This window comes from Rhododendron vialii, chromosome 2a (assembly GCF_030253575.1).
Source record: "Rhododendron vialii isolate Sample 1 chromosome 2a, ASM3025357v1".
Taxonomy (NCBI): Eukaryota; Viridiplantae; Streptophyta; class Magnoliopsida; order Ericales; family Ericaceae; genus Rhododendron; species Rhododendron vialii.
In genome coordinates, this window is record NC_080558.1 from 2,673,621 (window position 1) to 2,812,776 (window position 139,156).

Consider the following 139,156-nt stretch of genomic DNA (forward strand, 5'->3'; position numbering starts at 1 on the left):
CCTTAAAATCACATTCTGCACACATCGAACGGTTCGAATCATAAAAATTTGATCGGAAACTATGAGAATGAGATTATGGGTGTTTTTTTGGGTGTTTTTTTTTAGGGTGTCCCCCGAAACATGGGAGTCCTGAAAGTATGGCAGCACATTATTATAGATGTCCCTCCCAAAAGTCAAAATTATGAAAGTATGTCATCACATTCTCATTCCTCCTCAAGATTTCTACCATTCAAACTGAGCCTAAAGTTGATCGGGTACCGATTGATATGATTTCAAAATGCAGTAGGTCTCGAATAATCGTGTCGAAAGGGTTGCAATCCAGTGTTGAACTTTTTTTTAAACTAGATTAATGCATTTCTGAATCATATCAAATAAAATTTGATCAACCTAATTTTCAACGTGGCCGATGTTCTCGCCGAGCTATAAAACCTTACCGGTTCTGATCCATGTTTTTGGGCCCAATAAAAACCCACACAAGTGGCCCAAACTAGACCAGGAGGGAGAGCAAACTGGATGGGAGCTCAGTCCAACTAATGGGCCTGACACTCTTCTTCCGACCGGATCACTTGCACTCCTGTGATGGACTAAAAAGCCCAACAATTTGAAGCCCGATCTAGGGCATGTTAGGCTGGTCCAAATTTAAATAGCAATTTGCACATTCGCAGCAACCACCTCGGCCCTATCTTCAACGTCGCCAAAATTTCTCAGAAAAACCCAGAGCTTTCCAATACACAAATGGAGCTTTCGGTTTCTCCTCATCTTCTCACATCTCCTTGCACTCCTTCTTCTTCTTTGCTACTCAAAACTAGGGTTAGGGTTTCACAAACCACCCTCATCCCACCCCGCCTCCAGCTACCGCTCTGCTCAGCTCATCTCCGCCACATCCTTAATCCAATGGAAGCTCGTCCGTCAACAGTCACTCGCGCTTCTTTGGTCGAAGACAATGGCTCTCCGATAACGTCCTCAACACCCGACGCGGGTAAAGTTTCGCTTCCAATTTGATCCTAATTTTAGTCTCTGGTTGTATAGCTCGCTTCCAATTTGATCCTAATTTTAGTCTCTGGTTGTATAGCTTGGATTTCGAATGGAGCGATTTAATATTGGTATTTAACATAAATAGGGCTTGCTTTCTTAGTGCTATCAACTCGTTTGGGGCCGGTCCATGCGGGGTGCTATCTCGGCTTTAATTGGCCCCCACTTTTGGACGGTCGGATTGGACGGTCGGATTGGTCGCGTGATTAGTTAAGGTGCACGTAAGCTGAGTTATAAAAAAAAAGTGTCAAATTTAGATTTGGTAGCATACGAGTTTCGTTAGTGACTTTGAGAGCTTTTTCATGATGGATTTTAAATAGCAATTTAGTAGGAGTGACTTCATGTCTGCAATTGGTATTATATGGTGATACTATTACATTTTAGGCTCCGTTTGAGTAGCTATGGTTTCAAAAGGAGGAATTTGATAGTAGCATTCAACAAAAACAGCCCCAATTTAAATTTGGTAGTGTGCTTAAGAACTTTCTTTGAGAGCTTAGTCATGATGAAATTTGAATTAACAATTTTGTAGGAGTGACTTCATGTCAATGATTGTGGTTAGAGCATTTCCGGTCCTTATACTTTTACTCAAATTTGAATACAAACTTCATTTGTTATGAATCACTCCAATGGACAAACTCAAATCTCGGCACAAACTTGAGTAAAAGCCAAAAGCTACATTAATGACATGGTTGTAAATTTGAGAGGAGAAATAGCCTTGCAAAATTAGAATAAAAATACAAGTCTCCTTTGATTTGAGTTAAAGTTTTTGAGTAATACTTAGTTTGGTGTAGGTTTGAGTTAAGGAGTGGAGTGGGTTTTAAGGGGTTTTTACTCAAATTTTGAGTTTTGAGTTAAGAAGTTGGTAAGGGCTGGAGATGCTCTTATATAGTGATACTATTACATTTTGGTCTCCGTTCTATAGCCATGGGTTCCAAATGAAGGGTCTTGATTTTAGTATTCGACAAAAATATTTCGTCAAGATTTGGTTGTATACATAAGAATATACTTTGAGAGCTTAGTCACAATGAACTTGAAATACCAATTCAGTTGGAGTGACTTCATGAACTGATGAAAGGATTGTAGTTATATGCAGTTTATAACTAGACTACTATGTTTTTGTTGGAGTTGAACATCGGGTCCATGTGTTTGAAATCTACATCTATCCACACAGAGCCTTTGGGTTTTGTTTCTCTGTTCCTAGTTAATTTATTTATTTTTTGTGTAGGTGCTCGGATTGGAGAGGTGAAGAGGGTTACAAAAGAGACCAATGTGGCAGTGAGAATAAACTTGGATGGTTCGGGCATAGCTGATAGCAGCACTGGGATCCCTTTTCTTGACCACATGTTGGACGTTAGTATCTCTCATGAATGACTATTTTCAATTTCTATGGATATATCGGTTTTGATGGTATGTTTTTTTCCTGAGAGAGTTTTGAACTTTTGACTCTATTTTAGCAGCAGGATGCATTCTTTAGGCAATTTAAGTATAAGTTGCAGAAATTAATTTCCACAGGATAATTGAAGGATAATGCTCTGTTTGGTTGCTTAGAAAGTTTAGGAGGGAGCTAAGAGAAGATACATTTCCATTCAATGACGCCTTATTCAAAGATTTGGCCTAACATGTCTCTGACCCAGTCGTGTCCCAGTTGTCAAGGATTTAGGATGTGAAAATTTTATAACTGCTGAGGATGTACTTGGTGTTACAGTTGTCTACTGTGAGTTATATGTGATGATTTCTGTGTTTTCTTTTGGTTTATATCAGCAACTTGCTTCGCATGGGTTATTCGACGTTCATGCAAGGGCTACTGGTGACATTCATATCGATGACCATCACACAAATGAAGATGTCGCCCTTGCCATTGGAACGGTAATCTACTTCTGGGTATCTGTTCAATTGACTTCTCTATTCTCCATGAAAGTGACAGGATGTAACATAAAAGATGTACTGGGGAACATTGCATTTTCCATTTCTACTGATTTTTTTTCTAATTGGTAGCATGAAGACCAGTATTAGTGTTAAGTGACAGGACCACTACCAGCTCAACTAACTCAACTCCACCAACTAGTTCACCAACGAATTCAGAAGTTCCACCACTTGTTCCAGCTGGCAGTTAGTTAGTTAAATGGAAATTAAATTCACTTGTAATTCAGTTGTGATTCTTGGTTTTCATTTCATGTTCATTTCAACTGTCTCACTGTATAAATAGAAATAGCTTTCTTTGTAAAAGTATGTTTTTCAATGAAGATTGAGATCTTTTCTTCTCTGTTTATGAAAGTTGTCATGGTATCAGAGCCCTAAAGGCGCAAGCCCTAGCTTACGATCCAAACTCTTTCTCAACGATTCTCTGGTGCAGCTTCAATCTCTTCAATGGCGTCCTCTTCTGCATCATCGACTTCCGCATCTACATCTTCGATGTCTGCCATGTATTTGCCTAATTCTCTCACATTTCTGATTTCAAATTTTCAGTCCTTTGTTACGGTGAAGCTTGAGAATTCTAATTACTTTGCTTGGAAAACTCAAGTTGAGAATGCTTTGAAAGCAACAGATCTATTTGGTTATGTAGATGGTTCTATTACCGCTCCCTCTTCTCACATCGTTGATAGTTCTAGAATCAAAACCCTAAATCCTGACTTTGCTCAGTGGACTACTATCGATCGTATGCTTTTGTCTTGTCTCATCGCTACTCTCACTCCTCCAATTTTACCACATATTGTTGGTTCTGATCATACTTTTCAATTGTTAAACAAGCTAGAGGAGAAATTTAGTGTTTTATCTAGATCGCATGTACATGATCTGAGACGCAAGCTTTTTAATCTTCACAAAACTGGATCAGTGGATAGTTATCTTGATTCGGTTAAGGAAATTGTGCAAAAGCTAGCTGCTTCTGGTTCTAATGTTGATGATGAGGAGCTCATTTTTCATACCGTCAATGGTTTAAAGGAAGGTTGTTATTCATCCTTCAAACAAATGATCCGTACTCGCATTGAAGACCTGTCCTTTGGTACATTTAGTTCTATGCTCTTAGCTGAAGAATTGCATATCTCTCAAGATGACACAACCACATCTACCATTCTTGTTGCCCCACACCAGGCTTCCTCTATTTCTAACCCTAATACAAACTCTAGCTCATCCTCTGGGCTTTTACCTACTCCCCCATCTATTTCTATGCCCACACCACCTCCACCATTTCAGTTTCCCTTCCAAACTTCTTCTCCTCAAAACTATCTCCCTTCGTTTCAACCAAATTATTCCGGTCCACGGTTTCACTGGAACAATAACCACAGATTTCGTGGAACTCAGTTTGGTACTCAGTTTGGGAATCAGTCTGGTGCTAGTTGGAATGGCACACCTAGTCCTAGTTTCCAAGGCTCCTATGGTTTTCCAAGCAACTTCCACTACCAGTCTATACCAGGGGTTGGAGGAATGCCTGGTATTACTTGTCAAATCTGTGGAAAGCCAAATCATCAAGCATCTACCTGTCGTCATAGAGCTAATCTGGGCTATAGACCTTTTGGTCAGTTTGGGAGACATTCGTTTGGCCAATCTGCTGGTTTTCCTCATGCACCACAGTTTGGGCCTCAATCTGGATCTACCACTTCTCAAGCCTTCTATACCTTCTCAGATCCCATGGGCTATTATAACACTGGTTTTTCTGTTGATCAACCCTCATATGCTCTTCACATGCCTGATTATGATAATAGTGCTACAACATCCTCACAGCTCAATGGAGTACATGCTACTTCTCATGGAGGCACATCTTCTAGCTATGGTTCCACTGTCTCACCATGGTATTTTGACTCAGGTGCCACTTCTCATGTAACTCCTGATGCTTCCCAAATATCAGCACCCTCAGGAGTCACAAACACTACAAGTGTCACAGTTGGCAATGGACAAAACATTCCAGTGGCTCACTCAGGTAAAGGCATACTCTCTACTACTCCTTCTTGCACATTCACTTTATCCCATCTTCTTCATGTTCCTCTTATCTCTCACAATCTTCTCTCTGTTTATCAATTTGTTCATGATAATAATTGTTCCATTACTTTTGATTCTCGTGGTTATGTCATTCATGACAACACCACTCACCAGGTTCTACATCAGGGGACATGTCACAAAGGGCTTTACCCCCTGCTTCCTTCTTCTGACACAATTAAAGTTCTGCTGAGTCTTTCCTCTTCAGCTACTTTGTGGCATAGAAGACTTGGTCATCCTCATGCTGGTTTACTCCAACACCTGTCTAAAGCTTACCAACTCCCTATTGGTCCTGTTACTACTTTAGACTGCTACTCTTGTAATAAAGCAAAAAGTCACAAACTTCCTTTTTCTGTGTCCACCACTCACACCACAACACCTTTTGAACTCTTACACATGGATGTATGGGGACCATCCCCCCCATTCTGTCTTTTTCTGGCTATAAGTACTACCTTCTTATCGTAGATGATTTCACCAAGTACAGCTGGTTGTTTCCTTTACATGCTAAATCTGATGTCAATAAACATGTTCAGGCTTTTAAAGCTTTTGTCTCTACTCAGTTTTCATTATCTGTTAAAACTATTCGAACTGATAATGGTGGTGAATTTCTAAACAAGTTGATGACTACTTTCTTTTCTCTTTATGGTATTCTTCATGAAACCACTTGCCCTTATACTCCAGAACAGAATGGAGTAGCCGAGAGAAAGCATGGTCATCTCATTGAGACAGCCATCACTCTCCTGCAACAGGCCCAACTGCCTATCCAGTTCTGGTTAGAAGCTCTAACCACTGACTTGTATCTTATTAATCGATTACCTAACTCCTCTATTCATTTTCAAGTTCCATTTCATGTTCTTTACAAACACGCACCTGATTACTCTCTTCTCAAACCCTTTGGCTGTTGTTGCTTCCCTTGGCTTAGACCATATGCCTCCAACAAACTTGTCCCTAGGTCTACTCCTTGCATCTTCCTTGGTTATTGTTCCGCAACTAAGGGCTACAGGTGTCTTGACCCCACCTCTTCTAAAGTCTATATATCTAGACATGTTAAGTTCTTGGAACATGACTTTCCTTATCCTCAACTTCACTCTCTCCTTTCTCCTTCATCCTCTTCTGTTCCTTCCTCTTCTCCTCCTATGTTTAAAATTCCAGGTCCCCATTGTCCTCCTTTCTCTTTTTCCTTGCCTCAGTCTATTTCTCCTCCTAGTTTTTCCTCTCCTCCTACACCTGTTCTTCCTTCAGAAATACAGAGCTCAGGTGTGGCTATCTCTGCATCTTCTCCTCCCTCTATTTCTCCACCACCTCCTGCTCCTCACCATTCTATGACCACTAGGTCCAAAAATGGTATTTCTGTTCCTAAAATACCCTTTTCTTTGCTGGTTCAATCTCCCCCTCTTACTGAACCTTCTTACTTTAGAGAGGCCATGGCCTATCCTGAGTGGCAAAAAGCCATGTCCGAAGAGTACACTGCATTACTCCAACAGGGCACTTGGACCTTGGTCCCTCTGCCTCCTAATGCTCCTGTTATCGGATGTAAATGGATTTATAGAATCAAGAGGAATTCAGATGGTAGTGTAGCTCGGTACAAAGCCCGATTAGTTGCCCAGGGCTTTCAGCAGACAGAAGGTCTAGATTATACTGAAACTTTCAGTCCTGTTGTCAAGCAGCCCACAGTTAAGTTGGTTATCTCTCTTGCTCTTCATTTTGGTTGGGAAGTTAAGCAACTAGATGTTTCCAATGCATTCCTTCATGGCACAATTCAGGAAAATGTCTACCTCAAACAACCTCAGGGGTATGTCAGCACTCAATTTCCCTCCCATGTCTGCAAATTACATAAGGCTTTGTATGGACTGAAACAAGCCCCCAGGGCCTGGTATGAGATGCTGTCTCAAAGTCTTGTTCACAAAGGGTTTCACAATAGTCTAGCTGATTCCTCTCTATTCATCTATTCTAATCACCAAGATCTAGTTTATGTCTTGGTATATGTAGATGACATTCTCATCACTGGGAATAACACTACTCTAATTCAGAATATTATTGCTGGGCTCAGTTCTGATTTTGCTATTAAAGATTTGGGTTCCCTACATTATTTCTTGGGGATTGAAGTGGTTCCAGTCTCTGCTGGTCTTGTGCTATCTCAGACCAAATATGCTACTGATCTTCTTCAGAAAGCTGGTCTTCTTGACTGCAGGCCTTGTGCTTCTCCCTCCTCTCTAAAAGCTTCTCCCCATACAGCACCAGATTCTCCCTTTGCGAATCCAGAGTTCTTTCGAACCATTGTTGGCTCTCTCCAATATCTCACCCTTACCAGACCTGACCTCTCCTTTGCTGTCAATGCTGTTTGTCAGCATATGCATAACCCCATGGATAGCCATTTTACTGCAGTCAAACGTATCCTTAGATATGTCAAGGGGTCTCTTAATCACGGTCTTCTTTTTACCAAGAGTTCTCTGCATCTATCAGCCTTCACAGATGCCGATTGGGCAGGTGACTCTGTGGACAGACGCTCTACAGGAGGCTATTGTGTCTTTTTGGGGTCTAATCTTCTCTCTTGGTCTGCAAAAAAACAAGCTACTGTGGCTCGCTCCTCTACTGAAGCTGAATACAAGGCCTTGGCTAATACTACTGCAGAAGTTATATGGTTCAGTCAACTCTTGAAAGATTTGCATGTGTGTTCTCCTTCTCCACCTGTTGTGTGGTGTGATAACATTTCCGCTATTGCCCTTGCTTCTAATCCTGTCTTCCATGCTCGCACCAAGCATGTTGAAGTGGACTTTCATTTCATCAGAGAAAAAGTGTTGCGCAAACAGTTGGTTATCAGATTTGTTCCTTCTCATTTACAAACAGCAGATATCTTTACAAAGCCTCTCACTACTGGTCGTTTTCAATTTCTTAAGGAGAAACTGAGGCTGTCAGATCTTCCCTCCTCAGTTTGCAGGGGTGTGTTAAGTGACAGGACCACTACCAGCTCAACTAACTCAACTCCACCAACTAGTTCACCAACGAATTCAGAAGTTCCACCACTTGTTCCAGCTGGCAGTTAGTTAGTTAAATGGAAATTAAATTCACTTGTAATTCAGTTGTGATTCTTGGTTTTCATTTCATGTTCATTTCAACTGTCTCACTGTATAAATAGAAATAGCTTTCTTTGTAAAAGTATGTTTTTCAATGAAGATTGAGATCTTTTCTTCTCTGTTTATGAAAGTTGTCAATTAGAATATCTGTTAAGATATTTTTTTGGGTGTAGTTTTGAGGATTTCTTTGGGTTTCGGCTAATGACTTTGTTTCTGTTTCATGTCATTCATTCTGGTGATGCCTCATTTTTTTTAGCACCGAACTGTATGTGCATATGCTAAACACACTCATGCATGTATCTGAGTTTGAGTCGTAGAACTTAACTTTCTGGTTCATGCAGGCTTTGCTACACGGACTTGGTGATAGAAAAGGAATTAACCGGTTTGGTGATTTCTCAGCTCCACTTGATGAAGCACTAATTCATGTGTCACTGGTATGTTACCAGCACATATGGTTTTTATTGTGTGTTCCTATAATTGCTACGGGGTTAGTAGTCTAAAGACCAGCTGATACTATGTTCTCTTGGCCGCTACGTGCTTTAGTGCATGGTTGCATGGTAAATCACTTTGAGATAGCTAGGGATGGATGCTGAAACTTCTTTTTGGTCACATGTTTAAGTTTGACAGAAAAGCCTATTGTGGCTCCGTGTGTGGTGTTTGAACCAGGAAGTAACCCAGTATTTTGGGTTTGCAACTTAATCGCCAAAGGATTGGGAACAGTGTTTGTTTTTCTGTAAGAAATTTTGAACACAATATTTTTCCTTGAAAATTGTTGAAAAATGATGCGTATATCTGCTACTTTTTGATATTTTTCTTATTCAAACTTTGCCATTTCTTACGCGTTCTGTACTTCTGATCTAGGATTTATCTGGACGGCCACATTTAAGTTATGATTTATGCATACCTACTGAGAGAGTTGGAACATATGACACACAGGTAGCTTATCTCACTGTTTTTTTTATTTGTATGATGGAGGTTGCTTGAAATCCGGTTGTCATACTTGTTTATCTGCATAGTTCTGGCTATGATGACGTTATTTGACAAGTTTATCAGAGTCTAACACTGCTATTTTGATCTTGGCCTTTTTTATTGCTTTACACTGGTTCACTTTTGAGTATCTCTTCAACAAATTCGTTGATACATTTATGGGATTTGTTTTACACAGCTTGTGGAGCACTTTTTCCAGTCTTTGGTGAATACGTCTGGCATGACCCTTCACATCCGGCAGGTATGATGAATCCTCAAATTTCATAAAGCTCTTAAACAGAGCGTTCGGGAGAAAATTTCAACTTGCCCACAGTCCACACGTCTGTTATTCGTATCATCATAAAGCTCACAGAACTTTTATGGGTTACTTCCAATCTCACGTGATTATTTCAGCCTACTATTTGAGTTTTTTACGTCAGGAGGTGTGGTAAAGTAATATCTTCGCTTTTGTCAAAAACAGCTTGCTGGAAAAAATTCTCACCATATAATTGAGGCGACCTTTAAGGCTTTTGCAAGGGCTCTTCGACAAGCAACAGAATATGACCCACGTCGTCGTGGGACTGTGCCAAGGTTTGAGATTTTTTCTGTCTACAAGGATTGCATGAACAATTGAATTTCATTTTTGGTTTCTTCAAATGGGACTGTGTAGAGAATGTTCCATCGTCTATGTTAGAGTAATAGGCTTGCTATGAAGATGCTTTAAAGAAAAGGTTCAACAGCTTTAGTAAATGGTTTCACAGTTCACCCTATTTTCATAATTCTTGTATGAAAGAGATGCTCTTTGGTGTTTGTGTTCTATCTAAGTTTATTTTTTTTATGTTGAAAGTCACCGTATGCCTTGTTCTGGAAAATGGTTTTTGACATCAACCCTTTGAGTTACCATCGCTCACAGGTACCGTATTATGAAGGCTTAAGTGCTTAGTTATTTGCCTAATCACGAAAGCAGCCCATATTATTGGGGAAATTGAACCTATGGAACTAAATTTAAGACTGTTTTCGCCATTTTGTCACTGCATGCAGCTCAAAAGGGGTTTTGTCCCGCACTTGATGTCATCTTGATGCAAAAGTACGATGATTGTAATCATAAGGTAGCATGTGCAATCTCTCCTTTTTAATCTTCTAGTTATGCAACTTTGGGATTTCTCCTTGTGATTTTCTCATGTCGTGCAGCTATTTTCGTTGATTAAAGCAATACTGTTGCAATGAAGTGGATATTGACGCACTTTTGTGCAGTGAATCAGTGATAACTATTGCAATAAAGATAAACTGATGTAATTTGGAGCTACATCTGCTGGAAGTGGCAATGGATGTTCAAGATGTTGGAACTTAGAGCGCATTCAGAAGCTTGTGTAGTATATTGAAGGGCGCTTAGGAACCAAGAGGACTGAAACTGGATACCCATCTTACGTTGTTAAACATTGGAGCTTTTCATTTGTTCATAGCTTCTAGTTCAAACCTGCCATTTCTTAAGAAGCTCCTAGAGGAAAAACCAATGAGAGCAGGATTGCGAAAATGTTGTAACATCTCTTGAAGCTTATTTTTCTATTATTCTGGTTGTGCGCATTTAACACTCATCTAATACAAGTTTTTGCGGTGAAGATGAATCAAGATCTTACTCTGGTTGAAACACGTTTTGAATGCTTTCATGTGTCCCGTGCAAAAGTCTCATTTTCATAGTTTTCCACTGCATTCATTCAGAAAAGGCAATTTCCAAAATCTGTAACGGCTATAACTCAGCAATGTGATTTGCTAGGTAGTTTTATTAGTGTTGCCAGCTCAAATGCGGAGACTTTTCATACGTATAAAAATCAAAGTTGCGTTTTTGAAATTTTTGGGTTCTTCTAGTACTGTTGATATAGTTGAAGCGCAATCAAAATATGGTTTTTGGGGATGGAATTTGTGGCGTCAACCTATAAATGAATCCAATTTGTGCACAAACACACAAAAGAAATGGCGGTCTGAACTCTTCTGGGTATAGTATCATTATGGCCTTATTCTTGCAGGAATCAAGGCAAAATTCTTGTTTGGGCAAACTCTAAATATGACACATGAGTTGCAGTTTATCTGTTATGTTGCAGAAAAAAAGTCAAGGGAGGAATAGACACAGAAAATGACTGCAAATTAGTAGAAGTCAGGAAAATGGTTTTATACAAAAAAAAGCCATTCAGAAGTCATTCTGGGATGTAGTTATCAGAATCATGATATGCCGACTATACGGGCTTTGTTCTGAGCTCAAAACTCAAAAGTATGATTCGAACCGTTCGCTTTGTAGAGCTCAACGTGTATAAAAGTCCTTGTAAAAAAATAAGTTGGTCAGACATTATTAGCTTAGTAAAAGAAAAACCAAAATATTTGGCTGTGTAATTTTTGCATCCTATTTGCTGTTCATTTACTGCATAAAAACGTGGTTTTCTTACTCAATCAGCTGGAATTTTTGATCCGCTATTAAAAGCATGAGCTATATAAGGTGAACAGTTCAAATCATGTTTTGAGCTCCAGACGAGGCCCATAAGGCTGACACAACAACCTGCTTGGTGACTCACCAATAACATTGATTAGTAGATTGTCGAAAAGTTGATGTATCGAGTTGTATGCTACTGAATAATTCTGGAAAACGCATCAGATTGTCACTCAATGTATGTTTTTTGATCAAAGCAAAAACATAGCATATATAAGGCTCCGTGTATGTGTGTGAGAGAGAGAGACTAATTCTTCGTTTGGCTTGATTTTAACTCGGCTTTTGTTTTGCTTGATTTTTTACAGTCATTTTGATTGATGGGGTTAATTTGGTGTCTAATCCTTCGTTTGATTTTAACGGGAACGAAGGTCAATAATATATTGATATCGTCAAGTATGTATACATATATCTATGGATAGAGAGAGATGAGTTCTGACTTTGGGTTTTGTTTTTGGAAAATGATTTTGGCACTCCAACTTTTTATTATGGCACTCCAAAATTGTCTTCTAGTGTGTCTTGCTATGTATAATTTTTACACTAAAAAATAAATTTTGGAGTCATCATAAAAAAGTGGAATTTCAATAGACAATTGTGATTTTCAAGCATTTCAACTCTACATTTTTACTCAAATGACATGGTTGTAAATTTGAGAGGAGAAATAGCCTTGCAAATTCGAATAAAAGTACAAGTCTCCTTTGATTTGAGTAAAAGTCAGTATTCGGCAAAAATAGTTTCAGTCAAGATTTGGTTGTATACTTAAAGAATATACTTTGAGAGCTTAGTCACGATGAACTTGAAATGAGAACTATCAATTCAGTTGGAGTGACTTCATGAACTGATGAAAGGATTATATAATTATACACAATTTATAACTAGACTTCTATGTTTTTGTTGGAGTTGAACATCGGGTCCATATGTTTGAAATCTACATCTATCCACACGGAGCCTTTGGGTTTTGTTTCTGGATTCCCAGTTTATTGTTTTTTTCTATGTCGGTGCTCGGATTGGAGAGGTGAAGAGGGTTACAAAGAGATCACTGTGGCAGTGAGAACAGATTGAGAAGATTGAGAGAGTTTGATAGAGAACAAGATATGAGGAGAGAGTTGGGTGAACTTCTCATGAAGCAAGAAACATATTGGGGTCAATTTTTACCCAAAAACAATATTGGGATCAACGGTCAAAGCTGAACTGGTTAATGATGGGAGATCTTAACACCAGGTATGTCCATATGGTGGCTAGTGGCTACTCTAAGGTGTCGGATGAAGCGGATTGCCTTTTTTTGGTCAAGGAAAATGGGGAGTCTAGTTTTTGGCCACAGGAGATCTCTACTCACATTCTTGAACACTTCCGGGCCCTTTTCAGTGGTGTAGGGGTGGGGCAGAATGGGATTGTGCCGGATGGGGAGTGTGCTACTCATATTGATGTTCTTTCCATAATGGATTAGCATCTCACCGAAGATCAAAGTGCTTGCTTAGTCAACCTTTCACTGTTTCGGATGTTAAAATGGCTTTGGATCAAGTGGCGGGTTGGAAATCTCCGGGTCCTGATGGCATACCAACTGCATTTTACCAACAAGAGTGGTCGTGGTGGGGGAGGTGCTGACCTCTTCTGTATTATATTTTCCTTCAGACTTGATTTATGCTTAAGGAGGTAAATAGAACTTTGCTTAAGAAGATCAAAGTGCTTGCTTAATCAACCTTTTACTGTTTCGGATGTTAAAATGGCTTTGGATCAAGTGGCGGGTTGGAAATCTCCGGGTCCTGATGGCATACCAGCTGCATTTTACCAACAAGAGTGGTCGTGGTGCTGACCTCTTCTGTATTATATTTTCCTTCAGACTTGATTTATGCTTAAGGAGGTCAATAGAACTTTCATTGCCCTTATTCTCAAGAAGAAATCCCCACAATCTATTCATGATTTTCGACCCATTAGCTTATGAAATGTTTGCCTATAAGTTAGTTTCCAAAACTCTTGCCAATTGCTTGAGGTTGTGTCTGGGTACTTTCGATTGTGGAAAATATCTTATTGGTGCACAAAGTTCTTGATTTTTTCCCAAAAAGAAAAAAGAAGGCAAAAATTCTCCTCTAGCTCTGAAAATAGACATGAATAAAGCTTTGGATCGAGTCAATTGGGCTTTTCTTCGTCGGGTTCTTCAAGTTACGGGTTTTAGTTCAATGTGAGTCACTCTTATCATGGAATGTGTTGGCTTGGCTCTGTTTCGTTTTCAGCTTTACTCAAAATCAACCCACTGAGTTTTTCTCTCTGTCAAGGGGATCCGCTCTTCCCTTTTCTGTTTATTCTAGTTGCCCAAGCTCGCCTCTCATCTTTAGCGTCCACCTGTTTCACACCTTTTTATTTGCCGGTGATAGTTTATTTTTTCTTGAATTCAATGTGGAACATTTGTGGTGCTTCAAGTTGGTTTTGGACGCCTATTGCTTTCAGTCGGGACTAGGTATTACTTCCCAAAAGTCGGAAATTTTTGTTAGCCCAAATATGTCCTGTGTTGACAGAGCTTTGTTAAACTCAACTATTCAATATTCCTATTGTTCAATCCTCTGGTATCTTGGACAGATTTTTGAGTCGTCTACAAGGGTGGAAAACCCCGATGTTGGCATTTGGTTCACTTTGGGCATTACCAGCAGAGTCATCATTAATTAATTTAGGTGAATGGGCATTCCATTGGGAGGCCACATAATGATTATTCCGTTCTTTGCCAAAAACATTCCATCGATGAGAATCATCATTTTTCATTGTGGTATTTTTCCCAGGCAATTATTGGATTCTATTAGCTTGTTTCAAGGACTAAAACTATTTGGTTGCTTTAGTTATGTCTTTTGTTTCCTTACTCATAATTCTGAGCTCATTTTTATCAAGACTCAGGGAGCATATTCGGCAATCTTCAATTAGCATCATTTTTATGTTGAATTTATGTTAACAGGAGAGGAGGGTCCAGGAAGGTCAACAACATGGAAAACTGCTTTAGTGGGCACATCTTCGGAACAGTGAACATGCATGCACGATGGTGAAGCATTTGTTTAACTTGGTGGATCCTGATCATGAAGGTGATTAGAACTTTTAAAGACCAATGGATGCCTAAGATGCCTAATCCCTTTGTTGCTTCTTCGGGTGTTCCGTCTATATTTCAAGGTGATGTTTCAGTGTCTAGTCTTATTGATGCTGGAGCAAAATTGTGGAGAGTTCCTTTGGTAAGGGCTTCATTTTTTCCGGCTAATATTGTTCGCCACATGTTGGCCATCAACTTCCCTCGTAACAGGGATCAAAATCAGCTGGATGAAATAGTTTAGTGGCACTAGAAAGATTGTAAGGAGGACCAGTTTTTATTTCCCAAACCAAATAATGGATTTCGGTCAGATAATCATGGAAGGTGTCACAAAGGTGTTGTGATAACTGATGGAGCTTGGAATATAAAGGATATGCATTCTAGTATTGGATGGGTTCTAACAGAGGAGGAGGGGGAATTACTGGAGCAACAAGGCAGAAGTACCCTCGCTTCTTCAGCCTTTCACTCCGAATGTCTGGCTTGCTTGGATGCGATGATATGGTGTTTCGAGCACAATTTTTGTCATATCACAGTTGCTACGGATTGCAGTTCACTGCTGGATGGAAAGAAGGCTATGAAATGGCAAGAGGAACCGGTGATTCGTGAATTACATTGTTTGTGCGATGCTATTTCTTTTGTAAGGTTAATCGTGTTGTAGTGCAACAAGCTCATGTAATAGCGTAAGATATAAGAGCTCTATAATCTCTGCTGCAACTGTATCTGTTTAATTATATATGCATTGTCCGTTTCTCAAAGAAAAAAAAAACTCATAAAAAAGTTGGACTTAGGCCCCGTTCTGCAATCTGTCTAAATTAGCAAACATCCGTGGGATCTTCCCTCATGACTTGCAGTGGAGCTTTCACTACCTCTAGCTGATCTCAAGTAAAGCTTTTGGCAAACACTTTTTCTGGTATTCATTTTCTCTTTAGGGTCGAAAAACAGTTTTTCAGCCACAATGACACCTTCATCATCTTCATCATTTTTTGCCTTTCCCACGTCTCCGGCCCGAGCAAAAAAAGGCGTTCGAGCGCGGTTGAAGTTTGTAGTAGTGAATTGTGAAACTCTAGTGCATTGTTAAAGTATGTTGAGGGCAAAATGACTATTCTTGTTTGGGTCACTCAATGTGACACATGAGTTGCAGTTTATCTGATATCCAATCCACAATTTAATACTGAGAGATTGTTTGCTATTAACATAATCCTACAACGCAAAAGTTCATGACAAAGATGCTCTTTCACAGGGCCAGGGCAACAAAGTCAAGGCTCACAGTCACATGATCCAAAGATTGTTCTAGGATTCCCTTATCCTTTTGAAAAAAAGAAAAGAAAAGATTGTTCTACAATATTTTATCATTTCCTTCGATATCAAATAAGCATCACCAAAGCTTTTCGGCGGCAACGATGAAGACGTCGGAAGGCAGATTCGTTGGCGATTCTGCAGCGGAAGTACGATCCGGTGGCGATCTTCTGTCCACCCATCTCCATGAGCGGAGAACTGGCCAATTCAACATCGGCGCTGAGCAGCATCTATTGTATACAGTATGGTACAATGCACGTGCACCCTTGGCTATGTCTATCTCTACCTTTTTTTAAGTATCTGACTTACAACCACCTCCACCAAACCATGTGGTGGACAAGTGAAAATGGGCCACCACCGAACCACCAACTTTCCCCCAGCTTTTCAGCTCCTCCCCCTCAATTTCCTTTTCCTCTTTTCCCCGATCCAACTTCGGTTTCCGGGAAAGTCTCCACACTATCTCCTCCACTTTTATTTTTCCCGATCAACTTATGCGAATCTTGACTATTTCCCTTTCCGATCAGGTTGAAGGTAAGTCGTTTATGCCGGAATGAGGGGATTCACGAGAGATTTCTCTTTTGCGATCTGGCTCCAAGAGATTGTTAAATTTTGAACTCATAATATCTGAGTTTATAGCTCATTATTGTTGCCACTTGAGCTATCTCCTAGTTATCCCGTTCACTTTTCTAACCTTATCCAAACAGCCCCTTCCACCTAATAAAGTCAAGTCGAATAGTAGTAAAATAGGAATGATTGGCTTCCATAATTTAAAGAGCTTAAAAATAAGTTTGGATTCTTTACCAGTAGAATTGATCTTAAACTTGCTGAATCCGCCATGATGGCATGATATGATCTTGATTAACTTAATAACTCTTCAAGAGAGTCTAGGACCTCGGCCCCGTTTGATAAGGCTGTGTTCCACAACCCAAATAACAACTTATTTTTTGTTGAATAAGAAGGCTTGTTCCCAAAAAATAACAAGGAGTTGCTTATTTTTCAGAATTTATATAGGAATCAATGGGTGCCGGAGAGGGAAATCGTATCAGCGGCCGCGCCGGGTCATCTCCGGCCACCGGACGACCGATCCGAGCCGTCCAAAAATTATAAAAAAAAAAACCGAGGGGGCCGTCGCGGGGAATCAATGGCATCCGAGGTGTGTAGGGTGCATGATCCGAGCACCCCTTTTCCGTGTATATATGATCATCACATATACACTGAAAATGGGTGCTCGGATCAAGCACCCTACACACCTCGGATGCAATTGATTCCCGCGATGGCCCCCTCGGTTTTTTTTTTTTGAATTTTTGAACGGCTCGGATCAGCCGTCCGGTGGCCGGAGACGGCCCGGCGCGGCTGCCAGTACGATTTCCCTCCGCCGGCGCCCATTATCATAGCAACAGTCTTATTTTTTGTATAAGGCAACTTCAAGCTAAAAAATCATGTGTTTACGCAAATAATTTTCTTATCACTATGGATCTTGTTTGATAGATCTCATTGAGATCTTTAATACGGTGCAAAAAAAAATTGAATTTACATGATTTTTGAGTTTGAAAATGTAAAAGGAACTTTTTATTTGGGTTTTTGTGGAATGACCCTTCTTATTTTTTAAGGAGAAGTGGTAAAATAAGTACTTATTTTTTAAGAAGGTTTCCGGAACGGGGCCTAACAATGATAGATAAATGAGATTCGTAAGGAGATGAGATTAGAATTGGAATTGGTAATAAGAAAGATTAATTAATAATGAGTATGTTTGTTTGCAATGAGAGATTAGATTATAGAATTATTAATATCATGTTTGTTTCTATGGGATAGGATTGGATTGAATGATTGATAGTATACATTTTCAATTTTGCCCTTATGCAAAATTGAAGGATAACAATCATATGAGAGCCCTAGAGCAAAAAAATAATTATGATCCTTTAGAATAAAATGATTAGAAAAATAAAATCTTCGCACCGATTCAAACGGATTGAAAATTGGAGCACTTAATTTTTTAATCATATTTTTAGTATATAAACTATCTTTAAAAATTAAATGCTCCAATTTTCAATCCGCTTGAACTAGTGTGAAGATTTTATTTTTCTGGTCATTTTATCCTAAAAGGTCATAATTGCTTTTTGGCTCAAGGGATTTTATATACGAACCCTAAGATAGCTGAAGAACCAAATGAGGGCAATTTGGTAAACATAATTTAGTCCCATGGGACAAGATTACGAATACCGTGTCTACCGGGGTATTACCAATACCCCTATTTGGCCGGATTGGTAATCCATAGGATTAGTTGTCCGGAGGTGTTTTGAATTACCAAACAAGGGATTCATAATCCCTTCGGATTCACAATCCAATCCCATGACTTAACATGTTTAACAAACAGGCTCTCGAACAAATTTTAATAACACGGATTGAACCCGAGTAATTTGACTCGTTTAACAATCATCATACCAATCCTTATGCTCTCATAGGATTTTCGGACTGTGCGCTGTTGTGAGGGTAGATGGGCCAGCATAGATTCGTTGATCTAGAATGAAATTGTTCATTATATTGAACTAATCGAGTCGAATGCACATAAAAAAAAAAAAAAAAAACTCAAATCGAACAAGTGCTTATATAATTTCGAGGGTAAATGGCTACTAGTATAAAAGAGGCCCGTTTACAATTTTGAGGATAAACCAAAAATTAATCATATCCAGTCCTATGATCTTTCTATTTGATTAATTGAAACTTTCTAAACAAAGACGTAACGAATCTATCTAACAAAGTACAATCATAAGATTAGGTTAGGCCTAGACCCCACAAAAAATCAGCTTAATTGGATATCGTTAAGTGCCTAATCGGAGCCCATATAACTCGGTCCATGGGTTATAGTGGATTTGATCCAGTGTTTTGGATCAATTCTTTTCAAGATAAAAAGGTTCCGATCAGGCACTTAACGATTTCCAATTAAGTTAATTTTTTGCTTAATTGTTCTACTCGACGAGCTCTATAAAGTAAACGATTCTGATTATCGGAGCGAGACCGGAGTGGGTCCAGAAATCGGGGACAACAGCCTCCCGCTTCCGCCGTATACACTCACCAGCGCAACATCCATATTACTACTCCTATTATACACACACAGTATCAAAGTTATGAATACCGTTTCGGACATGATATTGATATTCTATTGGTACGGTAAGTACCGGTATTGGTCAGGTATCGAGTATCGTTTACTTATCAAAATGGTACATACCAATCGGTACAGAACAATATTCATAACCTTGCACAGTACTGATTATACACATAATTTATTATTGTTACTCCAAAATCATTATTGCCAAACCATTCCATTGCAGACGAGAATAATTATTCTTAAGCACAATCAGACTTGAAAATGTGAATGGATATTGACGGGTTATTGAATATTCATTTCATCAAATTTTATTCCATTGTAAATTTTATTACATCGAACCAAACGTACCATAAAAGTAAGGGAAATGATACACCCACCGAGGGTACTCCCATCGCACCACCCACCGCACGTCGCCGGGCCCACTCCGGCCAATCCGAACCGTCCAAAAATTCTATCAAAAAAACCGAGTGGGCCTTCGCGAGAATCAACGGCATCCGACGTGTGTAGGTGCTCGATCCAAACTTTCATTTTTAACGGCTCAGATCATCTGATTTTTGAAAGTTCGGATCGAGCACCTACACACGTCGGATGCCATTGATTCTCGCGAAAGCCCACTCGGTTTTTTTGATAAAATTTTTGGACGGTTCGAATTGGCCGTCCGGTGGCCGGAGTGGGCCCGGCGATGTGCGGTGGGTGGTGCGGTGGAGGTACCTTCGGTGGGTGTATCATTTCCATAAAAGTAATTATTACTTGAACCTCGCACGGTCACGTGGTGCGTGTGCATGCACCATGTGGCGGTGACAAGTCCATGGTACAGGTGCGTGTGCGTGCACCATGTGGCGGTGACAAGTCCATGGTACAGAATAATTTATCATCAATCGCTCCCGTCTTCCTCATTCGACGTTGCTTTGTCGCCACCATCACCCACTCTCACTCACTCTCTCTCTATCTCTCTCTGTCTCTCTCTAATTTGACAAATCAACTTCTAGAAGTCGAACAGTGATAGAAAATCACTGAGAGAGAGAGAATCCCCCGCAATGGGCTCCCTCTCCGACTCCCCCGGCGAGTTCAACTCGCCGACTCACCCACCCCCGCCGCCGAGTCTCGACGAGTTCCAAAAACAAACCTCCCTAATGACCACCTGCACTCTTCTCTGGAAAGAGCTCACCGACCACTTCACCTGGCTCGAACAGACCCTCCTCACCAAATCCAACTCCCTCAGCTCCAAGCTCCAAAATCTAGACGCCCAAACCACCCACTCCCTCCAAGTCCTCGAGCATCGCGAGCTCACCATCGACGACGCCGTCTCGATCCAAGTCAAGAAAGCCGAGGAGAGCAAGTCCGTTGCTCTGATTAGCGTCCGAGATGAAAACGAAAACGAGAACGAAAACGACGTCGTTGGTGAAGTTGATGATTCGGAGGGGTTGTTGATGAGGCTGAGGTTTTACTGTAGGAGAATGGACGGGGAAGGGATTTGGAGGTTTGTGACGGGTAGGAAGAAGGAGTTGGAGGGGATTAGGGCTCAGATGCCGGTGGCGTTGGGTGACTGCGTCGATCCAGCGAGATTCGTGATGGAGGCTATTTCGGAGGTATAAAGTTTTTGTTTTTGGATATTTAAAGCTTATATTTCGAGCATCCATCTCCAGCGTTTACTCAAAGTTTGACGTATATTTTGAGGAAAAACTTCACTTGATATACAACACGCCGATGGACAACCTCAAATTTTAGAGTAAATTAGAGTAAAAGGTTCATGAATGGCATAGTTGTACATTTGAAAGGGGGAAAAAAGTAGCCTTGCGAAATTTTGGTAAATAGTGGGGTTTCCCTTGATTTGAGTAAAACTTAGTTTGGTACAGGATGGAGTCGAGAAGTGGAGTTGATTTTGAGGGCTTTTACTCGAATTTTGGGTTTGTATGAAAAAAAGGTTAAGGGCTGGAGATAGAGGTGTCAAACTGGTCGGGCCGATCCCTTTAGCTTCATGCCAACCGCGCTTTGTGCCGTGCCGGTCCATCTCCAACTGAGTTTTGGTGGGATAAAAATGTATGACAGCTAAAAACTTTGTATTTGTTGTGTCGTGCCCTGTGCCCTTCTAGAACCGTGCCGTGCTGTGCTCGTGCCGGGCCCGTCTAAAATCTTGTGTCTGTGCCAACCCGGCATGTATGACACCTCTAGCTGGAGATGCCCTAACAAAACCTAAAAGATACAGCGGCTAGTGGCTACAAATGACAGACCTAAATGTGGCTGCATTTGGGGGCGTTAGCGAATTGTCCGACATTGGTTGGGCATAGAATGTGAGGTTGCTTAGTAACATGAGGGATCTCTCCATTCATTGCCAATTGGTTTTGGGTTGGATATAAAGTTTCCACATCAAAAGGGCCATTTAGTTCCAAGTGGCCACGAAATTTGCAATGGAAAATGCCTTTGGGCTCCATGTGTGCTTGTGGATTGGCGTAGAGCTAGCTCATGGTCATGCTCGGATGGTAGGAGAGTCTTGGCCACCTCTTCCTTTTACTTATTCCCACTAATCATTAAAAAAACACAGAACCATTCAGCTCACTAGATTAACTTCCCTAGGGTGACATGATGACATAGAGAACATTTGAGGATTATGGTATCCAAAGGGGGCACGAACTCAATCGAAACAATTCCCTTGCCTTTGTTTCAGCTTGGCATAAAACATTTTTTGTGTGTTAACACCAGGGTTTTAAATTAGGAAATGCTAACCTCATCCCAATAGGCAAATGGTTAAAAGGGCATTGATATATGTGAAAGGTTTATGGATGTCCGGAAAAGTGCATATCTGTGGAAAGTACATTGAAACTCTTAACTTTTTTGGCATTTAGTGTGGATTATCCATGGCCTATTGGGCTGATGCTAGCAAAACTGTTTACATAAAGGCCATTACGTATCATATCGGTCGTTACGTAATGGAATTTTGGACCTCCGATAACGTTATTTACTTAACATATTGGCTGATACGAACCAATACGGTTCAATATCGGCCAATATATGTCCGTATCACTGATATCGTTTCGTTTCCCGTGCCGAAATCTAAAACCCTGGTTAACACTAACATCCTCTCTGGCTTCCTTCACCTTCCATTCTTGCCTAGTGCCTGAGTCCACTTGTTTGAGAGGACAAGAAGCACTAGAGTGCTCAAACCTTACATTATGGACGTTTGAGGTTTCCAAAGCCCTTCAACCCTGATTTCGTATGGGTACCCAACTACCCATACCAATATCGATCACAAAAGATTTAGACAGACTCATCTAAAAGGATAAGCTGCTAGAAAGAGACATGCTAATATAGTGAGGGTGTTTACCAAAAGATTTTGGATCGACCAAGTGACTAGGAATTTATCCCCAGTGTCTGCTAAGATGCTCCGGTCTTGGTTGATGCTATTATGTAAGAAAGACCATTTTTTTAGTAAAAGATTAGAGATATAGCTGGTACTATATTTCTATCTTTGACCTATCTATCGAGGGGTGCTCTTATCGTATTTGTGGTGCGCCGTATCGCCCTAAATCTAAGCGACAAGATTTATTGTCAGATCATTTCATATTGTCAGCTGTCAAGTAGGAACTCATCTAAAAGCTTAAGCTATTAGAGAGGGGGAAGTTTTAGTATTTGCATTCATAACAGGTGTTTCCGGTGGACAAGAGGGCGGAAAGCAGTGATAGAGCGAATGATTTGGGCTGGGCTTGTGTTCTGATGTTGGAGTCATTGATTCCGTCCGTGGTAGACCCGTTTTTGGGGAATTCGCGGCTTCTGGTGACGCCGAGCATGAAGGAACGGGCAAAGGAGATAGCGGAGACATGGAAGAAGAGCTTGGACCAGCGTGGGGGAATCGAGAATGTGAAGACTCCGGATGTGCACACATTTTTGCAGCATTTGATTACTTTCGGGATTGTGAAGAAGGAGGATATTGATTTGTATAGGAAGCTTGTTGTTGGGTCTGCGTGGCGGAGGCAAATGCCCAAGCTTGCTGTGTCACTGGGTTTGGGTGATAAAATGCCTGGTATGTTGTCAGCTATGTCGTTTTTGTTTTGCTATGTAATTAGAAGCCATGTTGCTTGTGTTGATTAATGTTTTCTATTACCAATACATGATGAAAGAAACCACTTCCACTTCCATGCCACTCAGACCTTGCAAGATATATATATCTTTAGGTTGTTTTTTCTTCTCAACATTTTTGGTTGCCTTGTGCGATTGCCCTGCATAAGACTGCAACACAAGTAGTTCTCAACTACAACTCGTTTAGCAACATTAGCTGTTTGCCTTTTATACTCTTACAGGGGCATGCCTTCGGTTTGCCCAGTTGATTTTCTCTCTTGGCCTCTGCCCACGTTCTACTTCTTGTGCTTTTATTTTGTATAGTGTTACCATGTGGAGCTTGCTTGCAAATCAGAATATGAAAGAGGCCGGATGCAAGCATCTACTCTCAAGTGGCACACAAACTGTGTCATTCAGAATTGCTTGACAACATTATTTGATCTGGTGCGGGAGGAAGCCCAACACATTTCTTTAGGTTATTTAAGTACATATTTAATAGTAGTGTGGAAGTCTTCAAGATATGGTTAAAGGGGTAAGGTCGATGTTCGCTTTCAATTTTTAAGTCCCTATAATCCAAGACAACCTTGAACTCCAATTTCCATCTGTTGTTCATGCCACAGTTTAATTTTCTAAAACCCTAAGGACTTACGAGCATTGATTGGATGAACAGGATGAGCCAAAGAAGAATGTTGAACTTACCAACAAAAAAAGAAGTTTTTCTCAGGTGGATGAATTATCTAAATGGTCCAGTTTTCAACTTTTAACTTCAGCTGATAGCACGGAGCCATAGTTTGTATCACCTTGGTTGGTCGATGGCTCGCAAGTCATCTAGAACAATAAGAAACTAAATGAACTCATGTGACATACTCCCTCCCTTCCATTTGTTTGTCCATTTTGGTATTGTGCCATTAGTGGGATCAACGGCTAATAATGTTTTCATGCATAATTTTCCAACTTTTTTCACCGATCAAAAGATCTCAATCATTAAATGCATGATTGTGGAAAATGGGCAAACATTATTGGATGGAAGGAGTATGTTAATGAGATGTAATATTACCCAGAGAGCATCTGATTTTATGACCGAGCTCACTCAAAACCTTTTCATATCTGGGCCTTAATTTTTTATTCATATGAATTTGCAACTCAATGAAATTCTGATTACCTTATTGTTTAATTTTGAAGTATTTACTGTGCTTTTCCCGATATAGTTAGAGGATAATGCTGGGGGATTAATGATTGAGTTGGAATGTTTGTGTACAGATATGATTGAAGAATTAATAAGCAGGGGACAGCAGGTTGATGCGGTCCATTTTACTTTTGAAGTTGGCCTTGAGGATAGGTTCCCACCTGTTCCGCTGCTCAAGGCTTTCCTGAAAGATGCTCGAAAAGCTGCAGATTCTATATTGGATGATCCTAACAACTCTGGCCGAGCAACGGTATTTAAGCATGGTTGTGTCATTTTTTTATTGATTTATAGTTTATACAAACATAACTTAATGTTACAACATAATGTTCCTTTTATTTTTTGTCTCTGCCTTGGTGGTATGCATACTTTTTTTAGCTGGCATGCCACCTTCTTTCTGTTTGTTGAATGGCACCATTTATTTATCTGCGACTGCTGGAAATTCTATTGAATAACATATTGTGCAACAAACCCCTCTGCAAAAAGTAGAAATGTTTTTCTGCTGGAAATTTTTTATCAGTTTAGACTTCAGAGAAATCAATAGATGCTTTCTCTAGTAAGGGTTGTTTTCTCCCTCCTCCAGTGAGGGTTTTCCATCTCATAAGTGAGTTTTTGTTTTTCTCCTTTCCTCTCCTGCTGAAACCTTCCACCGCCTATCCCTCACCCGTCGACCTCTCTCTGCCCTCCACCGTGACCCACAGCCTATTCTTCTACCTTCCATCGACTCGCCGCCCCCCGTAGCCCATCATCCTGCCTTCTACCGCCTCCCGCCGTCTCAAATCTGGATTGGAGCTTGCCGCTGCTCACAAATGGGTTACTCGCACATTTGCTACTCCGATTCGGCACCTTTTATGGGTTCTCCGTTGGTAGAGGCTTTGGGAGCCTTTAGGAGCCGACGAGGCTAACGGTTTTCCGGCTGTCTTTTCTTCTGTTTTTACGTTTCTGTTTCTATTAGGTTTTTTTGGTAAGCTCTGTGCCGTGGTATCCGGTACTCGCCATGGTCGCGTGGGTTAGTTGGGTTTGCCGGCGTGTGCTTTCCTACGTCGGCTCGCCCCAGAGTGGCATCCTATGCTTGTGGTAGTGAAGGCTCGCCGGCGTTTTGTCGTCGGCGTTTGTTTTCCTCTCGTATCATGAGCAGACAAGCATTTGGCTTTTGGATAACTGGTCCTTGTTTTAGTTTTAGACTAATAGTTTTGCTACTCTGGAATCCACGGTGCCTTGGTGTTGCTGCATTGATATGATTCTATGCGGGTAGGTGCTTGATTTCTATATAGTTGACTGGTTCTATTGGTCAAACTCCGTGTGTAGGTGTGTAGGCTCTGCTTTGCAGGATGTGCCTGGGTCTTGATGATAGAGATTAGGTATTCCTACTCTGTTGAAATTGTCTATCGTGTTAGGTTTGGTTGCACATTAGTTTTCCTATCTCTTTATTTCAGGTGGATTCCTTTGTAAGTGCCAGTGGGCTTATTGAAATGATATCATTGCGATTGACTTGTCAAAAAAAGCAGCAGCAGCAATAGATGCATTTTATCTCCCTACTTGCCTTTAATGTACTTCTGTGGCTCATACTTTTTTTTTATTCTGCTGCACAATTTTGTCAGTTGAGAGAAAATTTACTCGTGCAATTCTTTGGTTCATTGCAATAGATGCATTTTAGCTCCCTCTAGGGATTCATAATCTCAAAAAAATAATCTCAATGTATAGCTCAGAACTGTCATAGTAAACGAATAGTTCAATTTTGATATGATAATATGCTGTTTGTGGCATTTACCAACTTATTCTCTCTCAACAGAGGGGTGTTACATGCGCTAAACTGGTGGTAATTACTTGTATTGTGCAGTTTCTTGCTGCACGCAAGGAGCAGTCAGCACTTCGGGCTGTCATCAAGTGCATTGAGGAGTACAAACTTGAGGCTGAGTTCCCATCTGGAAATCTCAGAAAGCGCCTTGAACAATTAGAGAAGACCAAGAGTCATGAGAAGAGAAAGCCATCTTCTGTCCCCGCCAACAAAAGAACACGAGCGAATAATGGCGGCCCAATGCCTCCTGCAAAGGCTGGTCGCTCTACGAATGCTTATGTGTCATCTTTTCCGGCTGTGTCATCTTTTCCGGCGGCTCCAACTCATGTCAGGTCCCCGTCACACACTCAGTACCCTGCTGCTGGGGTCCCACAGTATCCTGCTGGACCTGGCATGTATGGGAGCAGGAGTCCTCCGTCCAACCTTTATGCTTACTCACCTGAAGCCGGCCCTCATCCCTTTACTGGGTCGTATCAAGTACCCCCAATGAGCTATCCTCTTTATGGAAGCTATGGAAATGGTGTTGCACCAGTGTATCATCAGGCCTATTACCGGTAGACATGACTGGTACGATGGTGACACTGATATGTTGACCCTAATCACAAAATGTTCTAGAAAGGGTTTGTAATCACTAACCTTTTAATGGTAGCAATGTGTGGTAATCCGTAATCGTTAATCCTGACATTGTCATCTTGCCTCTTGACTATGTTAAAAATGCTAGTTCTCTTCCTAATGTTGCTTAAACTTGTAGTACTATGCGCGTGTGGAAATTAATTCAGAAAATTTGTACAAAAAGCTCAGGGTACTATAACTGATATCGTGTTGTAGCATGATACTTCGCTGTTCTTTTTCCCTGATCCCTTTGTTTCTTTGATTGTTGGGTAAGATGGACCAATGCCCCCCACATGATGCAAAGCTTGAACTTTGTTCGAGTCGGATTGGCTGCTTTCTGTGATAATTTTTGCATTTACAATAAATGGACACGCTGGAAGATTGTATTGGACTGTACTAGTTGCCGATGTGCCCCATTAAGCAGGTTAACATAGTTTGCTGGAGGGCAGGAGGGATGTGCTTTACCAAACTTTTTTACTGAATGGTGAAGTGATTGGGATTGAATTGTGGGACTGCAGGTGGCAGTGGACAGGTTTTAAGATCAGAAGGCCTCTGCTGAAGCAAGCATGAAGCCTTGATGTGTTTCAAAAAATCTGGGAAAACATCTTCAATACATAGCTCCGGACACGCACTTGTCAGGATCCATTAGATGTACGCAGATTCATATGCATCTAACGGTTCCTAACACAAGTCTAAAAATTTATGTGTTTTTGTTATAAAAGTGGTGGTTGAAGTTGAGAGTAAAAAAGACTCGGAGGATCTTGTTGTAATATTCTTTTTATGTGTTTTTGTGTGTCAGGACCGTTAGATGTATGCTGATCAATATGCATCTAACGGTTCCTAAAACAAGTCTCAGAATTTGTGTTCTTTTGTTATAAAGTGGTGGTTGAAGTTGAGAGAGTAAAAAAGACTCGAACGATCTTATTGTAATCTTCTTTTTAAAGAGCATTTTCACTTACCAAGCTATTAATTTCAAATACGCGAAATCTCTTTATTTGAAAACAACTGACAGAGCTTTAAAAATGAACAATTTCGATTATGAAATTGTAGCAAAAAATGTCTTGTTATGGCCAAAATCATCAGAGCTGTTGGCGACCATATGGGCCTATTTTACCCTATGGTTTATATTTGTAGGTAAACTATCTTTCTTTGCATCGTCCTGTTTCTAGTTGTCACTGAAATCCGAGAGAGAGAGAGAGAGAGAGAGAGAGAGAGAGAGAGAGAGAGAGAGATTAGACAAAACCCATCACTTCTCAATTGAATGCTAGGCTAAAACCTCCGTGTTCTCGTACTTCTATCTACACTTTGATTCCTTATCCGGATTCAAGTCTCGCTATCTCGTTCATTTCGAATTTTCCAGGAATTCGCGCGAAAAGCGCAATCCTTTTTCGCATACCAACTGTTCGATAAAATGCTTCTTAGAACAGTACCATAGACACTAGACCTACTTCATACCTATCTCCCACCGCAGTTTCACAGTCCTCAACTCCTCAATCAGTTAAAAGACTCCTTCATTCTTTGAATCGGAATCCAAATGACATTAGTTTTCTCAAGAAGATGCACCACAATCCCACCAGTGGTGAATTCTTGTTCTCTTTCAAGAATCCTTTGTTTTTCTTCTACTACATCAACCTTTCTAGATAATGAAAAGAATGAAGCAACCCAATTATCTTCAGGTAAAGAAAAGGGAGTTGCTTCTGGAAAAGAAAGGAATGGGGTCAATCTTTCATCGTTCTTTTCGCATGGTAGAGCCCATTTGGAGGGTTGCCGAATTGAACTTGTAGACGATGATTCGTGGCGGGTTTCCTCGGGTTTAGCCGAGGCATGGAGAGGAACAAATGTGGCATTGAAAAGGAAGGGTTTGGTTAAGGAAGCAGTTGATGAGGTGGTTAAGTATGATCTGGATTTTGATGATGTTGAGGATATGAGGATTAGGGGAAATCTTTTCTACAAGATTGATAGGGATTCCAAGGAGTTTGAAGAATATAGTTTCGACTTCCATCGTAGGAAATCGTCGAAGAATAAGAATGAACGGAAAGAGAGTGAAAAGAAGATAGGCTCACATAGTAAGTTGGCTTCTGGAGTTGACAAATCATTGAATAATAGAGAAGAGAGAAAACAAATCAGAAAGAGGGAAAACCAGATTGCTAACTTGGCTTCTGGAGCTGAAAAGTCCTTAATGAATAGAGAAGAGAGAAATGAGTTCAAGAAGAGGGAAAACCCAAGTTCTAACTTGGCTTCTGGAAGTGGAGGACTATCTCAACTTGTTACAAATGAAGCTCTTAATAGTACGATTCAAGAAATGGAAAATGTTTGTGTTGGGAAGAAGGTGAGGACTCTCACCTTCAATCAGATCACAGCTCCTTACCATGAACCGTTTTGCTTAGACATTTACGTGTCGAAAGGATCGGTTCGTGCCTGCATTATTCACCGGGGGACTAGCAAGGTTGTTGCTGTGGCCCATTCGATATCCAAGGACATGAAATTTGACCTTGCATCGAAAAAGGATGCGACAACTTGCGCTGCAGTGGGAGAAGTTTTGGCTCAAAGAGCCTTGGCTGATGATATTCATAATGCGGTTTACACGCCAAGGAAAGGGGAGAAATTGGAGGGGAAGATTCAGATTGTACTGCAGTCTATAATTGATAATGGGGTTAGTGTGAAGGTTAAGATCAAGCAGAGAAAACTAAGGAAAACTGGTCACTTACCTAATTCTTAGGAATCATGTTTCACCGGTTTCTTGGAAAAAGTTGGTTTCAAGTAGAAGAGGAGGAAACAACATCAAATGGCCAACTTCAATGGGAGTTTTTAGCTGGGAAGTGGATTTCTAGAAAATAAAGGAAAGCCTATGCAGTTTGCATTTTCGCCAACAAGACTGGAGAAAGAAGGGGAAATACTCATCAACAAGAAACATTCCAATTTGTTGTCCATTTTCATGCACCCAAGAAGAAAAATGGTTTATGTTCAGAAATCTGTTTATTGGTTTGGGTTTGCCCATTTGTGGTTGTTTCAGTGAAGTATGTGCCAAAGGACTACTTTGTTGGGTGTTTTTTGTGGTTGCCTGTTCTATCATACATGTAGTTGCGTATTTTTGAAGTATGGATAAATGAACTGAAATCTTTTTCTACTACTAGTCCATTTTTACTTACCAGTCATTGAACTCTACTGAACTTATACACAAATCTTGCCTTCAGGTTTTACAATTTTGATCTAACCGATATAAACCGATAAATGGAATGAACCGATATGTGCAATCAACAGAAAAACTCATTGATACATTTAACCCGTTCAAGGAGTTATATTTCACCGATCAAGGTGTAAGGGACCGAACTCAACTGTCCATAATGGCCACCGAAAACATATTTGGAACATGGCCGAGGATCGTCATTAGCAAGATTCTTGATCCGAGCCCAGGGGGCAAGGATCGTTCAGGCTCGGCCACCACTGGTCAAGAATTCGTCCGCGTGGTCGCCACGTGGGTCGCCTATCAGTCTCGGCCAGTTCTGAGCTCGGACGGATCTGGGGCTCGGCCATATTTGAGGTTCGGTTACCGTGGAATCACGTGCTACCTCACGTGGTCAAAGCGGATACACTGAAGGATGATGATGAGCACGCATGGGGTGTGCCAGCTCACGCCAAAACGGTTACCAGATCTATGCTATGACGCTACAGTGACGTCGTCTGGTCCGTGAAAAGCACATGCCCGTACTTGGAGAGCAAGCTAAGGAGACTCTATAAATATTGAAGGATGACAACCCTAAATAGGTACATGCTACTACATACTCACACTCATTGTCTTCTGCCTCCTCTCTGCACAATACTTATCCTCTTGCCGGAGGGCCTTGCCGGGACAATCCCCGGCCAGGTCTTAGTCGTGCGCTCCCTGTGCAGGCTAGGAAAATACTCAATAACCATCAAGCCACCAGCGGAGGAGAAGATCGAGAATCACGGGCCACACACAAGGAGCCGCTGCCGTATATAGAGGGTGATATACTGGAACATATTAATGGTAACGACAGGTACCATTTATCCCGCGGCTTCATCCTTGAATCCTTCTTTTAACTCATAAACACAATAAAACCAACTTCAAATTCCAAATTTCAAATTGATCAGACAAAAATGTGATTCAGACTGAACCCATATACCAATTGGTCCGATTCCAAGGAACCAGCTCAATACACATGGTGTGACCACTGTCACCAACAGTGCTCCACAAGCAAACAAGTTTGACAGTCCATTATTCCCTCCTTTCTGCCACTCTGCATTGCGTAAATGAACTGAATTCCAGAAGTTGAAACTATTTTGCATTGAGTCATGATTTCTATTGTAGTACTAGTGGGCTCTCTCTCTTATTAATGCACGTAGACAGAGCAATCACTATTGAGCAAATATTCCGCGTTCTCGGAGTATCACGTAGAGGCAAATTATCATTCGCTTCCCATTGGTGAATAGTAACGGGTGATGCATATTGTGTGGTGGTTATCTTTTATCTGTCAGAAGTATCACGTGGCAATGGTACTCCAGGAGTATCCAATAATTGCAGATCGTACTTCATTTTCATGGAGTCCCAATGAAAACATCCATATCATGTTTGAGTTGATTGAGGTGACCTATCTATGAACCGACAATCTTTTGTATCGAATAATTGCGGATCGTACCTCGGCTGTTACTCGGTCCCCGTTCCCCCGGTGTGCATCGAAATCAAGCTTTGGATTAAGCAAGCTTGAATCGAAGGTTGCTATGAGGCTTCAGTAAATTTTTTTTTTTTTGATAAACAAAAACGCCCACAGGGCGGCTTCAGTAAATTGCAATTCTCAAAATTATTCTGACTGTTTAATTTTTTCAAGATGAACCAGATACAATCATACGTTCTACCGTTGTTCGACTAACTTGATCTTTTGCTCGAATAACATATACTCGACGTAGACCTTTTCCGATCAGATCATGAGAATCCCATTTACACTCAGGCTGCGTTCTTATAAACTTAATTTAAATCTGAGAGTTTTGTTTTTATTTGAATTTTTTTTCGCATTTGTTAGTTTTACGCCAAACTTATGTGGGGTAGAGAAATCGGAAAAATAAAAGTACCTCTTATTGAGACGAACCAATAACCCACAAAAATTTAGCACAAAACTAATAAATGCGAAGAAATTCAAATAAAGACAAAACACTCAAATTTAAATTTAGTTCATAAGAACGCTGCCTCAAACCACCAAGATGCTACTGATAAAGTAATCAACTTTAAATCCACCCCAATGAGCTCTATCTCATGCAATTATTTTCTCTTTCCCTGTAAGGGGGTCAATGCATATTTACTATTCTTTCTGTCCCTAAATAAGTGTCCGGCGAGCAAAATTTGACTTTCAAAAAGATGCATTTGTTTCGTTAAAAAAATTAATTTTTTTCACAAATCAATAGATAGCAATGAATTCTACTAGATTGTGAATTTTTTTTAATTTTTTAATAAATTTTTTTTTTGTAAAGCTTAATTTTGCGGGCCGAACACTTATTTAGAGACGGAGGGAGTATTATTCACGTGACAGAAGCCATCTTCTTTTTAATCAGTGAATTGTACTTTAACAAGGTCTCTTTCACAAAGCAGGTGATGATTAGATGATTCACGAATCATGGATGTCAATTGCTCATGACATGTTGCAAAAGGTGCCTTGATTGTCAATAAAGATGACCTTGCAAAATCTTAAAAAGTCATTTGGCTTTTATCATTAAAAGATTTGGTTAATAATAGACACACGCGATCAACAGCTGAATCTATCCCATCGATTTATTTGGTCATCAAACGTTATTTTCTGTTTCCAGGAACTGGGTCTGTAGTGCATGCATGGATGCACTGCAACAATGTAATCCGCGACCCGAGCTCTCAATCTCAATCATTTATTGTCAAGATGAAATCTAATCCGTAGCCGAAATGGGGCTCAAATTGTGAACTACAACCTTGAAACAAAGTGTTTTTCTTATCATGTTTTTCGTGGTTTATTTATTTATTTATTTTGCTAAAACGATAACAGATGATATTACAGATTCAAGAAACAATAGGAAACTCTATTTCTAAACAAGAGATCAAGAAACCAAACATGGAGGGACTCAGTCTAAAGACTATATCCAACTTCAATTAAATCCATCGCTCCAAACAGTCGGAGCAATACAGAAAACAATCAAAAACACCCACACATATGAGTGATAGAAGCCCCACAAACGAGGAGAAATCCCACACAGTAGACACTAAAGAAAGAACAAAAAAGAGAAAAACCGGTAACGGAATCGGACGGAATCCGCCATACCGGAGCAGACTTCATTCACCAACCTAGATCTCCCACTCTGGCAGGAAGGACGCCTCTGGCGATCACGATCTGCAAGGCACGACCTCTCAAAGCCGTCGGACTACGGCGCGACTGAGGTGGAATCTAAATACGGCCTATTGGAACTCTAATGCGGGCCCCATTCATGTTCAATAGCTACTGAAAAGAAAGAATGCAGCAGCAATGAAGATCAAGGAAAGTAAAAGCATTGCTAGATTGTCTAATTTTCTTGTAATTTTTTTTTTTTTTGGTCCAGTTATTAAAGTTGTGGGTTTTTATGTCTTTAACTTTCCCACTATGAGTTTTTCTCCCAAAACTTGTCTTGCAACATTTTTCAAGAATCTTTATTTTACAATATTTTACTCCTACACACTTTTGTCCCTGAATTTTAATTTACTATGAATCCCTTTATCAAATTAACACATAATGAAAAATACATTTTGTTTCTTTTACTTCACTTCATTTAAAATTCCTCAGAAATAATTTTCTTGCACCAAATTCTTGAAGTATCATGGTCATGTTTGTGATACTTTTGTCTACATTTTTTTCCTGCATCTACTCTTGCATGCTCGAGTTCTATGAGTGGGTACTTACAATTTATCATGTATCTGCATGTGTTCACCCCGCTTTACATCTATATCTATATTTACAATACATATAACAAGGATAGTCCACTTGACATTATCTCTTTTTATAAGAAAATCAAAAAAAATTACATCAAAATTCACATAACCCTCTTCGCTTCTCTAGCTCATCTCTTATAGGAGTACTATTCTTCCATCCACAGTTCCGTTTTCTCAAGTCAACCGTTTACTGCCGACCGCTTGATCATCTGAGTCCCTTTTCTATGACTGATCTAGTGTTTTGGTGCATGGCACGAGTACCACGCTTGTATACATAAACACAGACACACACACACATCTAAATGATGCTAAAACATGAGTACAAAATAGTTAGGTGTTCATCAAACTAATAAACATTATCTTTGATCAGTTAGGGTTGTAGTGACTAAGAAAACAATAAATATATACTTGTAACATGCGCATGGGCAACATCAAAGATTCCTTGATAGTTTCTTATTTTCTTTTGTTTCGGCCTTATGCGACCAACTCACCACATTGGGCCTCACCTTAATCCGGATTTTGTCAGAATCATACCTTTTAATTAAGCTTGTTAAAGCTAGCACACACATGCATTGATACGTACGCTTCTTATTATTTTAATTAGCGGACCGTCGTCTCAACGTAAACGCACAAAATAACGGTCAAAATTCTTCATCAACTGCGAATTCGGATGTCGATCGTGTGTTCGACTTTTGCCGATAACACCATGTCTTAGTAGCTGCGAAAAGTTGCACAGGTGGGTTATTGTGTTCTCGTCAGATTTACGATGCCTTTTGGAATCGATCAATTCGGTCCGATCGGAGGCGGCTTCTCGTGTCTTGTAAAAGAAAAATAATTGACACTTTTGAGCAGGAAACCCACATTCCCGGCCGGCGAAAATGCTATCCCAAGGAAAGCTTAGATCTTAGCAATACTAATGGAGACAACATATCCAGAGTAGGTATGCTATTAAGCTACCTAAACCAACTAACATTGTTACATTAAGAAGTGAGAGAGAGAGAGAGAGAGAGAGAGAGTAATTCCTTCGTTTGGTGTAGTGGTTGGTGTCTTTATTGGATACTCTTTGTTTGTTCCCCCTTCTTGTCAGTACAAAAATAAAAACTAAAAATGAAGTTAAAAAAACTCAACTTTGCTTAATTTCTTTAATAGTACCAGTAACCCATGCAAGACAAAAGAAATTTTAGTGGGTTTACCTCCTCAATGCTGGCTCCTGTGCTACTTTAATGGGTAATTGACGGTTAAATTGTCGGATCGGGAATACACTAGGTTATGAGCTCTAGACAGTAGTATTATATTAGAATATGTAATTTTTCAATTTGTTGGGTTTGTGAAACATGATTCGATCGGTATGATCTGTACTTCGCTGACTATTCGATGTTCGACCCTCGTTCGTAAAACTTATTCGCTCACTCTTAAACTCAAACATGACTGATAATCCTGCGAAAACATGTTTACGAAAGTGGTTACGGTATAAAACTTAAAAGGCTTGTTCAGTTTATATTGAACTTCAAGCTTAGAAGACAGGAGGATCACACCAGCACTCTGTGATCAGATGAAGGTGCCAGCAAGGAGGTGTAGCGAATCGGTTCTCAAGTGAGGCTGTTTTGGTCTGTGAAGTCGGATTCAATTTAATTTACACACAAACTGGAGAACCGCATAAAATCTGTATACGTGTCTCTGTTGATTGTGTTTTTTTATCAATTATTTCTTCGTGCATCGTGTGTGTTGTGATTTGACCGATTTCTTCGAACAATTCTCGTGTCATAAGTTGCTTAAGGCTGTGTTTGGCCCATGGGTTACTAGAATTTTTGTGCAGGAAAAAGAAAAGGGAAGGAATTCTTCTTTTCTCTCCCATATATACAAGAAAGAAAATGAAGTCCTTTTTTAACCTCTCTTTTCTTAACGCTTTGTATCGCAGTCCCATTGAATACTCAGTTTTTGGTTTCTTATTTAAATTTAAGACCATCATCCTTGATACAAAATAGAGAAAAAAAAAATTGGTGATATATATCTGCATCCAACAAGTATGAAGATCATAAAAGTGTCCAAAAAACTTACCCAGAAAATATCCCGAAAAGGAAAATCAATGGTCCAGATCATTTTGAGTGAATTGGACCCTTGATTTCCCTTGTCGGGTTGTCTAGCATTGCTCAAACCATAAGTAGATGGATCCAATTAGCCATGCCCCACATTTCCTATGATAGCTACTACGTCGCAAAAAAGTTGATGGGTACTACATATTAGGTTATGACAAATGACAAGTGAGTGATTTACTTCCTCAACCGACTCGACAACCAATTGAAGAATTCTTCGGACCACTGGAGCTTTACTTTTTCATCATCTTGGAGACTCCGAAATTGTTTTGAATGTGCATAAGTTGGTTTAGATACTCGACAATCAATAAATATTGCCTAGAGGATTAGAACCCATTAGGCACAACATAAGATTTATGCCAAACCCTGTTATGGGACCAGATGTAGGCAGGCCCCTCATCTGTACTAAGCCACCCAACATGTTAGAAGTACGTACCCCCGGACCACAATACCTAGTGCATTGGTTGTCATGACAAGTGAGTGATTTACTTCCTCAATTTACTCGACAGAGTGATTTACTTCCTCAATCGACTCGACAACCAATTGAAGAATTCCTCGGACCACTGGAGCTTCACTTGTTCATCATCTTCGAGACTCCGAAATTGTTTTGAATGCGCTTAAGTTGGCATAGATAATCAACGATCAATATTTTCCAAGAGAATTAGAACCCATTAGGCACCATATAGATTTATGCCAACCCCTGTTTTTGTAGGGGTGTACTACAAGGGCTACAATGCAGATCACAACCGTCCAACAGTTTTTCAATGATCCTGAAAGAGTTTATTTTTAAATTCGAACAATTGAAAGCATGTTTGGACGGCTGTGATATGCACCGCAGGGTGCGGCCCCTCATCTGTACTAAGTTAAAACCTTTGGACCACAATACCAAATTCGGCCCCTCATCTGTACTAAGTTAGAACCTTTGAACCACAACACCAAATTAAGGACCCCAATACATTTTATATTTTGTGAATTTGCAAACGAAATGCGAAAAATGATTTTCACATTCTTCTTTTATCTTCATGCATTATTTTTCTTGCCTTTATCTATGTGAAATTATCAAATTGCCCTTCCCATATAAGTAAAAAATGAATGTAGAAGTAAGGCTAGCTTAGAAGAAAAAAAAGTGAGTGTACCAAAATAAAAGAGGAGTGTGAAAATTACTTTCCATCAAACATTAAGACGTTATATAAGCATTTCCCTAGAAGATTCGCCCCAAAAAACACATAGTAAACCCTACATCTTTACGATACATTATTACACAATAAGTCAGAAAAATTACATGCACCGAGGCCACGCCTCCCTTGGTTTTGTCATCTCACAAAGCTTTCCACTTTTGTCTCGTTGGATGGAACACTTTTCTTCTCACCAAAAAACCAAAGGGCAATTCCACGGACAAGCCACAAAGAAAGAAGAAAGAGAAAATCACACTAATGGCTCATTGGTTTTACCGGCATCAGTTGGCTCCTCCTCAAAAATTTCAACTGTAGCATATTCGGCCTCCGATTTTTTTCCCATTTCGCACCAAATCAAGAAAACCGAAGGCCGTTGTCCGAACTTCCGTTACCGAGTAGCTCGCAAGCACGTCACATGGGCCAAAGCACTGTGCAGTCTCAAGCTGGAATATGCCATGTTAGCTTGCAGAACTTTTGTGCACGGACTTCACCCTCTTTCTGGTTACGTAGTTTGCTAAAAAGCCTGGTGGAGGAGTCCCCAAGTAATCTGAGTCTTTAAATTGAACTCCCACTACCTCAGACAAGAATTTTTCGTGGGGCATTGACAAAACAACTTTAGCAGACATGCATGTGGTCAATCACATGATGTATAGAGTCTACACTTACGAGTTACTTACGCTTTACAGAGCAAGGAAATAACTTCTCGTAATTAGAGGGAATTCTTCCGAAACTCTAAGGACACTTTACTAGCAATTTGAATCGAGCAAAGAAATAACTTCTCGTAATTAGAGGGAATTCTTCCGAAACTCTAAGAACACTTTACTAGCAATTTGAATCGGACGTGACCAACTTCTGACAAATTGTGGACGACCACCGTCATTTGTCTAATTTGACGCAAAATATAAAATTAAAGCCCAACGTGCAATACCTAAAAGGAAGAGGACCAAGTCGAAACCCGAGGAAAACATGAAGGGCTATCCGTATATATGACCTACCCAAAAGGCAAAAAGGAGAAGAAAAAATTTACAACTGCCGTGAAACGGCGACTCCACGGTGGCTTTCGGGTTTCCGGCGACAACTACCGGTCGAATTCGACGACACGAGTGAAACCAGAAGGTCCGAAAAAGCACCGAAAATGAACTCGTGGGTGTGTTTCGGGTTTAAAGAGAGATAACACAAGAGAAGTTCGTGCAAATAGTCCCAGTCAGCCTTCACGTCGAACAACTGGCGCGCATCCACCATTTCCTGCATCGACCGCCGGAAATCCCAATAAGGATCTGGCGAGTCTGTATCCACGGCGACTCCGCCCGCGACCATTGGGTTCGGGTCCGGGTCCAAGTCCGGCGATTCCGTCTCAATGGCGACTCCGCCGGCGACAAGTGGGTCCGGGTTATGATCCGGGTCCGGGACGACAATAGAGTTGGAGTGGCCGGGGGACGGGAAGAAGAAGCGGTGGGAGGCGAAGAGGGCGGCGAAGTCGGGAGGGGAGAGGTGGGGATCGGTGTCGTCGGAGGAGGAGTCGGAGGAGGAGGAGAAGAAGGAGGAGGTGGCGGAGAGGTTGGAGGCGGCGGCGGCGGTGGTGTTGGGGAGAGGAGTATCGAAGGTTTTGGCTAGGGGGGTTGGTGGCTGAAGGGTGGTGTCATCTTGTTGTTGTGAAGGTAGGGGTGGGGGTAGGCATGTGGGGAAGCACTTGAGTTTTGAGAGGCAGAGGTAGAAGTGTTTCCATAAGATGTTGGACATTTTCCCTTGCAAAGAGAGAGAGAGAGAGAGAGAGAGGGAGAGAGGGAGGGAGGTAGGAGAGAGAGAGAGGATCTTATATGGGATTTGTGTTGTGGGTATGGTTCATTGGTTTTGGTAACTAGTAGTATAGTGAAGGATATACAGAGAGAGTATGTTTTTATCACTCTGGGCTGGCATTCATGTGAAGTTGTGGGTAAAGTTCTATGGCCAAAAATGATTTTCTTTTCTCGCTTTTTCACCATTTGCTTCTTAAAAGACGACTCCAATTATCCAGATATACCTGGACTAAAATTAGGGAAAAGACAGGATAAGTGTTTTCAAAATAGGTTGCAAACGAGCCGAGTCTGGCCAAGTTTTAAGTTAAGGTGTTCGAGCTTGGTGAGAGTATTGAACGAGCTTCTACACACGAGCTGGGCTTATCTACTCGAGTTGAGGTGCGACTAACTCGAGCACGGTTTGTTTACTAAGCGAGTCAACGAATTCTATTCTAGCTCGTTTGTTTACTGAACCAATCGAACCGAGCCTCGAGCTGCTCAAGAACAGTTTGGTTCATTTGAAGCCCTCTTTTCCAGTACAAGATTCTAGTTCGACCTTCTTCAGGGACAGTCTTTTAGGAATTGTTGCGAGTGCTTCACGTGTAGTCTCTAGTGCCGGCATAGGTGACTTGCTTTCTTCTCGCACGTTTGTTTTTGGTAAACCTGATGTGCCCTTGCTTCAAGGGCAGCGCATGCCAGGTCAAAAACCAGAAAGAACAATTAGGCCTTCACAGGCTTCACTGGAGCACGCCATGTACTTGAACAAAGGACCCCATGTCCTCATGTGTCCCTCAAGATTAAATTGATAGTACTGTAAATAGCTAAGGAACAAAAACTCATTTGCAGACGTAATTGACAGTGGTATCTCTCTCAAACCTCTTTAGTACAGGACATCTCTGCATTCGTTAACTACCTACTCATCAGAAAGACTACCCCACAGCTCATCGCCGTTTCGACAATCAATGGTTTAAATTTTAAAAGAAGTTCAAACATTTTTGGACAGTAGCGGTGGGTGTAGTATTTTTGCTACTTTTATGTGGGTTTCAAACTCGCATTTTTTTCGCAATTTTTCCCACGGTTAGGGATGTCTGAGTTTACTTACGCGCAGCTCGACTAGTTTCCTCATTGGCTCGGTCAAAGGCAGGCTATTGATGCCCGTGACTAGAGAATTCAAAAAACGCGACGTGACTCCGAAATCGAGCCCTAATCGATTGTATGGAGAGGACCAACAAACAGTAGTAACCTTGGACTGACTCACTTTCTTTTTATGCCGACGCCTAACTGTCCTTCACATACACAGGTGTCTCACAAGGGAGAAGAGTCCCTACTTTGGTTTCAAAATGTTGCACTTAGGTATCTTTGCTTAATCCTTCTACATATGAAATCAATTACTCTATATATTTTTTTGGTAACACAGAGTGTTTCCAGGCCAATTATGCATATTACGGGACTAAATCTCTGCGGGCCCTATTGGATATGTTGAGAATAACTCCATTTTTTTTAACGTAAATCAGCTACTCCATCAAAAGTCAATAACTTCGCTAGTAAATCTTTGTTGATGACATACAATTAACTACTTATCGCTTGTTAATCCGATCGATTAGCAAGTTCTTAGTAAAAAGAATCCACTAAGATAGAAATTAACCTTTGAGAGATTTTTCGTTTGCAATAAGGCAAGAATAAGCAACGAAACAAACAAGCCCTTGGAAGGGTTTAGGCACCTTCCCCATCCTAAGCTGTTAAGGTTCACCAAATAGAGAATTCCCTATGCATATTAAGAAATTAACCAAACTTCCTTTTTTACCCCTCATAGTTTGGACAATTTGCCGATGATTTCTGTGTTAAATTAGGAAAAATGTAATCTTTGTACTAAAGTGCACCGTTAATTCCATTACGGAAATTTTATGGACACACTCAAATTACACACAGAATCACGTGTGTGCTATGGTGTGTGTAATTTAGATGTGTCCATAGAACAACTCTGTTGTTACTGCCAACGATCAAATGCCTCTAATACCCCATAAAAAATGAGGGGGCCTGCTACAACGGAGTTTACATCAGGGACGGAACCAGAATTTCATATACGAGGGGGCCAACTACAATATAAATAACAAAGTTATGATATTTGAAGGTTCAAGAATGTAAAATATTTAAATGACTTAAGTAATACCCACTTCAAAATACAAATATCTAAGTGCTCTTAATAAATAAAAAACAACTAGAAGGCAAAAAATATAAAAGTTTTGTAATGTGTTATATATCAAGCATGTATCAAAATGAAATGCAACGTTTCCCTAAGATTTTGAAAGTCATTTTGTGATTGAGTCAGAACTAATTTTCACAGCAATTTTATTCTCAATGAATATAACCAAAGCATGTGTGAGAAATTCATCCTCCATTTTGTTGCAATTTTGACAATATTCATAACTGAAAATGTTTTACTCCATCTGGGACACCATTCTTTATTCATAGCTGAAAATGCATTTTCTTTATTCTTTATTGGTCACCATGTAGGGGTATAATTTTGATATTCAAACAAAAAAGAAAAAGAAAAGACCAATACTAATAATAAAAATTTTGAACTGCGGGGAGGCCTGGCCCCCCATAAGGACACTCTTGGCTCCGCCTTTGGTTTCCATTATGTGGTTCTCCAACTGTATAGTTGAGTCTGTACAGTATGGCATTTATAACATCGAGTTTACACATCATTAACTATCGTAATAGTCCGGTAAAAGTTTCGGGACACTACCCTCAGACTCCTATAACGTGGATGGACAAGTCGAATCCCGAATGCTCAGCGTAGCACAAATCAAACCGAATCAAGCTTCATGAAATTCAACTGCAATTTGCAACACCTTAATTTTGAGCCGTTTGGGATTCTACTGTGTATGAGTACTTGTCAATATCTGGTTTCAAATTTTCCAAAGCAAAAACATTCTTCTCATGTTGCATCATATACTAACAGTTGCCCCATGCTTTAATCTTTTCCCCCAACTGAAAATCCATCAATGCCAATGACACTCTCTAACTGAGAAGGAATGGGAACCTGTTTGAAATCCATCATTGCCAATGATACTCTCTAACTATAAGGAATGGGAACCCGGATTTTTTTTTTTTTTTTGGTTTCGACAGTCTGAGCCAGTTTATGCGGATCTCGACTATTTTTCTTTTCAATCCACTCAAAAGCAGACCATCTACGCCTGGATCAGGAGATTCACAAGAGATATCTCGTTCGCGGCCTGATTGCCAAATTTCGAACTCAAGATGCCTTAAAGTTTTCAGCTCATCCGCCTTTTGAGAGCTACCCCTTGGGTTGAAGAATGTGGGAACCCGTACTATGGATTATGTTATCTTCTCACTCTGCCAAACACAGTAATAAGAGTACAGAGAGAATCAGAGAAAGTTTTGAGGACCTAAATATTAGGAAAATATATATATATTTTTGATACGGGCCTAATACGATACAGGAAAAGTTTTCGAAAAAATGTTCAAGAAAGAAATATGAACGGTCCAGATTCTTTTCTAAACATTTTTCCGGAAACTTTTCATGGATCCTATCATTTTTTTCGATAAAGAAAGGTCGAGTACCTAGCTGAAGTCCATTGTATGGGGCCTTTGGTGACAGGTATTCTTAAATTGAAGAAAGCTTTGTACACAAGTGGCCTTTGGTGACAAGTCTTAAAATACAGAAAACTTTGTACTTTAGTCCTATTACAAAACTCTGTTTTGCACGAGATTTCTCAAATTCAAAATATTCCCGTATGTGTCAAGTTACTACTATATGCATATTAACCCATGCATGCACGGATCGAGGGGCGGATGAGCAGAAACAACCTCTGCGCCAAATTTCCAAATAATCCAGCTACTAAGAAAAAAAAAATTAGTCAGGCCGAGCGGAAAAAAAAAAAGAAAAAAAAATAGTCGGGATGTATGAAATATGAGTTCATCCGTGCAAAATTAATTCAAATTTTCCTGTTAAGGAGACACTCAAACAATTAGAGTTTTTTTTGTCAAGCATACTGTTACTGTATCACGATTGTTAAGGAGACACTCAAACTATTAACAGTATTTTTTTTTTGTCAAGCATACTGTTAATTGTATCTCGATTCGTAATGCTAAAATTCTAGGTCCCTTGGAATCTCAAAAGTGCTCGTCATGTCTTTTCATCCTCGCTAGATCGCTCGTTCCATGTCTTGCTCTCCTTAATTATGTTATTTCCTCACAAATGGGATGATTTTCGATAGGTTGAACACCTTGATCCAGAGCCGGCTCTGAGCTAAATCAAGCGTTACGGTCGCTTTAGGTCCTCCTAAAAATGTAAATTTTAAGAGCCCTTCATATTTTAGGATCCCTAGGTATCTTGGAATATTTGGTTATTGTTGTAGGTTATTTCTTATTGATGAATACTAGTATTTGTTCTTGGAAGGGTAATCTACCTACTTACATTTTGTTCATTAAGATTTCGAAAAGGACTTCCTTTTGGTTTTCGCTTTAAGCCTCCAAAAAGTCAGGACCGGCTCTGCCTTGATCAATCAAGTCATATTAGCAACCCAATGGGCTCTTGTCCCAGTTGGTAACTCCTGTCCTCCCCATGTGAGAGGCCAGGGTTCGAACCCCGTCATGAGCGTTTCAGATTCTAACCTACTAACACTTGCTACCTTGCTACCCCACTGATGTATACAAATATTGGCAAAAAAAGGAATCATATTAGCAAAAATACACACAGAGCAAAGGAACAAAACTAACTGCATGGAAGGAAAATATAAGCATGCAATTACCCCTATTAGGCCTTTGTTAATATTTACACATCTTAAAAAGACAGAGACCCGAACTACCATCCCACTTGCTAAGACGATTTCAGGTGGGAAACCAAACATCCAGAAGGAGCAAAAGTACATGATTTTACTTTATATGCTCCAAGATGGCAAAACATAGTATTACCTACTTATGTCACACATATATAAGTATATACAGCATTCTTGTGCTAATTAAAACATCCACCTCAAGTACTAGTAGCACCCTCGTTAAGCCTAGCAGCCGCCGTCATGGACGTGGCCACCCCTCCTGGATTTGTGGTCAAGTTGGGGTTGTTCCTCAGCTCCGCGGTTACCACTCCTTCCGCATCATCCCTTGTCGCTACCTTATCCGCCGGCAACCTCGCGGTTGCACCCTGCGTTACACACCATCCGCGGTTAGAAAAGATGTACTTTGAACAAATTAAAAAAGTTAATTTGATGGATTCACATTGACCATTTCTTAACACTAACCCCAGTCATTTCATGAAAAATGTTGCCTATAGATCAAATTAGGCTAGAGCTACAATGTTGAAATACTCGATTAACTACGAGCGAAATGCCTGCGTACGCAGATTTCTGTGCACAGAGTCACAGACCTAAGTATACGACGCACATGATCCATGCATTGCTTTTTTGTGACTCGTGTAGGGTTTGGAACACATCTGTTTTCGAATTTGTGCACATAGACTTTTGATGAACCAATGGATTTTTTTGAAAAATCTTACAGTGAGCACATCAACGAGCTTGATTTTGTCCTCGTCGCGATCCAACCCGGCATTGAAAGCCGCAGCGGATTGGGCCGTGGCTCCAACTCCACCGGGAGCTATAACGTTGGAGCCAGTTGCCCTAACCTCCGCGGCCTGAACCGCAGCAGCATCGCTCTGGTCCACGGGCTTGTTTCCGGCTGTAGCTATAGCGGCCTCGAGTGCTTCCCCTATGGTTATTTGAGCCTGGACCACCGCCGCTCCGGCGGTTGTTGCCTGTACTTCTGTGTACTGATACACTTGTCCCAAGACCTATAACAAATCAAAGACGTTTTCTTTCACTAGCACTATTGTAATTAGCTTCCTTTTTCTTTTCTTTTTTTGTACCAAAGATCTTTTAAAATACGTGGAGATAAATGAAAAGGATTTTGATTTTCGCGCTTCATTTTTTTTTACTAATGGCGCTCCATTTTGTTCATGAAATTACTAGTAATTTCACGTTAAAAGTGAAGCGTCACTGATAAAAAGTGAAGCGTGAAAATTAGTTTCCAAATGAAAAACAAATTACTAATTAAGATGCTAAACAGGCATGTCAAGATTATACATTTTCGTTATATTCGGATGTCTGGCGCCACAGTGAATTCGCACCCTTCGACTAATCTCGAAAGTCAATGACTAGATAAACATTTACTGGTGTTTTTCACTTAATAATTAAAACGCTCTCACGTGGTAGAGAGAGTATTTGAGAATAAAATCTCGACATGCCGGTTTTCCATTCAAAATTACCACTCATTTATTTCATAACTTGAAAAATACAAATATTCAACGTGGATTATTCAAAATTCAGTTCCAAATTCCATTCCCAACAAACTATTTAGCAACGTTACTCTTTGAAAAACTACCACAATGATTTGTTTTGATCCGCGAAAGTTTATTTTGTTAGAATGATTAGATTAACACATTGAAAGAGATCATTTAATATTTAGGTATATCATGGGCTTTCTATTTAAAAACTTCTTCCTTGGTATGTTTCTTTCTAGGACAGCAATATATATATTGTTGTTCGCTTGTAGCTCGAAGCTCAGTTCGTTGGGATTTTATTTGGCTCAACTTAATTCGTTTAGTAGAAAGTTTTTTCCCAGGTGTATCATATGCACCTATTTTATGGTTCATAACATTTTAGCGTGGTACATAATTTTTGTTCTAGAATTTATAGTTTTTCAGCAGTACGATTTGTAACATTTTTATTATGATTCATAACATTTTAGTGTATCTCGTAATCTTTATACGATTCACAAATTTTTAGCAATACGATTTGTAACATTTGCTATAGAATTCATAACATTTTATGGGTACGTGTTTTAAGAATGCATATGATACACACCCAAATGAAAAGTCTGTATTGTAGTCTTTTTCGAGTGGAAAAAACCGAAGTTAACCATAGTTTTGACTCGTGTCAATGCGTTTAGCTTGAATGTAAGGGCTCAACTCGTTTGTAGAAGCTCATTTAGTCTCTAACCGAACAAAAGTTCTTCAAAAACTAATCAAGCTCGAGCTTGAATATTTGGACTAGTCTCAACTCTCACGTTTCACGTTTGGTCGGGAGAGAGAGAGAAAGAGAGAGACCTGTCCCCCAACTGACTCAGTGACAACCCAGGTACCAGGATACTCTGTGTCTGTGGCCGAAACCGCAACCCCTCTGTCGCGGGCCACATCCGTCGCATCGTCGCGGCCAACGACCCCGGCTCTCTCGTTCATCGCAGCCGCTGCCTGCATGACCGCCGCGGGACCGCCACTTGGGACCTGTCCAAACACGGAGGCTTCAGCCGTCTGCATCATGGCGGCGTCTTGCGGGGTGATGGGCTGGCCGGCGAGGTCGCCGGAGACTTGGAATACGTCGCCGTACTTGATCGGCTCTTGTTGCCGCCGTTGTGTTTCTTGAGGCCGGCGTGGCTGTTGTTGACTCATGTTGCTGGTCGGATTACTGAAAAAAGGGGTCAGATTTTCCGGTGTGTTTGATGTGTTTGAGGAGTGTTGATCCAGAGAATTTAGAGAGAGAGAGGGGTATCGGTGGGTCAAGAGAGGGTGATGTGTTGGACACGTGGATTTTGGGATGACAAGTGGCAGATGACAAAAAGAGGTGATGGTACACGTGGAGCCCTGATAGTTAACCCGTTGGCGGCTGAATTACACGTGGCAGTTGGATGGCCAACTAGAGTGCATGAGAAGTTATTTTTATTTGGCTGCTGATTTTGCCACTTTTTTTTTTGTTAACGTCATTCCTTTACAAGTGTTTTTTTTTGTACAAAAATATACTTAGAAGAGTGGCGTTAACAAAAAAAGAATAATAAAATCATTTCATTTTGTTTATGCCAAAATTGTAATGCATAAAAGTCTGTACCTTACACATGGATTAAAGTTTGTATGCATAACAATTTTGACACAAACACAAACTATTTTGGCATTAGCAACACCTTTTTTTTTTTTTTACTATTAATAGAAAAACTCTCAGAGAATAATTTTGTTCACCCTCTCTAAAAGAATGTCAACATTACCTTCTCTTATTGATTGAAATGGTATAAAAATCACGAAATTATTACACTTTTTGGTGCAAGAAAAACAAAATCTTTGTGGTTCCTACTCTAAATTTTATAATTCCTAATTTCCTACACCCATTTTGACCAATGAGATGGAAGGTAAAATCATTCTCAAATTTATAATTCCTAATTTCCTACACCCATTTTGACCAATGAGATAGAGGGTAAAATCATTCTCAAATCCTCGTCAAGAAAACGCAGCATAATAAGAAACAACTCAAGAAATGAACAAAACCCTTTGCATAATCCCAAGGGGTTTGGTCATGTGAGCATGAGAAAAATTGTCCTTCATAAGTTGGTGTGTTCAAATCCCAGATAAGCCGAACATTCTACACTGTAGTGCCACTAGGGGGTTTGTCTGGTCGCTAACTTCAGGATTCAAAATTAGTCGAAGAGCACGCAAACTGATCCGAATATCCAGTTATTAAAAAGAGAAGAAAAGAAAAACCATGATGTATGTTGTCACAAGAGAGGCAACTGAGGAGATACAATGTGGAAATGACAACGTGTACAAAGGAAAGAACCGACGAATTAGAAGAGAATGGAGACAGAAATAAGAATAAACTTGTTGATATAATGTAGACAATTTCCCGAACATAATGCAATGCTTTCCCCATATCTAGTTGAAGTTGAAGCATTCCAGGCATATAAAATAAAAACATTACTGCAAAGACATACACATCATAGTCCATTTACACATCATTTCTCAATCCAAATATAGGGGTCTTTTGGGAATCTTATTGCCCTCTTATTTAACTACAATTCCTTCCCATGTACACACAACTGAGTTTACAGCTACTCTTGGATATGGAGCAACCAAACTTATTCCCGTCAATTCTCCATGCTTGCAACCTCCAAGCCATTACCTGCGCGTCAATATACAACAAGGGTGAATACAATTCCGCAAGTTGGAAGCTGGGTCTAGCTCTCGTGGTAAGGAGCGCTAATGGACTTGGTTCATGCCGGGAGTTCGACTCTCCCTGACCCTCTTAAACTCCTTCCGCATATTGTATGATGTTCTTGCATTTCCTATAAAACAACACCACCACAAACTGGATACAGGACATGCTGGGATACGGCAATTGAGAACGTCCCAAAGATCTTTGGCTGCTAATCACAAATGGTTACTGGCTATGGCCACTACCTAGAGAGCTAACATCTCTGTCAATATTTCAGCAAATAGGCTCTACCCTTAAACATACTTTTGTGTGATTTTTTTCATTTCCCTCCTGAATTGAATATCCATCTCTAATCGATGGTATGGCAGCATGCAGTTAAAGAAAGGGAGTCTGAAACAAAGGGGTTCCAAACACTCACCATCTGGATCAAAGAAAAATACTTGTCTGGTCTTTGCATTTGGCAGACTCCTCTGGTGCGTTTCGATTCCCTTCTCCTACAGAACATAACGATGCCTATGTTATAACTTATAAAGGAAAGCAGAGGAGAAATTTTCACCCAAGCGCATGTGTATGAAGTTACTGCAAATAGTTATGCTTCCTCTGTAATTCTCATCCTCTCCCACGTGAGTAACCAAAGGGCAATTGTGCGTGTACTATCAAATATCATCTTGTCTGTATACCCTAGATTTACCCTAAAAATTTAATTCTAGTCATGGTACTCCTACAACAAAAACCTCCAAATCAAAATCTTTATGAAGGAGACCCATAGTGTTGCGCTTTAAAACCAATTATCTTAATACCATGAGCAAAGACCTTGCCAAACAAAACCGTGGGATAAGAAAACAAACGTAAGAGAAATGCTAAAAGAAATAGGGACTCTGATTTTCAAATCATGTTTCTTGACACAGTCATGGTGGAAGATACATATAAGACACATGATAGGCAACATAAGGAGCGGATAAAAAAAACATAAGGAGACTCAAACTCAAGTCTCTTTATTTGGGGAATCAACAGGTATGAGGTCAGAATTCAAAGAAAGTTGACAGGGTGAGGGATGAACCCCCTAGGATTACCAGCGCAAAAACAGAAATATGGAATTTGACATTGTATAAAAACATGCAAGAATTACAAGAAACAAAAAAAAAAAACAAAAAAAAAAAAATCAACACACTAAGTAATTAATAAGGTAACTATGACTCTCTACAAAAAGAATGGAAGTCTGAACCACTTATTTGTGGTTAGCTCTTCATTTCCTTGTACTGGCTTCAATCTCATCCTAAGAATCTCGTACAAAAGTGCTCAAAGGCATGCAAACTGGACATCGTTTTAGCATCTTTACATGCGTTAAACACCTAAACTTGCATCCACCATTAAACCAGAATGTGAATATGCAGATGAAATCAGCAGAAGAGCGACATTATTAACAAACTACTACAAATTTCATACACATGTCCCACTAATGATCAAAATCCACTACTAAGAATATACCTTGAGGGTCTGAACAAATGAATCAAAATTGGCGATGGAGAAGCAGATGTGATGACCTCTTGGGAGATTTTTAGGGTCAGCGTCGGCTGATGTGGCACTCCACGGTCCTTCTGGAAGCTTAGTCTCCGGATTTCTCTCGATGAGGTGAAGAAAGAAAGATGGCAGTTTTAGCCAAATGATATCAAATTCAAGCTTGGGACTCTCTACCTGCTCAAACCCAAATATCTGCTACCAAAACCCACAAACACATACATACATTTCAGTTTTCTAATAAGCACATACATAACTATATAACAGATAAATGTAAAAAAAAAAACAAGTTACAAGCTTGGGCCATCCTATCTGCTCAAACACAAGTGTACATGTCATACTTTTTCATTCTGGGACTCTAAATCTATTCAGATCCAAGTATGTAAATCCAAAATCCGCAAATTACATTATAAAGAAACCACATGTTATTATACATATCCGACTAACAACAGACATACATATCAGAAAAATGAGACACATACATAAACTATACGGATATGATATATTCTTCAATTAAGACACCCTATCTGCTCAAATCCAGATATTGCACCCGACATCCACAAATTCTACAAACAAAGAAAGAAACAAATCAGAAACACATGGGGTTTGTTTTCTTGGGGTCTTGAAACCTTTCTCCCTCTATCTGTGCAAGGTTTTCAAAAAGTTTCTCTCCACTTATTACTCCCATGATCCCATCTTTCTATTTATCTATCTCCACTCATTACCCAAAAAACCTCCCTCAAAATCCATACGAAACAATCCCTATTTCGATAGAAATATCTAGCACTTTCTCAAACTTGGGGCTCTCTATAACACAGGTATTGTTGAGAAATTGACCACCCCAACAAAACACAACGCGTGAAGAAAAATCAACAAAAGAAACAAAGAATGTCTAGAGATTTTTACGGAACCACCTGTGTTGAGTACATCCACGTCTCACGCCAATTTACACGCTACGTGTAAATGAACAGAGTACACAACTTACATCGGCTACTACGTAACAAGTATTCATAACACAGGCTTATGTCATCCATTACAGTAAGACCCTGTCTGAGTCAAGGGGGCTGCGAAGCCCGAATAGTCGGCGAAGCATAATTAAACCGAATCAGGCTTCACAAACCCAACAAGATATCTTAGACCCAAAAGCCAAAAGCTTTGTACAAACACATGGGCATGTATATATTACACAAATGTAACAGCTGCATATCAGGAAATTAAGAATGCTGTGAACAAGTTTTGAGAAAGTTGAAGGTAAAGAGATGATAATTTCCAACCTCCTGGTAGAACTTAGCGAGGCGCTTTATGTCTGATGATTCCCTTGACACGTGGTTGAGACATGCTCCTTTAGCAGCCGCCATTTCTAGAGCCTCTGTGGTTGGTTCTTCTCCTCTAATCTGTTTCCAGTGTTCTGAAAATGGGTTGGGTTTTCTTGCTTTTCGGTGGGATCACTGGGATTAATACGATGTCGCCAGGAGGCATGGTTCTCATTTTTCCGGTCTTTTTCCGGATCTTTTTCAAATATGGGGGTGCGATTAAAAGATTATTGTTCGGAGAGATTAAATATACAGTGTGCATCTAATACAATAGAAAAAAGGTGCCGTTATTCGCAACTTTTTATTTTCTTCCGTAGCCCACTACATTTCGGTAAATGGTTGTTGAAAATCATAAATAACATTTCGGTAAATTGCTGTTGAAAACAAGATTATATTTCGGTAACTACATGTCGAAAATATGTTCAACTTTCGGTAAACAACTGCCGAACATGCATTTTCGGTAAACATCTGTTGAAAAAAATATTATATTTCGGTAATTGAATGCTGAAAATATATCTCAATTTCGGTAACTAACTGTCGAGTATAATTGAAAATTTTTAACGGGCTATGGGAGTAAATAGAGGGCTGCGAATAGCAGCGCCCTAGAAAAAGACTAATTGCATATGTGAACGGCAAATAACACATTCAATCCAAATGAAGAATTCATCGAGGCATAAATTGATCAAACAGTTAGATATTGGAAAAATTTATGCAAGTTGTTGATGAATAGTTGTCACGGTATTTTCACTATTAATGAAACATTTTTACAGAAATTGAGCATAGAGCACTAAGTGTACGATTACGCATCATGCTAGAATGGATACTCTATTTGGAGTCCCATTTTTTATTTTTTTGTTACTTATTCATCAGGGGGAGTTACTCCCTCTGTCCCTTTTTTTGTGTCCAGTATTTCATTTTGGGTTGTCCCTTAATAAGTGTCCATTTTGTAAAGTTAGGGGGGTAAAAGTTGGTGTATTATCTATTTTGTCCCTCAAAGTAGATTTTATTTTGAAAAGTTAGTGAGTAAAAGTGTAATGATGATGGGTAAGTAGGAAAAATAGAAGAAAAAGTTGATGTGAAAGGTGTAATGATTATGTCTTTTTAATAAGTTGGAGTTACGAAGTAGGACACTTAAAAAGAGACGGAGGGAGTATTAAATTAGTTAACAGGGGGTTAAGCGGCCACCTGCGCCTCTCGTGAGGCTCGAACTCACTGCTACACAGAGGAAGGCTAAGGAGTCTGATTTTGTTCACCCACTTTAAAAGTGAGTGAACATTACCTACTTTCTTATTGGTTGATACTAACTCGTGGACCCTACAAGAGTTAACTATGGTTATTGTCTTAATCTAGTAATAAATCATTTTTAAGCATACCCACTTACTTCAGAATTAGGCTTAATTGTACTAACACTCCCTAAACTATCACTTTTTGGCAACTTCACCTCCTTAAGTTTAAATTCGAGCAACTTCATCCCTTTAACTACCAAATTCGAGCAACTTCACCCCCTCTCCCATTTTCTGTCCAATTCTTGGACGAACTGAAATAAAAAGACCAACGTACTTAAAAAAAATACACGGTTTATACTTGGAAGAAAAAACGATTGATCAGTCCCACCACCTTTCAATCTATCTATCTCTCTCTCTCTTTTTCTCTCTCTCTTCGTCATGGGTCGAGGTCTTTCATCTATCTATCTCTCTCTCTCTCTTCGTCATGGGTCGAGGTCGACCGAGACCCTAGAATCGATCTCCCCGTCTCCCACCTCCCATCTCCAATCGAGGAGAGGGAGGGAGAGAGATATCGTGTAATGTAGAGGGAGGATAGAGAGAGAGAGAGGGAAAGAGAGAGAGAGGGAAAGAGAGAGAGAGAAAGATATCGTGTAATGTAGAGAGAGAAAGAGAGAGAGGGGGGGGGGGGGGGGGGGGGGGGGGAAGGGCATTTTGGTATGTTAAATTACTTTTTCCATCCATATCCCTAACAGAATTGGACGGAAAATGGGGAGGGGGGGAAGTTGCTCGAATTTGGTAGTTAGGGGGGTGAAGTTGCACGAATTTAAACTTAAGGGGGGTGAAGTTGCCAAAAAGTGATAATTTAGGAGGTGTTCTTGCAATTAAGCCGAAGAATTATTATCAACTTGCCTTCTTTTGCATATCTTTGACAAAATCTGAGCAAAATAATCCAAGGCCCCAACCGTGAATATAAAACACTCTCTCTTTTTTCTTTTTTATTTATTATCAAACGTTACATACAGGAGTACACATATTCTTAAGTAGATACTTGATTAATCTTCCCAAAAAAACTAGATAATTGATTTTTAAAATAAAAGAATCACATTTACACAACCTAAGACAGAGTTACATTTTTAAGAGACATTTAATTTTCTTCAAGAGAGGGATTTGACATTTCTGTACCAAAGGTAAAAGCAATAGATCAGTAAAAAGAAAACTTCAAAAGGAAAATTAAGTAATAGTGAAATCAAATTGCATTTTAAAAGATAACAATGTTATTTGAAATTATATTGTACAGTAACATTCGCGGCTCTGTATATACATATGCAAATTAATTCTCCAACTCGTTTGCAATCAAACGAGTTCGAATGTGCCCACCTGCCTAGCGTTCGACTCCCTGTGATACTATCAAAAAAGAAAAAATTGCATCCAAACACATTTTCTCCAAGATTAAGCTCTATTGGTGTTCATTCATGCACTAAAACTCCTATAATCTGCTAAATCTGGGCATACGACATGGTAGTTATTTATAACCTTGACAACCTGTGAGAAACTATATGAAAGATTTTCAAACTATCACCAATAATCTCTACAAGAGCATTGATTATCTCTAAACCGATGAAACCGGTTATTGTCTCTTAGAATAATTTCTCTGCCAACAATGCCTGAGATGAACTTAATTGCGCTATGGCAATCGACACAAACCCTAAGATTTTTCGTTATCCGTATAGGGATTCCAGGAGGTAAAGCAATTAGGCCGAATGCAAGGGCTATCTTCTCACTATGGTACCAAACTTCTGTTTCTTTCTCTTCCTCTTCTAAATCATAGAGGGCTTGTTTGGTGTCGGGTACGTAGCCAGCTGACTTCATATCCTTCTTCAGCTTAGTAAGCATTTTCTGGATTTCTGAGTTCATTTCATGAGAGGTGTCTTTTGCTTGGAACACATGGACCAAGTTTTTCACAGATATCCAACTGCAGCCCACGCCCTTCTTTATTCCAACATCCTTCATTTCCTTCCTCACAAGGTTAGCATCTTCCCACCTGAATTAATATAATGTGATTAGTTAACAAGAAAAGCAAAATCGTAAACGTCAAACTGCAACAATCCCACCGTTACATGTCAGAAGACAATCACAAACACAGTAACAGAAAGTTGATCCTGTTATTAGGATCGACCAGACTAATCAATATCGTGCCTGCAATCAAATTGTCTCAGGGAGTTCACTGAGAAAGCCAGCGAGCAGGGCTTGCATGTTATTCAAGCAGCAAGAAACAATGAATGTTTTGACCGCCGGAAGGAAACTTTGCAAAAATGCAAGCTAGTTCAGTTTCAATTCAGTATCAACCTTACGTGCGACTCTCACCACATATGGCTCGAGAAGCATATGAAAGGATGTTCATTAGTTGACATCAAGAAAAGTTATACCACAGGTCCACAAGAGAAGTTTGTAGCAAGAATGGTTTGACCTACTCTCTAAGCAAAGTAGGGGAGGAGACCCCGCAACAAAGTCCAGAGATAGAAAGAGCACTCCATAGAGAATTCACTTTCGTATTTATCAAAAGTCTACCAACTGCCAAGCAAAAAATCTACTGAGCATTCTCCTATTTCATTAGTTACGACTTCAACTTGTGTCCTGGATGTATCCTACTTCATATTAATGATGTGTGAACTACCTCGGTAGAAATATGTTGAAGTGTGTTTTCGACTCGTGCTAGAGCAGCAGTTTTCCCTGATAGTAGAAAACTATGGGACTAAGATTAACAAGTGCAGCAAACAGAGACAACTGATCAAGTCGTCATGCTTCACTTCTTTGAGCATGTGCTAAAGGGGAATAACTTTTGAAGTAACGAAGCTGGTGAATCGAAACAACTTGTGAAAGTGATACATACATGGACTTTCTGAAGTAAAAAAAAAAGCAAAACCATTTCGTGGGGAACTTGTAGAAAGTTTATTTGGAGTAAGAATTTCAACACCTGATAAGGAAGTGAAAAAAGGTACCTGCCAGAAGCTGCAAACATGTTCGAAAGCAATACATGGTTGCCAGAGTCATGTGGATCAAGTTCAAACAAGTTTTCAGCTGCAACCCTCCCCAGTTCTGGTTTCCCATAAACTCTACAAGCCCCAAGAAGTGCCCCCCAGACCGAAACATTTGGACGAACAGGCATTCTCCTTATAAACTCATAGGCTTCCTCCACCTTCCCTGCTCGCGCAAGTATGTCCACAACACATGCATAGTGCTCAATACCCGGTTCAATCCCATACCTTCCTCTCATCGACTCAAATATCTCCATTCCCATTTTCACTTCCCCGGCCCTACTACATGCCGATAATACACACACAAGGGTCACATAATTGGGCCCCACCTCATGGATTCCACATGTCATTTCTTGGAACAATGCCAGAGCCATATCCGCATGACCTTGGTGTGCATACCCACCTAGCAACGCATTCCAGGTCACCGAATTTCTCTCACCCATCTCATGAAACGCTGTCTCACAATCCTCTAAGCTTCCACATTTCCCATACATGTCAACAAGTGCACTACCAACGAACACATTCTTTTCTACGCACGCTTTTGCAGCAAGCGCATGGACTGACCTGCCCAATTCGAGCCCTGCAAGGCCAGCACAAGCGCTCAAAACACTAGAAACCATATAATCCGTTGGCTCAATGCCTTCTGTCCTTGCCTTCACGAACACCAAACAAGCCTCCTCTTGCTCATCATTCTGCTCATAAGCAGCCACCATCGAACTCCACGAAACATCATTCCGACTACTCATCCCACCAAAAACAACCTCAAAGCAACCCATCTCGTGACATTTCCCATAAAAATCAATCAACCCATTTGCAACCGAGACATCTGCCTCGTACCCGTACTGAATCACAAACCCATGTAACTGTCTCCCCAGTTTCAAATCCTCAGCATCTGAGCACGCATTGAGAAATGCGCAAAACGTAATCGCGTCACCCCCTCCACCATTTCGCCGAAACTCAATAAACATAGACACAGCACTACCAGGCCGCCCGTCAAGCACATAATTCGAAATACACGCATTCCACGTCGCAAGATTTCTGTGCGGCATTTCATCGAACACCTTACAAGCATCATCTCTAAGCCCCGTCTTACAGTACATATCAAAGGCACTGCACCCAACAAACGCATCTACCATTTGCCCGTCTTTAATTGCCAACCCATGAAGCTGTTGCCCGGCAACCGGCAACCGGAGACAACCGGAGGCTTTAAAAGCGACAGGGAAGGTGAAGTCGTTAGGGTTTACGCCGTCGCGGCACATGCTGGAGAAGTGGGATAGGGAGAGGGAGAAGTGGCCGTTACGGACAGCGCCGGAGATCAGGGAGGTCCAGGTGACGACGGAGCGATTCGAGGTGAGTCGGAGGAGGAGGTGGGCTGAGTTGGGTAGGTCGAGTTTGGAGTACATGTGGATGAGGTGGTTGGAGAGGAAGGGAGGAATGGTGGAGAGGGTTTTGAGGATTTGGGCGTGGGTGGAGCGGCCGAGGAGGGGGGAGTGAGTTGACACGGCGGACTCGATGAGGGAGGCGGCGGCGGCGGGGGTTAGGAAGGGCATTTTGTTGAGAGAGAGCCATCGTTTTGCTAGAGGTGGTGGGGGCTTGGTTGGTGCATGGCAAATGCAGCAACGAGGATGTCTGGGCCAACTATTACTAGCACCTAGAACCAACGGAAGAAGGGTTCTTGGACCCTATGGATGTCAACGAGCCTGAGTTGAGTTTTGAAATATTTGAGCTTCGCCCGTTTAAAACTAGTCTAACTCTAGCTCGAGTTCGGCTCATGTAGTGTCGAGGTGTTGTAGTTTGGTTCGTTTACTAAACAAGTCTTTATAAATAAGCTGAGTGGCTACAAAAGAGTTGGACTTTTATAAATGAGTCGAGTTATAACAAATTCAAAGTTGAATTGTTTACTAAACAAGCTTAAAATTTGTGTTTGAGCTCGACTAGCTTTTTAATTATCCGATCTGAGCAAGTTGAGCCTCAAGCTACTCCGAATAGCTCAGTTTATTAACAGCTGTTTTCCAAGTTCAAAGTTTAATCGAAGCCGTTTGTGATGTAGATTCCAACATGCAGCATATCTGTGTAACGACTCATGTCACTCGAACATCAAGAACTTGTGATAGAATAGTATTATTCTTGATAGAATGAAAGGCAAATATAAATTTGAAAATGAATTTGCTAAATTTCATTAGGAAAATTTCAAAATACATCTCAAATTTTACACTCATTGTCTAATAGACACCTAAACTTTGATAAATTACTTCCATTTTACTACTAAACTATACCACCATTATTATTCAATTAGACTCCTAAACATAGGAACGTCCAAAATCGTTTGATGTATATTATTCAATTAGGCCCCGTTCCAGAATACCTTCTCAAAAAATAAGTACTTATTTCACATTTTCAAACTCAAAAATAATGTAAATGAAAAATATTTTTTCAATTTTTTTTGCACCGTATTAAAGATCCCAATGTGATCTATCAAACAAGATCCATATTGATAGAAAAATAATTTGCGTAAACACATGATTTTTAAGCTTGAAATTGCCTTCTTAAAAAATAAGTACTTATTTTCCTTTCCGGAACGGAGCCTAAGCCCCTCACAAAACAATGGGCAACCCACATGCATTTCCACGATTTAGAACTCGTGTGTTTGCACATAAATCTGTATAAACAAATTCCTTTCACTTTGTTATAGTTGTTTATAACTAAAAATAACCAAAACAAAAGACAACAAAAGAATTTTAGAAGGAAAAAAAAAAACTCCTATGCTTTAGGAAAAATAAATACTCAATGCTTTTGTGGCACTGTGGTATCCAAGACCCTCCAAATTCACATATTCATGTGGGACTCATGACTTACTATACGTGTCGGGCCTGGTATTCAAAGCTCTTGTTGTATTGAAAGATCATGTGACACCACGTAACAGTGCCCATAATAAACAATCCAAAGATGGCATCACGGTTCGAAAAAAGATGTATACACAAGTTGGTGGAGGAATTGGTCATGAAGTGTCAATAGCATTACATGACAAGAACTGAGCGAGACTGGAGCAGATCAAGCCCGATCGGCCGAGACAGCACGGTGCTGCCCCTCAACCCCCAGTCCCTATTTTTGGAACTTGAATTAATCTAGGAACAAGATTCTCTCTGTCTGTTAGTACAATATAATAGCCGCAAAATCTCAGAGAGAGAGAGAGAGAGAGAGAGAGAGAGGAGGCTGGAGGTCAGAACCAAAGGCCAAACACAAAAGGGTGTCTCGCAAGGGGAAGAAGCTTCATAATTTTCCCAATGGAATCATCAGTTAAGCCAAAGGCCGACTCTCTTCTCCTCGAGGGAATCACGATGCTCCTGTCCCGATGGAACGGGCTTCAAACGGCGATCCAGAACCAGTGGGGCGGCCACGATTCCCTCTTGAAATCGAAGCAGCTCGCTTCCGAGATCCTCTCTTGGTTTTCTCAATCCAAAGGTCGTGAGGGGTCTCTTTTCCTCGCTTTGCATCCTCATCATTTCTAGTTTTCAAAATTTGGGTCGTGTCGTCTATAAACTTTCCATGGAAATTTTCTCAGGATAATTTTACTGGCTACATAAACTCAAAGCATCCGTGAACAAAATTTTCCTTGATCGGAATTCGCAACAGTGGAGCTAATAGTACAGGAATTCATTTGCTATGCTTATTTTCAGCTTTCCTTATGATTTGTAGAGCAACCTCATGCAGAAGATTTGGAGAATTTGCTGCATGAAAGCTTGTTACTTTCTTTCAACACAGACATTGAAGATGGCAGCATTGAGGAAGTATGTTTTCTTTATATTCGAATCAAACTGTTCTTCTTTTCTTCTTTGCCCTGCTCAGATAAAGAACTATTACTTAAACCTAGAAGCACTTTAGCTGATCAAAATTACGCTTCACGAGCTCTATTTACAGACTGTACTTAGCACACAAAACTTCTGCAGCTAGTGTTGCAACAATTTCTGTAGAGTCTCGGTGTTACTTAGTGAAGCTCATGCGGGATAATCACTGCAGGTCGCGGAGCAATTGATGATTCTGCATGAAGAATACTTGCAAGGGATACATTAATCAACAAATGAGCTTACCGGCAATCCAATCTCCTTGGCACAAGTTCATCCCACATAGTGTACAGGTACTAGTAGTACTCAAGCTTTTGGCCCTAGATCTTGCCTCTAAATATGTTTGTACCCACTGGCTATCAGGAGTTGCTTTTACTGTTATGCGTTCTACCTAAGATCAATAGATGAAACAATAAAGCAAAATTATGCATACATTTTGATGCGGAATGGAGATACGGGAGGTGCTTAGTGTGTGCATACCTGGAGGCGTCGAGTATCGGAATGCATACCTAATGTTATGCATACAATAGGGTGGGTCCCGCACACACTAGACACCTTCAGTTTTAAAAATTATGCATACCTAAGGTTATGCAAGTTTCAATTTTGTTAGTATCAGATACAATTTTCATCTCCGTAACATCTTTCCAGTTTTACAGAGACGAAACATGAAAACTTGGGTGGAAATGCAATGATGTATTAAAATCTAAGGTGTCAGGCACTCGACAAGGAGGGCAAGTGATAAGCGCGTAAATGTTCACATACGCGCTCCCTAATCTATCTTTGCTAAGTCTATTTATATAATATTACTTGGAGATTTATATTTTTATTTTTGTTGTAGGTATTTGAAGGGTTTGACACAAAAAGCGCAAAGTTAAAATATTTAACGGTGTTCGAAGTTGAGAGTTCGGGCTCAATCAAGTGGAAGGCCTGAATTACAATATGAAGTCAGGACTTTAGCACTGAACTTAACCGAAGTTCATTGGCCAAGGAATTGGACTTGCACCACTTTGACTAAGGATGGGCCCATGATGTTATAATAATACTATCTTATTAGGGCTTTTATAATTAAAAAATGAAGAGGTAGGCTGTCGGAGCTTTGAAAAAAAGGTGACTTTTATTAGGCATTAAAAAGGAGGCGTTACAGAGAAAAAAAAGAGACCTACGCAGCATCATCACGCACGATCAGAGAACAGAGTTTCGGACTTTTGGACGCATCGACAGTGGAGAAAAAGAAAGAAAGGCTGCCGCTTCGAGCATCATGTCTACTGTCAGCCGAACCTCAATGCTTTCCCTTCCGATGTCCGGCTAAACTCTCTTCTAGGGTATAGATGAAACTCAATCTCTGAGTAATAATGTTTATATTTTGATTTAGTGTTTTATTATTCGAATCGTGGTTGTATGATATAAGAATTTATTTGCAGTATTAATTTTTTCTATCAAATCTTGTGTATAATTTTCTAGATTTTTATGCACATTCATGCAACAGTTCTTAATTGTTCTGTGATAGCTGGGTAAGATGGATTATGCTCCGTAAGACGCATCGTGCTATTAGACAATCCATGCCATAGAGACGGATCGTACTAGTAAGACGGTTTGTGCTAGGCGGCGATACTCCATGCTATTCGGTGATTCATAGAAATCTTTTGGCTATACCGTGAGGGCCCGCGGACCCTAACGATATCTGGATTGATTCGAATAATAGACCTTTATCATCGTATAGAGATTGTTACAACGGGTCGAGTGGATTCGAAACCCTAGATCTTTTCTCTCATAAACTCTCACTTTTTATTGCTTACTTTTATTCAGCTTTAAATATTTTAGAAATCAACAATCAAATCTCTTTTCGAATTAAGTTAGAAATCAATGAAAGCAATCGCAATTTAACCTTCGTAATCCCTGAGGATGATACTCGGAGTACTTACCGCTATCTTTTAGATAGTAGTAATTATTCTGTTTTATTAATTATTTTTGATACGGAAACGACACGATCAGCAAGCAGCAGGAACATCAGGTTTCAATACGGTGATGAGACTTTCCAGCAACGAGTACTCACCTCAAGTGGGTAAAACAGAAGCTCAAATATGAGAAACAAGCAGATGATATACAGGAAAGAAGGATATATACCAATTTTCTTTTCTTCTCTCTCCTAGTTTCCAAAACGGACTGTTAGTTGTCACTAGACAAGAAAGTTGAACGTCGGGATCTAATAGCCAACGACCTAATTTTGAGTTGGCAGGATACCTTCTATTCTTTAGCACTCAATGGGTTGCCCCTATTTTCACGTGAGCAAAATTTCATGCACTTTCTCCTGATCTAATAGAGTAAGCCTGGTATTCTGTCCACTTTTCTTCTGAACTGCATATTCTGTCTAACTTGCTGGCTGTGTTTAAGTAGCCAACTCCACAGGACAGTAATCAGACATTGTATTGTTTTATTGCTAACCAAGCTCATTAAGTGCCAGCTTATTCACATCTACAAAAAATCAAATCCGCCAAATACCCACGGGTTATTTCCAACTTAAAATGCTTTTCTAGCAGCTCGGGCAGGAAAACACATATGAGATTGCACAATTATTTTAGTGATTGACTATTAGCTTGATTATATTTTAAGTTCACCTTGGAAGCGATAGCACATTTTTCCTTCAATAGGACGAGCAACAATTTGTAAGAGCCAAGCATAATTAAATACGTGGAATGGTGCATCTCCTGCATCCCCAGAATAATACTATTACTCCCAAGGTTACAACGACAAACTCACGAGAAGACTGCATCACCCAATGCAGAAGGTCAAGAATGTTGAAATTTGGAAGAAGCTTCATGGTGTCGCATTCGATGCCTACGGTGAGATCTCTTGTGGCTACGGCCATGCCTTTTGGGAGATAAGACGGAGGTATTAGTATGATGAATCTCCTCACTGCTTCCCGTGACTCCAAAAACATCATCGAAAGGGTTTGTGGTTGCATCCAAAACAGGGCTCCTCTGCAAGAAAAAATAGGTCATATAAAGGTAATATAAATCTGGTAAACAAGAAGCAAAATTTGAAGGGTAGGAGTACTTGAGGTTTTTTGTTGGAGGCACAAAAAGAAAGCTAAACCCTTCAAACTTTTTCTATTGTGGTATCATCATTATCATTACTAGAGATATACCATCAGAAGTGCTCATAACAGTGTTACAATTAGATGGTAGGGCGGTGTGCTTACAAGAGCACGGTTGGGCTCATCAGCATTCTCCATATCAGTCTTCTGTGGATCAGTCTTTTCACCATAACCATGAGCATCACTATTGTGTGTCCCCTGGGAAAAAGCTACATTATCACTAAAGAAATTCCGATACCGCCACCTTATCTTTGGCTGATCCGCGGATGAATCATCAAAAACCTTCTCCGAGTAGAAATGCTTGGTGATGAGCTGCATTGGCATTGAGTCATCTCCATATTTTCTCAATATTCTGCATTTGGGAAAAAATCTCGACACTCGATTATCCAAAAACAGAAAGCAAGAAAAAAACAAACAAAAAAAGGTGTCCACAAGGTGCTTCGTAGGGTGGCTCAAGTGGGCCTTCCGAAAAGATGATGGGCACATTGCTGGCCAGATATCTCAGGAAGTGGAGGGGAGAGAGCCAAGGCATTCTTAGGAGAGAGAAGGTGGAAGTGGATGGATGTTATGAGCCACTGGAGAAGGAAGCCACATGGAAACATAACTTTATAATGTGATAGATTGGTGTCCAAGGTTGATGAAGGATCTCCTTATAGTCTTATACAAACCATCAATCCAATGACAAGGGAAAGAACCAGGGTAATTAACCTCCACCCCCATGCCCAATGCAGAGGGATGAGAAAAGACATCAATCCCTTCACCTGATCAAAGAATCGATTGCTTTCCGCTTTACTAATATGTTAAACTGTAGATAATAGTAGCAGATTAGAACCTTATTGAAATTATTGCCCAGAGTAAGAATATAGCTAGGATGGTTGAGAACCTACATCTTTGATAACTCCATTTGCATCCTACTTCCATCAGCAGAAAGTATGTGTTCAACGCTAGTATCTAGTGACCTACCAAATCTCCAAAAGCTAGAAATAACAGCAGCTCCTGCAATTATGTAGAACTAATGAACTGTGCAGCAAAAACATGATACTAATGAATATGCAAAAGAGATCCTGCCGTGATGGCAAGATTATATATACACTCATACATGCAAATCGGAAAGAAAACCATCATCCTGTTTCGAACCATGAATAGATTATACATTTACAATCAGCATGTGAAAGCTTACTGCTTTTATATTGCGGCTGTTATTCCCTGAACATGAGGAATTTCCTGATGATGAGTGTGGATGAAGTTTAAATTCATTATAGCTCTTAGTTGTTTTCAAGTATGTATGTAATTTCTGAAGGAAGCTAAAATTTATGGATTCACAACTTTGGTGGATGCTAAATTGATTGGCATTTTATTTAGTTAAGTGAACTTGTAACTTCTGTTGAATATTATGATCTCCTGCCATGTAATGTCACAGCAATCAGGAAGGATTAGGAACAAAAGGATTGCAACATGTGGAACAATTCGCAAAAGAGTGAAACCTTTTGGACCTCAGGTCCTCAGACACAACTATTGGGTACGGGTATGAGTCTCAATGTCGGATTCACATAAATCTTGTGTTCAAGAACATCAGGACACGTCCCACCAAACCAAATCAAGTGTCTCCACTCAATTGGGGTGGCTACATGAATCATTTTGTGCCATTCTACTCTGTCAAGGCTGCTAGATTCATACTTCATGAATACTTCTTACTTATTAGATGGTTTTTACAAACTATTAGTGCTTAATAAATGTGGTACGCTTGGCTATCTACACGTACTCATTTTCCACAACCTTGCCCAAGTGTGTCCGGTATGGGTATTTCACAAATTTAGAAGAATACTGCCAACATTCATTTCACTAGGGTTATGCATCTTGATAACAAGCAAAAAAACAAAATCCTCTCCAGTTAATTTCAGAGTAATCGAAATGATCAGCAAGTCTTCCACTTCTGCCTCAGTAAAGAACACACACACAGAGAGAGAGAGAGAGAGAGAGAGAGAGAGAGAGAGAGAGAGAGAGAGAGAGAGAATCTCTTACCAACTGAAAGGTTGATGCGAAATAAAGTACGTAGCCTTCGAGTTGCTGCAAAAAAGGACAATTATTAGTTTCACAAATTACTAAACCTCATCACTGCACCAAGAAACCACCACATACACATCTACAACCCATATAGTTGAAGGTAGAAATTAAAATTAGAAAGCACAAAAGATATTGATGTAACAGTATACTAGAACACTGTGCTGAGATAACAAACATTGCCAGAGACAAATACATAGAAGTCCAAAGTTTTAAAATATGATTCAAGTACAAAAGTAAAAAGGTCACTGTTAGTGAATAGTGTCATGTATGCCGGAAGACAGTGCCAGAGAAATCAAACATTTATGGGTAGAGAAATTAAAACTACATGACCCACCAATATCATTGTACATCAAACCATGAAACCAACTCCCAATAGACTTTCTAATCTAAGGCTTTTAAAGATAAGTGGCAGTACCGAAATGTAACATCTGAAAACATCACTCAAACCTACAATTCTTATACAAGGAGGATTTACTTTGTAATAAATACGCCAAAGTACCTAGCCAAGTGACGCCAGCAGCAACAGTACCACCGACTGTAAATTCCCTAAGAGCATCAGCTTTGCACGCCATAAGAACATTTGTTTCTTGACTCGTCAATTTTTCCTGAACATTCATATCACGCCATAAACCAACCTTTATCTGGTAATACTTCAATTCAGATGTGCAAACCAATGATTACTAATCTACCACAAACAATAATCAAAACCCACCTAAAAGTAAACACAAAGCGCTCATTTGACTGGCTGGATTAGTCAAAGATTTGGATTAAAAATCCTTGGAGCAAGCATTTCTGGCTCATGAATATAAGAATTAGAGGAGGATAGCGAATTCGTTGGACAAACAACCCCCCAAAACATGGGTTATGTAAGCCAATAAGAGATGTGATAGTAGACTAGTAGTAACCCCCTCTGTTAACCCAGTAGGATTACCCATTCAATGGAATTACATATCCCCTAATTATCTATCTGACCAAACCAACATGACCCAAAAGAACAAATGCAACTCCAGGAGGGTTCCTTTTCAGCTAGTTTCCTACTTTACTAATTGAACTCTATGAACTTGACTCCGAAATTGCAACAAAATGTAAAGAGAAACTTCTTAAAGTCTCAGGCTTGTGATGAAGAAACTGATATAGGCAGCACTGGGCTCTTACCCAGATGGTATCCTAAGTTCCTAACTATGTGGGATTTACAACTGAGCGAAGTTCAATCAAATGCAGAGATTATAATTGTCGACTAATCCCACACTTCTCTCGATAATACTCCACTTCTGAAGGGGGAAAAAAAGAATAGCTACCTCCAATAATTCACCAAGAAGTAAAAGTTCAGCATGATCGCCTTAAACATCCATGAACTATCGCCAATTTACCAAGGAATTTTCAAGAAAATGAGAAGGGAAACTCTATAAAGACTCGGGCTTGGTGAAGAAGCAATCGATGTCTGCATCGGGCTCTTACCCAGTTGGTGTCTTAATGATGCAGCGCAGCGTCCTTTTACAAAATTATTTGCAAGAAGAGATCACGAACTTGCTTATGTTAAAGATTCTCTCTTTAAAACATAAACACAAATGGGTATGAACTAGAGGTACTCCCTCTTCGAACACACGATAATGAGAAAACTCTCAATTTTTCTTTAATTCAATAACAACTCCCTTAACCCGAAGGCTTACAACTTATTGTATAGGAAAAAAACCCTAACCCTAATTGATTCGTTTGAAAAGGAAGCAGAATCAATTAATTAACAAAAAATACCAAAAACAAAAAATTCTACTTTGACTTGGAAATTAAATACTAGAAAGAAATATAAGGTTGCCAAAATAAGAGGCAACTAAAACGAAATTTCCTAACAAAATAATAAACTCAAAATAATGCGTAATTAATTTATATTCTTCATATTTCTGTTCTGCATCATTCTCCCCGTCTTGAAGAAACTTGTCATCGAGTTTATATAGTTGAGTACGCCGAACCTTGTCTGCATCAAGCTTGTATTTCAAATTGATTTTTGCGAACCCAACATGTAAAAAAGAGTCTTGATAATTTGAAGGAATGATTTCCCTTAACAAAACAAATTCACCTTCCTCCCATATCGGAACACAATGATGCTTGCATGTAGTGTCTTCAATAAATTCCGAAAACAGATCAATAAATTCAGTTTTCAATGACACTAACATTGTAACAATTTTTTTTTGCAATTTTTTTTATTTTCTCCTTTTGTAATTTTCTCCACCAGTTCTTCATCAAAAACTGGTGGTTTACTCCAATCCACTACTGAATCTGGAATAATATTTGATGTGAATGGTCACTCAATGGTAGCTTCATTCACCATTGTCCTCCCTCTCGTCTGATAATTACCAGCCAAAGGTTTGGTGATAGAAACATCATCCGACACCTCCTCCTCTTTCGAAAACCGAGGTTGAATTGGACGACGGCGAGGTGGAATTGCAACTTCAAAAGCCTCCATGCGTTGGGTAAGCAACCCAATCGTCACCAAGACTTGCTGCAACCTTTCCTCCATTCGAGCATCTCGAGCAACCTCATCTCGCTCATAGACTTCATCAACACTAGTTGTATGACCTCTTCCACCTCGACCTCCAGCACGTCCTCCAGCCATTGTCAGGATTGGAACGAAAGCTCTGATACCAACTGATGCAGCGCAACCTCCTTTTACAAAATTATTGGCAAGAAGAGATCACGAACTTGCTTATGTTAAAGATTCTCTCTTTGAAACATAGACACAAATGGGTATGAACTAGAGGTACTCCCTTTTCGAACACATGATAATGAGAAAACTCTCAATTTTTCTTTAATTCAATAACAACTCCCTTAACCCGAAGGCTTACAACTTATTATATAGGAAAAAAACCCTAACCCTAATTGATTCGTCTGAAAAGGAAGTAGAATCAATTAATTAACAAAAAATACCAAAAACAAAAAATTCTACTTTGACTAGGAAATTAAATACTAGAAAGAAATATAAGGTTGCCAAAACAAAAGGCAACTAAAACGAAATTTCCTAACAAAATAATAAACTCAAAATAATGCGTAATTAATTTATATTCTTCATATTTCTGTTCTGCATCTGCATCACTTAACTTTGTTGATTAACTAACCATTGAAATTCAAAGAAACAAAGATATTCGTACATACATTCACATTTGAGAAAGTCTACAAAAACACAGAGAGGATACCCATACATTCCAAACTACAGACCCATATTTTTCTTGTTTTCGCTACTCAAAAAGGGTGGATGGAGCAACCGGCTATAGCAACCTCCCCTGAGCATGACCATAAAGATGCCAGACCCGCGGTGGGTCCCGTGAGAGACCAATCACGCATTGGTTTCTACCGCCCCACCAAGGCTAGTGGATCACAAACGGGCTACCAAGGAGTGCAAGGTTCAAGGGGGGCATTGATAGTATTTCACTTCAGGAGTGCAAACCAAGAATAGCTACAACGCACTAATCAAAACCCACCTAAAAGTAAACAAAGAGCACCAAATGAAGCTTCAAAGATTTCATTTTCAGCTAGAGTCTTAAAGCAAATAGTGAATCTCTCCCAATTCGGCAATGGATTTACCAGAAAACAAAAGGCGAAACTATGCAAAGTGCCGGACTTTGTGATCAAGAAATTGATATTCGAAGCATTGGGCTCTTACCCAGATGGTAAAATAACTTTGTTCGACCATCCAAATTCCATCAAATGCAGAGATTAGATATATTCACATGTGGGTATGTATTTGAAAAAATAGAGGAAACCCTAGAAATACCTGCTTGGATCGAAGAACTTGCTCGAGTTCAAAGATAGCCTCTCCCATTTTGCTGTTCGATCAGTGAGAAAGGGGTCGCCCAGAAGAGGGAGGGAGAGAGAGAGAGAGAGAGAGAGAGAGTGCTGCATGTTAAACTGTAGACCCTGAAATAGTGGAAAACTGTGCCGCATTGTTAAAAAAGCCATAAATCGCAACCGCAAACTTTTGTTTTGTGTCATGGCCGCAGACTTTTGTTTTGTGTCATAGCCGCAAACTTTTGTTTTGGGTCATAGCTGCAAACTTTTACTTTTGTATTATGGCAGCAAACTTTTGCGTAATAACAGCTAACTTTTGCATATTAGCCGCAAACTTCTTGTTAGAACTGTGACTCATATGTTAAGTATGAAGAGAGACCAACGAGTTCTAGAAAGAATGCTAGATGCCGAAGCGTAGTAGAGCGGAACGAATGGAGCAAAGTGTAAAGAGTGGAGCAATGGAGCAAAGTGTAAAGAGTGGGGCAGAGCGGAGCGACGGCATCTGTCCCATCACTGATGATCAAATGAAAGTAGACTGGACTATAGGCCCAGGCGTTCCGTAATTAGGGGGTGTGGGGGGCGTTGCGCCTCCCACGGTATGGTACGGTATCGTACAAGGGTATTTTTAAGATACAGACCAAATACTAGGTTAGGATTAGAATAGAATCTGTATAAATACTCTATGTTGTAAATTCTATTCCGTATTGTGATAAAGAACAGCACCCGCTCTCGCTCCCGTGGACGTACTCGGTTTTGGGAAACCACGTATTTCTCTGTGTTGATTTATTTATTGTTTAACTTGTAAATTGTATGTGTGCGCGACGATCCTAACACTTTTGTTTTGGATTATGGCCACAAACTTTTGCATAATAACCGCAAACTTTTGTTTTGGGTCATGGCCGCAAACATTTGAGCGGTGGCACTGTGGCCGCAATTTTTTACTCCTGGACGCAACGTTTCTCATTGCCGCAACATCTACTTTTGGGTCACAAACTGGATTTATCAAAATGGGCTTTTTGGGCTTATTGAGATTGGTTGAATATGACCTTTCTACAGTACATTTTAAGTCCAAAACAACTGGAGCAAATCCAAAGAAACGTTTGAAAATCTTTTGAGTAGCCCAAAACATTATTATTATTATTTTTTAAAGTAAACGACTCAAATGAGGACAAATATTTCGAAAATCATTTCTTTCAAAAACTAAGGGCTTGTTTGGCTTAATAAGTCAACTGGATTTCTTTTGCCTTTATTTAGTTTTTTTTTCTGCATTTGTTAGTTTCGCATCAAATTTTTATGGATTATTTATTCGTCTCATTTTTTGCTTATTTTTTTGTCTTTAATAAAGAATATTGATTTTGATTTCCAATTATTATTTTAACTTTTTCGATTCCTGTTGTCGTGACGAACTAATAACCCACTGAAAATTGATTGGAAACTAACAAACGCGAAAAAATAAGCCTCTATTTAAGCCAAACCAGCCCTTAATAAAAATTGCTTGGAGGCCCTCGGGTCTACTAAAATTGTGATCAGGCATGGTAAACCTCTTGGTGAATCGTCAACGGGTTGAAAAAGTGAGAGCAAAGGGAATTATCCAAATCCTTGAATCCAAGATCAATTTAAGTAGTTATTTTGACGTCATTAACATTATTATTGGGGATACATCTGGGACCAAACTTAAGAAAAATGGATAATCAAAATTGAGGTGTCTACAGCATGATTGCGAGTCAACTGTTTTTGGTAAGATAAAAAAGAAAGAGAGGTTAAATCCCTTAAATATTTGGCTCCAAGATTATTTACATATTTCCTTAGCTAAAATGTACTCCCTCTGTCCCATAAAGTTTGACATTTTCAGGAATGCGTGTCATTTTTAAATTATATATATCTTTTAATTCATAATGTTTTAGGCGATTTTTTGAACTTTATTTAATAGATCAAATTAAAAGCTATCAAACAAAATCCATATTGCTTATAAAAAACATTACGGATTAAAAGATATAGTTAGTTTTTTCATAAGACTGAAAATAGTGAAAGTGTCAAACTTTATGGGACGGATGGAGTATGATTTTAACGATAGATCACCTAATATTTACAGTATTATGGGACTACACAATTTCCTTGATTATTTTTCGAAGATAATTGGTTTGACGAGCTCTACACAATTAACAATTTAAATACTCGAGTTGGACTCCTATTGAACCCAATTGAACTAGATGATTTTTTTTTTCAATCGATAGAAGTGTGATTTTTTACATCAGATATGAAGTACAGAGTACAAACTCGGGACACTACATTAATTGTAAGAGTCCACGAGACAACCAAACCCAACAAGCAACCCAATCAATACAATAAATTAGCCAATTATAAGGTAGAAACAAAGAAAGAAATAACAAGGCCTCTAAGGGAAGAAGAAGAACACTTACACGCAGGTGGAGAAGACTCGAACTAGTGAGATGCAAGAGTTCTGGCCAATTGAACTAAATGATCAAGACCAATTAGAAAAAGCCTAAAACTAATTGAAAATCATGTGAACAAAATGGAAGTATGGAACACATACAAAAAATGGCTTTGTTTTGAAAGAAAGCTAACGGAGGAAAAAGATTTGCAGTGAGATTGGGACTCCCGAGATTAGTTGAAGAGCCCGTAAATTGATTTGAACACCTAAGTTATCATATAAGAAGAAGATATTATCTCGATCTGAATTGCAGTTCATAGTGGTAAGAGTACTTAATGCCCTGTTTGGAACTTGTGGAAGAGAAAATAGAGGGAAAGTTGGAGAGAAAGTTGTATTCATTTTGTTATTTTCCCTCCTCTTTCCATAGGGATCCAAACAAGGGAGGACGAAAATTTGTAACTCTCCCTTTCTTTCCCTTCTCTTTCACAACTTCCAAACAAAGCATAAGACTATACCTCGAGGTAGTAAATGGGCATTTTATACAGCACAGCGGACTCACTCGACCCCTTGATCTAATGTTCATATGCAAGAGAAATTATTTCCATTCTACAATCTCACAGTCACACAAATGTACGTATGTAATCAATCAATGGATGGTTCATATTTTTATGCACTTAAATTCACTCCGAACCATTTGTACCCGAGATGAAACGGCCAAATCTGTTGCTCTACACGGTATAGAGCAGGAGGTGCTCTACGGCACCCCCGTTCCGCATTAAGAGGTTGCAAAATCAACAGTTTCATTACTGAATAATTTCTCCCTATTCCTGTAATCAACCATTGGTCATACGTCTACCTCAAGTTTATTTGACGGAAAAGAAAGGCATTATAATAGAAAATTAGTTTCTCAACCACTTCAATAATGAATAATTGAAGCATATAGTATATAGTAAGATTCTTGTAGTCCTTTCTTGTCTGGTGGAAGTTGACTCTTTCCACACTGCATATTCAATTGCTCACCACATTTTGGACCTGCTTTCATGTTCTTCAACTTCTACAGTCTCAACACACCTAAGGTTGCCTTGGTGTTTCGGGCGGATGCTCAGGATTTAAGAGTACTCCTTAAGGTTTAGAGTTTGATTTTCTATAAGGTAAGTACCCTGAAGTAAGTGGGGGGCCGTGACTGGTGTGGCTGTGCTAGCTTCTCCAGAGGTTTAGATTGTCAGTCAGCTCCATTTAGTGACCTGACTGTAGGATTCTTCCACCGTTTTAAAAAAAAAAAAAACTTTTACAGTTTCAAAAGCAAGTGATCTTAAAAAGGAATTTAAATTTTCCAAATGAAGGGCATCTATACTTTCCTCTATGAACCCTTTTCTCAACAACCAAGAATCAAGACCTTGCTTCTCACTTTTCAAACTTAACCATTCTCCACGTAGATACATACACACATGTATATGTATATATTCTAATTTACCGAAGCAAATATATATACACACATGTATATATGTGTATCTGCGTCTACAGGGGCGGATTGAGTGTATATAAGGTCATGTAAAAATGCTACAAGTCTAAAAGAGACTACCATTTGTGACGTAAAATATCTGGGTCAGCTTTACCGTAGATATGACTCGTATCACACGAACATTGAATCTACTTTATACGCCTCAATGAGTACTCTTTTAAGTTAAAATTTTGAGTATATGTAAAGCACTAAAATATATATATACCCTATAAAAGTTTTAGTTGCAAAAAGCTAGGAAGAGGACAAAATCTAGTTTTTCTTTAAATTCCATATGCAACTACCATGAAATGAGTATCTTTTCTGAATAGAAAATAAGGAAAACAAAAGTAGAAAATGTCATTGCCAATGCCTTAATTTATATTTCTTGGAAAAGCACAGGCAAAATTCGATCCCAAGCCTAGGAAAAAAAGGGTTCTTTTTCTTCTTTATTTATGTCTGCTTTCAATTAAGAATGTCTTGTCTTCATTTTGGAAAACACAAAAAGTAAAAATTAATTACTAGGTTGTCCAATGTCAATAACTTTTTTTTTTTATCAGCAAAGAAAGGTTCCGATTTAGTAGAGAGAGAGAGAGGAGAGAAAAGGAGAGGAGACGAAACATTTTTTTCAACGTCAATACATAACTTGACTTGATCAAAGAATAAATACACCGATAGTCAAGAGAAACAAAAAAAAAAAAAGAAACTAAGAAGAAGTCTCCATTGAAACAATATTATTCCTCTGTACAAGAGATTTCAAGCCATGAAAAGCTGTTAAAATCTTATTCTAAAAAGAGTGAGAGAGGGAGAGAGAAACTCTTCAACACTTTTTTTTTGTTCCTTTTTTCCAATTTTAGCTAACCAATTTGTGCATATATTGCCAAATGTCAGCTCTTTACACAATCTATCCCTCTCAGATTCCCCGACCATGAGAAGCAGACTCGACTCCCGTTAAACAGTACTTATAAAATTGGTTAAGTATCTCTAGCTAGTAATAAGAGAACGATGGCTCGTCTCCTACTTGTGACGACGTGCTGGCTGATCTTGAGTACTTCTTCGACGAAGACGAGGACGAGGACGACATGTCGCTGGACCTCCTCCTCAGCATCTGCCTCATGCCATCCGCGACTCGAGTAGCCGGGTTCGTTTTGTACTTGCGGCAGAACGACATGTGCGCCTTCACGGCTTCTTCCATCTCCGATTTCCCTCTTTTGACTTCGTCCCTGACTGCCTCCGAGCACAACCCGCACAGCCATTTGCCTTCGAACTTCTCTTTCACCTCACTGATGTAGTCTTGGGTGCAGTCCTCTTTCAGCCCACAACACTCACACTTCGCCGATTCTATCTCCATTTTCCCAACCTCCCAATGAACAAAGCAAAGCTTCTCTAGGCCAAAAAGGATTTGAATGAAGTATTATACTAGAATCACTCACAAGTTAAGGGTTACCCTCCACTAGGACATAAATGAATATCCACCATGTCAGAAATGGGGGCATATTTTCTGGCTATGGTTTCTCATGTTGGGAGGATTTTGATGGGTTTGGTGCCACAAAAACTAGTAAGAATAAGTGTTGGGATTTGCAAGAGAGGTTTTATGGATGGGGTGAGGAGTGAGAGAGGGGGAGAGATGGAGAGAGAGAGAGGAAGATTTTATAGCAGGGAAAGGTGCCATAATTTGCTGCATGTTCTAAGGGACATGGGGCAATGGAAAACGAGACAATGTGGGGTATGGGCCTATGGGGGGGCCCTCTTTGGGTGGCCATTTTCTAGTTCTAAAATTTAAGTGAGGGGCCAATAATTCGATTCTCTAGTTCTTCTTCTTTTCTCTATGGTTTTCCCCTGAATTTGGTAGTTGTGTTATACTTTCACCCAGCACTTGTTTATTTGGCTGATTGACAGTTTCTTTCGGTTGCTTCACTTGGCCCCAAGTCCCAACTGCCTCTCCACTTTTGGGGATGGCTTTCTCATTGGTTGTGAGTAATGCTACTCAAATTGTCTAATTGACTTTACTTTTGGTGTGGATACTTAGCGACTAAGAAAATAGCCGAGGCGTACGTAAACTGACCTAATTACCCGGTTATCATAACAAAATATCGTTTCGAGGTGACTCAATTAACCATTCAACTATTTAGCCAAGAAGTCTTTCGCTGAGCGCACTTAGGTGCAAGGAGAAAGAATGTCAGGAGTTCAACTCCTCTTCTAAAGTGTTAGTCTAACTATTCTAACAATAGTGATTTTTGCCGATAAAAACAAACATTGAACTATTTAGTCTTCTATTGCTCCAAGGCCCACCGACTTTCGCAATTTTGTTTTCTTGAATTTTTTTTTGATTGTTCTTGACGATTCGATAAAGTAGGTTTCCATTAATGTTGGGTCTGGGATCTCAAGAAATCTTTCAACTGCTTAATTGGACAATAAAGTATGAAAATCTGTTTGATTGAACAAACTTTTCTGTATTGGTTGGCTTGGTAGTAGGAGTAGGGGCTGAGTTGACCACTTGACTTCCATGGTTCCATGCCTATATATGGATAAACCTTACCCTCTAGGGCAGTCCTTATCCAGTGAGGGTTACCGTGCGGACCTCGCTTTCTCAATCAAATTTTGATGATTCGAGCCGCTCAAAATGATCAGACCGTGATTTTAAGGATACCAACGAGAAATCGGCAAAAAAAATAACCGGGAAAGACTTGATCGGAACAATTTTCATTGAACAGTTCAATAAAAAACTGCTTAAATCAAGCCATTCCCGGTCTTTTTTTTTGCTGATTTCTACCAAGTACCTTTAAAATCACATTCTGCACACTTTGAGCTGCTCGGATTATCGAAATGTGATCGAAAAATGAGAGGTCCGTACGGTAGAACCGTGAGAGATCCCTCATTGGATAATTTGTGCCCCTAGGGTCAACATTACAACCATACCTCATTGACAAACTTCCTGCGTGGTTTCAGGGTGAATGATTGATTGAATGCATAAATAAGAGAAATGTTTCGGTGCCGGGTGAGAATCATGTGGTGCCCCGCTCGGTATATTCGAGTCGTCCATTTCAATTTTGGACGGCTTAGATTTGGAGAAAGAAAAATGAGAGATCTAGAGTGGTGGGGTGAGAGGAGAGAGGTGGTTTCAATCTGGACCGTCCAACACACTTTTAGACGGCCCGGATGGACTGCTCATGCACGGCCACGTGATACCCACCTGGTACCGAAAAATTTCTCCATAATAGTGAGTAGTGTTGTTATTTATCTATGTTAGTATTATTTTGGCAATCAAAATCCACAGTCTAGAACAGGACCACTCTAGTTTCATTCATGTATGTGGACTTGAAACGAATGAAGTTGTTCGCTAAAACATTGTTCAAGCTCAATTCGTGTAGCCGTGTAGGTGAGGTATGACCTCAGGGCCCATTTTCAGACCTCGTTTTGTAATTGAGCCGAGCAAACGAGTACAAATATATCTTAGTTCAGCACAAGAGCACAAGTACATACTAGTTTAGGTCAAGTAGGCATTTGAACACAAAAACGAGCTAAGAAACTTATTTCCACTAACACATGCATTTATGATTTATTTATACCTTCTTTTTTTTCCCTTTCCCTAAAACTCGAGTCTCATTTATATTAGCTCCAGCCAATTAAGCTCTAGTTTCTCAAACATCCATTGCAAGAAAATACTGGACTATATTACTGATCATATCGCAGACACAATTAGGGTATTCTGTGTCGCCAAATATAAGCTTTTGGCGATGAAACGTTACATGTGTTGAGGACCTTTTAGCGATGGAAGGAAAATGCGTCGGGAAAATGTTGTCGGGAAAAGTAAGATTAATTCACACGAGAATAGAAAAACATTTGCCGACAGATTGTTTTCTTTTTCATTGGCATAAGTGTGTTTTCTTGTAGTGATGATTGAGCTTGAGCTTGACTGTGTGGAACAGTGGAAGGAAAGAAAAAGATTATCAATAGAAAAAACTTCTTTACGGAGCTTTCCGTAAAGAAGGCGTTACGGAACTCAATCGCGCCTGTTCAAAGTATTTTTAGACGATTCGGATTGAAAATTAATTGTGACCGGTAATAATTAATTATGATCAATCAAAATTGAAAACAAATCTCAACCATTGATTGCGCAAATAAACGGTTATAATTGCGCCGCTTTGTGAACAAATAACCTGTTCATGAAACTTCCGTGAATAAGTTTCTCTCGTCTTTATCTTATAAACTAATAAGTGAATAGTACAACTAACTTTATTTCTCTTTCAAATTCTTTTTTAGTAATCAAAAGCATTATTTCCTTTTCTAATTGCCTCCCCCACATGAGCACCAATAGTACTGCATCAGGTATTACCCCCTGTGAAAATGTCCGTCTCCATCACCAAACCCTTAGGCCCACAGACATAGAAAAGGACTAAGCTACCGTTTCCCATTGCTTCAATTTTTGGAGAAATTTTTCGCTGCAAATTGGAACCACGCGGCGGTACTCGGCGCCCATCCCAACCGTCCAAACGTGTTTTGGACGGCTGAGATCCAAGCACTTTCTCTCCTACTCAGCTAACCACTCTTTCTCCTTGATCTTTTCCTCTGCTCAGACATTTGGATGGCTCGGATGCACTGTTGGATACCACGTGTACAATATCCTATTTGCATCCAAAATTTTCTGCAATTTTTGACCCATCAGCATATACTCAGCTCCTCTTCAGTCCGTGAATCTACTAGACCGTAGCCTGTTTGTAGGTCCTTCCCAAGCCCACTTGAGGATCTAAATTGTCTGTATTTTAGAGCTTGTTGAGAACGCTAGATACACCAAAAAAATCAGGTTGATCGGATATCATTAGAGAAGATTTTGGAACACATTGGTTTTACAACATAACAGGATTACAACCCATTTATCTCATGATAAACGTATTCTGAAGTTATATCAATTGATATCCGATCAACCATATTCTTGATGTGGTTGTTGTAATCGACAAGTTCTAAAATGTGAACGGCTTGAATCATCAACATTGGCTCTGAAAGAACTCACAAACGGGTCAACTTGACGGTCTAGTCCATGAAAATGGACCGAAGAGGATCTTCTTGTTTTATATATGCACTCATCGTTTAGCCTTTCCTCAACATGTGAATCCTAACAGAAATGATTCGTGCACAGAGGCCTTTTTCTCTCGCCTCGGGTCGCGCAAAGATGAGCTTAAATTCTGAAGTGATTTTGGGTGTTTTGTTAACGCCTCTAACGATATCGAATGAAGCTCATTTTTTACAGAGACCTTAAACGACATATTTTGAACAAAATGAGCGGCTCCGATCATCTTTGCGCGACCCGAAGCGGGAGAAAAAAGCCACTGTGCACGTAGCACAGCTCATTCACCTAATCCTTGTCCAGTGGTGCACCGGCAATGCTTTCAATCTTTATTCTGTAGGGTTGGTATGTGTGTGTGTCTATATATATATATATATATATATATATATATATATATATATAGAGAGAGAGAGAGAGAGAGAGAGAGAGAGAGAGAGAGGTCTATATTTAAGTTTGTAGTCTTGTGGATAATGAAGAGAAACAGAAAATATTTGAAGCCACTAGTTGTGGATATTTTGGTTCTGCAATGGATTAATATATAGACATGTTTAATTAATTCTTCTCAAACGAAACAAAACTAAATTCGTTGATGGCTGTTGCATGTTATAAAGTAGTACTAACTAAAATCGAGAACAGAAAATACTGCAATATGTGGTTCGTGTTAAAATTTATGTCTCCGAACGGATATATATAACCAGAGACGGAACTACGAATGGACATATGGGGGCCACGGCCCCCGCGCAGTTTGGGGTTTTTTTTTTTTTTTCCGAATTTCAGTATTAATATGAGTTGTTTTTTGTTCATTAAGAGCATCTAAATATTTTGTTTTGTATTGGGTGTTATTTAAATACTTTAAAAATGTGTTCGTTTTGGATCCCAAAACTCAACCCTTTTGCGCATGGTTTCCCAAAGGTTTTACCTTCAATTATTAATTTTATTTTTTTCCTATTTCTCTCCACTCATTATCCGAAAAACCTCCTTCAAAATCCAAACCAAACAAACCATAAAGATTCTAGAATCTTGAAATTTCAAAATATTCATAATTCGGCCCCTGCATTTACAAAAACTTGGTTCCGTCCTTGTATATAACCAGAGAAATACGACGAGTTGGGTTTTATTTTCGTTATAAGCCATTATCTAGTGATAATTCTTTAGACATAATCATGTGCTTATTGTAATGGATTTTAGTTAAACCCCACACATTATAATAACAGTTTCTTTAATTTGCATGTCTTCTACATATTAATCATTCCTGAATTTGGTTTTAGCTCAATATCCATTGTGGAAAGTTTCAATGGCTCCTCACATGGGGGTCTTGTTTGTTTCTCCATTTTGAAATGGGAACTATGTTGAAAATCTTAATGGAGGTTGGAGATAGTATTCAATGTCCTTCACATGGCATCCCACATGCATGTATTCTTTTCTTTTCTTTTCTTTTCTTATATTTATATATATATATATATATATAGACACACACACACACACACACACACACACACATATATATATATATATATATATATATATATATATATATATATATAATTGGATGTCCGAGTTAGCTTGCATAGCTTGCGTGCACATCGACTAATTTGGAGCCCTGAAAGTAAGGAGCAGAGACATAACTCCTCAGTGGCCCCAAGATTTGAAATGTTTGACTTCCGAGAGAACGGAACATGTGACTTCATGAAGGATCACTTATTCGGGGCATTCTCACAACCACTTGACGGATGTATTCTTTCTACCAACCCAACTCCTCAACTGCCACTAATAATTTGTCTGCCAAAAAGAAAAAGGATTGATCTCTAATTTGTGTGCTACTTATTTTTAACTTCCCTACCTATCGATCAGTTTTATTCTTTTTGGGGGGACGGATGCAGAATTTTGAGATTGTGAGGGCAAACATTAGAAAACATTTAATTTAACATATGAATGGTGATATTAATGTGCTGACATAAGTTGTAAAAATACTACCAAAACTGTTATTGCTTATATGTTCGACCAGTATATTTTTAAAATAACATTATTTTTTTTCCAAAACTCTTGGTTGGGCGGCATTGGATTATTTAAAATAATGTTGGGTGGACAAATGTATACTGTTTTAATGCTTTTGTGATATTACAAACATCAATTCTAATAAAAATTTGTAACGCGGGTAGGACGGTCACCCGGGTATATCCGTCACTTGATCCGTTGCTTTTTAGATAGCCTATGGTATTTTTTTGAAGAATAAAAAACTTTTCACACATAATTTAAATAAAAATTCCACCTATAAATGATGTTTACTTAAACCAAAATGCAAATGAATCTTAATTCTACCGACTCAATTCCAATTTTGTTAAATTCGAACCTCAAAATGATTTGTTATGTGAATGTTCTACTCGACGAGCTCTTCAAAATAAAATATCCCAATAGGTATTTTGGGACGAAGAGGAGCCCAAAAATGTCAAAGCTGAACCGAACAATGGCGATTTAGACAGTCATTTTTCCGAACAGGTGGCATGACCTCTGTAAAATTTGATCATCACCTACTACTCGACTACTCTTGTCCATTAGTCACGACTCCAACCCAGTTTCGAGTTTTTAAACCACATTGCTAGCTATCTTCAAATCTTTGATCAGCAAATTAAGCCATCACATTTTCCTGAGTTAAAAACGACAACCTTTCATGTCCATTGATCATGGCCATTGAATCTGGTCTGCCTTCGCCAATGATCCCACCGGCTTGCAAGAAGCACGCTAAGGCGCTTCAGTTAATCGAAGAGATGGCGAAGAACGCCAGCGTGGTGCAGGAGAGGGTACTTTTGAGAGAGATTCTGAGCCGGAACACGGAACGCAAAGAGTGTCTCGGGCGGTTCTTTGGTTTCCTCTAATTCCCTTCAATCTGAAGAATTAAAAATACGGGACGGTTCAACGGACACCCAAAAAACACCTCAAATCTCAAACTCATAGTTTCCGATCAAATTTTTATGATCCAAACCGTTCAATGTGTGCAGAATGTGATTTTAAAGGTGCAAGCGAGAAATTAAAGAAAAAAATGATCGGGAAAGGCTTGATTTGAGCAGTTTTTATTTGAACCGTTCAATAAAAAACTGTTCGAAACTGTTCGGATCAAGCCCTTTCCGGTCTTTTTTTTTGCTCATTTTTGATAGCTACCCTTAAAATCACGTTCTGATCACATTGAGCGGCTCGGATCATCAAAATTTGATCGGAAACTATGAGGTGTTTTTTTAGGTGTTTTTTTGGGTGTCCCCGGAACCGCCCGGTTAAAAATAATAATAAAAAAAGTAAAATCAAAATGATACTACCAAACATGTTTTGTGTTTTTATTTTTTACTGTTTACAACAAAATTATTATCAAACATGTTTTTTTTTTTTTTTTAATATAAAAACATAAACCTTACTCTACTTCAAATTTTTTAAAAACAAAAAATAAAAATGTTACCAAACGCCCGATCTTTAAATTGTTGTGAAAGAGTTAGAAACTTTAATGCACAAAATGTGAAGCTTGTACTCGAACTCCGAATCCAAGGAATACTTAACTAACCACATTGACCTGTGGACGTAATGAAGCCAGATATTTTTTATTCTTTTTTTTATAAAAAAATTGCAAAGTGCCTCAGACTAGCTTGCGCTGCGGAGTACTAATCCCTACAACTCCATCCACAGCCATTCACACGCTTTTGCGCTGGAGTGAGGTGAGGTGATCCTAAGAGTTACTAGCAAAAATAATCGAATGTAAATAAAAGAGAGCAAACCTCTAAGTCACAGGCCAAGACCACTGGAACAATCCCGGCAGGTTTAGTCTTCTCTTATTCTGATCAAATGTTGCCAATCACAACCTCAAGTGAGGGAGGAGAAAACTACTCCCTCCGTCCCAGTTTGTTTGTTCAATTTCGACATACGTGTCTTTTAAAAAATTGTCTATATCTTAGAATCTATAATGTTTTACATAATTTCAAAAACATCATATTTTAAATTTAGATCTAATTGAGATCTATCAAACAAGATCTATATTACATATAAAAAATATTATAAATTAAACATATAAACAATTTTGTTAGAGGTCACAAATAGTAAAAATGAACAAACAAATCGGAACTGAGCGTGTAGCAAACAAGCACATCAACCAGGTAGCAAACATAATTTGGGGTGAAAATGTTTGGCTACCATAGGATTATACGTCACACAAGTGGGGGCTCTCATTCTTCTTTTTAACTGTTTTTTTTCTTTGTTGTTTTGTGTATTTTGTTAGTCTTTTTTAAATTTTATTAGATTTGTCTAATATTTTTTGATTAATCACCCGTCACAACATGAAGAGTCTAAAAAGAGTAAAAAATTATGATCAAAAGCAACAAAAAAAATGTTCACTAAAGACGAATAAAATATCGAATAGCTGTCTTTTTTGACTTAGTATCGTCTTACATGAACTTTTTTCAACATCGGTCATATTTTTATACTTCTTTACTTTCTCTCGTCGAGATAAATTATTAATCTTAAAAATTACAATGAAAAACTAAACAAAAAGTTACGAAAAATAAAAATACCGGAAAATTGTTTTGACAATAAAGTTCACGAGAATGCAACCTTATTTAATTCTTTTATTCCTACTTTTCGACCATTTTTTTTTTTTTTTTGGCATTAAAACACGTCGACCAACTGCGTCAACCTCCAACTTCTATTCTACAAATGCATGCTGAGTCAGACCCAATCTATTGAGCCTCCCACGGGGCAACCCTAGTGCAGACTGTGCAGTTCACATGGTGGGTCCTACAGTCTTCCAATGTGTTGTTTAGTTTATTTTATAAATAATGCTAGAGGCACATCAATTGTGCCACACTTCAACCACACCTCTCTTAAATACAGGTGGAGCCCACTGAAACAGGATCCACCTGTATGTGAGACGGATGTGACTGAGGTGTGGCACAACTGATTTGCCCATAGCACCTATTTTTATACTACTATTTGAGTAGACTGATTGTCCCTCCAAATTCTAGTAATCTAGTTTCATGGATTTTTATGGGGGAGCTAAGGCAAAATCAGGGTCACTGTGCCCAAAAAAACAGGCATCGTTCCCGGACCAAAAGTGTTATTTGAAATTTCGACGCGTAAAATAAACCTAAAAAAATTCAAGTTGATTAGATATCAGTCACTTAAGAATTGTTTGGTAATGGTATTTAACAAGATTTTTGAGATAACTAGTGAAAAGCGATAGATAGCAAGACGAGAGTAATAGTGAAAAAATAACTTATTGAAATTCATGCTGAGAGAGAGGCCGGGGCCGGGCGTGGGGTTTGAAAAAACCGAAGAAGTGCACAAAATCTTACCGAACGAACCACATTTTTGGGCAGGTAAATGGGGGGTGTTTTTCTCGACACATTTGGGTAGAGATTTGTAATCCCATCCCATGTCTAATCAAGCCAATCAAAAGAGCCCCGACATTACAAAATAAACAAAAATACATTAATCGTCCCACAATGTAGTCAATGTTGAGCATATCAACTCAAAACCTAATTCCCGGGGACCCTGTAGTGTAGGGGCGCTCGAAAGTGAAGCAAGAATGGCGCTATCCTCAAATCCGAAATACTTTAAGTAAACCCCACATTGTCATATATACAACAGCCCTGCAGCCCTCTCTCTACTGTTATTTCCAGCATCCGATTAAGGAAAGATAACTTTTCTATTCAAAGTGTATAACAAGCTTCTGAAACATAATGCAGGTAACTTGTCTTTCAGTAGGGCATAGGATCAAAATTTTAGTTAGATTTCATTTCGATATCTTCGCCACTCCCCTTGGAATTGGCGTCGGGGTCATCTCGAGGAAGGAGGCCAAGTAGAGGCAGAGGTAACAAGGAGCTGAGATTACAGAGAATTATAAGAAAGGCTAAGTTGTCGAAACTGTCCTTGGTGACACCAAATATCTGGGTAAGACCAGCACCAATAAGCCCTCCAAGAAGAGACCCTCCGTTCAAAATGGACATGAGGGTTGCAAAAAGTGTTGCTTCCATTCCCTGAGGACATAATCTAGCTGCTAATACTAGGACAGGCATAAAAGAAGCCTGCAATAGGATAACCAAGCAAAAATGTTATTCTTTCAGTATCTTGAAACAAAACCGTCAACCATGTTGTGGATTCGACCCAAACCAACACACACACAATTGCACAAAAAATAATCAAACAAGAAAAAAAGCATGGCAAAAATATTTTACGTGGTTTCCTCGGTAATAGGATACTCCAACAGCTCACCAGTTTCCACTATGAATCAAATGAAGAAGAGTACAAAACATATCTGCAGTGTATAGCACTATTACATCTTAGGATTTTACATCACTAATTACTGTAATGCCCCTGTTTAGGTTTCAGGGAAATTGTCCTCAAGCCCCTGCCTAGGACCCCACGACCTAACTAGTCATGTCGAACCCAATCATAGTCACCGAGGCGACAAACCAAGTCCTAATCAGCCTCAACAAACGACAAACCCAAGGAACCAAAATGATGTGACGGGGGCATTTATGCAGTTCAGGGGCATCTTGATAGGTTGTTCTGTTTTATTGTGCCATGCCAGCAACATGATTCTGCAATATTATTCATTTTCTTTATTCATGTGACCGGCATTTTCTGAAATGTTATGAAACATGGAAACTTAACATGAAACTGAAATGGATGGCTGAGATTCAAAGTTTCATGGAAACTTTTCATGTTTCCTAGCAATCCCCATTATCCAAACCATTGGTGAAACATAAAACAAGCTGTAATAACCTAGAATAGTGAGGTTCACTGAATAAAAACCATACCTGACCAAGAACTGTTAAAATCAAAGAATCCCCAATGGCAAACCACTCGTCACTTATACCAAACTGACGATTAAGTCCCGTTACAAGGATAACCTGCATAGAAACATATGATTCAACTCAATAATCCTTTTAAAGGAAAATTAAGAAAATCTCGACCAAATGGAACTCGTAACACAAAACCTGAGTTGTCCCAAGAGCTGCGCCAAGAATAGTTGTTACAAGAAAAATTTTCCGAAGCGGAACATTCTTCAGAAAGCCATTATAAAGCCCAACACCGAGAAGTGATGCTATTGATGTCACAAGCTTAACACGTCCGAGAAATTCTGGGGTGAAACCAAGTCTATTTGTGCTGAAATCAAGGAAAATCTAGTCTTAAGAAAATATGTGGAGTTAAACCCATTCCCCAAAAGAAGATGAGAGAGAACAGTAGCAGAAAAATCCAAACATACGTGAAGTAAAACATAGCAGAATCTGACTGAGGTGTTGCATGCCAAAGGAAAATAAATAAAGTCGGAAGAAATATGTTTGGCTGCCTGACAGCATCCCATAATAGTCTGATGTTATGTTTTGAGCTTTCAACGAAGCCAGGAGTGGTCAAAGAAAGATTCTGTCCCCTTGCCAGCCCAAGCACAGGCTTCTCTTCGACAAGTACAGCAACTGCAGACGTTATAAGGGGAAGCAATGCTGTGACACCAAAAACGAACCTGTTGAAGTACAATTTTATGAAAAATTAGTCAAATGGTTTATAGAGAGGCAAAATAGAACATAATTACAAACCGCCAAACGTACCTAACACCATAAGCCTCCACTAGCGAGCCACTAAAGTAGGAACTCACAATTCCTCCGACAGATGAGGAACCCCAACATAATGATTGAAGAGATCCTGACATGCTTTGCGACTCGCCACGAGCTCTCTCTACAACCATGGAATCTACAACCTACAACATGCTTCAGTTTTTGCATGCTGATGACAAGTGCCAAAGAAATGAACAGAATGAAATGGTACGTAAAGACAAACTAAACTAAGTGCATAAAAGATTAAGCAAGCAAGTGCGAAGTTGTTGAGCGTTACTTGTGACACATGATCATTTGTTAGTTGCTACCCACTGTGGGCTACATGAATATGCATATATCCCTAATTGCAAATTTCTGCACGGCAATGAACTATCAACAATCAGTCAATCTTTCCATCCAAGTACTCGTGCTTTCCCGCTTCATAACGGACTTAGCACATACTTGACAAGGAGGCAACAAAGAATATTAGGATTCTAGAGCTTTTGTGTTTGCTAAATCTTCTCCTCCTCCTTAAAACCCCCAGTAACCCCTTCCTCCTTCATTAAACTTTCTCCATAAGGCCATAACCACAACTGTCACCATCGCTATCAAGTGTCAAAATCCACTAGCAATTGTTGTTATAACAGTTGAGAAGACAATTCGTGAAGAAATTGAAAGATCTTCAATGCTAAACAATATGGACATTAAGAATGAAGTTTAGGTTATGGAGTCGTGATGGTGATTTTGACGAGTAAAGCACAAAGTTGATCATCCCTATGTCCAATAACTGTCATAAACTCTGAGGTTTGTACAGTTTAATTTCCCCTAAAGTTGATTATCCCTATGTCCATACATAATCCCCACGAAAAGAAAGAGAAGCAATCCGTTCTTGAGTCAGAGATACATCATAAGGCAAGTTTAAAAACTAGCAGTATACAAAGATTTTGCAACAGGGGAAGAACCTACTATCTAGTACATGGCCTAACCAATTGCACTTGAGTCCAACCCCTGTGTAAGTCGTAAAAACAGTTCAATCTCAAAGAAAGTAAATTTACGAGATCGTGTTGACACTTACGACATCAGACAATGCAACAGAAAGAGATCCAAGAAGTATGCATAAAGCAGCACCATACTTGCTGTCAACAAAGGTGGCCATCAAGCTCCATGAGAGTGCTCCAAGAAGCCCAGATAGAACCAAGTAAGATCTCCTTCGGTACCCAAAAAGAGGGACAGAATCACTACAACAGAAAAACCATTTCTTAAAGGACGAAGGATCCCATAAAATAAGATACAAGGTTGTTGATGTAACACAAGATATTGATTTTTATTTTTATTTTTTGAAGAGCAAGATATTGATACCCACCTCAAAAATCCATAGAGAGGCTTGATAAGCCATGGTAATGTTGAGAATCCGGATATCACAGCTGTCTAGTAATCCACGTGTAAGTTGTCAGTCTTCATTTTGTTAAAACCAGAAAAACTCCTAATTAATGAAACTAGATGTACCAATGTTCTCTTCCCAGACCCGCATAAATTGGGAGTAAATTAGGTGTACTTTTTAAGATAGATTTTCATTGTTTCATCCATAATGATGAGCAATCTCAGATACAAGAAAACGCAACCACTAAATCAGCACACGACACAAATAACTAAAATGTATTAATACCGGTGTAACGCTATGAAAAAGTAGTAAACACGTTCAACTATTTTAACTATCCCATAAATGGAAAAGACATGAAGTATGAACAAGCAATCCTTACCAGTTAGCACAATCTAAATGGAAACAAACATCTACATATAACAATGTGAAGAATCCATACCTCTGCAGGATCTAGATGCAGATCATCCTTCAAATAAAAACTGACAGCAAGCCTAGAAAGGCCTAAGACACCTTGGACAAAATAAACCATAGCAACTGCAATGTTGTCTGGAGTTAGGTCCACACCAAAGCATCTGAAAGGTATTCTGAGAGATCTATTCTTGGAAGGCGAATCCATACTAGATGAGCACATCTCTTGTTCCCCTTCAGCTGTCAGCATACTCCCTTCCCCTGCACCCGAATCCGGAAGGCGTAATAATGAGAGAGAGAGAGAGAGAGAGAGAGAGAGAGAGAGAGAGAGAGAGTATTGATTATAAGAGCCAAGACTTGTGCTGAAGTTTTGATGTCAATGATACAAAGGTATATTCCTACTTCTGAACTCTTTGTGGTAAAGCTAGTTCGACAAAGTTTAGGAGCCTAGGCTGCCTAGCTTAAAAACCAACGTATGTCCTTCTTTCTGTCCATGGCATACCTGAAAACGAATTCTCTCATGTTCCTTAAGTTGATTCTTATATATAGCATTGCGTACACAACATCCACATTGAAGCCCTAAGGTGTTGGATTGGACGTGAAGTCTACTAGCAACTTGAGACTAAGTGCAGATACTGGAAGGTGGCACAGTCTTTCTCATGTCTACTACTCATTGGGTTGTTTAATCACCCTCTAGATGACCTCCAAAACCATGATTTACTGCTGCTACACACTTGAAGATTACAGGGGAAATATCAACTTTCATAGCCCAAGTCCTGAACCACTGACCCTAGCTCACAACTCTCTTAGAAGTTCTTGAATCTGTTACACTACTATTACTAGAACATCACACTTGGATTTCATAACAGCATGTGATTGTGCCATGAAAGGACCTTAAGCCGAGGAATCCTTTGTGATGCCACACCAAGATTGCACGAGCATCACCAGAAATGAAGATGACAAGATAGATGCTGACACACGGGAGATTTTGTTTCCGCAATTGTTAAGGACTTGAACCATGGTTCAGGTCTCGCAAATAAGCCATTAAATAGAGTGCATCATGCTATATCCCAATTGTATCCTACTAATAACTAAGAGCTGTGTATTATATAGGGTAAGCAAAAAGACAGCTTATATCTTAACCCAGTAATATGAACAACTTAAACATGTGTGAATGTAAAAAATTACAGAAGTGGTCACCCTTACACCATTTTCGTACATTTATCATACCATAATTGGTCATAGTTATAAGTCACTTAATAAACATCAAAATTGTATTTTCCGTTGATACTTTAGAAATCGATATAAAACTAAAGAATTGGTAACCCTTCCACCATTTTCATCAGCCATCACGAAGGCTGATTTCAGAGCCCATCATCAACATCGCAAAATCCCAGCCAGCAAAGCAGTCAATCAAGTGTTAACCAGCATCATTCATCAAACACTCACAATTCACAAGTATATTCTCTACATTATCTTCCATTGATCTAATTGCAATAAATTCGTCGAATAAAAAATCAGTACACAATTTTTGTGCTCTTCACTTAATGACGCGATAAAGCCTAAACAACAAAAAGGACCATCGTAACAACCTTACAATGGGTGGTGGTTACAATGAGAACATTACCAATCTAAAATGCATATTTCAAGTGCTCCCGTATACTTCCCTGGTTCCACCTATTCCTAACCTTCTCATAGAAACATCTAGAAACTTTTTACATATCCACGGAGGGTATCCACCATCCAATCGGCTCCGGAAAAACTCAAAGAAAAACATAAGCATCTAAAATCCTACTTTTCCCAGCTACCAAACAGCTCAGAAAAGACCATGAAAAACATTAGAATCCAAAACCCCAATTTGCCCAGTAACCAAACAGCTGAGAAGAGACCATGGAGAACATTAGAATCTAGAAACCCGTAACTAACTACCCCATTCACTTGCACGGAAAGGATGAGAAAATCAACATTCCTGCAACTTTCTCAACGTTCAGTTACTAAGAAAATTGTAAGACCCACAGCTTCAACTTACCCACTGGGAAACACTTTCCTGCAGGATAGGTCTCGCCAAAAGGAAGGAATTTTAGTTTTTCCGCAAGATTTCTTATCAAAAAATAAATTTCATTTTTCTTTACTTTACCTCAGTTCACTTTTCTTAGGACTTCATTTCTCACACAACATTCCCAACAACTGAATGAAACCATAATTAATACTCCCTCTGTCCCATTTTTTATGCTACCTATGGGAGACCAAATCGTTTTGATCTCCAAAAATAAACTTCATTCTGAAATAGTTTTTGAATTTTTTTTGCATTGTTTAAGAACGGTATAAAAAAATTAAAAAATTACAATCAGAAGTAATTTTCTAGGTTAAAATGCCACAATTTTTCCTAAGAAACTGTTGAAAAGATAAACTTGACTTGTGTCTTTTGGTTTCTCTACACAGTTCTAGAGAGTCATCTAGAGTTCCATGTGTCTTCGTAAATCATACCCATTATGTTTTTTCATGTTTTCCTAGGTGAATGTATCTTGGAAGGGTCATGTATGATGCTTTGGATTTAGGAGTTCAATCAATGCTAGGTTATCCATCAGAGCCTACAAATACCTGATGTACCACATGGTTTGAAGCAAGTGGAATACAAGAATTGAGTTCCTAGAATATTCCTCTTCCCTTGTAGTAGTTTTGGATAATTTTCCAACAGAAACTAACAAAATGGGACGAAATGGTCAAATGGGTGTGTGTGTGTATATATTAATCTGAAAAAATATCAGGAAATGATGGGATTACGATTCTAGGCAGGTCATTCTTCACACATACATCAACTAAAATACCACGTAACAGAAATAACTTGACCATTGCCATTAGCATGTAATCAGATAATATAGCAAAAACGAAGTGTGTGTGTGTGAGTCTAAAAATAAGGTCATGAAATGTGAAATGATGGGATTACGATTAAAAGGGTCGTCGTCTCTGTCGCGACGGAGGGGCATCTGAACGGCGACGGACATGTCGGTTTCCGGCGGAGGCTTCTTCCGGCGGTTGATTTTGCGGGATGCAGAGGCGGCGAACGGCGGCCGCCGGCGGATCTGAGAGCGGAGGCTGGAGAGGGAGAAGAAAGTTAAAATCGGATTCTGGGACGGCAAGACTGAGAAGGAATTTATTAGAGATAATGTAGCCATTAAAAAATTGCTGGGGACTTCCAAGTTCCAAGGGGTTAGCCATTTTTTTTTTTTGATCCGCAAGGGGTTAGCCATTAGAATACAGTTTTTTTTTTTAATTATTATTATTTATTATTTATTTATTTATGTTTTTGGAAATTCACAGTATTTGGGTGTGCACAATGTGCGTAACTATATATGAAATTCAAAATCATTTGCATAAAAATTTGTACTCTCTTCATTCCAAATTGCTAGCCCAACACGAAAAGTAGCGCAATTTTTGGATCAGAAAATAAAATACTTTATTGCATTATTCTTTTGATTTTCGTTTCATCAAATTAAAGTATTTCATAAGATCTCCTTAATATGGTACAAAGAAATTCAAAAAAAAAAAAATGAACGAAAGCATTTTATTTTTTATCTCAAAATTGCACGAAAATTCGTAAGGTCCAGCAATTTGAGACAGGGTAAGTACTTCATAACATAAGTTTCGAATCCGTAACTTCCGTACAACTTTCTTAACCTTTGGACATAAAGTCGTAACATTAGTTTTGAATTCAAACCATTCTTAGAGCATCCGCAATGGGAATAATCAAAATCGATAACCAAAATGTGCCACGTCAGCATTTGATTATCCATTTAGTTCATAATCAAACCTAACAAACTTGATCTCCACATTGGTTATTTTTGTATCCCTATAAAAATCCCCCCCACAATACGCAATGCATCTATGTCCAATTGGAAACGAGTTCCAATCACGCACCCGACCACACCAAATTATTCGTCTCGATGAGACGATTCTAATGTGAGGTGTTTTTTAATTTTTTAGTTTTGAATTTGGTTATTGGGTTTGGTTATTGAGTTTTGGTTATTGGTAAAAGTTGTTAAGTTTGGTTATTCAAAGGTCAAAATTTGATGAGTTGCTAAGAGGTTGCTAAGTTTGATTATTACAATGTGAGCACTTTTTTGAGCAAACATTGCTAACTTTAGCAACCTTTTAGTTTTGATTATTACATTGTGGATGCTCTTATGTTTTAAGTTCTTATCTTAACAACATGATGAATTCTTAACCAAATATTACGGAGTTTTATGCGAATTATATATACACACACATACACGAGTGTATTGCAGCAGTTCCCTCTTCTTCTTTTCAAGAAAGAATAATACCAAAACTATTGGGCATAAACAAGTCTTGTATTTCGCACACGGTATAAAATTTTCATTCATACAAGTTTTGACATAATAAAAATAGTTTTGGCATTAGCACCATCATTTTTTCTTGGATGGTTTTGGGCTGGGATAGCTACATTTTCAAGGAACACCCATTTGTCTGGGAAACATGACCCATTTAAAAAGGGAGTAAAATTTTGGGCTCTTCCAATATTTCCACAGTAGAGTGCTGCCATAGCCCAATAGAAGTAACCCATGCTTAAAATGAATTGAAATCAGACTGTCTCATGGAATGAGGGAGCCCGTGGGCTAATTGATTCAGAAATTTCCATTTTTTCGACTAACCAGGCTAAACAGGACCCATTTGAAAGGGGAGCACAGGTCCGTCCCTGATGTTTTGAGGGCTCGAGGCGAACTTTAAGAATGGGGCTCCTTATGTACTTTTACGAGGAAACAAAATAAAAAAGTAAGGGTAGAATAAATTTCGAAGAGTAGTGATCATTACAAGAACGTAAAAATATCACTTACATATCAATCTTCTTGCATTTTTAGCGGCAAAAGTAGTAGTTAAGCTAGTATGATAAATTTTTGGGCCTTTTTTGTACTGCATGATGAGATCTTAGCTTGGACATTGACATATTTGCGAAACGATTCTTTATGTATAACTGTGTAGTGTTGAGGGCGATACTTTCTAGCGGATATATTGAGTAGTCTATCTGTATATTTATTCTTTCAACCAAAAACGAAAAAGCACCGCAGCTTACCATGCTCGCAAAATAGACTAAAGAGACTCCACCAAATAGCCTATTTTGTCAGCACAACCTGCAGTATTATCCAATAGTTCGAGTTTACCGAAATATGTACTCACAATTTTAAGTCAAAATTGTCTACGAAAGACAGACGCAAAAGCATGACTTTGGAAATATTCTTTTAATGCACGTGAAATGATTTTGATTATAAATATCCGATTTAACTTTCTTTTTTTTTTTCAGGAATGTCCTGTTCAATGACCGTTAAAGTAAACAAAGTTGTGTCCCCAAAGGCACAAAAATGTTGTCACGCATCAACTACCTAGTCTACACATTTGACGTTAACGGCATAACTTCAACAGTGCTATATGCGCAGATTTTTGAAAACAGAGAGCGCGTACAGATAGAATTTGGAACCGTTTTGGGTTCCACAAAGATGATCGGAGCTGCTCATTTTGTTCAAAACATCTTGTTTAAGGTCACCATAAAAAATCAGCTCATTTGGATATCGGTAAAGGGTTTACAAAACACTCAACTTTGCTTCAGAAAATAGCCTGTTTTTTGAAGCAAAGTTGAGTGTTTCGTAAACCCCCTTACCGATATTCAAAGGAGCTGATTTTTTATGGGAACCTTAAACAAGATGTATTGAACAAAATAAGTAGCTCCAATCATCTTTGTGAGATCCAAAACGGGTCCAAAAAGTCTATTTGTACGTGTTGTCTGTTTTCAAAAATCTATATCGGTATACTAACTGATCTTGAGTGCGGACAAATAAGTCAAAGGAAATATAAGAAAAAAAGAAGAGGGAAATGATGTTGCCACTTCCTTTTTTGTTAACGCCACTCTCTTGCAAGTGTATTTTTGCACAAAAAATACACTTGCAGGGGAGTGGCGTTAACAAAAAAGAGAGTGGCAAAATCAGCATCCTTAACAAACCAATTTATGCAATAACATTGTGGTGCATTTTAATGCACTGTGGGGTTATAGGGCTCCTTATTATGTTCAATTGAAACTCCATCATTCTGATCTGAACACCGTTTAGTTTGTACAATACGATGGATAGGTCGTTCAAGAAAAAAATAAAATTGATCGGATATCGTTAGTCGGCCCCTTTGGTCAATCAACGTTAGATATACGAAAATGGATGGTCAGTATAATTTTAAAGATGCAACATGAGACAAATCTATCTGGATCGTGTAAATATCAATGTTCAACTAACTTGATTTTCGATATACACGTATTGTTCAGCAATGTCCACAGACTGAGGATTCTTATCAAGATAAAAAAAATTCCGATTGAACACACCGAACGGCCCTACACCCTCGTAGTGCATTGGCGCACTAGAAGCTCCCTTGAGCCCTTCCCAGATAATGTTCCACCCATGATTCCCCAATCAATCACTTTCCTAAATCTAATTGACTGGCAAAAACATTTCTTTAATTTCCGTACATATATAAAATGAGCAAAGATGATAAAATAATTACTATACATCACCATTCCAACTCAACCCTATAATGAGTATCTCAACTTTTCCTTTGAAACTAGTGGGTTAGACTGGGAGGTTTTTTTTTTGCGAATTTACAATCAATCAAAACACCTGAAAAGATCCAAAGAATCTTGCACATTTCAAACCACCATTTTTGTCATGATTACATGTGTTCTCTAGTCCATGGAGTCTGAAACTCAGCTCGTGGATTGATTGATCATACCCATAGGTAGAAAATTGATGCCATTATGTGAACAAAATGAAGCTGGAGAATTTACTTTGGAGGTACTTTGAAGATAGGAAAGGGGTACAAAATGGAGAGAAGTACTATTCGGGGAAGTCACGAAAACAAAGTGGAACTGGTGTGAGCCGATGTAACCTAAACGGAGTAATATTGTATGGTTATTGGCGATGTAAATCTAAATACTTGTTAATATAGGAAGCAACAATGTAACTTGTAATCTTTTTTCATTAGATACGTAGTGGAACAAGTATGAGCCGTAGATGTAATCAACACAGTCTGTTGGGGAACTGTGAAAAAATCTCTTGTCTCGTATTCTTGTTTTTGTTTCTTGATTATCTTTGTGCATAATGTGTTTGTCGGTTTGGCCGAATTCCCGACATTATCAGAAGATACAGACTCCATTTTTTTCATTCCAATTCCCTCTCCTAACATCATCCCTTGTGCCTGCATTCGCTGCTGCAAAAGTTTTTCTCCCCTCTGAAAGAAGGAAAAACCGATCATATTAGTAACTGAGAAGAACAAAGAATGAGATCAATCTGAACTGGTGAACGTGCTTGTGTTCGTTAAAACCCAAAACAAAGGATTCTTCCAACTTGTGTTCGCTCGTTAGAATGTCATTTGAGATCTTTTTTTTACACAAACAAATGAAGCTTTAACGTTTTCTAAAGTTGATTTTCAAAGTTCAACAATACTCATTTTCTTGGCTCGTTCAGCTCATGATGGTGAAATAATTGATTCAATTAAAGCTCATTGAGATCGACTCGCTTGATAAACAAGCCAAAGTTGAATGTAGCTTTTAAGCTTGTTAAGGATTCAAACTAAGCTCAAGTATTCTAGACTTTGGCTCGTTCTGCTCGTTTTGGATACAACAGCCGCTACGTACCAAGTATACAAATGTGGCATTAACTATAAAAATTAAAATCACCTTTATCAAACCAATTTATTCAACAACATTGTAATTTAATCATAAGTAGTAAAAAAATCCAGACAGTATGAACATGGCTCTTCCCAGATACTGTCTTCCGTCTATGATTCCCCAATCCATCACTTTCCTTTAGGAGGCGGCTTCATTAGGTTGGCCATTGGACTGCATTCTGTACAGTCCAGTCATTTTTGGCCCCGTTTCGAATTCACTTTGATGATCAAACTTGATGATCGAAGCGAGATCGATCAAAAAGGCCAACCGGAAAGCCACCGGCATCTTTCCTTTGCTGTACAAATAGTACATTTCTTTAATTTGGTACACATTCAAAATATAAACAAAGATGATAAGACAAAGACAGCTCCAATTATACATCACTATCACCATCACCATCACCATCACCATCACCAACTCAACCCAACTCAACCCATGAATATCACAACTTTACTTTAGAAACCAATGGGTTAGCTGTGGGAGACTATTTGCGAATATACAATCTCAATCAAAACACCTGAAAGTATCCAAATAATCATTCATACACATTTCAAACAACCATTTTTGGCCTGATTACATGTTTCATTAATCCATGTAGTCTGAAACTCAGCTCTTGTGAGTTGATTGATACCCATAGGAGGAAAACAGATGATCATGAACAAAATGAAGCTAGAGAATTTTATTTTATTTTGCACTTTGAGGAGGGAAAAAAAAGGGGGTGGGAAATGGAGAGAAATTATCAGGGGAGAGCCACGAAAACATCGTCATCGTCGTCGGAAGATTCGGACTCCATCTTTTCCATTCCCGTTCCCTCTTCCAACATCATCTCCTTGTGCCTGCATTCGCTGCTGCAAAAGGCTTTCTCACCTCTGAAAGAACCAAAAGAGTGATCGTAACAATAAGAGAATGCGATCGATTTGAACTGGTAAATGTGATTGTGTTTAATGTTTATTGATGCCCAAACAAAGGGGCTCTTCCTACTTATTAATAAAATCAAATATCAATTCACTACTAAATACTGGAATGATTACTTACCTATAAATAAATAAAATTACTGGACTGATTGACAACTGAATTTGGAACCAAAATAACTAGGTTAATGATTTTTATTTTTGCACCTCCAAATTTCTTTTCAGAGTCCTAGGCTATAAGCTTTGAAAACCTCACAAAAAAGGACCAATTTTGGAACCAAAACAAAGACTAGTGCACTCGAGAGTTTTTTTTTCTTTCTATAACCCAGTATGTACGTCCTAACCAACTTACGCGTAATGCACTATGCTCATTATGTTTGTTGGGGACTTAATTTAGGCATCTGTCATGGCAGCTTATTAGTGAAGATCGCGAGCAAAATCACCAACTATCATCTGAAAATCTGAAAGCATCCAACTCAGCCCCAATTGAAAATAAGTGGAGAGACTCCTCAATTTTGGCATATATACTTATTTCGTATGCAGTTGTGAATCCGGGATAATCAGCACTGCGGATCAAGCTCAAACATTTGATGTTAGAAATGGATTCATTTCATCGCGATCACCAATCAAACAAGGTGCACGTTACGGTGACAAATAAGGAGAGTGAATCTCCAAAGAAATTGACAGTCCTTTTGTCTAGAACATCCCGAAATGATCCGAAATCAAAGCTCCCTTACCACCATATTGGCAATGAATAGAGAGAGACTCTTGAGGCTCATCTACTAGTTCTAGTACACATACTAATATGGAAGATGCAAGCTTTGTGTGAGGATGAACCAAAAACAAGATTCATAGATGCATCAAATGAATCAAATCCTATAATCCAAACAAGTTAAGTATCAGCTTGGCTAATCATTCTCAGAAAACAATGCAAACAGAGAAATGAAAGGTAAGCAAAGCGGGGGGGGGGGGGGGGGTGTGGGGGTTGAGCTAACCTGTACATGTAAATGTCTTTCCCATGCCCAAGATTCTTCTTGCAATTGTAACAGAAACTGAGAAAACTCTCAGATGGGTAACTCATTGATCGATTCCCGTGAAACCCATATTCCTTTCTCCTACTGGACATCCCAACAACACCACAGCAACTCTCCACAATGCAATTATCGAAAATATGAGTCGTTTTCGGGTTCGGCCCGTGGGTGATCACACAAGTGTAGTCCTCCGAGAGCTCCATCTCGCTAGCAGAGAGGCAACCGGCGAAAACCCGCGGCGAGTTCGGGTTTCCCAGGCCCGAATTCGCAGACCCAAACGGGGATTTCTGGGAAGTACTCCTCGTCTTGATACCGAAATCGCCCGGCGACCCCGGCGATGAATTGGCAGGGGAGAGAACAGAGGAAGGCAGAGGCATTGGAGGGATCTGAATCTTCAACTGGGATCCAAAAAGCACCATTCTGCTCTGTGACTTGTTCAGTTTCGGGTCAGACAATTCATCAGTTACAAGTTCATCAACAATGCCTAAACCAACCCCTCTCGAATCCAACTTGTCAAAGTGGGTTTTAGCTTCAGATTTGGGGGAATCCGACCAAAAGGGATTTCTCAAAGCAGAAAAGAGTTTGGTATCGAGTATCGAAGTTGGGCTAAGTACAGATTCAGTATCAGGACTGGTACTGGACCCCTTTGAAGCAAAACCAGCGAACAATCTTGGAGAGAGGAAGACTGATGATGTGGGTTTTCTGTGGGTTTCAGTGGGTGATGGTATGGAGCTGTAGTCCGCCATTAGAGCTTGCTTGGTTGTTGCTCTAGATCTCTTCCTCAGCATTACTCTTCTCTCTCTTCAAGTCCTTGATGCAAGAACAAGATGAATCCATAAATAATCTCATTACAAAAGTACAGGAGAATATATCTATTATATGTCACCATTAATTATTGAAGGAACACTAAAATATTCATTTTAGTGTGAACGTCAATTATAAGGTTTGACTCACATAATTCGTTTTGTAATTAACTTGTGAAGAAAAAAAATTGACATTCCAGATTAATCTCAATAGATTCTCCTCTCCATTTTCTTAAACCCACGATTTGCACAAGCTGACGCACGATTGGCAAATGCATCATCGATGAGAGAGAGAGAGAGAGAGAGAGAGAGAGAGAGAGAGAGGCTAGGATAGGAACCTGAGAGGCTGAGATCATGGGTGATTTAAGCTGGAAACAGCCATGGAAATGCAAGAACAATGGAGATCAATCAGGAATTGATGAAACGAAAAGATCAGAGCTCAATTTGGAGTTCAATCTAGCTCTCTCACCGATAACACACCTCTGCAAAAGAAACCCATTTCTCTGAAAAAAGTGAGGAAGCCACAAGAAAACAAAGAGCCATGATCAATAAAACCAAATGAACACAAGCAAACAAAACAAGATTCACGAAAGGGAGGGGAGGGGCTCGTTTCTTGATCTAACAGTACCTTTTTATTTTTTATGGTTTGCTTTAACAACACCGCTTTAATTGATTGTTGTCTTTAACTGGGTAGGAGGAGGAGGGTTTCTCAACAAAGATGGTTTCTTTACTCTCTCTTTCTTCGACCCATCATAAAGACTCAGGGCCTTTAGATATAGACAGAGACCCGTTAATCAAAAGGACCTGAAAAACAAACAAAGACTACTCTTTTCCCTCCTCTCTCTCACTCTCTCTCTAGTTAGTGGGTATATATCCCTTTCTTGCCACTACTGTTCAGTTTTTTTTCACCATGCCTAAAAATCCGCCATGGAGGGGAGAGAGAGAGAGAGAGAGAGAGAGAGAGAGAGAGAGAGAGATATGGGGGGTTGTTGGGTGGGGTTAAAGTGCATCGAAATCAGTAATTTTGGTGAAACCCACCCACTTTACTAAAAGTCTGAAACCCACCACTGTGTCTCACGTCCACTTGAAATGGAAGTTTATTCATGGCGGTTTTTTGGGTGGAAAAGAGCTACATATGCTGTTTTTTTCTCTCTTCTCTGTTTTACTCCTGTAAAATACTGTTATTAATTACACTGTTCACTGAGAACTTTTGCTTAATTTCTTCTCTCCCTCTGTGTTATTGCACTGGCCACTGGGTCACTGACTCACTGTGAATGCGAATGTAAAGATTGCACTCACTCCAATAGCCTGATCGACTCCAGGATTCATTTCCCCGCACCGTACAATTCGCTAGCATCCAAAACCCTAGGCCGGCTGGGCTGAGCTCGGCGCTTAGCTTTAGAAGCTGGCCAAGCTTTCTCTCCATATCGGGTGCTTTGTAGACCCGATTAGCAGAAACTTTAATAAATCCCTGGTATAGGAGGGGTGATGATGTCCCTCTCTAATCTATTTTCAATTTTTCGGTCACATTTAAATGATCGGTTGCGTTCATTTTTTAGAGTTTGACAAGAACATTAATCTCGCCAAAATTCATGTTTATCGGACTTTAGTAGATACATAATCGCACACGAGAAAAATGCAAAAAAACAAAAAACAAAAACTAGGTTATGATTAAATGTGTTTTTTGATCCAATTTTTGTTTTTCTTTAATTTTTACATGTGTCGATCATCTACTAAAATTCAATGAATAAACGGAGCCAATCATCACCACCACCCATTCCCTCTGCATCCCTCTGCGACTCCACCGTTTTGTTGCTCGCTTAAGCCGCCGACAAATTAAGGATACCGGCGCCACCATACTTCTCCAACCTCTAACCTCTAGACATCAGAATCACAGTTTGTGGGTTCTGCGGAGCGAAAATCTCGTCGCTGCCTTTTTTGATCTGGTTTTTGAATTCCACAAAATGTGTTTTTCGATCTATTTTTTTTCAGTTCAGTTTCAATCTAATTTTGAAATTCCAAAGAGTACAAACCCACCATTCTAATTTATGTCCAGAAAATCGGGGTGTACATATGTCCCACTACTATAGATAAGTTTTTGGTTCATTACAATTGTCAATGGCTGTGAATGAAAGAGGAGGGGGGGAGGGGAGTAAATAATTATGTGTGCTCATCCTTATGTGTGGTTCAGTATTATATTCTTAGCCACTAGATTATAATTGAAGGATCCTCCAATTCCCTCAGGATTGGAGATGAGTCAAACTTTTATACCTGGGATATATAAAAGTTTCTCCCCAATTTGTGCAAAAAGAGAATTTTGTCGTAATTTAATTTTTTTTTATATTTGTTAGTTTTGCGTCAACACTTACACTTTTTTAGCTAAAAAATGGATATTTTTCAAAATATTTGGATTAAAGTATAAAAATTTTAGATTTTTTTGATTTCTCTTGTCGAGACGAACCAATAATCCACAAAAGTTTAGGAAAAAACTGTTCCCTGAATTCCATTTTTTGATCTCTTACACTGGAAAATAAGATGCTCAACAGTTTCAAAAGCAAATAGACGGATCCAGATCCTCTATGAGGATCTCTCTGCGAGGTTCGTGTGAGGGTTTTCATTTAGATCGTCCAACTCGTTAATCAATGGTCGGGAACTGTTTGTATTTTTTATCAGTAACAGTTAATATTTACCTATAAAAAATACAAATACATTCGAACTATTGATTGTCGAGATGGACAGTAAAAAATACAAACATATCGGAATCTTTAATTGCCGAGATGATCCGAATCGTTAATTACCGAAATAGAAGGTAAAAAATATAAATAAATTTGAACCATTAATTGCCGAAATGAACGATCTAAATCTCATAAAAATCCTCACATGATCCTCAGAGAAAGAATTCTCAGAAATGATCTAGATCCTAGACTTACACTGTAACGACCCGCTCCATCTTTGTATAATATTGTCCGCTTTAGACGCCCAAAGCCCATAGACTTTCCAGTAGGTCACTCATCCCTGGACTACTCCAGGATGAGCACGCTTGACTGTGAAGTTCCTATGCGCTTTGACCCGCCCTCACGACTTTAAAAGGCCTTGTATAAGTAGGAGGGATCTTTCCTTATAAACCATGACTTGCCTCCTCCCGTTCGGACGGAGCCTGCTTCCTGCAGTACCGCCGGCCACCGGAAAGCGGGGTATCACAATCTACCCCCATTAGGGATGCAACGTCCTCGTTGCGCAGGCCGAGCAACCTCCCCTGGGATCCGTGGTAGCAGAGCGTATCCTACTCACCACTTTGCCCAGGGCAGGGCTCTGATACCATTTGTAACGACTCGCTCCATCTTTGTACAATATTGTCCACTTTAGACACTCAAAGTCCATAGACTTCCCAGTAGGTTACCCATCCCTGGACTATCCCAGGATGAGCACGCTTAACTGTGAAATTCTTATGCTCTTTGGCCCGCCCTCATGGCTTTGAAAGGACTTGTACAAGTAGGAGGGATCTTTCCTTATAAACCATAATTTGCCCCCTGCCGTTCGGACGGAGCCTACTTCCTGCAGTACCGCCGGCCACCGGAAAGCGGGGTGTCACAATCTACCCCCCCTTAGGGATGCAACGTTCTCGTTGCACAGGCCCAGCAACCTCCCCTGGGGTCCGTGGTAGTAGAGCGCATCCTACTCACCACTTTGCCCAGGGCGGGGCTCTGATACCATTTGTAATGACCCACTCCATCTTTATACAATATTATCCGCTTTAGACGCCCAAAGCCCATAGACTTCCCAGTAGGTCACTCATCCTTGGACTACCACAGGATGAGCACGCTTAGCTGTGAAGTTCCTATGCGATTTGGCCCGCCCTCACGGCTTTAAAAAGCCTTATACAAATAGGAGGGATTTTTTCTTATAAACCATGATTTGCCCCCTCCTATCCGGATGGAGCCTGCTTCCTATAGTACCGCTGGCCACCGAAAAACGGGGTGTCACATACACCTTAGGCAATGGAGGAGATACATCAATATTCCTTCGAGATAGGAGTATTGTTTTTTAAAAACATGCAAATTCAGTAATTAAGCTACAAATCCTTTGTTAGGATCAAAATCCGTAGTCTTAATTGTATTTGCAATTCCATACAACAAAATACAAATTTTATATCGAGTTGTAATTTTATTATTTTTAATAGGCTATTGAGTCTGTATAGGATTAGAATGAAAGAAATCATTATTATTTGTAATCGAGAGTGAGCGTTTGGATAAAAGGAGGTTGGCTACAGCAAAATGAATTTTGGCGAAGACGGATCGACGATGAATTTTGGCGAGGACGGATCGACTTGGTTATCAATCGGCACCACTGTTCTAATCGAAAAGCATTGTTTAAAAAAAAGGGTCTATTTATAGACATGGGCTTTTCTTCCTAGGTTTTGAAGATAGCCTTATAAAAAGAAAAATAAATGGCAGCCACTTATAGAGCCTTGGGTTTAATATCTCAGAATAATATATTGGGCTATATTTATTGATCTTGAAGAGTTGTGATTGATCTCGAAGAGTTGTGATACCTGGGTGCTAATCGGTCAACTTCAAGAGGTTATATTTATTCATCTACATTTGAATCGTAGAAGCAAATCCTTTCGTGGAGTTCGAAAGGAATTTCAAGAAGGCTTGTGAATTTAAGGCGGCGGCAATCAAGATCACTGGGTGTGGTGTATGTGTGATTCGGTAGGTAATACTTAGAACGTTGTGAGGATTTATATCGTTTGGATAGGTATATCTGTAACTGCACAATGATTATAGTTATTTGATCCTTTCCCGTGGTTTTTACCCGTTTTGAAATTTTGCAAGTATACCTCTATGTTATGCGATTAATTGCTTGACATAGTTTTTGTCGGTAGTTTTATTTTGTGATTCGCACTCATATCGCTAGGGTTTTTAAGGAATTATTAGGAACCCTGATTTTTCATACTTGACCTTTAAAGGTCGGGTGGGGGGGCCCCCTGCCAAAATTGGGGGGGACCGGCCTCAACTCCCAGGCTAACGTAATACAGAGTGGGACCCACTTTAACTCCTGTCAAGCGGGTGATTCGGATTCTTTCATTGCCTATTTGGTCCCACGCAACACGCCTTTGGGCCCATGTAATTATTCCTTCTGTCATGATGTCATCATTCTCAGATTCTCAGCAATATAGTACGGAGTACTGTATATCACGGTGGTAAACGTAGACATTTTTTAGTTGGAAACTTATCTCAACTTCTTGAAACCACGTTGAAACTTCGAAAGAGATAAATTTCATGTCAATTCATTTCATTGACGACCTGTTTTTGATCGAGCCGAAGAGGTTTATAGTCGATGTGTCTACAAGTTGATCCGAATACCTCTAACTGTTAAAAAAAAAAGAGAGCAATAAAATAAAAACGCTAAAAATTAGCCAGACTACATTAAGGATTGAAAAAAGTAGTATTGAAATGCGTAAAAAAATGTACAAAGAGTATGCGAAAATGTGTTGAAAAGTTTATTACTTGAATGTGTTTTTTTTTTTTTTGTTTAATCATTTTGTTAGCTTGACAGTCTGTGAGTCGAGGACCCTATCCCTATCCACCTATCATCAACTCTATAATCACAAGGCAATTTCCCAAATTGAAGTCCTAAATAATGCAACATTTACCTAAAACTGCACATTAGTCACCATGTCCAAAGTCAGCTTGTTCGTTTGGAGGCTTTAAAATTTCTGCGCACGGTTTTCAATACATTTTTTTTATCTATCTCTTTCCACTTAAATCTCATTTAAAACCTAAAACAAACAAGTCCGTACTCCTATCAAGGAAGGAAACGAGATTATAAACCATGGTCTATAAATTAACTCCAGTTAAAGTAAAAGTGGGGTTAATAAATTGAGAGCACTCTCGTAATAATGTGGACATCATGTCACCTAAAACCACCTAGCGTCAGCCATGCATTTATAGATCCCAATTATAACTACTCATCTTTTTTCAACACATCCCTAGTTATAGATTGACATGGAAAGCTTAATTGTATTGGATGTAAGGTGGTAGTGTTGGGCTGTCGTCACGTGGTGTCGCAGCAACACTTCTTTTTAACACGCATTCTTTCACGGTTGATATACTCTTTTTCTTATATAACGGTGCCCCAAAACCATGGCGTAATCTTTTTTGTAAGGTGGACCGTGGGGTCTCACTCGGTCGATCAAAAATACCCTTCTCCTGCTCCATAATGAAACTAGTTTACTACCAAAAAGTTGTGCTCATCCTGGGCTACCTGTGGGACGGGAAAAATATTAAAATACTTTTTTATATTGTTTAATTTCTGGTCCAGGTTAAGCACATTTTGATTAATCTCTAGATTTAAAAAATAACAAACTTTCATGGCTCACAATGATTATTTATTGACGGTGAAAGTGGAACTTACCAACTCGGATTGTAAAATCCCTTACTAGCTAGCTGTGATGCTTCAACTCTAATCCTTAGTGTTGATTGCTCCTAAGATAATTGAGAAGTTAAAATATCACTTTAATAACTTCATCACGTGATTGTGTCGTAAAAAGCTCACCGCAATTAAAATTTTGTTTACTACTAGCATGCATTCTTTTGGCTTTTTTTATTTTTTTGCCTCGTGACAAAACGATCATGCTATATCCGCACGCAAATGCGGGTGCATGTACAATTATTTGTGTGTCTTTTATTTGGAAGTAGACTTATTTGTGACGAAAATATTAGGTATCAAGTAATCTCCACCAAAAAGCAAATTTCACGCAATCTCTGGGAAGTGATTCTCACACTTTCCATTAACAATTCGGGAAGTGCGAAAATCACTCCCACAGAATATGGTACGACTACCGTAAGCTGCAAATCTCACTGATGAACTTCATAGAACTACGCCAGCGGCAAATGGCATAGATTTGGAAATGCGAGAGGACCGAGGAAACGCTAGAAACGCAGATAGTGGGCTGTCGTGCGCAAGACCACTGGCCACCAAAACACCAGCCACGCCACTACCATCATCACAGCCACCAACATCACAATTACCGGAGATAATCTCTGAACCAAGCACTGAAGGAACAGAAAAAAACTACCCCTAACCTTAGTCGCCCACCAACCACGCCCATCGGACTTGGGGAACCAAGCCGATACCAAACCGAACCAGGAAAACCGGCCGGAGACAAACCGACTAACCAAACAGCAACGAAAAACAAACCCTAATTCCGCCGTGGATGACCTGTTTTTTACCAGACCGAAGAGGAGTATAATTGAGGCACGCACAAGCTAATTCGGAAGAGGTGTATAGTTGAGGCGCGCATAAGTTGATTAGAACACCTCTAACTATTGAAAAAACCAGAGCAATAATTTATAGTATAAAATAAATAAAAATGCTGAAAATAGCCCACTATCATTAATGATGGGAAGAAAGTATTGAAATGCATGAAAAATATATACAGTATGCAAAAATGTGTTAAAAAGTTGATTGGAATATGTTTTTTTTTTTTTAATTAGTAGTATCATTTTGTTAGATTATTTACAGCCCTGTGAGTTGAGGACCCTATTCCTATCCACCCATCATCAACTCTATATAACCAGTAATCACAAGGCAATGTACGGTCCTAAGTACTTATTTTTTAAGAGAGCGATTTTAAATTCAAAAATAATATGTTTACACAAATAATTTTTTCAGCAATACGGAATGTTTGATAGATCTCATTGAGATCTTTTGAATGGTACAACAAAAAATTGAAAAATTATTTTTCATTTAAATTATTTTTGAGTTTGAAAATATGAAATAATTACTTATTTTTTAAAAAGGAGTTGTGGAACCGGCAAGAGCATCTCCAATTAATTCTGACCCCCTTTTTTTTATTATCCAAATTTGGCTCAAAAGCTCCATTTGAGTGGCCTCTCAAATATTAAACTCATATTTTTACCCAAATCTGTTTTTTATGTTTTTCCCTCCCTTTCATTTCCCTTCGCATTTTTCCCTTCATTTTGTTTCCCTCTAGTTTTCTCCCCTTCTCCCCTCCACTTCATTCCATCCAATTTGCTCCTGCCAAAGGCAAACCCATTTCAAGATCAGACAAGTACTGATCTCATCCAATTCCATCAAAAACAAGCCAAACAACATACCAGATCAAATACCCTATTGAAACTGGAATGGTACGGTTGTAGGCGAAGAGAAAAGAGCTGTAGCTCTGCAATTGAAGTGTTGAAGACGAAGGAAGAGAAAAGAGCTGCTCGATCGACAATTGAAGTGTTGAATACGAAGAGCTGTACCTCCGTGCTTTTTACAGTTGAACCTGGAATGGCATAATTGTAATTAACAGAAAGAGAAAAGAGGGATTCAAAAAATGGAAATGGGCATAATTGTAATTACAGTTTTAGGCTTTTTACTCAAATTTTGGGTGAATTGGGAGATGGTGATATGCAGTGGTGTGCGCAGCACGTTGCTGCGCATATCTGAGCCATCAGATTGTGCATCCGACGGCCCGGATCTGATCTAGGCAATGCTTGGATCTGATCTAGGCAATGAACAGCTCTCGATCGTTAGTTGTCGAGATGAGATTCGAGCCGTTGAATGCACGATCGGACGGCTCGGAGGTGCGCAGCACGGTGCTGTGCACCTCATTGCACATCAACAACCCCAAGTCCATTTTGGATGTAGGTAACAAAATGGGTAAGAATTGGAGATGCTCTAAGGCCCCGTTCGTGAAAGGAAAATAAGTACTTATTTTTTAAGAAGACAATTTTAAACTCAAAAATCATGTGCTTACGCGTATAATTTCCTATCAATATGGATCTTGTTTTATAAATCTCATTGAGATCTTTAATATGATGAAAAAAATTGAAAAATTAATCTTTATTTGTATTATTTTTGAATTTAAAAATATAAAATAAATACTTAGTATTTTTTTTATCTTTAATATGATGAAAAAAATTGAAAAATTATTCTTTATTTATATTATTTTTAAATTTAAAAATGTAAAATAAGTATTTAGTATTTTAAAAAAAAAGTATTCTGAAAGGGACCTAATAAGTGGGTAATAAGCCACCCAAATTGAAGTCATAAAATAATGCAAGATTTACCTAAAGCTGCACCTTTAGTCACCATGTCCAGGTCTGCACTCCAATCAAGGAAACGAGATTAGTATAAACCATGGTCTGTAAATTTAAATTGAGCACTTTTGCAATAATGTGGACATCATGTCGCCTAAAACCTCTACTACAGGATTAAACTCCGGTTGAATGAAAGTGAGATTTACTGTGTACTTTTTTCACGTAACACCTAGCTTTCAGTAGGGCTGTAAACAGTGGCGGAACCAGGATTTGACCTCGCTGGGGTCAAGCCGTCAAGCATATACAACACATATAATTTTGCACTTGTACACAATGACCCGAAAGATAACAAAAATAATAGAACAATAACCAAAAAGAGATACCATAAACAGCGAGTTTCAAAAAAATAGCCACGAACACTGATTTTCATCCCCATCTCCATTATCCATGTAGAGAGAAAGTATTTAGAGAGATTGAGTATTTGTGGTTCCACTTTTTACAAAAGAAAATTGGAATCTAAGACTAAACTACTCGCCTGTAAACGGGTTTGATAAGTGATGACTCTGAAGATGACTCCGAAAAAAGAGATATTTTTCAGTGCCGGGTGGGAACGGCCACGTGGTGCCGTGCACCATCTCGGCCATCTAATGAAGTTTTGGACGGTCTAGATCTGTTCAGCTACTTTTAAAGTGTGAAATGACTAAAATACCCTTCGGTAGCCGAACAGATCTCAGTCGTCCAAGACTTCATTGGACGGCCGAGATCGGTGCAGGGCACCACGTGGCTCCGTGCCCACCTGGCACTGAAAAATTTCTCCCGGAAAAAAGCTCCAACTCGTTAGCAGTGGTGATCAATATCAAGGGTTTCAAAAAAAATTTCCTTCAAAGAGTCAAAGTGACTGTGAGTTCTCCATTTTTTTTCCAGAGAGAGAAAAAAGTGGTTGGAAAAGGGGAAAGTGAAAAGGACAACTTGTAATTTGGTTGGGGTACAAGGGCAAAATGTTTGGAGGACATATTCTATGGGGCAAGTTTACAAAAATACCCCTAAAACTATATTACTACCCACAGAAATTTTCAGTTCAGTGGGGTCAATGGACCCCACTTGTCCAACTGTAAGTCCGCCCTTGGCTGTAAACGAGCCGAATCTTTATTGAGTTGAGGTTAGTCATTGACTAAACAAAGGCTCGAGCTCAGCTCGTTTGGTAAACGAGTCAAGTCTTAACGAGCTGCTCGGTTGGTTTACTGTTAAAGCATCCAACTCCAAACTAATTGGCAAATATTAGAGAGGCCGCCTAGACCTATATACTAGATTTGAAGGAGATCATTAACCGATGTGGGACAAACTCCAACACTGCCCCGCACATGCGCCGTGGAGACATAAACAAATGATCCATAACACTTTGATTACAACAAATAACGGTGCACTTATGGCACAAACAAGGGGAATAAATTCTCTTAAACTATAGCTCTGATATCATGTTAAAAGCATCCAACTTCAAACTAATTGGCAAAGAGTAGAGAAGCCGCTCAGGCTCATATACTACTTTTGGAGGAGATAATTAACCGATGTGAGACAAATTCCAACATTTACGGCCCTAGGTTTCAAACTTTCAGTCATGCATTTATAGATTCCAATAACTACTCCATATCTTTACAACACATCACTACTTATAGATTGACATGGAAGGGAAGCCCATCTCCAGTCTCAATTGTATTTTGGATGTAAAAGATGGTAGTGTAGGCCCATCGTCACGTGTTGTCGCAACAATTCAATTCTTTTCAACGCACATTCTTTCGGAATCGATACACTCTTTTTCTCATATAGCGGTGCCCCAAGGTCATGGCATAATTTTTCTGTCAGGTGGGTTTTCCCTCGGTCGATCAAAAATACCCTTCTCCTGCACTGTAATGAAACTAGTACTCCAGTTTATTACCAGAAAGTAGTGCTCATCTTGGGCTACACTGTGGGACGGGAAAAATATTAAAATACTTCTTATATACTGTAGTTTAATTTCCGATTTTAAGCACATTTTGATTAATCTCTAGATTTAAAAAATAACAAACTTTCATAGCTCACAATGATTGTTTATTGACGGTGAACGTGGAACTTACCAACTCGGATTGTAAATCCCTTACTAGCTGTCAAACTTCAACTCCAATCCTTAGTGTGTTGATTGCTCCTAACATAATTGAAAAGTTAAAATATCACTTCAGTAACTCCATCACGTGATTGTGTCGTCAAAAGCTCACCGCGATTAAAATTTTGTTTACTAGCATTTTTTTTTGGCTTTTTGTTTTTTGCCTCGTGACAAAACGGATCATGCTATATCCGCACTCAAATGCGGGTGCATGTACAATTATTTGTGTGTCTCTTATTTGGAACTAGGCTCATTTGTGACGAAAATATTAGGTACAAAGTAATCTCCACTAAAAAGCAATAATTTCACGCAATTTCTAGAAAGTGATTTTTGCACTTTCCATTAATAATTTGGAAAGTGTAAAAATCACTCCCCGCAAAATATGATATTAGCAGTAGTTGTGATTTGTGCCATACTTGGGATCAGTTGTAATCATTCAAAAGTATAACCATTTTGTGGGGCTCACACTGAATTGGTCACAGTTTTGTATACGTATCATCATTGGTCAAGATCAGTGGACCCATTTACAAGGGTCCATAAATGATAGGACTAAATTAAAGAGAAGACACCACCCACGAAAAATGGTTTTTTATGCAATCTTGATGTTGAATGCCAAACGGTGGAGTATAGCCATGATGTTCCGAGCGTATGGTAGAAATCGTTACTCAATTTGTGGCTGAAGATTAATGCTTTGGTTGGAACTTAGAAAAAATGAAGAAAAAAGGGGAAAATAATTGCTACGAGTATTTGTTTAGTTTATGGAGAAAGAGAGGAAACAATGACAGAGCAAATCCGAAGGAACTGTCGCAAAGATTTAATGGACTTGTTTCGACAGGGCTTACCATTTCAAGGTTGCATATTTGTTTAGTTTATGGAGAAAGAGAGAAACAATAATAGAGCAAATCCCAAGGAATTGTCACAGAGATTAATCGACTTGTCTTGGTAGGACTTGCCATCCTAAGTTTGCAATATCAATTTTCCTTAGCAGCGATTTGTACTTGGGGTTACCACACCTTATGCAAACACGCGGAAAGAACTGTGGAAAGATGTCAGATTACATGTGGCACTCTTCATTAATTACCAAAAAAAATAAAAACAATAACAAATCATGGAGCACAACGACGCGTTAAAAAAATACAACCCTAAAAGTAATCTTCTGTTTTAGGCCTTTGGAACCCTAAATTTTTTCCCACAAGTTTAGTATTTTTACTGCTTATTTCTTTTCGGATTTTGGAGCTTGTGAACTCACAAACATGTCAATTTAAATATTTGTATGAATAAGTTACGGATTAATCATTTTTGTATACTTATGGTGAAAGAGGGATGTCCCATTCCCCTAGACAACCCGGAATCTTTTCTTCTTCTTTTTTGGGTGCTGGGAGAAAGCAAAATGCGATAAGTCCCCCTATTGGAGCTACTTGTCAATAATATTTTGTGACGGTGTTATCAAGAGAGAAAGCGGGATGAAGCGGCTTCCGGTAAAGGGAGAAAGCGAAATGTAGCGGTTTTCATGAATTCAATTGGTGCCACCCCGTATCAAAATCCTGACTCTGCCACTGGTTCTAGTTAGGTTCCACACACATATTAATTAGGTTTTGGCTCTCAATATTTTAGGACTGTTTGGAATGGTCTAGTTATTGGTTTTTTAAAGAATCGGACCAATCCGGACCGGATGCACCCTTACTTTTTTTTGTTGGCATAGCAAATTAATGGACTTACCCAATTGTGGAGTTATCAAAATACGAATGCGGAATACTTCGTACTCACAATTTTATTGAAATTATATTAACCGCTATCCAATTAACGTGAATAATTTCGATTACTGAAATTAACTCGAGAAGAACGAAATTAATTATACTATTAGGCCTCGTTCGGCAACGCGAAATAAGAACTTATTTTTAAAAAGGCAATTTCAAGCTCAAAAATGATAAGTTTATTAAAATCTAAAAATATGCAATATGGATATTGTTTGAAAGATATCATTGAGATCTTTAATATGGTGCAAAAAAAATTAAAAAATTATTTTTCATTTGCATTATTTTTTAGTTTGAAAATGTGAAATAAGTACTTATTTCTGGAACGGGCTCTAAGTCTGTTTAATGAACTGGAGAGAGGATCTATTTCCTAAAAATACTAGGGAGGTTAATTAATGATTTTGGATGGGACATGGATTGATCCAAATATGCCACATTTATCCAAATCTCTTATGTTTATCCGGATAATTATGGAGTAGTTCATTCTGTATATATCCATAATCCAATTATGCATTAGTTCATTCATTGAATCTATTTGAACTTTATCTCTTTTCAAAAAAAAATTTGTCACACGGTATATATCAGCGGGAATTAGTTAGCAAGTTAGTGCATAGAAGGTTCAGAAGTTGTCCATAGTTCTGATTCCCAATCGCCTCTCATGGAGCTCGAATTCAGGTCTCCACTAAGGGAGGTGGTGGGTGATGTCAACTGAGACGAGAGCTCATCAGCTATCTCTTTTCAATTACGTACTCATTTTCTACACGCTCACGATCCATACCTTTCACCTAAATGGAACAAACTCAAATAATTAGGCAAGGGAGTTTCAAATTTGTCCTAAATGCCACAAATTGCAAAATCAAATTAGTAGGGCAATGTTGAGGGAGTGGATATGGCCCTACCCATCCTTCTAAGGTTCCCTTCATGGTTCCAAGAGTGTTGGCCTAATCGGATGGATAAATTATTGTCATGGGTTCCACATTCAATTGCAATTTTGTTGATGTTGTCAATTTCTAATTGGTCACTTGGCTATATGTCTACACGGATTTGTGTTTTTCTACAAATTCAGTTTCCTCTACGGTTTTAAATATAGTTCTGTCTAAATCCGTGCTTTAAATTTGTGTTTTCTTTTCAAATTCAGCTTCATCTACTCATTCTCTGCCACGTCAAACAAATTCAAAATTAATATTGCATTGAACAAATAATTTTGTCACTTTTTGGAGATGTTAAGGTACTTCAACTCCATCTAAATTCAGTTGTATAAGTGAAGTGATTTTATAGTGTTCAAATGACTATAACTGATTCTCCATTCTCTAATATAAACCGACCATAGCAAGTTTTTCGAATCCACCTCCCTCACTCTATCCCGGGATGCTGCAAAGCAAAATCTTGTAGAGCACTTTGCAAGGCACATCCGAACTGTCGATCTCAGCAACCAATGGTTCGGACCACTGAAAGCATTTTTGGACGATCCAAATACGCCCTGTAGCACTCTACAAGGAGTTGCTTTGCAACATCTCGGATCCCTCGCTGTTGAGGAGCGTGTATGTGTGTTATATTATTAACTCATGTAACAAGTTAGCATCGACTACATCATTGAAAAAGGGTATAGAAACTAGGGAAACCAATTTTCAGAAGGGATGGGCCAATATCTTCTTGTCTTTGTCCACCTAACTTTCATAATTAGTTGGCATGGACAAAATGTTTCACTCCTTGTCTGAACTTATCATCATTTTATTATTTAATTTGTCATTATTTTATCTCATTTTACAACAAGGGTGTAATCCATCAAGTTTTTTTTTTTCCCCAAACAGTAGAAGAATACAAGTAAAATATGAAACTGAAAACAACTCCACTATAAGCTCAAGCCAATTGCCCCGTTATGGGGGAAACAACCCCAAACAATTACACAATCACTGCAAGTACAACCCAAACTCTTCGACCTTTAGGGAGAGAAATAGTCTCAACAAATACAAATGAAAGAACAGCCACACATAGGTGAGGAGATTCGAATTCCTAGCCTCCTAATTAATGAGATGCAAGAGTTCTCATTAGCAGAGCTAGTTCCAGTTGGTTATCAAGGTAGTTCATTGAGATTGATATTGAGATAAATTAGAAAATAAAAATTATTTGTTCGTTTCACCAAAAATTCCTTGACTTACGCGACATTTGTCGCTTTCTTAGGGTCTAGGAAGAATTCAGAAATTTGCATTAGGTGGGACACACGAATTTATAAATTTAACCATTATCTTTATTATCCTTTAAAATAATACATTTTATGCTGTTAAAATAAAAAAATTGGTGACTATATATGTAACTTTATCTTATAATTAATAGGAAGGAGTGTGTGTACAAAAAAAATGGCGTAAAAATTTATCATTCTAGGAAATAGGTCAAACAAATAACCTCATATAAAACATCTAGAGTAGTTTTATTGAAATACTATCATAAATTTATTAGCTATAATTACAATATGCAAGAATATATATTAACATATATAATTTTACAAAATCAAGTGCTGGCCATGCCCGCACAGGTCCGTCTCTTTATAGGGTGATTTCAAAATAATCATGTCTTAGGTCCCGTTCAACTAAAAATCTTATTTTTGAATTAATTATTTTTCACTTTACGAGATATGTCATTCTCTTTCAATACACCATCTTTAATTCAAATAAAAAATAAGTACTTATTTTTCTTAGCGAAACGGGGCCTTAGAGAGTTTACTTGTTACTAAAAAATGAAATAAAAATCACATGAAGGGTGTGACAGGGATCGATGATGATAATATTATCATCATTCTTCTTGGATATAATTAGGGTGGTTTAATTTTTCTCAAGTGATCTTCTTTGTCCTTGCTAGTATATCATATTTTACATAGATGTATGGAATAGAGGGTGACAGTACCTGCAAAAGTTACCAACACAGGGTAGATAGAGTGGGATGCACATGCACAAGTTGGGTGTCCCTTTTTAGTCTAGTTAAAAAAAATAAAAATTTGAATCCTTTTCTGGGCCTTAAAAATTGCTTCAGTCTAATGAATATATCCACCCTTTTAAAGAAAAATCTTTAGGCATGGAATCATAGGCTTCATTGCAACTTCATGGTCCCTATACTGAAGTCATTTCCAAAGGAGGTACCATCCACCAGGAGGTATCCAATTAGAACAGGTCATAAAGTGAAAGTACTTTTACCTTTTCTTTTTTTTACTAACCCGCAGACAGCTTGCACATACTTAAACTTTTAGGGTGTGAAGTTAAGGACCGGAAAAATCGTCCGATGCCGAAGGGAAGATTTTATTGCTGAAAAATGTATCTCGAAAACGAGAATCAATTTATTCCCGTATTCGGGATTTGAGAAACAGGAATCAATCAATTTTTCTATTCGAAATCCGTGTGCACTTGGAAATTTGGAATCAATCTATATTTTGAATCAACAGCCTTGTATAATCCGTACATCTGATGTTGACTTTGGCATCTTGGTTTATGAGGCTCAAATTAGAGAGTTTTTGTTCTATAAGCGAACGCAAGGTTTAACGGATTAGCATATTAAATTAGCCTAACTAAATATTTATTTTTTTGATAACCGATCTGGGCCAGCTTGAACGTATCTCGACTAATTTCGAAGCTCTGAAGTTAACGACTTAGCCACTACTCAATAAGTTTGAAGCCCAAAATTTTTTGGCAACCTAAGGATCAAGCTTTTAGGAATATACAAATTATTACAACCACTCAAGTTATACCTAGAAATTTTAGGGTATGGCAGGGTATTGCCACATGATGTGCAACACTCCATCCGAGCTGTCCAAAACACTTTTGAACGGCTCGGATCTGAAGGGTAATTCATACCTAAAAATTTCTCCCCAAACCCACAAATTTAAGGGATCAAAAAGTGATGTTGATTTGTTGGGCACTCCTATATAGTATATTTCAACTAAAAAAGAATATTTAGTCAATCTTCCTAAAAGAAAGAATTGATTTCTTTGTACGGGGCTTATGGCTATGAACTTACTTTTCAAAATTTATTGTAAAATTTAATGTAGTTGTCATGAAGACGGAACCCAATTGACAAAAGCAAAATGATGTTGTCCAATTTTGCAAGAGAAAAACTTCTTCATGGAGGAGCCATGAATAAATTTTATGGCGCTCAATCTCGGCCACGATTCGTATTAAAAATAATTTATTAACGATAATAGATATCGGTAATAGATTATTTTTAATCCGGATCATCCATAACAATTTTCAACGATTGAGATTACGCAAAGCCGTGAATAACTCCAAATGTAGCTGAGATCTTATCAATCAGATGTGGAGTTTGGTTCAAAAGAGTGGCCAAAATATGAACAACTTGGTGAATTGGGGGCCTCCAATTATATTTTTGCTAGGCAACTCAAGCAATTGTGGGGGGCCTTTCAATTGCATTATTGGGGGGACAAAAGCCGAAAAAAAGCTAAGTTTAAAACAGTAAGGATCCAATTATGAGTGAACACCCACAATAAACTTTTAAATGAAAAACCCAATCCACTCAATTTCATGGGGCCTAATGGTGATTGATCTCATTCTCAGGTCAAGTTTACCACCTCTTTCTGTACTTCAAATCCACTTCATGAAGTACTTGGAAGTCACTAATGGGTCCTAGTTAGTGACTCCAGTCCTCCCCATGTGAGAGGTCAGGGTTCGAACTCCGTTGTGGGTTTTTGGGATTCAGGGCTGTAGTTAGTCTCTTAAACCCTTTGTGGTGTAATCTACTAACACTCCGCTAACACCTGTTGATATATACAATATTGACCAAAAAAAAGTACATGGAAGTTGTGATAGAAAAAAAAGAAAGAGAACATGGAAGACCATTTTTCCCGAAGAGATTGGCCCGATGATCAATTCTTGAAATTTAGGGTTTTGCTTCTCCACAAGGCCACATGTTCAAAACCTCTTAGGTGCTATAAACTCCTTTGGTATCAGTCTATAGTTCTGGCTTTAATCGAGGCCGCCACTAGTGGATGACGGGATTGGTTTCCCAGGATTAATAAAGGTCATAAACTAGTTTTGGACACCTGAGCTATCGAAAAAAAAAGTGTCTATATTTATCTGGGTAAACTGAGTAGGATGGGCTGATAGAAAAATGCTGTGGCCCATAGGTGACATAGCCCAACTTCCAATGTGTAGGCTATCTGGTAACTCTTCTCCGGGTAAGCTTGGGCCAAGCTCTCTGAATATGGGCCTAGCTAGAGGCCCACGATTTGTGATAATGGGCTCTCTCCTGGACGTCAACCTTGGGCTGGCTAGACATTGAGTTCCCGGGTCGTCACACCATTCTTGGGTTGTTAGCTATTGAGCTTAATTTAGTTGTTGCGAACTCTCGATATGATGTCCTGTTATTGATATTCCCATGATACTAACTCTTTTACGTTTGACAGAAAAACCAAAGAACAAGTTGATTGGATGAATTAGGTATGAGATTGTAATGTAAATTTTGCGAGGAGCGCATGTTCGGCATTTGGATGCAACAATTTATGGAGAAGAATTATATTCTCGGAGGACTGCTAACCCTCCACAAACTATGAGATATGCAATGTATGAGTAATTCATCACTCTTAAGTATGCTAAGATTAAAAAAAAAAGAAAAGAGTATTCCTCCAACGAGAGACATATTCCCTTACTGTTAATCCAACCAATAAACATGGTAAAATGACCGATAAAAAAATTGTAAAAATGTTGCACGGGAAAAAAAAAACATGGTAAAAATGTTTTGCCCCACAAAAAAAACATGCTAAAAATGCACTTTCCTTGAGGAGGAAGGCCATAACCAACAAGTAATCTCTCTGGCAACTTTCAAAAAGTTTGGTTACTCCATTTTGGTTGAGTGAAGTATTTATAGTTAAATCATATGATGTTTTAAGACGCTTTAGCAGCCTTACATGTCACATGATGTTTTAAGACGCTTTAGAGCCCTACATGTCACATGACATTTTAGTACACTTGATCACCACATATTGGTGTAGGAGCCCCAAACCCAAACTTATGCGGTGGAAAAGAGCTCCAAAATACGGTTCGTTTGGGGTCTCAAAATCTCTATACACAGTCTTCAATAATTTTTTATTTATTTATCTCTTTCTATTCACTACTTTCAAAAATATCTCTCAAAATCCAAATCGAACATGGCGCGGCAACTTGATTATTGTTTGGCCATAGTTCGAGGAATCAACTACGGCGGCTTGTCTTCCTAGTCACCAAGTCATGAAAAAGGTGACTTTCTTTCCGAAGACTTATTTATTCATTTTTTTTAGGAGGATAAGAGTGTAATTTTACGTACCAATTCACCTAGGTACCGATTAGGGAGAGACATAATAGACCTTTAAAATACACACACAATACCCAAACTTCCGATGTGGGAACCAGCATAGCTGATGCAGGCCTAAGAGCCTTGTCATTAAAGAGTGGTACCACGACAGAAGGCGCAAGAGACCTGCACCAGAGGTCAAGCATTCAAACCACATCGGGTGTACGAGACTTGGTTGCGACTTATCTATTCATTGATTTCACGCAATTTCTTGTACTTCATCTCAGTTATATAAACCCGAACATTCTTTTAACTTCACGGTTCTCGTTGACCAAATCCCACAAAAACATGGACGAAATTCCAATCAAATCCGAAGACAAACAAACCCACGATCGAGATTTTCCGAACATCAATCTCCGGCTTCTAGACCTCTCCGATATCGACGATTACATGGTCTGGGCTAACGACGACAAAGCCAACCGATTCTGCTCGTCGGATCCCCACGCATCAAAAGAAGTTGCCTTGAACCATATGGTCAATGTCATAATCCCCCACCCTTGGTTCAGAGCAATCTGCATCGACGACCGCCCGATCGGGGCAATTTCTGTTACTCCGAACAAGGGAAGTAACAGTTGCAGGGGGGAAATTGGGTATGTTTTGGGGTCGAAGTATTGGGGCAAAGGGATTGCCACTAGGGCTGTGAAAATGGTTGCTGCTGCAATATTTACCGAGTGGCCTCATTTGGAGAGGCTTGAGGGTATAGTTGACGTTGATAATATAGGGTCACAAAAGGTGTTGGAGAAAGCTGGGTTTCAGAGGGAAGGTGTTTTGAGAAAGTATTTTATCCAGAAGGGGAGAGTTAGGGATGCGGTTATGTTTAGCCTTCTCTCCACTGATCCCCAATGAATTACTTGCTCCGTTCAATTGTCGGGAATGTTGTATGAAAAATTTGTCGGGAATTATTGTTTTTGCTTGGGATATGATCTTTTAGCATGTGTTTGCAGGTGTGTTTATAACTTTGTAGAAAGTCATTACAGAATAATGTGGTAGTAATATTTTTGTAACTGCAATGCGTCAAAGTTGTCAAACTTCGATTTCTAATGAATCGACAACATCATTCATTACGGAGTTCCCTTTATATAAGTTGTGTTTGTATCATACAGCATCATGCATCGCTTGTATTGATGTTTTGGTCATGACAATAGCGTAGAAGAATGTGCGGTGGATTGGCTTTTCTTTCTTCCCAGGCAAAAGCAATCTGGTTTGAAAAGTAACAAGTCATTATGCGTGGTTTTACTGATTTTTTCTGTTTATGCATCAAATTCTTTGTATGTTTGAGTGTCTAAATAGCACTTTCTGCAATGTCTACTGCATGCAGCCAACAATTATACACCAGAAAATCATCTTTATTGACAAGGGCGGAGACGAAGCGCCAGGTTTCATTTGATTTGTTGAGAAATGTCGGAACTCTTTTATCAAAAACAAGAAGCATTTCAGAGACTGCTACCTTCTACTGACAAGTCTCATCAAGCTCACAAAACCAAATCAAACCCCAACAGCGATCATAAATACAGTTTTACAAGCTCAATGAATGAAAACCCCAAACCAAACAAAAATCTTTTAGGAGGAAGGGAGAAGGGAAAAAACAAACAGCTGAAATCTACACAAAACCAGAAAACAAAGCTCAAACAACATCTTTTGCCCTTCCATTGATACTCCAAATATGAACTCAGAAAACACGGTTTTCAATGATTAACAACAAAGGGTACTGGGGAGACATTGATTTTTGCAGAAGTAATCACATAATCTTGTCACTTGACAAGAAACTATAGATAAACATATCTCTAATTTTCCCCTTGTTGAACACATACTTCCTCAAGAACCCTTCCTTTTGGAATCCAACTTTCTCTAACACCCTCTGAGACCCCTTATTCTCTTCCTCCACCAGAGCTTCCACCCTCACCAGGTATTGTATCTCTTCGAACATGCTGGAAACAGCCATTCTCAGTGCCACTGTCACGATCCCCTGGTTCCAGTAGTCCGAGCCCACAGCGTACCCGATGCGGCCCACGTGGCGATCGCTGCCTGATTCGGTCCTGATGGAAACGTACCCGATCGAGCGGTCGTCCAAGCATATGGACCGTCGCCACGGGTGGGGTATGGCAACCTCCTTGAGGTACTTCAAGGCCTCTTCTCTAGAGGGGATGGGGTTCCATCTTAGGTAGTGTGTCAATCTTTCATCTTTGGCCCACGAGAAGAAGTCGTCGGCGTCGGTAAGTTTGAACGGACGGAGAGAGATTCTGGCGGGGTCCATTGGAATTCAGCAGAATTGGGAAGTTTCAGATGGTTTGTTGGGTTTAATATTGGTTCACTTCAAATGGGCAATAGAGTGGGGTTAATGAATGTACTTCAAGAATATGGAGCATCATACATATATATATAGGCCAATGTCAATTCCCTCTTTGTTTCACTTTAAGAATAATATAGGAATGAAAATACCTGGCAGCCTTTTGGAGGTGGCTGTCAATTCCCTCTCACGTGGATGACTTTTCTTTGATTGAATCGGGAGGAAAATAGTCAAGATGCGTGGAAGTTTGTCCAAACATTTCTGACCGTTTTTACCAAAAAAAGAAGTATACGAGTGAACTCACATGGAACTTTCTTGCCCAAAAATGGTCTACTAAGGCGGCTAATACTGTCATTATCTACGTCAATAAAATGCTAAAAGGTAAAAGAGCGACAGCCCTAAAAAAATGGAAATTACTTACCATATGACACAACAAATAGGGTTTCTCAGATGGTACTCCCTCCGTCCTCATCCTTTGGTCTCAATAAGCTGTTTTTTTCGTCTCAAAAAGATTGTCCCACTTCAAAACTAAATGTGTAATATATAATGGATTCTCTCTTTTACCCTTCCATTTTTAAAACTTGTAGCACAAAAAAGTAAAAAAAGTAATAATTGAAGGGTAAAATGAGAAAAATAATTTTTAAAAATATAATGATTGTGTTCCTTTATATAGTTGAAATACCCAAAAGGAACTAAAGAATGGTGATGGTGGGAGTATTTAAAGTATATTTTGTTGATGAGAGCCAAATATTGGCATAATCAAAATGGTCCATTATAGTTACGGTATTGCTATTGTCAGCTCATTGAGCTGATTTTAGAATTTTTCTTTAACTCAATATTTTGGTACTTTGTCACATATATTGGTGTAGCATTACAGATGATGCTAAAAAAGAGAGAGCAGATTATGCGTGAAAAATTATGTTCAAAACTATAATGGATTGGTGCCCTATTGAATTTCTGGATCCGTCACCGTCTCTTTTAGTCTGGTCTAGTCACGGAAAAGTTTCCAAATACTTCTTTCTTCGGAACTGAACTTTATCTCTTGCCCCTTTTTTCGGAATTGAACTTTACCTATTCCTTCTTCTCCCCTATATAAACCCAAACATCCTTCAAAATATAGCCATTAACCAAATCCCCAAAAAAATGGAGGAAATTCCAGTCAAATCTGAAGATAAACAAACCCCTGATCAAGATTTCACAAACATCCATCTCCGGCTTCTAGACCTCTCCGACATCAACGATTACATGGTCTGGGTTACGGACGACAAAGTCAACCAATTTTGCTCATGGGGCCGTAACACATCAAAAGAAGTTGCCATGAAACATATAGCCGATTTCATAATCCCCCACCCTTGGTACAGGGCAATCTGCATCGACGACCGCCCGATCGGAGAAATTTCCGTCACGCCAACCGGGGGACCTTACCGTAATAAGGCGGCAATTGGGTATGTTTTGGGATCAAAGTACTGGGGCAAAGGGATTGCCACTAGGGCTGTGAAAAAAGTTGCTGCTGAAATATTTGTTGAGTGGCCACATTTGGTGAGGCTTGAGGGTTTCGTGGATGTTGACAATATAGCGTCACAAAAGGTGTTGGAGAAAGCTGGGTTTCAGAAGGGGGGTGTTTTGAGAAAGTTTTATATTCAGAAGGGGAGAGCTAGGGATGTAGTTGCGTTTAGTGTTTTATCCCCCATATTTTTTGAAGAAGCTGGATACAATGAAGGAATGTCCGAAAAAAAAATGAAAAGTATCTATGGTGGATACGGTCGTAAATCCACGAAAGAGTCCGGATCTCATAACAAGAAGAAATTTTTTAAAAGTATAGAGGGAGAGAACCGGAAGAGAGCAAAGGGTCTTTTCTGGCTTGTGCTTCTTGGCAGCTGTCTGGCATTGGGTGTATTGAGATCTCGATATACTTTGCGATGAACGTACTTGAAAACCTTCTTTGGATTTGCTCAAGATCTTTGAAATTCATTTATTTCTCCAAGGGGTGGCTTGCTTTGATCCCCAAGTGAAGTAAGTTAGGGTTTTTTTTTTTTCCGATCGATTTCCTTTTCGTCGGAAGAGTTTCAGTTGTGGTGTCTCAAAGCAAAAGTGCTAGGTACAAAGAAAGTGTACCCGGAAATTATCCAGAATACACTTGTAGATTAACGTGATAGTACCTAGCATTCCTCGTCTTAAAGTAGAGTGTTTTGCAGGAGTATGTTTTATTGAAAGCCTGTACGTACAGATTAACGTGGTAGTAATATTTTGGTAACTGCAAAGTATTGAACTTCGGTTTCGAATGAATAGACACAGTTCGGTATGGTGTTTCTTTACAGGAATTCTGTTTGTATAGGATTACATATATCACATTGATGTTTTCGTCATAACAAACGCGAACAAGAATGTGTGGCGGATTGGGTTTCTTTCTTCCCAGACGAGCAATCTGGTTTGAAGAGTAACGAGTCGTTGCGGTTGTGGGTGGTTTGCTGTTTTTTCTGTTCATGCATCAAGTTCTTTGCATGTTTCAATGACTAATAAGTAGCAATTTCTGCAAATATGAGGTGATTTATTTAAGAGATTAATTCTAGTTTTTTTTTTTTTTAAACTATTTTTTTATTATTAATCTTTTAGAGAGATTAATTCTAGTACCGCAGACAATAATCATAAACCAGAAAATCATCTTTATTGGCAAGGGAAGAGACCAAGAAGTGATCTCTTAACTCTTACAAATCGAAATCAACCCTCAACAGAGGTCATAAAATACAGTAAAAATAATAATAATAATAATCGTACACAAAAAGGCAAGGAATATATTAAGAACATGGAAACCCAGGTGCACAAAAATAGATAGCGAAAAACTACACATGATAGTCACAAGGTGAGGGATTGGAAAAAATGTGACGCCCACGCCTTTGTAAGTATTCGATGCGCTTTTTTGTTATCTAATTCCGTACTCCTAGAGTCCTAGTGATAACACTTAATTTGGTGCATATAGGAGTGATAGAGTAGTGAGACATGTGAGAGAACTCAGCAGACTGTGGAGATTGAAGCGTAAGATGCAACGAACAGGAGGGTAAAAAGCATGGAAATTGTGATCCGGATAGAACTTGCATCTGATGTGCCGCTTTCTGTTGTTGATGGTACGGTTTTCGACCCGGTTCCTGTACCCATAAAAAAAAAAAAAAACAATTAGAATGATTCGATACCCTTTTACTATTTTTTAGCACTCCTATATGATATACATTGACTATGTTGTAAAAAAAGAAAGAAGAGTTTTCTACCTGAATTTGAAGGTACAGTGTTTGGAGATTTTCCTGTGGGAGAGGCTGTTGGAGAAGAACCTGTTTCAGAAGAAATATTTTAATAGTATAAGTTAGTAGAAGGCTGGATTATCATTGGATTTTGAATTCATTTAGGTATATGGTTTATTTTTTTATCCTTATTTAAAAAAAAATCTCATTTGTTAGTTTTTCGTCGATTTTTTTGAAAATTATTACTTATTCATAATGAGAGAAATCTAAAAAGTAAAAAAAAATTACAATCAAAATCCAATTTTTTTTTTAAATAAAGACAAAAATAAGCCACTATTTTTCGTCTTTATTGCAAGACAATAGATCTTCCTCAAAATGAAAATTTAGTAGCATATATAACAACAATACCACGTGATGATCGACACATTCAACCACCATCAATACACATTATCGGAATCCAATAAAAGCGTGAGAGATTATTCAATGCTCTTGGAGTAGTATTCCACCTTCTAAAATCTCACGCACTTAGAGGTAGAACCCACACACTTTGTGCTAGAGATGGAGCAATGCTCCTCAAGAAAGAAATAAATATTCAAGTATTTGACCCATCAGGTACGCTTCATTTTCATTAATAATGAACTATCCACATGAATTAAAGTTTAAAGTTTTGATCTTTCATTATTACAATATTTCAGTTGCTGAAAAATATTCATAATGGTACACAACAAAGAAGAAACACACAATTTTTCCCGTAAAATATGCGTCATATGTTGTGGTCCTGGCATCTCGATCCAAAATTTATGCGTTAGACGCCTCGAATATCGAAAAATGTCACTGCCACATTATTTTCATGAATTTTGAGGTTTCTTTAAGGAAATGATCTATTTTTTTGCATCATTTTCATCAAAGTCTTCGGAATGGATTCTTACCATTACAACGGCTGACGGGAGGAGTCTGAACACCGCAAGCAGCAGGAAGGGCCAGAGCCAGAGTTTGGTTGACATTAATCCCCATCGACGACCCACCACCGTTCAGCACGGCGCACAAGCACTGCGGCTGCGACCTCACGACAGTGGCAAGCTGCTGGCAGCAACTCGAAGACGGTTCCGAAGAGTTTCCCGTTATGTAGTTAAGGCACGGCGACATGCTCATCAACACATTCGTACAAGAATTCGACGAGGAGGACTGAGCCGCTGCTCCTCCCCACAGCACCGCCACCACCACCGCTGCCACCACGAGTACCAATTCCATCCCAATTTTGCGATTCGCCATCGGAAACTTTTGAACGGCAGCAGAGAAAATCTGTAGTTCAATGAAATTTGATTGTTGGGTATTCAAGAGTTTGTGATCTGTGAGAGTTGTGAAAAATGAAAAGGGTATTTTTTGGATTTATATAGGAGAGATAATAGGCAATGTGGGTGACCAAACTAACTAATCTGGAAGTTGTTTAACAGTAAAATTAGGAACTTAATGACTAATCTGTGGTTTGTTGAAGGATTAGGGGAACAAAGTGATACATTGGTTGAGTACTTACAAAGACAAAACAAATGATTGGTTATGTAGGTGACCAACTTCTTAGGTGTATCAAAGTGGAAGAGTTTTTTTACTGTATTTTTGTGAGAATAAAGCAAGACGTGTACCTGACTCCTGCATTTTCTTAGCAAGAACTAGTTAGAAGCAATGAATAATGTCGTTTTTATAAACCGAAATTCAATTTAGCGTAACGTTGTTTGATCAAGCTGATTTTTTTTATGAATATGAAGTATTATTTTTTGGTTTCTATAAGATGAATGATTCAGATAGCTGCAATAAAGGCACAGTGGAGCCCGTAAATGGCGGTGGCGAAAGCCGTGGGATTTCCACCTGGGCGGATAGAATTTTAACTCAACGAGTAATCCTTATTGTTATCCACCAATTTAAGGTTATATCAATCGTAAAGTCATAGGCCTTGTGTCCGACTTACGTTGCCAATATGCTGTCTCACCTGGTGTGGTGTACGAGTTTTGTAGGTAAACTCGCATTGTTTTTTTATAACTCAAGTGCTCAAGCCAGTTTTTGCACACCTCGACTAATCTTGAGAGCCAACCTACAAAACTCATACTTTGTTCATAAAAATTAAAGCCAACTCCGTACTTTGTTCATAAAAATTTATTATGAGGTCCAATGTGTGGTCCGAGAGAGAGAGAGAGAGAGAGAGAGAGAGAGAGAGAGAGAGAGAGAGAGAGAGAGAGAGAGAGAGAGAGAGAGAGAAGCTTCTATTTCAAGCCCTCCAAATAAGTTTATAAAGATGTAAATACTTGTCCATGTTGTGATGGCTAGCCAAACAAAGAGAACGGTATCAGTTCTTTAATCCTCCACCAAAAAAAGACTGGGAATTGGCTTGGTTCACTTTCACACCTTTGCTTTTTAACTTCACACATCTAGGATTCAAAAACCAATATTCAACATGGATAGAACAAACGAAAGCAGACGATCAACTCACCCACAACAATGGACAAATAAAGTGAATCTCCATGAGGTTGAATGTTCATATCCCATGGAGGCGAAATATTCCAAAAACTTAGGGTTACTGAAGGGTTTGTCTGTTCGTTAATTTCATTAATTTCAGGGCTCCGAAATTAGTCAAGATGTGTGCAAGTTGGTTCAGACATTAAGTTGTAAAAAGAAGAGCGCATGTAGACATCTCATCAACATTAATCCTTGCGCTTTTACCAATGACAACCCTAGTATATTGTTTACAAAGTAAAATTTGAAAAAAGAAAGAAGATATAGCTAAGGTAGCTGAGCCTTAACTCACCTAAACTCCATATCTTTCACATATACAGTTAAGGTAGTTGAGCCATACACCAAATTCAGGTCCACCTTTTTCTTTCCCTCCACTTTCCTTCACTTTAAAATTTGCATCTATAAAATTCCTTCATTCGCTTCTCTTCCAAACACCAAATTCTCAAATCCTTTGTTCAATACTTCCCCTACTACAACACCACCTTAGGACTCTATACTTCCCTCTCAGTCAAAGAAAAAACCTCCCCTACTCCTTAAATTCACACTTTGACATGGCGAAAACAACTCCATTCTTGTGCTTTTTTTCGGTATTGGTAATTGCTTCAGCGGTTATGAAGGTGCCGGTTTATGCTCAAATCAGCATCCCTTGTACCGCGTCCATGGTTTCTAGTTTCACTCCTTGCATAAACTTCGTCACCAACAGCAGCACCACCGGGACTTCACCAACAGCAGGCTGTTGCACTTCACTTGCGTCAATCCTGAGCGGTGGCACTGATTGTATGTGCCAAATGGCAACCGGAGCTACCTCCGCCCTCCCAATACCCATTAACCGGACTCTAGCTTTGTCGCTGCCAAAAGCTTGCAAAATGTCCGGTGTGCCTCTCCAGTGCAAAGGTGAGTTTTTATAGGAGCCAGCCCGTTTGAAATTGTTTCTGTTTTCTGTTCTCGTGAACTTGTTAACTGTCTTCAGAAACCATCAGGGCAATTTTTTGGAAAACTACCCGAGTTTCAGTAGTCCCAAGAATGTTGAAATTGTTTTGCAAAACTGTTTTTTCACAACAATGAAAATAGTATTAACACGATGCTTGTTTACAAAAAGTTTTAGTTTTTTGAAATAAAGAAAACAAAACAAGACAAGACAACACAATGACTTCTTGTTCCTTTTATTCGGCTTTATTACTTGACGACTCATTCGAATTTCACCGTCTTCTCTTATTGCAGCCTCTCCTATTCCAGCTCCAGGTACACCATCTCAATTCAAATCTCTATTTGTGTGCCAATTCTGAATTCCAAAATCTAGTTTTTAGAGCATCCCTATTTGTGTGCCAATTCCGAATAACTTATACGTTTGATTTTCTTGCCTTTGACAGGTCCTATTGCGTTTACTCCTACAGGTAATATACTCCTCTACCATTTCTTTTGATAACTCGGTATTTGGCCCAATGGACCGATACCCCTCTACCACATTATCGGTCAGCCAATCTTCTGTCTCAAAAGAATCTGTCCCGAGCAATCGCTGCAAATCAATTACGCCTTGAGATTCGTGTGTTTTAAAATTTTAACACAACGTGCAATTGAAAAAGCGTACGGAGTATTTGAGAACGGGGGATAGAATTTTGGAGACAGAAGATCTTGGCGCAATAAAATGGCCGTTGTGTGACATTGTGCAAGCTTCACCATGTTAACTGTTTTATTTTGGATGGCAGCTCCTGTTGTTCCGAACACAGCATCACCAGCTTTGGCACCGGAAGCTGATGACTCTCCAACCGTGGAGGCAGATGCTCCAACCACGAATTCAGGGATTCGGCCAGTCCTCAACCCATCAGCTGCTAGGCCTTCTTACCAATTTTCACCATCTTTGCTTCTTGCTCTGCTGGCAGCACTAGTTCTGAAGTTCTACTAATTTGCTCTCTCTTTCATGTGGCTATCTGGATATGTAGATGTATTTGAGAAATATTCTTTCGGGGTGTGAAATAATGTTTGGGCTTGTTCAGATAATCGATAGCTATTGTTGAATTATTTTGTAATGTATTCGGAACAAAAACATAATTTCTCAAATTCTGGTTGGTTGATTCGATTTTACTAGAATCAATTAGTGATTCAAATGTTATCAGGAGGGACAAAATCAAGATCCCGCGGTTTGATTCTGGAACATACCCATTTCAAAACTCGAACGGTAAAAAATGAAATCAAGCCATGCACCATTTCATGCCACTATCATGCTTTTCTTGTGCATGAATCACCAAGTTAAAGCTTTGAAGTTTGTTAAGATAATGCCATTGTTCATGCCTTTTAAGTTGAAAGACCGCCACATAATTTGACTCAAAATACAGAAGAAACTGCTACTTTGACTGAATTTAGGTTCAAAAACAACTGAGGTAGATGCTTTACATCGCGAAATGTGCGGGGTCCACTTCACCAAACATCCATCACACGTCAGTCGTGTTGGGAATTCGGGCGTAACTACTATAGTCCTACAGAGAAGTAAGTTGAAGGCACAATGAGAATGATGCAAGTAGGTAATAAGCACACGAAGCCACACTTTCGCGTATAAGGAGTACTATTCGCGGGGAAACAGAGTTGACTGCAGTTATGGGTTTCCGGGGGAAACTTTCGGCCAAGGTCACTTGGGTTTCGACATGTCTTCTTCTCTTTTTCTCTCCTAAAATGGTGAAGACCCAGATGGCAGGTTGCTCTCTCCTGGGCTTAGGCCTCGAGCAATGTCTCAATCAAGGCAAAAACTCCATCTCCATCTCCATCGATCAATCTTGCTGCATTGTCCTCAATCAAGCAGTTCAAGCTGCTTTTCACTGCCTTTGCTTGCTCCTGGCATCCCATAATCCTCCCTTGAGAACCCCATTGGTGTTCCCATTATCATCAAACTGTTTCATTTCCGCGCCTCCATTAACTCAGTGCCAAGGTAATCCTACATTTTTATGTCCAACTTTATTTTTTTTTATTTGAAGTAAATGTTTTAGAAACCGACCTTTATACGTAAGACTTATCTTGAGTGTTATGAAAGTGACATTTCGATATCTGAAACCACAACGAGGGGCGTCGTGATTTGAAAAGGAAAAAAAACCACAATGCAGCATCATCCTGTGTTCAGAATACTGGACAGATTTTATGTCTGTATAGCGCTACCCGTTATTGAAGTGTTTTGGTTTGGAAAACATAACCTGAACTTTTGTGCAATATGGCGTTCCTAATTTCAAAAAATACCAGTCACATCATTCTATGAACGAATTATGTGGAAAAAACTAGTTCTATGGATCATTTTCTGAATAATGTACAGGCATGTTGCAATCTACTCTTGAAAATAACATATGTGTTCATGGTTTGTGTCTATATATAGCTCTAGTACCAGTACTGCGGCCACCAGTACCTCCACTGCTGCCACCGGTAACTCCAGCACTCCAGCCACCGGTGCCTCCAGCACTGCCGGTGCTTCTTCCACCAGATATTCCGCAGGAGCCACCAGTGACTCCACCACACTTTCCGCAGGAGCCACCAGTGACTCCAGCACTGCCGGTGCTTCTTCCACCAGATATTCCACAAGAGCCACTGCAACCTTCGGCTCCAAATGCTTTCCTTTTGCCCCCACCACCACCACAAGAGCTTCCACTAAAGTCAACTTCAGATAAAAATTCGACGGTGCTAGCAATGCAGCCATCCCTAAACAACAATTCTGCTCCAGATTTGAGCACATTCAAGAGTGGATACTTATGGATATCAGAGGGACGTAAGAAGACGATTTCATTTCAGTCAAGACTCTCCGTGGCTGCAACTCTTTGTGCTTGTATGATTTAGTTTTCAGACTTTACAATCAGTTTCCTTCTCATGGATTCAGTGTTTTTCAGAACTTTTATATCAAATTAGCTTACTTCTTTTGGTGTAGCCGTTTCAGACATGTGATTTATGGTCTTGCAAATGCCTTTTAGAAGAATCTGCACTACATTATCCTAATCACCACAAGCCATCAACAAAGAGTATCAAATCTCCGCATAAGAATTGAACCCGCAATGTCACTGCATATAAGTGAAGCCACACAACCTTTGAGCTCAATGTTGCAGATATATATGGCTGTCTTGCGGTAGGAAAATGAGTATGTTGGTGGATTTCGCAAAGAACGAAAAAGTGATTGGCAATTCAAAGAAACAAAGTTAGCTCTGTTTTCTTATTTTCTTGTCCCTCCTAACAGGTATAATCTTTTTTCCCCTCATTCATAGATCCGTAATCCAAACACTGCCTTACCAAAAGTAAGAAATACTAATAGCAAATGGGGACTTGCCTTTGGCCTATCCCCTGCACATATGTTGCCTGCACTACTTATCTCTGTGGCCCTCAATAGATAGTGAAAAACTTATCACACTTGTACAAAAAAGCAAAAGAAAGAAATCTCATGTGAATTCCTTAATCTCGGTGTGGATGACCTGCCTTTGACTGAAACGGAGGAAAAATGGTCGAGGTGTGCGTAAGATGGCCGAATACCTCTAACCGTTGAACAACAAAAAAAGGGACTTGCTTTCGGTCTATCTCCAGGGACCTGCACATATGTTGCCTGTACTACTTATACAACTCATCTCTGTGGCCCTCAATAGATAGTGAAAAAGTGATCACACTTGTACTAAAAAGTAAAAGAATAATGTGGAAATAACAAATATCTCTCCCAAAAGAAGTGCTTCAATAATGTCTTCCCTCCCAACAACACCTGACAGATCTGTGATGTTGTCATTTGCTTTTGTTTATGAAGAAAAAAGCAAACAAGTGTGATGGTTGTGAGTTAATCAAGAAACACTCTCTTTTTCCAGTAAAATCATTAGCAACAGCAGAACAAGATGCTTGTAATTTTGTATTCTTTCTATCACATGAATCATGGGTATACATCAGTTCTTGGCATCTCCCCTCATTCAAAACAAAAAGGCAACACTCAGATTATTCTCTTGACCATATCTTTCTCTTTCTCATCAAACAACAAAAGAATGCCTACAAAAATCTCGATTTACCCGTGTGGACACCCTTGATTGGTTGAGTTCATCCTGCAAAACACACAGAGTTCATCAGATGACAATACTGTCAAGATGTTTTATCAATGTTGTGGAATTGAGACGTATCGGGTCGCCTAATAATAACTACGTACTAAGTTATGTGGCATGTGGAAAAGAAGCTTCGACTTACGAAGGACTTACATGAATTTATGCGGACTGCAAATGCCTGTATGGAATTTAAGACACCGTAATGTGGGAATTTCTTGATCGGGCAATCTAGTCGTAATTCAAAATGGTATAGTGTTTGCAAACAATTTAATGCTGATGAATAATTAGCCGGCCAAAAAAATTGCGAATATATACACCTGATAAGAGAAAGCAAGAGGGGCAAAACAGTTAAAAGACGGTGAGATTCGGGAGAAACCAAGAAGAGGAAAGAGAAAAGTACTCACTTTATGTTAGTGGGCAATAGAAACGTCTCCATCATTATCCTTCAAGGCTGAAATTTCTTGAAAGGAATTCCTGCCTGCAAGTGGGGGACCAAGACATAAGTAAGAATAGGGACGTCCAAGAGATCTATCTGGTCAAATATTTTTCAGAAGGGAAAGGAAATGAAATCTAGCAAACATTCACAAAGTATGCCAAGCATATATTCTGTTGGATAGATGGTTTTCAAAAAGACTCGCGACGAGTCCTGTGCTTAACAACGAAAGGAGTACGTTTCGGCTACTCCTGAGGAGCTGCATATATATAATCAAGCATGTATGCTTCGCGAGTACATTAAACATTGGTCGATAAAGCTTAAAATGGCTGTACATTACGTGTACCACGCATGCTTTGAAGCGGAATGGACAACCATTCTGAGTTGTTTGATGAGGTAACTTAAGAAATTCGAGAAGAAAAGCATGTGTGTTTGTGTGTATCCCCTCATTCAAAATCCATGGAGCGAGAGCCCCAAGCATCCAGAAATGCGAATGAGGGGTTAAAAAAAACAGAAATAATGCCCAAATGGGGGATTAACGCGCAAATTTAGGACTCAATGCATTTTCTGAATGCATAGAAAGTCATCAGATAATTTTTTAGCATGGCTAAATGAACCATTCCGTTATGGGTAATTCAATAATGCTTGAAATTCAGAGAATTCCATATATGTCCTTATAAAAAAAAACTTACCTATTCTGTAAACGAAAAAGTTAGAAGCTAACGAAATATCCCCAGGGGTTGATGTACAGTCCTTCAAAGGCAGAATCAAAGGAAATAGTCAGAAAGGGGAACATAAAAATATAACACAAAACATGAAAACATGTTGAGAAGTGCAAGTTTGCAGAGAGAGAGAGAGAGAGAACATACTCAAACGTGACAATTATCCGCTCTCCCCATCCCTCAGAAAAAGCATAGTTCGGTGTATCCCTGTGAGTATGGTAACAGCTCCTCCACCTGAATCCTGGAACTAGAATAACTCATGCTTTTCCTTAAGCGGCCTTGGTATGACTCAACCTCGGCCCAAAACATGCTATAAACCGGTCTATGATCTGAGAATCTAGATTCCCCGCGGACATAGGATAATTGACGAAGGCCGCCTCCGTGCCACAAAACTCTGTCACACCTGAACATATTGAAATTGCCCAGATTAATATATCGACTTGAAAGAACATGAAACTATGCCTTATTAGTACATGTTTCTATTTATTTTAGTGCAAAACAAAAACAACAAACGTGCTTGTTGATACATAATTTTTCAGTTTGGAGGAGGGTGATCGGTTGTAAGGGAGGGAGGAGAGAATGAAAACTTGTATTGAAAAACAATTGAAAACATCTTTTCACTTCCAAGTGTTTTGGATTACCATTCTTTGGAAAGGAACATTGGAAAAGAAGTTGTCAAACATTTTCTTTTCGTTTCCAGTTTCCAAAAATCTTTTGAAAACAAAAAACAATTTCCTACCATGCAGGTGTTCGTCGTTTTTCCTTCGGGTGCATATCATCCCCTGCGTATCTATCTGAATTGTTTGAATACTTATATGTTGGTGGGAAATAAATCTGCCCTTCCTTCCAACCACCGAATACACGCCCACGTCTCTGCTCTATCCTCAGCTGCTGACAAAAAAGCATGTTCATTCAGTTGAAATTTTATCTGAATAAGTACCAGAAGTGAAGCTAAAAAATAAAGAAAAGACCAGCAGTTATGTTAACAAGGGTCATGCCTGGTCCTTCTCTAACAATGCCCTCCAGTTTTGCATCTCAACAAGCGCCTTAGCAGACCGATAAGGCAGTGCTATCCGATAGTTCAGATCCCCAAGCCAAATTATACGGCTAGATCAAACCAAGGTACAAATCATCAGGAAAAAAGGCGAAAGAATTGGGGTGGAAAATAACAATGACGAAAACAGTGGGGGTTTGTGTGACAGAATCGGTGAAATAACCTTTTTCCAACACAGGCTAAAAAAATTTCGTTTTGCTTTATATTTTATGTTCTTCCACAACAATTAATGACAAAGTCAAGAATATTACTCATGCTCAAGGATTGTTTCTGGGGACTTCTCTTCGCCGACACCATTGACTCTTGGAAACCTTGTCTTTCTCAGAATCTCCAAAACATCAGAGTTCCTTCGTAGCTCATCCCCCTCCTTCTGTCCCGAAGTCAAATGACTACATACAAAGCAAAAGCTTGTTTGGTGCAACAACATGCTAATTGATATAGACCCCTGCAAAAAACCAAGAATGATGTTATTTTTCCTAGTTTGTGCATCCAAAAACTATAATACGAAAACGATTTACCCGAAAGCATACCTTATTTCCAAGGTAACCCATCAATCCTCTGCCAACACAAGATACTTTCATGTTGCGAACATGTTCCCTTAGATCACTTTTAACCCACACAGTCAGAAAAACACCAACCATTTGCTTACTCGCGACCAAACAGTACCTAGAATGCCCCGGCACTCTGTAACCATCCTCCGTTGTTGAGAACAACACGGTACTAGGTGAATCTATAGGCCCATAATCATCGTCCGATGAACCCCATCTTGAATAGTCGCTTGGCCTGTAACCCCCAGAATAGTCACTTCGCCTATGGCCCCCGGAAGAGTCACTTCGCCTATGGCCTGCGGAATAGTCACTTGGCCTATAACCCCCGGAATAATCACTTGGCCTATGGCCCCCAGAATAATCACTTGGCCTATAACCACCGGAACAGTCACTTGGCCTATAACCACCGGAAAAGTCGCTTTGTCTGTGGCCACATGAAGCATCGCTTGGTCTACGACTCCCAGAAGCGTCACTTGGCCTATGACCCCATCTGGAACTAGGGCCATAGTCACTTGGTCTATGACTGTCACTTGGTCTATGACCAAAGATTACCCTATCACAGACACTGTATCGGCGGTCAAGGTGAGGGTGTGAGATTGATGGATCATTTTCTTTTCTCCAACTGGATGGTGTTTGGAATGATCGACGATGGAAAAAAGACGATTTTCGCCTAATTGATCCCTCAAAATCTGCATCATATTCGACGACTGGGTCTGGGATAGGAGAAGGTGTGTATGCCCCACTACCTCCACTGGTTCCGGGCATACTGTTTAGTGTTTTTCGGATTAGGGCCAGCCATTTTTTGGAAGGGCCGTTGTCTTCAGCACCCAGGATATTCCCCGCGTTCAAAGGGACAATTTCTTGAAATCTAAAGCATTAGAAAGAAAAAACATGTTTCCATTAGCAATGAATTACTATTAGCCTCTAGTGAACAAGAAATAGACCAAAACTAGTTTAAGTCATTACCCAAGAACATATATGTCTGCAGGAGGTGATGAATGAAGATAATCATCTAGATTCAAGTTGCTTGAAGGTGATTTCCCACCCACGTTCCACGTACCCACGAAAATGCTGCTCGAAGATTTAAATCAATCACTTGCTGTTTATGAAAAGAGGCATACCGTATAAAGCAGAAGATTTTCAAAAATGAAGAAACCAACCTTTTGTTCTGCACATTTATAACTTGAGGATGATCAAGATAAGCTCTCCCCCGGCGGACACGCTCTGATTTCTTGCTTAATTTTTCTGTATATACAAGTGAGAGAACGAATTAGGAATAAAAGCATTATACATTAGTGGGTAAATGAAAATTATTTTTCCTGAAACAACAAAATTCTCAAATTTTGCAGCTTTGCACAGAGAGAGAGAGAGAGAGAGAGAGAGAGAGAGAGAGAGAGAGAGAGAGAGAGAGAGAGAGAGAGAGAGATTGGCATACTAAACCTGTTCTGATCTTCTTAATTGCGGATGGTTCCCTCTCTGAGAAGCTTTTTCTCCATTTCACATCACCACCTAAAGGAAAACTCACTACTTAGCCCCAATTCACACTTACTACATAACATAGCAACTAAAATTTGACATGCTTGTTAAATTGAAAGAAGAACAATTTGCAACTAAGTGAAAGGGGAGCAGACCAAGTATGAGACTAATATAATTCAAGAATAATAAAAAATAAGTTAAATTCACTAATTTGTTTTGGCTGTTAAGAAATGGTAAATAAAGATTGTTATTTGATTCAGTTGAACTGAATGAAAGGAAATTTTCTTCTTTTTCTTCAATTTTCTCAGCAGCCAAACTAAGGGTAAGAAATCAAATTTCCTGCTTCAATGGTGGAGGAACAGTCTAAAAAGACCAAGATTCTCAGAATCTTAAATTGGCTGGAATAAAAAAAAATAATGGGATCACATAAATGTACATCAAAGAGGTGATGAAACCTAGATGTACCAAAATGTACTCACCCCCGTAAACAACTTCATCTGCCTGAAATTCCTCATTTTTGCTCTTGATATTGAACCATTTTCTAACAAGGGTTTTTGACCAAGAGAGCTTTGCCAAACAAAATAAACACAAAACATTCAGCAATACAAGCACACATATTTGAGAAAGAAATTAAATTGGTTTATGTTAAAATGAAAGGAAACTGAGGGGCACTAGATTAAAGAAAAAACCTTGCTTTTCTTTGTATTCCCATCTGTCATTGTTTCACACATCCTTCATGCAGCTTTCCTTGATTCTGGGTTTTTGCTTAGAATTGGCAAAACAACAAGTTTTACCCCATAAAAGAGGAGTTATTTCCGAATTTCTGACTCCCAGTTGATGAAAGTGAGCTCAATACTTGTGGAAAAGGACCAAATTACAAATGGGTATTCAGCTGCTTTAATGAAAGTGGAAGGCTTGTGAGTTTTACACTCCAGACAGTGATCTTTCTCTACCAGCTGATATATATGTGTCTATGAAAGAAGAGCAATAAAGACAATGCAGCAAACAGATAGAGAGAGAGAGACAGAGAGACATAAGTATAGAGAGAGAGAGTGGGAGAGAGAGAGAGTGTTTTTATTTCTTGAAACGCAGCCTCGTTGTGAGTAACAGTAAAGCATCGAATTTTGAACGGAATAAAGTGCAGTGTTCTCTCTCTCTCCCCCTGTGTGTGTGTATTTCTTTGAGGCCCTTTTCCTTCCCCAAAACTGTGGTCGGCCCAACATGATGGGGTAAATTACAGTATTAGTCTGGCAGTTTTAGTAATACTTCATATTGGTCTCTAGAATTTTAACTAATCCTTTCTCTTTCATAACATCCATATCTCATATACACTCCTGGAACTCGTTATGGGTTCCAATTTTGCAAGTATATGTCGATGTCCACTACAGGTTGCGTTTTGCATTTGTGACTCGCTCAAAGAGGACGTGGTTGAGGCCTGTGGGAGTTTTGTCTCCCGACTCGTAGTTGATGTTTGTTTAGCTTATTAACATTGTATTGTTGTTCATCTTTCATAGATAACTTATGCTACATATTTTTAGATTAAATGTTTGTCTTGAAGAGCTGAATCTAAAAAGTAATATATCATGACAAAAAAACCATCAGAAAAACACTTGAGAGAAAAAAAAAAGTTTAAAAATTGTCTTATGGATTTTTTTTTCACTTAGCTCCTTATACTTTTCTGATTTTTCTCTTCAAGACAAATGATAAATTCGAAAGATTTTGATGGAAAGCAAAACAAAACCCATCGAAAGAATCAATAATACCATCTTAATAAAAATAAATTTATACCAAACTCAGAAGACCAATTTTGAACATATTTGATACTTTCCATTAGAATTCTAGCCAAAGAAAGGAAATGATTATCACGGACATGATTGATTTTCCAAGTTAGACTGCTTACAAAAATGGTCGCTATGTTTTCCTCCACATTTCACTTCCGGTCTCTCCCTTTTCAAGTATGCCATTTTGCCATTTGATGATGGAATATAGAAAATCGAACGGAAATGAAAGTTTAAGTTTCAAAACATACGAAATCGAAACTAGGGAATCAAAATAAAATCTTTGGTAAAATTACGAGGGCTAAATGTGTAATTTAGTCATAAGACATATTGATACGGTCAGTTGATTACACAACTACCCGTTGGTCAGCAAAGTTTAGGGTTTGGAGGATCTCAAAATAGCTGCTTCTTTAGATGCAAGATTGGATTTTCTTGCCAATCCATCCGGTCTTCTCTGTTCAAAGTTAAAGCAGCTTCAAATAAAGAATGGCACTGGCAGGGAAAAAAGATAAAGAGAATGTGTGTACTAGTAATAGTCCAATTTGATTTCCTGTCCCTTTCCTTTTCCCTTTCTTCTTTTCTTGGTTTGTGTTCTGTTTTGACAGAAATGTTGGGGAAGGAATTGTCAATTGTCCATGGAGATTGGGAATTTGGGATGCTGCAGTCACCAAACACACGCATACACAAACTCGCGGCGTATACCTACCTGAGTCACATAATTTGTGTGCATGAATGCGAAAACATTTTTAAAACACATTCTAAACGAATAAATATTGCAAAAGTGAGGACTGAGAACGCAAGCCGTGTGAGGAGTGAAAGCGAGAGCACATGCCATTCTAAAGGATTATGTGACCAAGGTGTATACCACCGAGAAAATCTAGGGTCCCTGTTGTCCCTTAGAGAAAAATATGGGTGCTCTCCCCATCCGAGCCGTCCATGCTTGACAATGACGGCTCATATTTCATCTCGACAATACACGGTTGGACGATTGAGATCTATTCGGCCGAGATGAAATATGATTCGTCCATTGCCGAGCATAGACAATAGGATCCCCCATTAGGTTTACTTGGCTTTTGTCAAGTATCACATCTACTTCTCCCAAATTGTTGGTCATTGGGAATTATATGTTTACTCAGCTTTTGTCAAGTATTGGCTCCTTTATAAATTGCAAGAATGTAGGTAATGGTTGTTCAGCATTTGTGAAGTCCTTTGGCCTAAATTTATGGTTTTGTCTCATTGCAAACAATAGCAGTTGTCCCAATTTAGGATGTTTGTTTTCCTTCATTTAGATGCTATTTAGGTCTTAGAAGCTACCATACCAACTTTGGTTTTCGTTGATCCTTTTCAATGTTCTTCTTTTAAACATGAAAAATTGCTAGCCCTAGTACAATCTGTCGTCTACCGCCATCTTCTCGTAAATATACTATCATCTCTCGGGAACATAACAATATGTGAAATCTCTAATCTCACTTTATCTCATATAATGAATTAAAGTAGAGGGGTAGTTTGAGACCATAAAACAATTGATGGTGTTACGTACTCCGGCCGCGACTGCCAAGTCGAATGATGCCTGGTTTCGAACCAAGGGAAATAAACCCTAGATGTCAGCTTTACAAGCGCGGAGTTCCATTTGACTGGTCTTTAGATGTAATTAATACATATTTATTTACAGAGCACGCCGGGTAATTTTGGGCACACTCCTAAAACCTTCATGATTATCATCAGGCTTTAAAACAATTGATTAACGTGAGGTTATTTAATTATTAATCTAATTATGAGCTGACGGCGGTTCTGGTCCCAATATCCATTAAGGAAACTCTCTGTTATGGGTTAATGAAATTATGGTTTACAAATTTCCTAATCCCTCCACTAAAATCAAGTGTGGCTTCCACTATCATTGAAGCCATTTTGTTTGGGTCCCCAAAATTGTGATCATTTAGGCTTGCATATACAAAGTGTCAACAAGTGGTTTTACTCTTATGACCAGGTGTCTGGACCAGCTTACGTGCACCTCGACCAATCCAAGGGGACCGTAAAACTACTATCTACTAGTGGGGTTCCATTTGAAGCAGGAACAACTGCTCGGAAAGGTTTGACCCCAGGAGAGTTGGTAGGACCTGAGAGGTTTCGAACTTAAGACTTTATGAGGGTTTTGTGTATTTGTCACCGAACTATGGGCTAAGGTGGGTTATGGAATTAATAACAAGTGGGTTATGTTAATTCATTGACAAATATTTTTTTTTAAAAAAGTACGCTAAGTGTCCCATGGAATAATGTTTTTTTTTATGGGTTGCTTTTATCATCAAAATGAACCTCACTTTTTCGGAAATAAATCCTCTATTTTTTCAGCTCGAACTCTTTCTGAGAATCATGACCGGTAGGGTGAGGTGATGCGATGTTGAATCGTATATTTGTCACCAAAATGGGCTAATGAAGTGTCACACATAGGTAACAGATTTAGACTGTGTTGGGACCTCGAGAATATAATTTATACGACGGAATGTTCGTTATCGCTTTTGTTATCTGATTTCTCTCGTGTTTAGAAAATACAGAAAACTTGGTTGCGAACAATTTTTGGAACTTGGTTTTGGTACTTTGTTGAAAAAGATTCCCTTTTAAGAAGAACACAAAAATATGTTTATAGATTCTCGAAAAATGTTTTCACTATATAAGATAGCTAGTGATTTTCGCACTCCCTTTTTCTTCAAAACCACAAACATCTTTTGATTCTACATAATTGTCCTTCAATATGAAACGGCAATATTGTAACTTTACATAAGATTAAAAAAAAAAAAAAAGAGTGTGGAATTCAAATATTACCATAACAATATTAGAGTGATGGGTATTTCCGTCTCCAAAATTTTACTTTGGAAGATTTATGTGAACTCCTGTTTTTAAAGATTTTAATAAAGGAATTCTCTTTCAATACTCAAATGGCATAAGAGTGATATAACAACACCTTGTCTAATTATTCAATACTCCCGGGCCACAACCACATGATGCTCTAGGACACTCCAGTAACACACATTTTCGTGAGACCCACGACTAAATGTATGGACCCCACATAAATGTATAGTGTTAGAACGATCCCGAGTACCCCACGTGGTTGTGCTCTAAGACTGCTTAATAATTACTCCAAAACTTTCCCTCTCTAACTATTCTAAACATGTCTAACGAGTGGACTTCCATTTTGTTCAAATCAAGCTTATCTAAAAAATCAAGCACAAAACAAAAATGAATGAATCCAAGTTATCCAACAAGTAGTGGCCGGTGAATGGCTTTTTCCTTTTTATAGGAATTCTAACACAATATGTTTGTGTTTTTTGATTCTCCTTTTGTGGGTCATGGAAATGATTTTGATGCTGTGAGGAATAGTGAAAGTGAAACATTGATTAATGCAAAAGAAGTTTTGTAAAGTGAATGGCTTGTGCCAAAAACTAATGGCGATGGGCCATATGTGGCAAGTGAATACCTAAAGGGCTGCTGTTGTGTGAATTGTGGAATGGTGCTGTGCAGTCGTGCTGTGCACTTTCGAGTCGTTGAGTCATGCTTCTAACGGCTCAGATTTCATCTCGGTAATGAACGGCTCTTGATCGTGGTCCGAGATGATATCCGAACCATTGGATGCACGATTTGACGGCTCGAAGGTGTGCATCAAGATGTTGTGCACCTTACTGCACAGCACCAACCCAAAGTCTGCTGTTGTGTGTTCTCTAATGGATCATTCTGTTGACAGCTCACTCGGTTAGTCGGTTGTTGATAAGCTAATAAGATGACAAAAAAATAAACACTCTAATACAATTTTTTTTTTTAATTTTCAATTCACTTTCACATATTTTCGTACACTTTTTGCACATTTTAATACACATTTTTAACATTAACAACAGCTCCGTGGGCCGTTTTTAGCATTTTTTTTAATTGGTGGCCCTACACTAGGAATTAGTACATGTATTTTTCCCACTTTGAGTCTTTGTCTCTTAATTTGACAACCTTGGTGCAGCATTTTCATGGAATATTGGTATCTACGGGATATCACAATTTATTTTATTCAACGAGGGCATGATGAAAATGTGGTATTTTTCCATTTGGAAGCATTTTCTCCATTCCTCATCGTGAGGACGTACGAATGTTCAAAAGAAAGAATATACTTTATGTGTATTGTTTGTTCTTCATAAATGTTTCTTCCATGTACTTAAAATGATACAGGGAATTTAGTTTTTTATGGGATCTTTCCGACTAAAAATGCAACTGTATATAAATAAGTAGCGGCCCTCAGCAAAGGCGAGAAAGGTGTTCACCTTGAGCCCCCGAAATTTTGATAAACAGAGGGCCGGCTTCCGAAAGGTTGTCATATTATTCATCAGGTATCGGTCTATGCAATTAAATCAATTATAAAAGAATAATTAGTATTTTTACCGCTTGAAATGCAGGAAAAATGATACTTAAGTGATTGTTTATGAAAACCTTATTGATTTCTTGAGGATATTTTGAATTGGGGTGATCAGAATCAGCGGAGTTTTGTTTGGCGTAAGAAACTACTTGTATTGAGTTCG

At 39.0% G+C, this 139,156-nt stretch overlaps 19 protein-coding genes and 1 long non-coding RNA gene across 27 annotated transcripts in view; 9 read left to right on the forward strand and 11 right to left on the reverse strand.

Moving 5' to 3' along the window:
• The first annotated feature begins 672 nt into the window (after positions 1-672).
• LOC131310284 (imidazoleglycerol-phosphate dehydratase, chloroplastic) lies at positions 673-10,669 on the forward strand. Of its 2 annotated transcripts, none has more exons than XM_058337215.1 (9): positions 673-979; positions 2,258-2,382; positions 2,794-2,898; positions 8,420-8,512; positions 8,940-9,014; positions 9,244-9,306; positions 9,526-9,635; positions 10,086-10,153; positions 10,236-10,669. In XM_058337215.1, exons 1-8 carry the CDS (start codon positions 736-738, stop codon positions 10,111-10,113), a joined length of 843 nt encoding a protein of 280 aa, XP_058193198.1. In that variant the 5' UTR covers positions 673-735; the 3' UTR covers positions 10,114-10,153; positions 10,236-10,669. The 2 variants fall into 2 exon arrangements, with proteins under 2 accessions (XP_058193198.1, XP_058193207.1); XM_058337224.1 differs by having other exon boundaries at positions 10,299-10,669.
• A 1,431-nt stretch (positions 10,670-12,100) lies between these two features.
• On the forward strand, positions 12,101-15,316 carry LOC131310298 (uncharacterized). Its single transcript, XR_009195170.1, has 2 exons — positions 12,101-13,381; positions 14,462-15,316. It is a non-coding gene; the product is annotated as an uncharacterized LOC131310298 (long non-coding RNA).
• Positions 15,317-19,815: 4,499 nt separating this feature from the next.
• LOC131310332 (FRIGIDA-like protein 4b) lies at positions 19,816-26,815 on the forward strand. Its single transcript, XM_058337296.1, has 4 exons — positions 19,816-20,575; positions 22,629-23,004; positions 24,300-24,475; positions 26,063-26,815. The coding sequence occupies exons 1-4, from the start codon at positions 20,024-20,026 to the stop codon at positions 26,576-26,578; spliced, it is 1,620 nt and encodes a 539-aa protein (XP_058193279.1). The 5' UTR covers positions 19,816-20,023; the 3' UTR covers positions 26,579-26,815.
• A 787-nt stretch (positions 26,816-27,602) lies between these two features.
• Positions 27,603-29,759, forward strand: LOC131310340 (uncharacterized). Its single transcript, XM_058337307.1, has one exon. The coding sequence runs from the start codon at positions 28,167-28,169 to the stop codon at positions 29,349-29,351; it is 1,185 nt and encodes a 394-aa protein (XP_058193290.1). The 5' UTR covers positions 27,603-28,166; the 3' UTR covers positions 29,352-29,759.
• A 7,044-nt stretch (positions 29,760-36,803) lies between these two features.
• Positions 36,804-38,737, reverse strand: LOC131310387 (transcription repressor OFP12-like). Its single transcript, XM_058337378.1, has one exon. It carries the CDS (start codon positions 38,578-38,580, stop codon positions 37,864-37,866), a length of 717 nt encoding a protein of 238 aa, XP_058193361.1. The 5' UTR covers positions 38,581-38,737; the 3' UTR covers positions 36,804-37,863.
• A 4,661-nt stretch (positions 38,738-43,398) lies between these two features.
• On the reverse strand, positions 43,399-46,136 carry LOC131310354 (late embryogenesis abundant protein D-34-like). Its single transcript, XM_058337341.1, has 3 exons — positions 45,742-46,136; positions 44,137-44,427; positions 43,399-43,785 (listed from the first exon to the last, which is right to left on the reverse strand). Exons 1-3 carry the CDS (start codon positions 46,081-46,083, stop codon positions 43,618-43,620), a joined length of 801 nt encoding a protein of 266 aa, XP_058193324.1. The 5' UTR covers positions 46,084-46,136; the 3' UTR covers positions 43,399-43,617.
• A 1,107-nt stretch (positions 46,137-47,243) lies between these two features.
• On the reverse strand, positions 47,244-50,640 carry LOC131310429 (glyoxylase I 4). Its single transcript, XM_058337434.1, has 4 exons — positions 50,404-50,640; positions 49,100-49,324; positions 48,030-48,105; positions 47,244-47,578 (listed from the first exon to the last, which is right to left on the reverse strand). The coding sequence occupies exons 1-4, from the start codon at positions 50,485-50,487 to the stop codon at positions 47,544-47,546; spliced, it is 420 nt and encodes a 139-aa protein (XP_058193417.1). The 5' UTR covers positions 50,488-50,640; the 3' UTR covers positions 47,244-47,543.
• Positions 50,641-52,924: 2,284 nt separating this feature from the next.
• Positions 52,925-56,411, reverse strand: LOC131310303 (pentatricopeptide repeat-containing protein At4g14850). Its single transcript, XM_058337253.1, has 2 exons — positions 54,668-56,411; positions 52,925-53,709 (listed from the first exon to the last, which is right to left on the reverse strand). Exons 1-2 carry the CDS (start codon positions 56,251-56,253, stop codon positions 53,244-53,246), a joined length of 2,052 nt encoding a protein of 683 aa, XP_058193236.1. The 5' UTR covers positions 56,254-56,411; the 3' UTR covers positions 52,925-53,243.
• Positions 56,412-57,847: 1,436 nt separating this feature from the next.
• Positions 57,848-59,281, forward strand: LOC131310448 (uncharacterized). 5 transcript variants are annotated; one of them, XM_058337472.1, is made up of 4 exons: positions 57,848-58,168; positions 58,400-58,491; positions 58,721-58,838; positions 59,202-59,281. In XM_058337472.1, exons 1-3 carry the CDS (start codon positions 57,988-57,990, stop codon positions 58,772-58,774), a joined length of 327 nt encoding a protein of 108 aa, XP_058193455.1. In that variant the 5' UTR covers positions 57,848-57,987; the 3' UTR covers positions 58,775-58,838; positions 59,202-59,281. The 5 variants fall into 5 exon arrangements, with proteins under 5 accessions (XP_058193455.1, XP_058193465.1, XP_058193447.1 ...); XM_058337482.1 differs by having other exon boundaries at positions 59,254-59,281; XM_058337455.1 differs by having other exon boundaries at positions 57,850-58,168; positions 59,194-59,281.
• A 1,826-nt stretch (positions 59,282-61,107) lies between these two features.
• On the reverse strand, positions 61,108-67,619 carry LOC131310378 (uncharacterized). Its single transcript, XM_058337366.1, has 6 exons — positions 67,470-67,619; positions 64,203-64,308; positions 63,662-63,706; positions 62,527-62,635; positions 61,745-61,991; positions 61,108-61,523 (listed from the first exon to the last, which is right to left on the reverse strand). The coding sequence occupies exons 1-6, from the start codon at positions 67,515-67,517 to the stop codon at positions 61,332-61,334; spliced, it is 747 nt and encodes a 248-aa protein (XP_058193349.1). The 5' UTR covers positions 67,518-67,619; the 3' UTR covers positions 61,108-61,331.
• A 4,451-nt stretch (positions 67,620-72,070) lies between these two features.
• LOC131310437 (uncharacterized) lies at positions 72,071-73,048 on the reverse strand. Its single transcript, XM_058337443.1, has one exon. It carries the CDS (start codon positions 72,722-72,724, stop codon positions 72,362-72,364), a length of 363 nt encoding a protein of 120 aa, XP_058193426.1. The 5' UTR covers positions 72,725-73,048; the 3' UTR covers positions 72,071-72,361.
• Positions 73,049-81,879: 8,831 nt separating this feature from the next.
• Positions 81,880-139,156, reverse strand: part of LOC131310322 (folate-biopterin transporter 1, chloroplastic) — a 59,333-nt gene continuing 2,056 nt past the window's right edge. Inside the window, exons 2-10 of the mRNA XM_058337285.1 lie at positions 88,743-88,981; positions 85,827-86,056; positions 85,370-85,434; positions 85,082-85,244; positions 84,022-84,170; positions 83,682-83,936; positions 83,413-83,581; positions 83,233-83,325; positions 81,880-82,497 (exon numbers count right to left, since the gene is read on the reverse strand). Of these exons, the coding sequence (XP_058193268.1) occupies positions 82,195-82,497; positions 83,233-83,325; positions 83,413-83,581; positions 83,682-83,936; positions 84,022-84,170; positions 85,082-85,244; positions 85,370-85,434; positions 85,827-86,056; positions 88,743-88,971 (1,656 nt within the window). The 5' untranslated portion in view covers positions 88,972-88,981 and the 3' untranslated portion in view covers positions 81,880-82,194. The remainder of the gene's footprint in view (positions 82,498-83,232; positions 83,326-83,412; positions 83,582-83,681; positions 83,937-84,021; positions 84,171-85,081; positions 85,245-85,369; positions 85,435-85,826; positions 86,057-88,742; positions 88,982-139,156) is intronic.
• On the reverse strand, positions 94,003-97,503 carry LOC131310347 (FCS-Like Zinc finger 8-like). Of its 2 annotated transcripts, none has more exons than XM_058337321.1 (4): positions 96,889-97,503; positions 96,599-96,742; positions 95,422-96,267; positions 94,003-94,384 (listed from the first exon to the last, which is right to left on the reverse strand). In XM_058337321.1, exons 3-4 carry the CDS (start codon positions 96,243-96,245, stop codon positions 94,255-94,257), a joined length of 954 nt encoding a protein of 317 aa, XP_058193304.1. In that variant the 5' UTR covers positions 96,246-96,267; positions 96,599-96,742; positions 96,889-97,503; the 3' UTR covers positions 94,003-94,254. The 2 variants fall into 2 exon arrangements, with proteins under 2 accessions (XP_058193304.1, XP_058193315.1); XM_058337332.1 differs by having other exon boundaries at positions 95,422-96,266; positions 96,599-96,763.
• LOC131310403 (uncharacterized) lies at positions 115,770-116,595 on the forward strand. The gene is made up of 2 exons (XM_058337400.1): positions 115,770-116,475; positions 116,509-116,595. The coding sequence occupies exon 1, from the start codon at positions 115,820-115,822 to the stop codon at positions 116,375-116,377; it is 558 nt and encodes a 185-aa protein (XP_058193383.1). The 5' UTR covers positions 115,770-115,819; the 3' UTR covers positions 116,378-116,475; positions 116,509-116,595.
• Positions 117,145-117,894, reverse strand: LOC131310422 (uncharacterized). Its single transcript, XM_058337421.1, has one exon. The coding sequence runs from the start codon at positions 117,783-117,785 to the stop codon at positions 117,270-117,272; it is 516 nt and encodes a 171-aa protein (XP_058193404.1). The 5' UTR covers positions 117,786-117,894; the 3' UTR covers positions 117,145-117,269.
• Positions 118,929-120,072, forward strand: LOC131310371 (uncharacterized). Its single transcript, XM_058337359.1, has one exon. It carries the CDS (start codon positions 118,962-118,964, stop codon positions 119,739-119,741), a length of 780 nt encoding a protein of 259 aa, XP_058193342.1. The 5' UTR covers positions 118,929-118,961; the 3' UTR covers positions 119,742-120,072.
• Positions 120,465-122,543, reverse strand: LOC131310415 (non-specific lipid transfer protein GPI-anchored 5-like). Its single transcript, XM_058337411.1, has 3 exons — positions 121,981-122,543; positions 121,082-121,141; positions 120,465-120,961 (listed from the first exon to the last, which is right to left on the reverse strand). Exons 1-3 carry the CDS (start codon positions 122,321-122,323, stop codon positions 120,828-120,830), a joined length of 537 nt encoding a protein of 178 aa, XP_058193394.1. The 5' UTR covers positions 122,324-122,543; the 3' UTR covers positions 120,465-120,827.
• Positions 123,992-125,621, forward strand: LOC131310396 (non-specific lipid transfer protein GPI-anchored 20-like). Its single transcript, XM_058337389.1, has 4 exons — positions 123,992-124,450; positions 124,778-124,798; positions 124,927-124,950; positions 125,263-125,621. Exons 1-4 carry the CDS (start codon positions 124,108-124,110, stop codon positions 125,457-125,459), a joined length of 585 nt encoding a protein of 194 aa, XP_058193372.1. The 5' UTR covers positions 123,992-124,107; the 3' UTR covers positions 125,460-125,621.
• LOC131310363 (uncharacterized) lies at positions 126,029-127,440 on the forward strand. The gene is made up of 2 exons (XM_058337352.1): positions 126,029-126,476; positions 126,912-127,440. The coding sequence occupies exons 1-2, from the start codon at positions 126,149-126,151 to the stop codon at positions 127,364-127,366; spliced, it is 783 nt and encodes a 260-aa protein (XP_058193335.1). The 5' UTR covers positions 126,029-126,148; the 3' UTR covers positions 127,367-127,440.
• LOC131310310 (type IV inositol polyphosphate 5-phosphatase 7-like) lies at positions 128,396-133,969 on the reverse strand. Of its 2 annotated transcripts, none has more exons than XM_058337273.1 (14): positions 133,515-133,969; positions 133,305-133,392; positions 132,790-132,858; positions 132,510-132,594; positions 132,316-132,420; positions 131,332-132,217; positions 131,053-131,246; positions 130,746-130,854; positions 130,487-130,635; positions 129,913-130,150; positions 129,718-129,729; positions 128,997-129,070; positions 128,746-128,909; positions 128,396-128,595 (listed from the first exon to the last, which is right to left on the reverse strand). In XM_058337273.1, exons 1-10 carry the CDS (start codon positions 133,554-133,556, stop codon positions 129,928-129,930), a joined length of 1,950 nt encoding a protein of 649 aa, XP_058193256.1. In that variant the 5' UTR covers positions 133,557-133,969; the 3' UTR covers positions 128,396-128,595; positions 128,746-128,909; positions 128,997-129,070; positions 129,718-129,729; positions 129,913-129,927. The 2 variants fall into 2 exon arrangements, with proteins under 2 accessions (XP_058193256.1, XP_058193248.1); XM_058337265.1 differs by having other exon boundaries at positions 129,718-129,778; positions 129,895-130,150.

Excerpts from the sequence above, each read along its gene's own strand:
- LOC131310284 (XM_058337215.1), top strand. The coding sequence starts at position 736 with ATGGAGCTTTCGGTTTCTCCTCATCTTCTCACATCTCCTTGCACTCCT. Across the intron at positions 2,899-8,419 it reads TCGCCCTTGCCATTGGAACG|GCTTTGCTACACGGACTTGG; the intron begins GTAATCTACTTC and ends TGGTTCATGCAG. Across the intron at positions 9,636-10,085 it reads CGTCGTGGGACTGTGCCAAG|CTCAAAAGGGGTTTTGTCCC; the intron begins GTTTGAGATTTT and ends CACTGCATGCAG.
- LOC131310378 (XM_058337366.1), bottom strand. The coding sequence starts at position 67,517 with ATGGGAGAGGCTATCTTTGAACTCGAGCAAGTTCTTCGATCCAAGCAG. Across the intron at positions 63,707-64,202 it reads TGCTGGCGTCACTTGGCTAG|CAACTCGAAGGCTACGTACT; the intron begins GTACTTTGGCGT and ends CCTTTTTTGCAG. Across the intron at positions 61,992-62,526 it reads CAAATGGAGTTATCAAAGAT|AATATTGAGAAAATATGGAG; the intron begins GTAGGTTCTCAA and ends TCCCAAATGCAG.
- LOC131310354 (XM_058337341.1), bottom strand. The coding sequence starts at position 46,083 with ATGAGTCAACAACAGCCACGCCGGCCTCAAGAAACACAACGGCGGCAA. Across the intron at positions 44,428-45,741 it reads CTGAGTCAGTTGGGGGACAG|GTCTTGGGACAAGTGTATCA; the intron begins GTCTCTCTCTTT and ends GATTTGTTATAG. Across the intron at positions 43,786-44,136 it reads AGCTCGTTGATGTGCTCACT|GGTGCAACCGCGAGGTTGCC; the intron begins GTAAGATTTTTC and ends TGTGTAACGCAG.
- LOC131310437 (XM_058337443.1), bottom strand. The coding sequence starts at position 72,724 with ATGGAGATAGAATCGGCGAAGTGTGAGTGTTGTGGGCTGAAAGAGGAC.
- LOC131310303 (XM_058337253.1), bottom strand. The coding sequence starts at position 56,253 with ATGCCCTTCCTAACCCCCGCCGCCGCCGCCTCCCTCATCGAGTCCGCC. Across the intron at positions 53,710-54,667 it reads ATGTTTGCAGCTTCTGGCAG|GTGGGAAGATGCTAACCTTG; the intron begins GTACCTTTTTTC and ends ATATTAATTCAG.
- LOC131310422 (XM_058337421.1), bottom strand. The coding sequence starts at position 117,785 with ATGGACCCCGCCAGAATCTCTCTCCGTCCGTTCAAACTTACCGACGCC.
- LOC131310332 (XM_058337296.1), top strand. The coding sequence starts at position 20,024 with ATGGGCTCCCTCTCCGACTCCCCCGGCGAGTTCAACTCGCCGACTCAC. Across the intron at positions 20,576-22,628 it reads TGATGGAGGCTATTTCGGAG|GTGTTTCCGGTGGACAAGAG; the intron begins GTATAAAGTTTT and ends CATTCATAACAG. Across the intron at positions 23,005-24,299 it reads TTTGGGTGATAAAATGCCTG|ATATGATTGAAGAATTAATA; the intron begins GTATGTTGTCAG and ends GTTTGTGTACAG.
- LOC131310310 (XM_058337273.1), bottom strand. The coding sequence starts at position 133,556 with ATGTGTGAAACAATGACAGATGGGAATACAAAGAAAAGCAAG. Across the intron at positions 132,859-133,304 it reads AGATGAAGTTGTTTACGGGG|GTGGTGATGTGAAATGGAGA; the intron begins GTGAGTACATTT and ends GTTTTCCTTTAG. Across the intron at positions 130,636-130,745 it reads CATTGTTAGAGAAGGACCAG|CTGAGGATAGAGCAGAGACG; the intron begins GCATGACCCTTG and ends TTTTGTCAGCAG.
- LOC131310347 (XM_058337321.1), bottom strand. The coding sequence starts at position 96,245 with ATGCTGAGGAAGAGATCTAGAGCAACAACCAAGCAAGCTCTAATGGCG. Across the intron at positions 94,385-95,421 it reads AAAGACATTTACATGTACAG|AGGTGAGAAAGCCTTTTGCA; the intron begins GTTAGCTCAACC and ends TGGTTCTTTCAG.
- LOC131310403 (XM_058337400.1), top strand. The coding sequence starts at position 115,820 with ATGGACGAAATTCCAATCAAATCCGAAGACAAACAAACCCACGATCGA.
- LOC131310340 (XM_058337307.1), top strand. The coding sequence starts at position 28,167 with ATGACATTAGTTTTCTCAAGAAGATGCACCACAATCCCACCAGTGGTG.
- LOC131310371 (XM_058337359.1), top strand. The coding sequence starts at position 118,962 with ATGGAGGAAATTCCAGTCAAATCTGAAGATAAACAAACCCCTGATCAA.
- LOC131310429 (XM_058337434.1), bottom strand. The coding sequence starts at position 50,487 with ATGGCGGCTGCTAAAGGAGCATGTCTCAACCACGTGTCAAGGGAATCA. Across the intron at positions 48,106-49,099 it reads CATTTGTTCAGACCCTCAAG|GAGAAGGGAATCGAAACGCA; the intron begins GTATATTCTTAG and ends TATGTTCTGTAG. Across the intron at positions 47,579-48,029 it reads ATTTTTCTTTGATCCAGATG|GTAATGGCTTGGAGGTTGCA; the intron begins GTGAGTGTTTGG and ends ATTGACGCGCAG.
- LOC131310363 (XM_058337352.1), top strand. The coding sequence starts at position 126,149 with ATGGGTTTCCGGGGGAAACTTTCGGCCAAGGTCACTTGGGTTTCGACA. Across the intron at positions 126,477-126,911 it reads TCCATTAACTCAGTGCCAAG|CTCTAGTACCAGTACTGCGG; the intron begins GTAATCCTACAT and ends GTCTATATATAG.
- LOC131310396 (XM_058337389.1), top strand. The coding sequence starts at position 124,108 with ATGGCGAAAACAACTCCATTCTTGTGCTTTTTTTCGGTATTGGTAATT. Across the intron at positions 124,451-124,777 it reads TGTGCCTCTCCAGTGCAAAG|CCTCTCCTATTCCAGCTCCA; the intron begins GTGAGTTTTTAT and ends CTCTTATTGCAG. Across the intron at positions 124,799-124,926 it reads CTCTCCTATTCCAGCTCCAG|GTCCTATTGCGTTTACTCCT; the intron begins GTACACCATCTC and ends TGCCTTTGACAG.
- LOC131310387 (XM_058337378.1), bottom strand. The coding sequence starts at position 38,580 with ATGTCCAACATCTTATGGAAACACTTCTACCTCTGCCTCTCAAAACTC.
- LOC131310448 (XM_058337472.1), top strand. The coding sequence starts at position 57,988 with ATGGAATCATCAGTTAAGCCAAAGGCCGACTCTCTTCTCCTCGAGGGA. Across the intron at positions 58,169-58,399 it reads GTTTTCTCAATCCAAAGGTC|AGCAACCTCATGCAGAAGAT; the intron begins GTGAGGGGTCTC and ends TATGATTTGTAG. Across the intron at positions 58,492-58,720 it reads AAGATGGCAGCATTGAGGAA|GTCGCGGAGCAATTGATGAT; the intron begins GTATGTTTTCTT and ends TAATCACTGCAG.
- LOC131310415 (XM_058337411.1), bottom strand. The coding sequence starts at position 122,323 with ATGGCGAATCGCAAAATTGGGATGGAATTGGTACTCGTGGTGGCAGCG. Across the intron at positions 121,142-121,980 it reads TCCCGTCAGCCGTTGTAATG|GTTCTTCTCCAACAGCCTCT; the intron begins GTAAGAATCCAT and ends CTTCTGAAACAG. Across the intron at positions 120,962-121,081 it reads CACTGTACCTTCAAATTCAG|GAACCGGGTCGAAAACCGTA; the intron begins GTAGAAAACTCT and ends TTATGGGTACAG.